At 44.9% G+C, this 144,179-nt stretch overlaps 1 protein-coding gene across 1 annotated transcript; it reads right to left on the bottom strand.

Annotated features, from left to right (window-relative positions):
- Positions 1-47,449: 47,449 nt before the first annotated feature.
- LOC147718591 (putative defense protein 3) lies at positions 47,450-129,677 on the bottom strand. The gene is made up of 5 exons (XM_086918541.1): positions 129,404-129,677; positions 121,217-121,329; positions 93,049-93,164; positions 91,292-91,353; positions 47,450-48,392 (listed from the first exon to the last, which is right to left on the bottom strand). The coding sequence occupies exons 1-5, from the start codon at positions 129,606-129,608 to the stop codon at positions 48,112-48,114; spliced, it is 777 nt and encodes a 258-aa protein (XP_086774667.1). The 5' UTR covers positions 129,609-129,677; the 3' UTR covers positions 47,450-48,111.
- Positions 129,678-144,179: the final 14,502 nt, after the last annotated feature.

Below are 144,179 nucleotides of genomic sequence, written 5' to 3'. Positions count from 1 at the left end.
AATCTCCGTCTTATTGGCATTGCACTTTAGATGGTTATTGTCCATCCATTTAAAGACTTCTGTCAGACAACTCTTTAAGTTTTGTTCTGCGTTGGTAGAGTTCTTATCAATGGAGACAATCAATTGAGTGTCATTGGCATACGATGTCACAAGTATGCCGTATGACTCTATCAATGCAATAAGGGGGACCATATAAATGTTGAACAACAATGGACTCAAAATAGAGCCCTGTGGGAGTCCAGATGACACCCTGTTCTCCCTAGAACGAAAAGGACCCAGTGAAACTGTTTGGGATCTGTCGGACAAGAATGACATTATCCAGGCCAAGGCAGTTCCTGTTATGCCTATGTGTCTCAACCTTTCAATCAAGATTTCGTGCGAGATGGTATCGAACGCTGCTGTGAGGTCCAATAAAATCAAAACAGCGTTCCTCCCCTCGTCCTGCAAGAATTTGATGGAGTCAGTAAGTTCCATAAGGGCCGTTTCGGTTGAGTGTCTGGGCCGGAAGCCTGACTGCTGGGGGTGAAGGATGTTATAAGTTTCAACAAAGTTTTTTAATTCTAAATATATAATCTGTTCCGTTATCTTCCCCAAAAACGGGAAGGAGAAAAATTGGCCGGAGTTTGGAAAGATCGGTGGGGGATTTATTCGTTTTTTTCATTAAGGGTTTACGGTTGTTTTTTTCCACTCAAGAGGCACTACCCCCTGACTAAGTGAAGCATTGACAATCGCATTGATGAAAGGGTTAACTACATCGACTATCAGATGTAGTATTTGGGGAGGGCAAGAATCCGTGGGTGCTCCTGATTTACAGGCCAAAGTGACCTCCCGAGTTTGAAAGAGGGAGACAGGTTGGAAGGCACTTAAGGTATGACCCTTAGTCTCTAGCCATTCCTGATGACTAAATAGGGGAGAGGAAGAGGGAGTTGGGAACTCCCTCTGTAAAAGCTCGATTTTCTCTTCAAAGAAATCGGCAATTTGATTGCAGAAACCTGAGGATGGTGGAATTTCTTGCTGGAGCATTTTAGGGTGGAGAAGTTCTCTGCTTTTGCTGGGCCTCATTAATAGCGTTTACATAGTAATCCTTCTTGGCCATTTTAATACTGGCAAGGTAGGATTTCCTATGCTGTATGTACAGAGTTTTAGCTGTTTGATCATAAGATTTCCTCCATTTACGTTCACTCTTTTTGCATAATAAATGCTTATCAGCCAGCGTCTGTGAGTACCAGGGGGCATTGATTTTTGCCCTTTTACCCTTACTCGGGGGACGTTTGGGAGGGGTGCAATCCGTAATGACTTGTTGCATCCAGGAATGGAAATCTATAGAGTCCTGGGACACATCACCGGACAAACTGGGCGCCTGTGAGTGCCGCGGTGGATTAAACCTAATATTATCCGCAACTCCTCTCCAATTTGGGTTGGTTACGGGCTGCTGGCTGGCCCTGGTTCTTTTCCCCGGGCAAGAGACATAGACATTGAAAGGGATCAAACAGTGATCTGTCCAAATTTGCGGTACAGGGAAATAAGTTTTCAATGGAGCAAAGTTGGAACATATCCCACCCAGGGTATGACCGGCAGAGTGAGTAGGTTGCGTCACGTGTTGATGCAGAACGAAAATATCCAGAGTCGGGTGGAAATTGATCGCAGATGTGTCATTTAGATTCCAACTGGAGGTTGAAATCACCCAGGAGTGTAAACTGTGGATATTGCAACAGAAGCTGTCCTAAGCTTTCGCTGCGGGAATCTAGGAATGTGGAAGCACTACCGGAGGGCTGTAGACCAGACCCCCCGAAAAAGAAGAGGATGAGTTTAACATAATGGAAAACCCCATTCTTTCCGCTCCTTTCAGGGGCCCTAGGTCAAATGTGTGGCACTTCAAAGAGCTTTTAAGGATTAGAGCCACCCCTCCACCTCTTCCACTCTGTCTATCCTGCCTCAGAATGGTAAAGCCCGAAGGAAGGGCAGATACTAAGTCTGGATTGCAAGTGTCATTTAGCCACGTTTCCATTATGAAAAGAGCATCCAGGTCTCGATCCAGGATTAAGTCCCTGATATCCTGACTGTGGCAGCCCATCGAACGCGCATTGATCAGCCCTCCCTTAAATTGAGTGGAGCCTATCCCAATAGTATCTTTCCCAGAAGCGAACTCAAGGGTGGGCAAAGGTGTGGTCCATCTGCAGAATCTACAGGTAAAAGGACCCCATATCTGCACCATAGGAAAACAACAAGGACATTTACCGATAGTGTTAAGCTTATGCAAGTCGTTTCCCGTATAAGTTAGGGTGGTAGGCCCACTATGTGCGGCGTGTCCTGCGCTTATTGCGGACTTAGCGTGGACGGGCGCAGACGGGCTTGCCTTTGGCGCGCCGCCGGCGCGCCCACTGCGCTGCCTAGGTCGAGTGCACATTTTATAGTGATTGAGGAGGGTGAGAGGCAGCGAACAACTAGAGGGCTACCCGGTAATCCGCCCAAGATGGCAGTTACCCTCTGTGAAAGCGCAGCAGCGCCTGTTTCTCAAAGTGGGGAGCAGGGTTCGCGGTGCAATGCCGGTGAAATTGAATTAAAATACAACTAAAGCAGACATTTTCAGAATGCACCCAAATTTAAAAAGATAAAGGTAACAACTTTAAAAATGCAATGGCAACCTAGAACCCCCGGCTTTCCGCCTCAGGGGAGAGTCAATACACTAATTCTGTGCGCACGCGCTTTTCGCGCAATTTAAATACAAGGGAGGGCGGGAGGCAGCGACCAACTAGAGCGCTACCCGGTAATCCGCCCAAGATGGCGGTTACCCTCTGTGAAATTTGTCATGATTGAGGCTCATCAGGTCTTTCCTCTGTGCCTCAAGATGGAAGAACTCACACTCTGACCCATTCAGGTCTCCTGTTGCACTCCCTTGAGTTGTCTCCTCCGTTGCTGCTGAAGTCTTTGCAGATGGGTGCCTGTTCTGTTTTTTCTGCCGAGTTTCCCTGAATTTCTGTCTCGACGCCATCCTTCGAGCCATTCCTGGGCCTCCTCCGGAGTTGTGAAGAACCACACCTTTCCTATCGCTTCCACTTTCAGCTGAGCGAGAAACAGCATGGAATACTTAAGCTCATGGTTCCTGAGTTTTGTCTTCACCTCGAAGAAACTGCGCCTTTGCTTTGTTACCGAGGAGGTGTAGTCCAGGAAAAAGGTTATAGTGCTATGTTCAAAGCGCAGTGGTAGGGCTACTCCACACCTAAAACAATGCACTTGTCTGTCGTTACTTTTTTGATTCTGTGCACTACGTGAGTTGCTCACCCCTACACTACAGATGTGCCCCATGTTCCCAACTTCCTTCTTAAGGGATTTCATTCACCTTTCCGATTGTTCAATGGCTTTAGCCGGGCTTATAACGGCCTGCAAGTTAGGATTCCACCGTAATCCACAATTGTTCATGTATTTTCTTGTTTTTCACATGAAAAATGATCTGATCTCTGATCATTTCGTCTGTGATGGGTCCAAAATTTGTAGTTAAAGCTCTTAGACCAGTGAGAAAATCATAAATGAGTCTTTATCTTCTTGTGCTCTGGTATAAAACTTGAATCTGTTGACAGCAGTACTAATCGTAGGTTTAAAGCGAGTTTCTAATCTGAGTAAAGCTCCTCATATACATTACGATCACTACCACCATCTAAAAATCACTTGTCCATCAGAACTAAGGCAATGTAACAGTATATATTTTTTCTCTCTGCTGCTGTTCTCTCCCCATAAATTGCTCTTAAATAGGTAATAAATTCCTCTTTCCATCTCAACCATGGCATGGGAGGCTCTCCTTTGGAAGGTGGGTCAAATTGTATGTTGGCAGATAGTGTTAAAGGTCTTTTTCTATACTTGCCTTGTCACAAATAATGGTGGTGAACAATGTGTTTAAAGAAAGAAGAAAAAGAAAAAAAATGTCTAAAGAGAGATTGCTCAAGAAGAAATGATCTTCTTAAATTCCAGCATGTCAAATACATACATATTTATATAAATAACTGCTGCAGCACAGTACCTTGAAGATTTTCCCAGCCTCAAATGTTTGAACTTGAAAAACAGAAGAAAGAGAAATAACGAGGTAATTTTCAGCTACAACAAATGACCCTTGATAAACTTTTCGCTTGGGGATACGCGCAAGAGCGGTATCCAAGCAACGCCTCAAGCTTCCAGGAACCTGGTTTCTACGTTGTGTGAGTACGCTGAGGTTAATGTGGCACATAGGTAGGTTCATTGGACGTAGGGCATGGAGACGACAGTGCGCATGAACAGTATGCTTGAAAGCCGCGTGTAGTACCAGTCGGCGCCTGCCCTGAATGTCGTTGCTTCCTCAGAAATCATTCAAATAGACAAAAATGTCCACAAAAGCTCCTGGAATTGCCTGGATGATGGGAATTTCAAAGAACTGTAGTAAGAAGTGGGGTCCACACTGTGAGCAGCTCAAGCAGGGTCTGACGTGCAGAAGATCAACAGGAACAACAAAGGCACACCGCGCCTGTGCTGCTTGAATGTGAGTAGCAGGTATGTCTTTGTAACTCGTGGCCAAAATGTAAAGATCCTTCTGAAGAGCGAATATATTTGAAAAGTAATTTATTGGCAGTAGCACAGCACAGTACAACCATCAAGTATCTGTATGAACGAATATCTGATTCTGTGTGACCCCTCACCCTGCTTGCAGGCCAGGTCGGCCCCCACTACTTAATAGCTCCACCTGTTCGTCAGCCCACCGCTGCTCTGAGCGCGAGTTCGATCCTTCTGTGCCCTGATTGCCTCTGCTTGCCGCTGCGCCATTTGGGACAGTACTGTATTTTTTGGGTCTTCTTCTTCCCTGTATTTGTTGCCTGTTTGTTGCCTTTTGTACTGTATTGCTTAGTTACAGCCCTTCTCGTACCCCCACCCCCTTCTTCTTGCTCCTGCACCTATTTCCCACCGCTGCCTCCTGCGGTCCGCCCCCTCGCCGCCCCGCTCCCGCCTCCGAGCTGCCCCTCCATCCCTCCCCACCTTACATGGCAGCCGCTGCGAGACCGCGCAGCGGACGCGTGCTGGTGCACCGAAGGCGCGCCAAAGGCAAACCCGTCTGCGCCCATCCGCGCATGGACCGTGCCCACCACCAGAACCCCTGGACCCGGCAACCGCCACGCCACCAGACTCCACAATGACACCATCACCCTCCACGCACTCAAAGCTGGCTGAAACCAGACCTGCTTCCAGGCAGCCCCGAAACGGACCCACGAACCCTTCTCCTGCCTCACCTGCAAGTTCACCTGAGACAGAACTACCAAACCTCCAAGGACTGGACCCAACCACCTCTGCTGCATACTCCTCAACACCCGCTCCGCACGCAAACATGCCGTCTAGGTCTGGGATCTGCTCGACACCTCCGCCCCAGACGTGGCCTTCCTGACCGAGACCTGGTGGAATGACTCCTCGGCACCCGACATCGCCGTAGCCATCCCGGACGGCTACAAGATCACCCACAGGCATCACGCCAACGGAGTCAGAGGAGGAATAGCCATCATCCACAAGTCCACCCTCAAGGTCGCCACCCACGCAGACGACACCTTCAGCATCGCCGAACACCTGCACTTCCGGATCCACACCGACCCCAACACCACCCTTGGAGGAACACTCATCTACAGGCCCCCCGGACCACGGGCTCAGTTCAGCGACTCCATCGCCGACCTCGCCAGCACCCACACACTTGCCTCCAAGGACTAAATCCTCCTCGGGGACCTGAACTTCCACCTCGAGAACAACAACAACGCCAACTCCACCACCCTGATCGCCAACCTCGCCAACCTCGCCAACCTCGGCCTCAGACAACTCATCACCGCACCCACCCACACCACCGGCCACACGCGGGACCTCATCTTCTCCACAGGCTCCCACGTCACCTTCAACCACACCACCGAACTCCACTGGACCGACCACTGCTGCATCCATTTCACCTTCAAGAAACCAACCACACACCAACACACCCAACAGCTACCCCGCCGCTGCTGGAGCAAAGTCACCGACGACCAGCTGATCACCACCCTCGCCCAGAACCCATCCACCCACCCCACCAACCCAGACGCCGCAGCCCGCAGCCTCAAACAGTGGATCGATGACTGTGCCAACACCCTCGTCCCGCTCAAGAAACCCTCCAACAACAAAGCCAGCAAGAGAGCCACCTGGTTCACTGACAAGCTCCAGACCTCCAAACGTGCATGCGGGAAACTGGAGAAAACATGGCTCCAAGAACGCTCACCGGACAATCACGCAGCCCACAAGGATGCCACACACAGACATCACCACCTCATCAGACTAGTCAAGAGATCCTCTTTCAAAAAACGCCTGTACAACAACGCACACGACAGCAAAGAGCTCTTCAGCATCGTAAAGGAACTCTCCAACCCCAGCGCCAACACCAACGACATCCCACCCTCACAAGAACTGTGCGACTCACTAGCCATCTTATTTCACCGCAAGATCACTTACATCCATGACAGCTTCAACACCACGACCGCCCCGACTATGCCAGACGCCACCTCTCCTATGAACACCACCAGCGCCAATCGCCTGACCTCCTGGTCCAAAGTCAACGACGACGAGACACGCAAGGTCATGAACTCCATCCACTCAGGATCTCCGTCAGACCCGTGCCCACACCAAGTAATCAACAAAGCGGAAGCAGCCATTGCACCTCAACTACGGAAGGTCATCAACATCTCCTTCGAAACAATGACATTCCCAGAATGCTGGAAGCACGCTGAAATCAACGCCCTCCTCAAGAAGCCCAAAGCGGACCTCAAGGACCTTAAGAACTTCCGGTCCATCTCCCTGCTCCCGTTCCTGGCAAAGGTCATCGAGAAAATCGTCAACATGCAATTGACCCGTCACCTGGAAGACAACAGCATCTTGGACCCGTCCCAGTCCGGATTGAGACGCACCCACAGCACCGAAACACCCCTCATCGTCGCCACAGACGACATCAGGCGCCAACTAGACAACGGCGAAACATCAGCCCTCATCCTCCTGGACCATCAGCCGCCTTCGACACGATATGCCATTGCACTTTAAAGACACGCCTCCTGGAAGCCGGAATCCAAGGGAAGGCCCTTGACTGGACCACGTCCTTCCTCTCAGGCAGATCCCAGAGAGTCCGCCTCCCACCCTTCCGATCTGAAGCCACCGACATCATCTGCGGCGTCCCCCAGGGTTCATCCCTCAGCCCGACGCTGTTCAACGTCTACATGGCCCCTCTCGCACAAGTGGCCCACCATCACGACCTCAACATCATCTCCTACGCAGACGACACCCAGCTCATCCTCTCCCTCACCAAGGACCCACACACCGCCAAAACCAACCTCCACAAAGGAATGAAGGCTGTCGCCGACTGGATGAGGAGCAGAAGTCTAAAGCTGAACTCGGACAAGACGGAGGTCCTCATCCTCGGACCCACCCCCTCAGCCTAGGACGACTCCTGGTGGCCGACCACAATGGGAAAAGCACCAACACCCCCCAACCATGCACGCAACCAAGGATTCATCCTCGACTCCTCCCTCTCCATGTCTAAACAGGTCAACCCTGTCTCCTCCTCCTGCTACAACACTCTCCGCATGCTCTGCAGGATCTACAAGTGGCTCCCTACCAAAACAAGAAGAATGGTGACTCATGCCCTCGTCAGCAGCAGACTGGACTACGGCAATGCACTCTACGCAGGAATCCCAGCCAAACACCTACGACGACTACAACGCATCCAAAACGCCTCCGCCAGACTGATCATCAACGTCCCCCATGGCAGCCACATCACCCCCCACCTGAGAAACCTACACTGGCTCTCCGTCGACAAGAGGATCACCTTAAAGCTCCTCTCCACGCACACAAAGCATTCCACAACGCCGGACCAGCCTACCTGAACAGCAGACTCAACTTCCACACTCCCACCCATCAGCTCTGCTCCGCCAGACTCGCCCTCGCCGCTGTCCCCCGCATCCAACGTACAACCTCTGGTGGCAGATCCTTCTGCTACCTCACCGCCAAGACCTGGAACACCCTCCCTACCCACATACGGCAGACCCCAGACCTACTCGACTTCAGAAGACTCCTCAAGACCTGGCTCTTCGAACAGTAGCAGCACCCCCCTCCACTCAGCGCCTTGAGACCCTCACGGGTAAGTAGAGCGCTTTACAAGTACTCTGATTGATTGATTGATTCTTACAACATTCTCTGGTGTATACAGTAACAACAGAACTTAAAATCTCTAAGAAACCATGCAGAATGGGATGTAACAGGATGCATGCCCAGTAGGCATGGTTGGGTGGTAGGTAATTGTTTCTTGCACATAGCTCTTGATATATTGGGGAATATGGTGTCTCCGAAGGGTCGTTAGGGTCTGTAGGTCTAAAACACATAAAACTCATACGTCAGGTCTGCTTTGCACCTACGTCCCTCGTCTGCAACCGTTGAATAAAGGTGATGGAGCCATTATGTAGTCAAGTAAGACAACTGTAGGAGGCAGAATTATATGTATTTGGATTGAGGGTTCCAGGGGAGGCTGCAGGGATAGTCCAGCACTTTAAGCTATTCCAAGTCATGGAATCGTTGTTCCAGAAAGCCTTCCCATTCGCACCATAGAACCGTTAGTGCTACCAGGGGGCACGTGCGGAAGCTCAATATATCCATGCTACTAAGCTCCTACCATGTCCCATTAAGTACAGTGTGTGTATTTTGAACTCTGCTTATTCTGCAGGGTCATCCCCAAACATTTTGCCTTCACCCTTCTGGTCTCTGAACCATTTTCTGTTGGCTTTTAGGACTCAGCACACTTTACCACTGCTTACCAGTGCTAACGTGCTTGTTCTCTCTCCTTAAAACATGTTATAATTGGCTTGTACTCAATTGGCCTACTTAATTTACATGTAAGTCTCTAGTAAGGTGGCATTATCTGTGCCCAGGGCCTGTAAATTAAATATTACTAGTGGGCCTGCAGCACTGATTGTGCCACCCACTTGTCTCAGGCCTGCCATTGCAGCCTGTGTGTGCAGGTTTAAACTGCCATTTCACCTCAGCAAATTGAACCTTTTGCCAAGACCAACCCTTCTTTTGTTAAGAAATTTAAAGTCGCTCCTAAGGTCAGGCCTGGATAGGACAGAGTGCAGGGGGCAGTATATTGAAAAGGTTGGACATGTACATTTAGGTTTTACATGTCCTGGTAGTGAAAAACTCTTACATTCGTTTTTCACTACTGCAAAGGCTACCTCTCCCATAGGATACCATTGGGAATACCTTATTAAATTGAATAAGCTGCAATTTCCAAATGCTACCAGGTAAGCAGTTCATGTTTGATGTCTTTGGAAGTGCAATGAAACATCCTAACGTATGGTAAAGTCAGACTTTAACACACTCCTTAGTCAGTAGTGGGTGTTGTGGTGGCTCTAGGCAATGAACCCCCAAGTGTCATTGCAGTGTCGCCCGGAGAGACTCATTTGTCAGGAATTCCCCCTCTTGTAAGCAATAGAATTTGTGGAGCTCCTAGAAGGATAGCAATGCGAGCTCCCTTAATAAGTTGCTAGCTGTTGTAGCATCTGCCTCCTCCAAAATCTCCTGCCACCAGTGGGTCACTCTGTCCTCCCCCTGGGATAGTCCCCGAAGAGAGATCAACAAGGTGTAGTCTTGCATGGCATGGGCTCCTGGAAGCATCTTCACCAATAGTCACAGTCCGTGTGGAGCAGCAGTGGGCAGGGGGCTTTCATTTGGTTACCTGGGAGAAGGAATGGTAAGAAATGCCCCCTGGACTCCAGCCCATTTCGTTCATGTGATGTCCTGCCAGCCAGTGGGGCATGCATTTAAATTGGGAAGGCAGATAGTAGTGCCTGAAGTTCGGGGCACCTATGCCTCCTCTGAAGGGGCAGTTGTAGCATGCACAATGCTGACCTCTTCTGTCTGTGTCCCCAGATCAGGTCTATGAGCATGGAGCCTAGACATCGAAGGGTGTTCTACTGGATTGTCACTGGTAGGTTGGTAAAATATTATAACAGTCGGGGTTAGCATCACCATTTTGGAAAGGGCTACACAACCTGCTGCAGAAAGGGGGAGGGTAGTCCAAATCGAGATCTCGGAGTGCAGGGATTTCAGTGCTCTGTTGAGGTATTCCTCCACGAGGTCCACCACTGTGTGATATATCTAGATCCACAAATATTTAAATCTGTATGGGGTCCATGTAAGGTGTCTAGCACTGATCCGGAAAAGCTGCACGGGGAAGCATTTCAACAGGGGGAAAACAAGAAATTTGTCATAGTTGATCTTGAGTCACAACATCCCACTGAAAGCAGAGAGGATTAGGGATAGGCCATTCATGTCTCTATAGATATCCTGGAGGTAGAGAGTCATAAATTCTGTGTAAAGTGAGACAATGTGTGTTTTGGCATTCAAGGGATGCCCCAGTTGTTGTCTTTGGCCCGCAATTGTGCTGCAAGCAGTTCAACCACCAACATGAACAGTAGAGGGGACAGGGGTCAGCCCCAGCAGGTGCCTCTGTGTAAAGAGTAAGAGTCTGAGATGTGATGAATAGTTTCGGTTCCGGCGGTGGGGTCGGACTATAGGAGACGGATCCAGACCCACATCTGTGGGCCAAATCCATAGCACCGGAGGGCCAAGAACATATACTCCCAGATCAAATTATCAAAAGTCTGGTCGAGGGATGGGCACGCCACCTGAGGCCACGCTAGATGGGCCAGTTCCATAATTTCATAGGGATGCTGTATATTCAGCGAGGTGTTGGAACGGGGATGAAGCAAAAATGTTCGGCATGGACCAGGTCGGGAGGAGGTGGAGAATATGGTCTGTCAGAATCTTACTTAGGATCTTGTAGTCTGACAAGAGGAGGCAGTTCTGCCTATAATAGGAAGGGGATGTGGGGTCTCGACCCAGTTTCGAATTCAGGATCAGCGTCACCTGGGCCTCTCACAAGGCAAGGAAGAAGGGAGCCCACTTGCCTTCCCAAACAGAACACTTGTAGAAGGCGTGGGGTCAAGGACGACTCATATGTAGCATGAAATTCAAGGGCTAGTCCATCGCCTCTCTAATTTCCTGCTCTGTGATGGAGCCTTCGAGAGCAGTTTGAAGGTATCTAGGTTAGGGGATATCTGCAAGGGAGCGGTAATGCACTGCTGTTGCTATAGTTTCCTGAGCTGTAAAAGGAGTAGTAGAGTAAAAGGCCGTGTTGATACCACGCTGGGTATTATGGAGCAGGGGCGGCTCCTCCGTTAGGGTGGAGGAGCGCCGCCCCATTGCTATCTCGCAGTGCGTGAAGCAGAAACATTAAATGGTATTTTAATACCATTTTATGTTTCTGCTTCTAACACTGCGAGAAAGCAGAAGACAGGGGTATGCCTTGTTGGGGGCGTGCGGGAGGGTATGCCTGGTTGGGGGTGGGCGGGACAGGGAGGAGTGACTTGCACAACTCTGAGTACCCTGACTGTTTGGTCGGCCCTGGGGCCGATCAAAGCAGTCATGCGCACTCTACATTTGCTCTATGTTGGCAGCCTACAGAGAGAAAATGGCCTCCCTTCAGGTGCCCGGTTAGGCCCGGCCCACGACCTTGCACCAATCAAAAAAACTGCCATTGCAGCGTTGTGATTGGCTTACAGGAGGTGATGGAGCATGCCTGTTCCTGTTTCTGTTCAGGAAAACGTGAGATCCGACCCAGAGGCAGCGCGGGACCCGGTCAGGTAAGTTTTCTTCTTTTATTTTAATTTTAACTACCCCACCCCCCGCGGTAACCCTAGCGTGACCATCCCAACTTATCCCCCACCCACGAGTATTGCGAGCTGCAACTGTTATGAGAATACCCATTTGGTCACGGATCCTATGACTGACAGCTCCCATGGACCAGGGTACAACCAATTCAGCCAGAAGCCTGCTGGGTCGGTCCAGTCTAAGCAAATTAGCATGCGTCTCTGTCACTCAGGTCGTATCCTCAAGTGGGGTCTGCCAGGACCTCACGTTCGCAAGGGCCTAAACCTAAAATCCATCTCAGTCAGTTGGATTTTGATTGCCTGTCGTGATCCTACCACACCCATCTAATGAGTTATTGTTAGTACTTTGTCAGCCCAGATCTCCAGGACCTGTATGACTCAATTGTAGTTAGGCAGTCCTTGTGACAAGTATTGGCATTGTCCTTGCAAATACAGGAACAAGGTACTACTGCAAACCTGCTGAATTGGCAAGCACCTTCTCTTTATGCTGTGACTTTGGTGGAATAGTAAAATTGATTAGTCAAAGGTTTCTTTTGGAGAGAGGTGTGGGTAAAACAGCTAGTTCTTGCGGCACAATTGATACTCATAATAAATATTTCTAAGCATTGCTATTTAAAAAAGCAATAAAAAGATATAGCTTTAATTTCCCAATGCAATGCACATTTATTTCAGTGTAAAAATAACATTCAACATCAGTTACTAAACATTCCAGTACTCATATTCATCCTTTTGTAAACTGAAATGTTTCAATTCCTTCAATAAAGGTATAACATTTTTTTCATGTATCCAAATCAAGTTAAAGTTCTTCTTTGGTACAGAATTTCTAAGTTTAACAGTTGCGATTAAAAACCATTGCACAGTGCAACAAATACATTTAGAAGATAGAATCTGTAACTAAACAAGCATTGGCGAAGCCAATACTTCTCACATACAAGAGCTAATGTATTTGTCAGTGTCTTATAGCCATGTTGAACAGTAGTGTGGCAGCTGTGCAGCATGACTTAACATTAGAAAAAATGAGCAATGATGTGGTGAGAGTTGGACTTGTCATATCAATTTATCAATATCAATGGAGGACGGGTGGAAGAGTGGGCGTGTCAAGCGACAACATGGAGCAGAACGGACAGCGGGTGTGGGCAAGCAACAACATGGAGCAGAACGGACAGCGGGTGTGGGCAAGCAACAACATGGAGCAGAACAGACAGCGGGTGTGGGCAAGCAACAACATGGAGCAGAACAGACAGCGGGTGTGGGCAAGAAACAACATGGAGCAGAACGGACAGCGGGTGTGGGCAAGCAACATCATGGAGCAGAACAGACAGCGGGTGTGGGCAAGCAACAACATGGAGCAGAATGGACAGCGGGTGTGGGCAAGCAACAACATGGAGCAGAACGGACAGCGGGTGTGGGCAAGCAACAACATGGAGCAGAACGGACAGCGGGTGTGGGCAAGCAACAACATGGAGCAGAACGGACAGCGGGTGTGGGCAAGCAACAACATGGAGCAGAAGGGACAGCGGGTGTGGGCAAGCAACAACATGGAGCAGAACGGACAGCAGGTGTGGGCAAGCAACAACATGGCGCAGAACAGACAGCGGGTGTGGGCAAGCAAGAACATGGAGCAGAACGGACAGCAGGTGTGGGCAAGCAACAACAAGGCGCAGAAGGGACAGCGGGTGTGGGCAAGCAACAACATGGAGCAGAATGGACAGCGGGTGTGGGCAAGCAACAACATGGAGCAGAACGGACAGCGGGTGTGGGCAAGCAACAACATGGAGCAGAACGGACAGCAGGTGTGGGCAAGCAACAACATGGAGCAGAACGGACAGCAGGTGTGGGCAAGCAACAACATGGCGCAGAACGGACAGCGGGTGTGGGCAAGCAAGAACATGGAGCAGAACGGACAGCAGGTGTGGGCAAGCAACAACATGGAGCAGAACGGACAGCGGGTGTGGGCAAGCAACAACATGGAGCAGAATGGACAGTGGGTGTGGGCAAGCAACAACATGGAGCAGAACGGACAGCGGTGTGGGCGAGCAAGAACATGGAGCAGAACGGACAGCAGGTGTGGGCAAGCAACAACATGGAGCAGAACGGACAGCAGGTGTGGGCAAGCAACAACATGGAGCAGAATGGACAGTGGGTGTGGGCAAGCAACAACATGGAGCAGAACGGACAGCGGGTGTGGGCAAGCAACAACATGGAGCAGAACGGACAGGGGATGTGGGCAAGCAACAACATGGAGCAGAACGGACAGAGGGTGTGGGCATGCAACAACACGGAAGGGGACAAAAACACAGCGGGTCATAGAGAATGACATGGAGCGGGAGTAGCACATGAGGTAGACGGCCTACAAAGTTGCACACTTCTTCAGTGCTTCAACATAATGAAAATAGTAGCTCCACAAGCACTGGAATGACACAAGTAATTGGAACATGTTCCAGGGGAGAGACAAACAGAGAGTAGGTGTATACTGATCAAAGAGAAGTAAGCAAATGAGAGCAAAGCCAACCAACGGTAAGCAAAGGGAGGGCTCCAAGCCACCGTCAGCTAACAAAATGTCTTGAAAGTGAAAAGGCTCTTGTGTGCTGGCATTTTCAAACTATTGGTACAGCTATCACTTCAGGGAAACCAACTGATTTTGATGAGGGTATGGATTGGATGCGAGGTGAGAGCTGTCTGTGAAAGCATATGTGCAGTGCCTGGGGGCTCTTGTGACACCTGTGCTCTCTCCAGGGATTTAAGTGGGCAGGGTCCTGACGGTGCTCAGCACCAGCTGTTCTAAAAAGCAGGTGCAGAGACTAGTTCCTTTCGGGCTCACCATTTTTACCCTCATCCTCAGAGTGAAAAATAAATCTCAACTCTATTGCAGTACCACTGCTTAAAGCCTTTGATGTAACTTCAAAGAGACTCGTGTTAATTCTTTCACAGTCTCGTCATTTCAGAACTAAAGCATTTTCAATATTATATTCAACAAATCTATAGTTGCTGCTTATTTAATTTAACAACCATTGACAAAGCCAATAGTCTTGGATTGTTGTAGGTGTAATTTTACTTGTTGTATCATATATATGGATGCAATGACAGAAATAGCAAAACATGAGTGGGCAGCACACTATGCTAAGAGAAGATTTTTAGCTTATGTATTTTTAAGTCACGCCCTTAATTACATCGATCACGCCCCTTTGTAAGACCGGCAAGTGTCTTCATCCCACTTAAAGCCCTGGGTCTCTTCCAAAAGATGTCCTCAGGAGGGTGCACCGAATGTATACCTTTTCTTGTGTGGTACATGGTCGTTGATCCTCCCATAGGTCAACCGCCCCTCAACCGACATTCAGTGGCAGTTCCTCCGCAATTGCGGAGGAGCGTCGCCCCACTGCCTGGCTCAGAGCCAACAAATGAAAAATAAAAGGACGTTCTAGCATCGTTTTATCTTCCATTTGCCAGATCTGAGCCTGCACTGTAGGGAGGGGAGAGGCTGAGGCATGGGAAGGGGAAGTGGAAGGAGAAGGAGAAGGAGGAGGGGTACATGCACTCCACTCCCTAAGTGCTCATGTGTTTTTGGCCGGCTATCTCAGGCCGACCAAAACACACATGTGCACTTAGGTTTTTCCAACCCAGCTGCATTGAGCAGCCGGGCTGGAGACAATCCACAGACTCCCTGGCCTGAGCAGAGCGTCTTTCCTGCCCACTCAAGCCAATCCCCGTACTGGTCTGCAACATGGGGATTTGATGCAAGACTATCGCAGGGGCTGCTAGGACCAAGCAGGAAGAGGAGAGGCGATGCGGAGGCATCCGGCGGCTAAAATAACGTTTTTTTTGTTATGCATATTAGCCCCTCCTTATGCACAAGCGCCAGGACACTCTCCGGAGTAGCTGAGCGCGATACAAATGTATGTAACATAACATAACATAACACACTGTGCAAGGACTCCGCCGTGACCCCACCCGCCCAACCACCCTTTGTTTATGCCGACATTAGTTGGCGTGAGCATACAGGCAAATGCATTACCTCATTTGCCTGTGGCTGCATAAACATGCTTGAGGCGGCCAAAATGATCCATATAACAAAACAGGCTGCAGATACGTATGTTGCTGGGGCGAAAAAAGCGAGTGCAAACACTTCTTGTGCTCTAGGGCACTTCTATAATACGGTCCCAGCAACATTTTTCAAGCGGTACAAAATAACATATGTACAGCTGTTTGTTATAATTTTCATTTCCATTCATTTTACTTTTTGTTTCTCTAAAATTAGTTTATTGTTAAAAAAAGGATTTTCTTTTGAGCGTCTTGTTTTCAATCATGACAGTTAGTTTAATAACAGTGCATATTGACTACACCGAAAGTTTAAAAACAAAGGAGCTCAACTTTCAATGGAGTTCAAATTGCTGCATTGTGCAGATATCCAGATGTCATTGCAATACACTGCTCATCATTCATGTTGTAACGTAAGCGTATTCTTTTGTGGTACAAGACTGCCCAGCTGTACCGACAATAAAGTGTGTACAGTCATAAATTACATAAATGTGAGAACAAGCAAACTAATTTACTACTTATGTTTTTCTCTGAAAAAAACTACCAATGAAATGAGAAAATGTGTGTTAACTGGAAATATAAAAATAATAAACAATAAAAAAAATACCATAAAACCGGATGCCCTGAAGCTCCAAATCCTGTACGGTTAATCTTCCGTAGTTCTGTTTGTACCACGAGATGTCACTGTTACAGAACTCATTAGAGATTATGGGCAACTCCTTTCGTAGCAAAAGTTTGTATATTTTCATTTGAGTGCAAAAGCTTGTATTTACTGGAGCTCTGGAATCTCACATTTGTTTTACACAGTTTTAGCCAGACAATTAATGACTGATTCCCAGTAGCTTTCTTTAACACCCTCTACTGATGCTAAACTTTCTTTGCTAAAAGGTTCTACTGTTTGTTAAATAACATTGAGAAGCTGTTAAAGTTTAGGCCCATTTACACAATTCTCTCTAGAGGGGATAGGACTTTCTAGTAGAGTGAGAGGTGAAAGAAATCAAATCACTGGTAATCATTTCAATGCAGTGCAATCTGGGTTTTTGGTTGAATGAGGATGTCCCCTGTTCAAGCAACAGCCACAATCTCTGTCAGGGTAAACCACAAAAGTCACTGAATTAGCCTGGCTTAACTTACAGACAATGTGTAAAGTATTAAGGCAACACACAAAAAGTAATAAAGTGAAAACACAACACAAGTTAAATCCCACACTACTTTAGAAGAATAGAGTAAACTTAACTAATATACTTGACACCAAAACAACAAAAATGTAATCAGTAGGACCAGAGTTATGAGTTTCTAACTTAAAAGATCAAAGCACCAACTCCAGACATCTAATTGTGTGAGGTCGGGTCAAAGTAAAACAATATGGCCTACCACAATGGGGCCCAGGTCGAATACAAAGAGTGGATTGGGCCTGGTCAGGTTTTACCTTCAGACATAGAAGACATTTTGAAAAAATGTTCTTAGAAGGTTAAGTTTAGCAGAGTAAAGCTGCAGGCGGTGTCCAAGGAGTGAGTGTCGCCATCAGGGAGCTGCTGGCCAAGTTGCAATGAAAATCTGGAGATTGAAGCCTACGAGAGTTCCCGGAGGCCATATACCCCCAGACCAAAGGACCACTGAACAGGATTTTTTGCTGCTGAGAAGAACATAGCGGGATCTTCTGTGAAGTCAGAACAAACAGCGATGCACCTCGGGCGAAATGATGAGCAGGTTGGTCCTGAGACTTCTCTTGGTTCTCAGAGTAGTTTGTAGCCCAAACAATTTTAAGTCCTAGGATTTGATTTTGGCTATCTGGGCACCGTAAGCACCACCACCAAGGGTCCAGGACTGGAGGGGCATTCAGGGTATGGACTCACTCAGGGTGGGTCTAAGTGCAAGTTCAAGGTGGTTGGTGTCTATTCTGTTGGTCCCCGAGGCTCTGATCAGGAGGCCAGTCAACTAGCCCTTGGAGACACTCTAGTAATCCTGGGTTTAGAAGCAGAAACACTGCTCAAACAGCATGGCAGGGTCTGCCTCCTTCCAGATATAGCAAAGTAGATTTGCGGAGTACAGAGCAGGCACAGCAGCAGGCAGTCATCTGAGAGTCCTTCTGCAGGTCCAGAAAGTGAACTGCAGAGTGGGTCTGAAAGTCCTATTTTCATTCCTGCCGGTTGACAGCCCATCTCGGCATAGCTAAACACTCTGTCGTGTGGCTGTTTAAGAGGAATAATCAAAGTCAAACTGCTAAATACACCTAGTCATGTGACCCAAGTATAGGCTACAGGCACCAAATGGCATGACCTTGAGGTTCCGTGACAATTGTAAGTGGTGTTTTCGACTTGCACGAATATGGTCGAGTCTGGTATCTATGAACCGCAAATGACGAGTTTAGCGGGTGTACGCGTTTACGCTGTGCTAACCTGAACCGTTCGTTTGTTTCGTGGGTTTCTCCATCTGAGCCCACAGGTTCCATCTTAGATACGGCATCCATTTTGTTTCTTGCCCTCAAGTAGCCAGCGAACGGATGCTGTCCGCTTCGCGACCCTGGGATTCCCAAACTTTTGCGGAAGACACGTTTCCTTTGAAGGTGTCTTTATGATGAGGGGGATGGCACTGTAAGGCAGATGGCCCCGCTCGAGGCTCATCTTGCCGTGCCGCTCTATTGTCTCAGTTGTGCATCCATTAGGCACGTCCCTTTGATGCCTGTAACTCGTGTTCCTTGACACCACCCCTTTTACACCCCTTTCGATCTCTTCACTGTTTCCGTCTTCCTCTGCACCTGTTTCTGTCTCTTCCTTGATTCGTTTACCGCTGATTGGAATGTACTAATGGTGGGAAGATGTACTTTTACAGTTGGGAACCACCAAATGTTACTGTAATTATGTTCCGGGCCCTGAATACATGAAAGCGACCCCTTATGACTTTTACGATGGGAACCAAGTTGTAAACCTTTGTGTACCATGTTATCCTATGCTTGAAAACTGTATAAGAAGAGCGATCCACAGATACAATTTGAAGCAGTCTCCTCGAACCTACACATGTTGTACTTCTTGTGACTTCTGTGTTCCCTGCAGTAATAAACCTCAAATCTTTGACGCCGAAGGAAGTGTCCCGTGTCTCTGTCATTTGTACGCCGGAACAGGTTACCCACGAAGGTTTTAGGTGTTATCCCTGGCACCGCTGGGTCTTAGCAAAACCCAGTCCTTCAACCTGAGCTCCACTTCCATACAGGCAGTGTGCTTGAGTACTTTCCTAGCAAACAGCCCACAGACATGGCTCACAGCTACCCTGAGAGAAGCTGAGACTCCCCCCCCCCTTATTCAAAGGGTATCCGAACCACAGGGTAGTGGCTTTCCCGGTTATCTACTACTACAACCTGGTGGAATGTATTGGGTATCCATTTCTCTGAGGACACCAAATGACAACTGACAGTAGTAATACTGGTTCCAGTGCCCTTCAGAACTCGACTTTCTGCCCACTGATGGTGTCTCACTACTTGTACAATGTATCTATGTCATAGGTACACAAATGTGAAAGCCAAGGAGTGAGAGTGAACAGAGAGCAAAACTGCCCCAACAACTTGCGACACTCACTCTACTGCCCTTGGGTCAGAGTAGGGGAATGGTTAACACCCTCTTCTGACCCATTGTGCTCCTGGGCAGACAGGTCAGGAAGAGGTCCACTCTCCTCTTTCACCCCTTCATCTGTCACCAGGAACATGCTGACTGCAAAGCTCTCAAAACGGGATTTGAGGTGATTGATGTGGAGTTACCATAACAGGCCTCGAAGGGTCTTGAGATCAACCAGGTAGGTGGATTTTCCCTTCCACTACTTCACCTTGTATGCGCCAGTCCAGAGATCCTGGAGAGCTCTGAGTGCCACAGGCTCTATTACCCACACATTTTGGCCAAGGTAAAACTCTACCAGAGAGGTCTTCTGGCCATACCAGAGATTCATCACTTGTTGACTGGCCTCAACATTGTCCTTCAACTTTTTCCAGAAGCGCTGCATCTGGATGCAAAGAGCCAACATATAACTGACTAAATCCTGTAGGGGTTTCCTGGGAGCTTAATCCCACCCCTCTATCACAAGCCTGAAAGGTCCCCTAGCAGAGTGTCCATAGAGGAGCTCGAATGGGCTGAACCCAACCCCCTTCCTTTGTACTTTCTTGTAGGCAAACAGTAGGCATGGCAGGAGGACGTCCCACTTGTGCTTCATGGGCTCCGGTAGGTCCATTATCATGCCTTTAAGGGTCTTGTTGAATCTGTCCACAAGCCTGTTGATTTGGGGGTGATAGGGTGAGGAGAACCCCACTCATCCCACATGGACTTCATGTAGTCTTACATGAAGATAGTGCCTCTGTCAGGCACTACCTCTTTAGGTAACCCCACATGGGAACAAATGCCTGTCCGAGCCCTGGCCACCACAGACTTAGTCACCAACCTCAGAGGAATGGCCTCTGGGTACCGGGTTGCGTGGTCCACCAAGACCAGGATGAACATGTAGCCTAAAGCTGTCATGAGATCTAAGGGCCTAACAGTGTTGATGCCCACCCTCTCAAAGGGAGTGACAGGTATGGGGTCAGTGGAGCCTTAAGCTTTTCCCCTGATTTCCTACTGGACTGGCAGGGGGGACAGGACCTACATAGTGCATCTGAGGCAGTCTTCTAGGGCCAATAGAAGTGGGAGACAAGCCTGGCAAAGGTCTTGTCCTTCCCCAGATGTCCTGCCAATCTGAGGAGAACTATAGGATCTTTGTTTCAAATGTAATTTCCACTGTGTTTGCAACATCCTCTAAATGTGTACTCCCTTTCTAACTTTCAAGTTTTGTGTCCTTTAAGGAGGCAGTTGTTGGTGCATTTTCCCTCATTACCCTGTAGAAGAGAGCCTACTCTTAATGTCAGTTTTTATATAATCTCTGCTTCATCCTCGTTCTTCCCCTTTTGAGAAGTGTGGCTCAAATGGTTAGAGCGGCAGACCCTGATGCAGAGGTCTGGTCCGAGACCAGGGTTCAATACCCGCCTCGGCGGGTCTTGGGCTTAATTTCCTCGGGCCTGATAATTCTCGCCTCGGTGCCTATTCTAATCATGGGTCCCACTCTGCAACTCTGGGCAATAACTTGCTTAATCTCCACAACGGCCCCAACAGCGCTGGGATGCCTGGCTTCACCTTGGGGTGCCCAGGAGTGGACATTCCACAGGGAAAAACCAGGAAGGGTTCCTAAGCGGTATACAGACAGCGTCGGTACACCTCCGTTGGAGGTAGCTCTGCGCTCTACAAATGGCATTTACTTTACATTACATTACATTATTTTATAGAATGGATTTTTTTTCAAATCCTCTTTAGATGTCCGCATAGCAACCAAATTCTTTCAATATTTTTATTTTCGATATTTTGCATTGATTTTTGTTTTACTTGATTTCTCATCTGCTTTTTATTCTTGCCCATGTAGTTATTCTTGTCAATCTCTTTTGAATTATACTGCAGCCGGGTCTCTTTTAAATGTTTTTTTGTAACATTTCCCTCTTTTATAACCACCTTTATGTACACTGGAGTGTTTTGCTGTTTATTTTGTTTTTGCAATTTCATATAGCATGGACATGTCCCGAAGGCATCAGAGAACTTTACAACAATTGAATGATGCAAGGGTTACTGTTGTATTCCACGATCTCTTAGTTCCTTGCTGCTCAGTCTGTGTGAGTGTGAGGCAATAGAATGTTTATAAGTGCATATTTTGGATGAGTGGTCAGCGGGAATGAGTGGGGCTGAGCAGCAGGATGCTGTTCCTGATGGGACTGTTATCACCTTACCTGTGACTGAATAAACCTAGATAATTATTTTGGCACAACACATTGGTTATTGAGGCTGCGTAATATGTTAAGTGACGTGGTGACTCTACCACCACATTCAAGTGATGCTCTGTCTACCAAACCAATGCAATGGTGTGATCTCAGCAGGAGGAAGTCTTAATCAGCATTGCCATATTCTAGCGACGTTCTATATACCTAACCAATATGGGGATGTGATCTCATTACGTGGAAGAGTTAATTAGCGAAAGGAGATGGCGCGGATGTTTGATGGGACTGTCGGCTAGAGAAGTATTTGAGCACGTGCTGATCTGAGGTCAGAGGCAGATTCATACTTATTCTATTTCGACAGTGGTCTCGGGTAACAAGTCGCCCACAGATCACATGGCTGTTTTTGGTAGCTACTGTCATGTGGCACTATGTTTATTTTTTATGTGATCTTATTTTACATTTCAAGAAGCGTACTGCTTATTGTAATGTGATTGATGTGATTTTATTTTTATGATATGATCTTTCTCACAATCTAACGAGTGGAATAATTTATTTAATGTGATCTTTCTTGTAATTTATGATTGGTTACATTTTTACAGTACATGCATATTCTTCCGTCCTGAGTACTGTTGTTTTTTTTGTTTTCTGAAAGAAGGAGATATGTTGTATCCTTTGCTTTCTTAGGTCCTTGCTACTGTGTGAGTGTGATGCAATAGAATGTTTATGAGTGCATGGCTTAGATGAGTAGTCAGTTGGAATGAGTGGGGCTGAGCAGCAAGATGCTGCTACCGGTAGCGCTGTACCATCTTACCTGTGACTAAATAAACCTACATAATCTAAACTACTGGCTACTGGACTGATTACCTTTTGTGATCGTACCTCATTTATGAAAGTTACAGCAAGTTACAATAACACAAAGTAAACTCAGCCACTTGCTTCAGCAGATGTGACTACTCAATTGTAGCAGTTGGTTAATGGTCGTACACAGTTCAAGCATTGATTAAGATGGTGGGGTCACATAACGAATGTAGTTCACATCCTGATGGAGAGAGTATTTAAGTATGGTTGAGGGTGACTAAACAAGGTGTCTGTCAAACAGGAGGAGCATGAGGTCCTTTTTGTAGGTGATTAGGCAGGTAGTTAGGCGGAGGGAGGAAGATAGTTCCATATTCTTTTGGCACCGCCAAAGAGTTACTGTATCATGTACCATGCTTGACTGAAGGTGAGGGGTTCCACAAGCAGGGATTGGGCATTTCTGGAACCCCTGTTCCCCCTTTTGCTCCATAGATTTTCAGTTTCTCGTTTAGCTAGGAGGGTGAAGAGGAGTGCAGCACTCTGTGGGAAATGCAGGCGGTTTTGAATTGATGCTTAAATGGGAAGCTATTGGACGGTTAGCAGGGCTGGGGAAAATGTTGTCAAATTTCTTGAGACCTAAAACAAAGCTCCCTGCTGCATGTAGTACGCTCTCAGTGGGCCTAAGTGGACTTTGGGAATGCCTGAGAGAAAGGAAATTCCATAATCCAGTCTGGAGAGAACAAGAGATTGCACCAATATTTTGAGGAACAAATGTCTGATGCCCCAAAGCTGCCTAAGTTGGTGTTGTGCTCTTTTGACCATGGCTGTGATGTGGCTTTAAAGACCGAGTTGTTTGTCTAGGGTGATACCATGTTATCTGGCACTCTGGACTATGGCACTGCAACCATCCAGCGCAGGAATGTTAGCCATCCATTCCTGCACTGGGGTTTTTGCTCTCAGAGGTGAAATCAAAAGAAATTCTGTTTTAGTTGCTTTGAGGTTTAGATGGTGGTTAGACATCCAGTTCTGAATCTTTAGGAGGATGATTGAAAGGAGGGCAATTTCTTCAGAGGATGTGATTTTCATTTATATTTGAGTGTCGCTGGCGTAGAGGTAGAAGAGAATCCCAGAGTTTCTGAAAGTCACACATAGTGGTTCTAGGTAGAGGTTAAAGAGGGTTGGGGAGAGTATCGAGCCTTGAGGGAACCCCTTGATGTAGGCTGACTGGCCTCTGGAACGAGTTGCCTATTTTCACAATTTGGGAACGGTCGGTTAAGTATCAGGAGAGCTAGCTGAGGACTGTGCCTCCATATCCCATTCGTTGTTAAAGAGTGTGAAGAAGTAGTTAGACAGTAGCGGGAGGCAGGAAACAACGACGTCACCCCATCGCAAGACCTCTGCAACTCCCTCGCTTCATACTTCCACAACAAGATCACGGACATACACAGCAGCTTCAACAACCAACCAACGCACACCACGACCGAACAACCACCCCCCACCACCACCCTCCACGCCTGGACCCCGATCAGCACCGAAGACACCATCCGCACGATGAACTCCATCCACTCCGGATCACCGACCGACCCCTGCCCTCACCACGTCTTCAACAAGGCCGACGCTGTCATCGCACCCCACCTGCGAGACATCATCAACACATCCTTCGACACCACCATCTTCCCTGAGAGCTGGAAACACGCCGAACTCAGCGCTCTACTCAAGAAACCAACAGCGGACCCCACCGACCTCAAGAATTACCGCCCCATCTCGCTTCTCCCGTTTCCAGCCAAAGTCATCGAGAAGACCGTCAACAAGCAGATGGCCGCCTTCCTCGAGACGAACGGATCCCTCGACCCCTCACAGTCCGGCTTCCGAGCCAAACACAGCACCGAGACCGCCCTCATCGCCGCCACCGATGACATCCGAGCCCTGATGGACAATGGAGAAACAGCGGCCCTCATCCTCCTAGACCTCTCCGCGGCATTCGACACGGTCTGCCACCGCACCCTAGTACGGCGCCTCAGCAACATCGGAATCCAGGACAAGGCGCTGGAATGGATCATCTCCTTCCTCGACGGAAGAACACAGAGAGTCCGCCTACCACCGTACAAGTCAGAGGCCTCCGAAGTCATCTGCGGCGTCCCCCAAGGATCATCTCTGAGCCCCACCCTCTTCAACGTCTACATGAGCCCCCTCGCGGCCATCGTACGCAAACACAACCTCAGCATAATCTCCTACGCCGACGACACCCAGCTGATCCTCTCCCTGACCAACGACCCCGCCGCCGCCAGAGCCAACCTGCACGAAGGGATGAAAGAGGTAGCCGAGTGGATGACAACCAGCCGCCTGAAACTGAACTCGGACAAGACGGAGGTCCTCATCCTGGGCTCCTCACCCTCCGCCTGGGACGACTCCTGGTGGCCTCCCGCCCTGGGCACCGCACCCAAACCGACAGACCATGCACGAAACCTGGGCTTCATCCTGGACTCCTCCCTCTCCATGACCAGGCAAGTCAACAACGTCTCCTCGGCGTGCTTCAACATCCTACGCATGCTACGGAAGATCTTCCGGTGGATCCCCACAGAGACCAGGAAGACCGTCACCCAGGCCCTCGTCACCAGCCGACTGGACTACGGCAACGCCCTCTACGCCGGTACCACCGCCAAGCTCCAGAAGAGACTCCAGCGGATCCAAAACGCCTCAGCCAGACTCATCCTTGACATCCCACGAACCAGCCACATCTCCGGACATCTGAGAGACCTCCACTGGCTCCCCGTCAACAAGAGAATCACCTTCCGCCTCCTCACCCACGCACACAAAGCCCTACACGACCAAGGCCCGAGCTACCTCAACAGCCGAGTCAACTTCTACGCTCCCAAACGCCACCTCCGATCAGCCAACCACGCCCTCGCCGCCGTCCCCCGCATCCGAAGAGCGACTACAGGAGGAAGGTCCTTCTCCTACCTGGCCGCCAAGACCTGGAACTCCCTCCCGACCGACCTGCGCCTGACCCAAGACCACCTCTCCTTCAGGAAGAAGCTGAAGACCTGGCTGTTCGAGCAGTAGCGGCACCCCCCCCCCCCCCCCCAGCGCCTTGAGACCCTACGGGTATGTAGCGCGCTCTATAAGTGTCACTGATTGATTGATTGATTGAGTATTGACTGCAGCAGACAAGTTCAGGAGGACCTGGAGGCAGGAGTACCTGGACTCGAAGATTCTAAGAGAGACAATAAGGGTAGTTGGTGTGTGGCCAGAGATTTGCTCAAAGAACTTGGCATTCCAAGTTAAAGGTGGTATGAGGGTTTTACTTTGGAGATTGTTTGCTGTAGGTCCCGTTTGGTAAGTGGGGAGAAAGATGAAAATGAATGCAGAGCCTTGCATGGTAGAATCTCTGTTTCTGGGGAGATGCTGGTGGGTAGCGAGATATGGATGTTTCTCCATTTTTAATCAAAGAAATCCACAAAGTTGTTGCAGCGGGCCAATGATGACTTAGGGGCTGCGGTGGTGGAGGGGTTTATAGTCTGTGTGAGAACCTCAAACCAGCGCTTTGGTCTGTTCTTTCCAGAATTCACAAGTGCTGATACGGCTTGGTCTTTATATTGTTTTGCGATCTTTGAGCACCTTATTCATACTCAGGTGAGAGCATGCTAGTCGCCATTTTTTCTCACATTTTCTGATAAGCCTTCTTTGTAAATTTCTTCTGAGAACCAAGGACTAGAGGTTTTTAGTCTGGATAATTTGCTCTTCACTGGTGCACATTTGTAGATGAGGGATTCAATGCATAAGTTGTACTTGTCTGTGGCCTCATTAATATCAAGGTGAGGTGTAATCAAAATTAGGGTAGGAAGGACCATAATGGCCATGGCTTCTGTGGCAAGGCTGGATGTGTCCCTGAACCATATTCTGTCTTTTTTGGGTTGCCTGGATGTTTTGGTTTATGACACAGATAGGGAGAATGGGATCTGCTTGTGGTTGAACCAGTTAGCTGGAATCAGATCGTATGACTGTAGGTTGGGGGAATTGAAGATTATCAGGTCCAGAATGGCACATTTGTGGTGTGAGGGTATATGGCAGTGTTGTTGGAGATTATTTTCTTAGAGAAAGGAGATACAAATTTACATATAGCTGTTACTCTCATTTCCCCACTAGATGTTGAAGTCACCAAGGAAGACGGTGTTGTCCAGCTGATAAGTTGAGAAGTGATTTGATCTATACATTCCTTGATGAAGGAGTTGTTTTAACCAGGGGTAAATCACATTCAGTCTGATGTTGGAGGCAGGGGATGTGGACATTTCCAATGATATGCATTCGAAAAACTCAAAAGGAGTCACTAGGAGGGTCCTGCATCTTAAGGAGTTACTGGGATTAGGTGCAAGACTTCCATCTTGTTTATCTTCCCCGTCTTGATGCAAAATGGAGTAATTGGTCGGAAGTAGGTCTAGAGTGTGGTTAGATGAGTCATTGTTAGATGAGTCGTTGACCCACATTTCAGTAAAAATCTGGTTATCAAGGTTATGGCCAGGATCGAGTCAGATATCTCTAGACAGTGGTTGACTGAAGACCAACAAATGTGTGGCATGCAATTCAGGGAGAAAAGGTTGTATTTCTGTCTTGGCTCTTCAGGGAGGAGAGTTGGGATTTGTTTCAAGTTAAGGGGGGATGATCATACACCGGGACAGTGTCTTTGAGTTTGACTGCAGTTGAGATGATGGTGGAAATTGAGCGGCCCCCTGTAGGAAGAGAGCAGGAGGGGGTAGAGCAAATTGAAGCTGAGTAACTTTCTAGGAGATAGGATAGTTCTGAGTTGTCTAGGGGAGATTGTGTTCATTTGGGTAGACAGCCGTCTCTCAGTATACTGGAAGATTTGGGGGAGGAGGGTCAGCGGAGGTGATGTCGGGTGTAGCAACGGTAAGACAGAAACATGCTTAGATGGGAAAGAGCCAATGAGAGGATGTTGATTCTTTGAGAGAGTTGTTTGAGTGAGGAAAGGAGCTTGTTGTTTGGAGGCCAATTATGTTTCTCAATTATGGTTGGGAGAGACGTGGGTTGTTGGTATCTGGTGTTGGGAGAAGTTAAGGCAGTGGCAATAAAGGAGGGCAGGGAAGGGGAGGCTTATCGGCCAACTGTTTGGCAGAGAAGAGGGTGGAAGAGGCAACTGGAGGAGGTAGAAATGGTGAGTGGGAGGTTGGAGATGAACGGTGCAGATGGGTTGTTGAAGGTCTGGTGTTGGCGGTGAGCAAAAGGTTGAGGGGCCATATCCGATTGCAGGAGAATCCAGGAAGAGAGGGGTTGTCTGGGTCGACCATAAGGGGAGAAAATGGAGTGAGGGGTTTTAGTGGTGAGTAGAGAAAGGGGACGTGGAGGATCACTGGAGGGCTTGAAGGTGATTTAAAGTTAATCGTGGCTAGGATTGTGTTGTTGGCTTGGAACATGATTTTCCCATTGTTGCCCATGAGGCCAAAGGGGAAAAACATTTGAGTGTGCATCCAAAGGGTATGTTAGAGTGAGAGTTAGATGGGAGATACTTGCATAAGGACTGGATCCATAGGTCAGTGTTTTGTGCGAAGGGGGGGTTGGTTTTGAGGGCCACTTTGCGTAGGCAATGGTATCCGTCTGCAACGAGGGTTTCTGGGTAGTCTCTCAAGGTCCTATGTTTTGAGGTTTTTCATTGCATTTTTGGAAAGATTCAGGGGGTATTTAATCTTGAAAATATTGGTGGCAAACATAGAGAGATGTGATAGGTGGAGGCTAGGGCCAACAGGCATTGCTGTCATGTTGGAGCCTGATACCGTACGCAAAGTAATACATCTGTTCAGAATTACTGTTCCTTAACAGTGGCATTGACACATCCACCAGACCTTGTAAAGAGAACATTTCATTTTTGAAGTACTAAATATACTGGGAATTGTTTTACCATTTCAAGGAGGTGGCAGTTGAAATGAAAATCCATCTTTTTTTTAGCTGTAACTCTCTTTTTGATACTGCTTATTGAGCATGGACAAAATGAGCCCCACTCTTACTTTAGCTTTTCATCAAGTATAATTTTGCAAGTGATGGCCAGTTGAATAGAGTTGTGGAGTGTGCTGTCACCCTTTCTTTGCTTGAAACTCTGATGTTGATATTTTCTTAGACCAAGCCTATCGAACGGTAGATATTCAATGTTTATGCTCATAATTTCTTGGTTGTTAATTTTATATGCACTATTTTCTTGCTAATTTTGGGTGATTTATGTCTTAAATGTAATTTGTTTCTTTCTTTTTTTAACATTGATTGCAAAGGGCCTCAATATAGTATATCCATCCTCTAATGACACTTTCCAACCAGCATTTCAAGTTCTCTGTGTACCTTGCCTCTAAGCCGCATTCCAACTAAAGTCCCTGCTTCCCGCTCCATGAATATGGACGTAAGCTTAGAATCTTTCTTTAGTGTTTAGTACAAGAGATTCTAAACACTGTAAAGGTCAGCAAGATGAAGTTGTTGTTCTTCAGGTTTTAGCACAGTGCATGCTATGCACAGAAGAAACAGTGTGTGGAAAACCGAGACACCCCTCTGCAGCCGATGAACTGGCTAAGGCTTGTTATGAAAAGATGGACCAATCAAAATCTTCTATCACTAAGCATACAACTGAACTCTTTTATTATCTAGCCTTACAAGTGTGGGATTCTGATGGGACAGGTAGAAGATGTTGCATCAAAAATCATTTGTAATGAAAATAAGTCATATCACTGAGAATCAGGGGGCATATTACCAACAACTAGCGATAATTATCGCTATGTTGGTTTAGCAGCAATATTTTTATCGCCGAGCTGCGGCGATTTTTATCGCTTAGGAACCTTGCTATTATCAAGGTATATCTCCTAAGCGATAAAAATCGGCCGAAATGCATGAATATCGCTGAAAAGTCAGCGATATTCATGCATTACCGAGCTAATGCTCTTAGCCATGTTATCCACCTCCCATTGGATAACATGGCTAAGAACTGCTCAGTGTGCGTACAGAAAGGTTTTGGGTCCAAAAAACTGACCAGCCTGGACCTCAACAGTTGCGAAACAGAAAAAAAATGTTGGCTAGCTAGACTGCTTTGATTTACAATTAGAACCCACACAGCCAATAAGTGCTGCGTGGCCAGGCCATTTGTTTAGCAAAACATTTATTTTAGGTTCAAAATCAAGTTTTCAAAGTTCATAAAAACATGACATCAAAGGAGAACACACCGTCAAAAACAGTCAAGTCAAAAGCAAAAACGAACAATTGTGTGCACCATGAATACGAAATATACAGACATGAATACTGAATATTCAAACATTAACAAGACACCAAAATGCAACTTAGAATCCAATACATATGATCCAAATCAATTGTAAATAAAAACATATCACATGAAAAGGCAAAGCAAGACCAGTCCATTAACTAAAATACCAGTGAACAGGCGGAATTCAAGGTGGAAAACAACTGCCTGCCTGTCCACAAGACCTGTGACTAAGTATTCTGTCTGGTTGCACACAAGGGCCCACGTCAGTGGGGTAAATTGATCCCAAGTTGCACACTTCCTTCTTGTCACAGGCTGGGGGTCAATGCGTTTCGAACCAACATAATTCAAGGTTCTCCTCAGGAAAGGGACTGGGTACAGTATTCACTGCACCACGAGCACAATGGGTTGCAGGGGTGGAGGAAAAACTGTGAAGCAGGACAGTGACTCTGAACGGAGTTAATAGGTGTCAGAAGTTCAGGGCGCCCGCCCAGCGGTGCGCTGTTGAAGGATGTGCCAAAATTCACATTCTTTTTATGTACTGAACGCCGTATGACAGAGTAAACGGCTTCGGGAGTTCGTTATCGGGTGGGGCGGGAATTAATCTGCCGCACGGGGCTGATGCGCAGTCCTTGAACGCCTTCAGTAGCAGATTCGATCTTCACTGCGCATCGGCCCCGTGCGCCAGATTAATTCCCGCCCCACCCGATAACGAACTCCCGAAGCCGTTTACTCTGTCATTAGTGATAAATATCACTGACATGCAAAGCGGGGCCCAAGATTTTCGCTATCTCCTACTAGCTGTCGTTAACTGGTGTTAGCGACAGCTAGGTAATAGGGAGATAATTTTATCTCCGCTTTCTTGGCTTTTAAAGCCAAAAAAGCGGAGGTAAACCCCCTTGATAATATGCCCCTCTGTTCTCTAGATTTGTATGTCTTTCACTGTACATCTTTTCAAAATTCTTTATAAACCCTCTTATTCAACAGTTCTTAATACACTCATGGATTGGAAATAAAAAGAATATGTTCATATGATTCAGAATTTTTACCTGAATCCCACATAAGGAATTATATTTACAAGTATAGTTTTATTGTTACCTGAATTGATGCAGTAGTAAATACTTGTGATTGTGAATATAATTTTTTAATGTGTTCTAACCTGTGAAGTACTGAGATACCGATCTTTAATTTTGACAGTTTGCATATGCCTAATATATCGGAATGTATGTGGTTTGGGCTAATTTGTATTTGGAATGTTTTCCCTATCTATGCCAAGATTTAATGACGGATGTAACATTTTTTTCTTATCATTTACTTCATGTTACTGATTTCTTCTATGTCTATGGTAAATGTAGGTATAGTTGAACAAAATATTGACATGACAATAACATGACTTTGCTGTGGAAAGTTAGCACACGTTCACAAAGGTCACCATTTGAACTACTTCATATAAACATTGTTTAAAAACGAGCTCTGCTAGAGTACCATCACTTTCTTTCATGTAATATTTACTTATAATCTATTTGATATTAATTAACTGCTAAGGCTTTTCATTTCCAGTGTCTTCTTTGTAATGTTAATGCAGGTAGAATTTAAATGTATGGCTTTGGAATTGATTTGCCCTTGGCAGGACCTCGATTCACTGTGCCAGGAGTGGCTGAAATATACAAATTCAAACATCACACCATGATACCCGGCTCTCTTTACTGACTCCCTGGCTGGAAGATATCTACTCTGCTGAAGAAAGACCAGGACATACGCATGAAGTATATAAATTCTGCATACATTTTAAAAATGTATGAATGCCTACTTTGATTATTGAATAGATAACCTCATCTGTTGCTGACCATAAGAAGCGGTTGGGAATGGAAGGAGTCCTCTTTCTCTTAGTCCTCTGGAGCACTATAGGAAGTGGAGCTTGTACCTTACCTACCCTCCTCCATTTCTGTTTGCCATCTACCTATACCTGTGCACTGTTTTAACATTTTGAAAATCATTAAAATTAATATTTATATTTTTTCATAAACTATGGGCCTCATTACGACGGCTGAGGGACCGCCAAGACAGGCTGTCGGAGGCAGTCCCTCTGCGATCGTATCAGGGATCTCCGTCTGCCATATTGCAATGGCTTCTGGATGGTGAAAGGTGGTCTTTATCGGATTACAATATCTCTTCCTGCCGGTTGATCTGAGGTGGCGAAACCGAAGCAAAACAGCAAGCAGAAACAGATTGGGGGTCCGTAGCCAGCATCCCTAACCCTTTGGGCCAGTGACATAGGCCCTGGTTGGCAGCGTGCCCCCTCCATACTCCTACACCATGTGGTAGGCACCGCATTGTACCTGCCACGTAGTGCAGGGTTATGTGTGGGGTGTCTGTTTTGTCTTGCGGCGGGTGCTGCAGAGCGCAGCACCCGCTGCAATACAAAACATGGGCAATGTGACAGCCACGGTGGCGGTCGCTGTTATGGGTAAGTAAGTGTTCTTCGTTTGACATTATGTCAGTAATGATGTGTATATGTTTTACATTCCATTACTGAATGTTTGCTGATGGAATGTGACCTGACAGTTAGCGCTGGGTTTAGGTCGGTGAGGGTTGTAGTTTATTTCTCTTGAATTAAACCCAGATTTAAACTAATCAGACTCTGTAAATCTACTTTTTATCATTGATGATGATGGAACAGGAATACAACCCTACAAGACATATTCAAATATATTAATTTGACAAACTCACACAATTGATGATATTCCAATCCCAATTATCTCGGAGATGTGCTGCCTCACGTGTTCATAGAGATGATGACGGGAAATTTGGAACCTTATGGCAAGTATCAGTAAGTGACTGAATGGTTCTGAAAGGTACAAAAGTATATTCATGGTCTCGACCTCGACCTCGGATCCAAAAGCGAAGTGTCTGACGAATTCCGGTGTGGGGAAGTAATTAATTCTGCGAGTGAAAGATTAACCTTGCTAGAAAAACCAGAGTGTATGCTACATTCAAGAAACACATAGTGAGTACGTTTTTGAGAAGAATTTTAATAATTTTTGTATTTGGATGCGGAGCCGTTAAGTTTGAACTGGAGCGCGAGCGGGTGGTGTGATACGTGAGAACGATCGCGAGCTGATGAAACAAACGTCATACATGCTCGATCATCTCTGAAAACATTGCCGAAACCAAGCTCAGCATGCAACAGGAACAAGGTCAACTTCCAGTAGAAAAGACGTCCGAACGACGTAGTGGCCATTTTTGATATCGAACAAATCTCCGGATACTCACGACTTGGAAAGAAGTAGCGTATTAAACTTTTAAATGACAGGGGGCGTGGCTTGAGCGCCGCACAAGATGACGGCTTAGCGTCGGAGCTCCGCTGACCGAGCACCGGCGCCGGCAGATTTCTCCGCTCTCACCGGACTTTCACGGAAGAAAAACACTGAATCTGGTGTGGGAGCATGAGGTGAGCAAAGGGCTCTGCTCCTTGTTTCTTAACTCCAGCAAAATGTGCTCCTTTTCGCTGTGACGCGGTCTGCTTTTTCAGCGGCCGCCATTTTCTTTTTGACGCAACACCTTCACGAGCGATAATTGCCTCATGTTTGCCTCGTTTCTCCTTCTACAAGGCTCTCATTCTCTTCTACCTCCCTCACCAGCATACTAATCACTGCGGAATGCCTCCTCAGTCGCAGTTCTCTGCTCTTCATATTTTGACGTGCAGGCGTCATTCTCAATAACTCTGTCTCATCTCTTCACTTTACAACTTCCTGGTTGGCGCCTTTTTCGACCGCATTTTACTATGCGCTACGCTTCCTGGTTTACCACAGTATTTCTCTTTGCGCAGTGATACTACAGCACTCTTCTTAACGGACATTGGTTCCATGGTAATATTAACATATTGGATAACCTGCGTGTCCCCGATGTTGCTGTCCTTGCGCTTGTGTACACATACAATGCTTGCTGATTTGCTCCAGTGTTCTCTTTGCGCAAAACATCTATGAAGGTTTTCCTGATGAGGACCAGTATGTTTCACAGCTACCATAGTGAATAATCTGACGTATTTTCAGCTTGATTATTTCTGTTTGGTGCATTTCCTGTACGCATTAAACAGTGCCGTGCCACAGTGTTTATTCCTTGAATGCTATTTCTACGGACTTTGTCTCGTGGTCTGTGGTGGCACTAATATTTTTTCCTCCTATTTTTTCATGGGGAAATTGCGTACTCTCAAGCTTACTGCTTCTACGCCCAAACCGCGTCATTCCTCAGACTCTGACTCCACGACTCCAACCATGGATGATCCTGCTTCTCATAAGCCGGACTTAACTCCTGGGGCAATTCCCAAAAATATTTCTTCAAGTAAACTTTTGCAACCTGCTTCAACAAAGCGCCTCAAAAAGGACCCACCTTCCCCAGGCTCTTCATCACATTCTGCATCTATGGATCTTATTCTTGAGGAAATTCGTGCGCTCAAACCCTTCATGGCTGAGACTACTAAGACTTTGCAGTTTCTCCACGACAAATGGTCCACTCTTGAATCGCGTGTTCTTCTGGTAGAACAGGCCACGGAGTCCCTTCAGACCTCTTGTTCTAGGATTTCGCTTTTGGAACAAGATGTTTCTCTCCTGAGGAGGCAGACAGAGGAGTTGGAAAATCGTAATGGCAGAAATAACCTACGCCTTTATGGACTTCCTGAACTTACAGAGGGATCCAATCCAACTACATTTTTTCAAACCTTTCTGCCGAAAATTCTGGATCTTCCTCCTTCCTCTTCACTTAATATACAACGTGCACATAGACTTGGTCCTAAGGTTTCCAACAAACCACGCGGAGTCATCATACTGTTCTTACAATATACTGATCTCCTGCAGGTTTCTTTCAGCAGCAAAAGCTAAAAAACAAGTTATGTGGGAAGGTCATCGACTATATCTATCTCAGGATGTGGCTAAAGTGACAGCTGATCGTTGAAAACAATTCCTTGATTTGAGACCACAACTACGAGCTCTAAATGCAAGATTTGGACTGCTTCATCCTTGTCTCTTCAAGGTGACCTATAAGGACAAGACGACAACCTTCGATGATCCACTGGTCCTTCAACAGTTTCTTCGTCAGCAGGAGACCGACGTCATGGACACTGCAAGAGCTGTTTAACCACGCATGAATGATCTGTTTACCTTTCCGTTATCCTATCGTGTCATATTTTTGTTCTTTCTTCCCTGCTGATTGATATCATATCCTAGTATTTTGTATTTGGTATTTTGTATTTTGTATTTCGTATGTTTCTCTAATAATCCTCTTATTTTTTGTCTTTTTATAGATGCTCTTCCCTTTTCTTCATCCCGGTGTATTCGTGCATCCCTTCAATTCAGTTCTCTGCTGGTTCCTCAGGTGTTCGGTGGCGTGTGTTCCGTTGTCGATGTCGTCATCTTCTGGCGTCGTCACCCCCCATTCTTCGTTCTGTATCCGTTGGTATGTTTCTATGTTCTTCTTATATTGTTCTGTCCATTCTACTGTTCTCTTTTACTATCTCCTCTCTTTGCTCTTTTCTCTCCCTCTTTCTCACTGTACTCTCAATATTTTCTCTTGATTTATTTCTCTTACATACTCTATCTCTACATTCCTACTACCATTCTCTTGTCTTCTCAACGCACCTTTTCTATTCTATCTTCTTTTCCATATCATTCTACTTTTGATTTCTATTCCGAGTAGTTACTTGGAACATTAAGGGGTTAAATAACCCCATTAAACGTCAACGAGTTCTGACGCATTTGGCTAGGCTTAAAGCTGATGTAGCCCTCCTCCAAGAATCCCATCTTTCGGAAAAGGAGGCTGTAAAACTCAAACGTTGCTGGGTGGGACATGTTTTTCATTCTCCTGCCTTGGGTAAGAAAAATGGTTCAGTTATATTGTGTCATAAAAAGTTAACAGTTTCTGTTGTATCTCAAGAATGTGACGTTAATGGTCGTTGGGTTCTTGTAAATCTTCTCACAGACAAGATACCAATAGCTATTTTCAATGTTTATGCTCCCAAAGGGGTTGACAAATTGTTTTGGCCTGCTATTTCTGAAAAACTTGTTATGCTTGATGAACAATATGTTATTTTCGGTGGTGATTGCAATCAAGTTCTAGACCCCATTTTAGACAGGAATTCTAAAGTTAAATTTGTTTCCTCCAAAATGCACTCCCAATTCACTGCATCTATTCAGAATAACGCATTAGTTGACATTTGGAGACTATGTAATCCCGAACTTAGAGAGTACACTTTTTATTCCCCTACCCACCATTCCCAATCCCGTATTGATTACCTTTTTCTTAGCAAACCCCTAGCTCAACTTGCCCTTCACTCAGACATTGGTTCTATCTTAATTTCAGACCATGCTCCCGTTTTTGTCGATATTGACCTTATCCCCTTCTCTCCTCACTCAGGACGCTGGAGATTTAATAATTCTTTACTCCTTGACTCTGATTTTTGCACTCAATTTACGGTTTTTGCCACTGAATGTTTTACACTTAATCATCTCCCTGAATCTTCCATTGTCATGGTGTGGGACTCATTTAAAGCAGCTGTTAGGGGATTTGTCATTAATTTTGTATCTCAAAAGAAAAAGAAGTCGATTTCTAGGTCAACTCAACTTTTAGATAAAATTAAGAAGTTAGAATATGCTTATTATAATTCTAGCTCTGAATCCTCCCTTCGCGAGCTTATTTCAGCCAAATTCGATTTTAACAAATTTACCACAAATGCAGCCTCTAATTCTCTCCTTAAATGCAACTCTCGTTATTATGGAGGTCAAAACAAAATGGGCAAATTACTAGCTAACTATCTTAAAATACGAAGGGAGAAAACAAAGATTGAATCTCTACAAGGACCGGCGGGGATTTCTCTGTTTAAGGATAAAGACATATTAAATCATTTTGTTTCGTTCTATCAAACTTTATATACTCCTGAATCCAGTCCTGATCCCACTGATCTTCTTACTTATTTTCAAGACATTCCTTCCCCTCCCTCCTCTCATGTTGATTTTCATTCACTTGATTCGGATGTCTCCCTCTCTGAAATTTCTCATGCTGTTTCTGTCCGCCGTCGTGGCAAGGCGCCTGGGCCTGACGGTTTCACTATTGAATTCTACAATCATTTTTCCTCCCTTCTCCTTCCTGAACTACTCCTATTATTTCAATCTTTTGTTGATTCTGGTTCTTCCCGGGGAACCTTTCAGGAAGCACTAATTTGTTTAATTCCCAAACCAGACAAGGACCATACCTTATGTAAAAATTATCGCCCCATCTCCCTTGTAAACACAGATTATAAAATTTTCGCCAAAATCTTAGTTCTTAGAATGGATCCCCTATTACCAAATATTATTGGCCCAGAACAATCAGGTTTTGTTAAAGGTCGTTTATAATCAGATAACTCCTGTGTTTTCTTCAATATTTTGAGTAAAGCTCCCTCCCTTTCTTATCCTTTGGCTGCCATCTCTCTCGACGCCGAAAAAGCTTTCGATAGAATAGGATGGGACTTTATGTTTCAAGCTCTTCGTTGGATCGGTTTCTCTCCTAAATTCATTTCTCTTATTTCTTTACTTTATTCTAGCCCTCATGCTTCAATTTTTGCAAACGGTATGACATCCGATTATTTTCCCCTTCAACGGGGTGTACGTCAAGGTTGCCCCTTATCCCCTCTTTTGTTTGTTTTAGCTTTAGAACCTTTTTTGACTAAGATCAGAATTGATGAAAATATTTCTGGTTTTCATTATGGCTCCCAACAGCAGGTTAAACTATCAGTCTACGCTGATGATATTTTATTATACTGTTCGGACTCACCATCCACTTTACCTTTCTTTTTTAATCAAGTTTCCTCTTTTTCTAAAGTCTCTGGTTACCGTCTTAATATTGATAAATGTGAAATCTTGCCCTTAAACCCTCTCTGTCAAAAACATCTCTTTGACAATTCTGGCTTTTCTTGGCAGCCTTTTAAAATTAAATACTTAGGTGTTTGGTTTGCTCCTTGTCTCTTAGATACTCTTAAGTTCAATTTCAATTCACTTTCTGTTAAACTTAATGCGGCTATTACTCGCTGGAACCCTCTCTTCCTTTCTTGGTGGGGCCGTCTTGACTCCATCAAAATGATGTTGGCACCTGTAGTACTCTACACCATCTCCATGATTCCCATTCATATTCCAGACCATTACTTCAAGTCGATAGATTCTATTTTGCTTAAATTTTTGTGGAAGGGTAAGAAATCTCGAATAGCCCTTTCTGCTTTGAAAACAGATAAATCACTAAGAGGGGTTACATTTCCTAGTTTCAAATCTTATCATAACGCTTTTTCATTAAAGCAAGCTTTGCGTTGGCTCTCTTCGGACCTCCCTTTTTATCCCCCTCTTTGGCTAAAGCTAGAATCTTCTTTCCTTCATCCTTTCGATTTTAGTGAGGTTCTTTCCTTCACTTCTAATGTAACGTCTCTTCGCTCCCCCATCATCTCCCGTTCTCGTTCTCTTCTTCAACCTTACTTACCATCCTCTTATCCATCTGCTTCCTCCACCCATATCCAACCTATTTGACATAATAAACTTCTCAAAATTCGTAATCGCTCATTATATTGGAAAACCTGGCATTCTCTTGGTTTAAAATGGATCTCTCAACTTCTTGTGGATAATCAACCTCTTCCTTTTCAGGACCTCCAAAAACAATTCTCGTTGCCCTCCTCTTCTCGTGCACGATAAAGGTCACTGATTCCCTCTCTTACCCAATACCTTTCTTCACTTCCTACTACAAATTCTATCCCTACAGCATATCTTCCTGTTTCCAATGCACTTGATCAGTCCCCTTCTGCTTCTTTTCTCTATAAATCTATTCAATCTTCTACTGATCGTATCAAATCTAAGGTTGAGGTGGCTTGGGAAAAAGATTTATCTCAAGTTTGGTCCTTCACTTTATGGGATAAAATTTGGTCAAAAATTCATAGTACCTCCAGAGCTGCTAACACTACCCAAACCTTATTTTTTGTTTATAATCGCACATTATTTACTCCATTACTTCTGTCATCGTTTTCCTCAGACACTCCCTCCACTTGTTGGTCCTGTTCCTGCTCTTCAGCTGATTTGAAGCATATGTTGTTCGATTGTCCTCCCATTTTTCGTTTTTGGCAACTGGTATGGTCCCAGTTTAAAAAGATTTTCAATTTTTGTTTCTCCTTTTCCATTGTTAACATTTTTCTAGGTTCTCTTTCTCCTATTTTTGCCAATTCGTCCCATAACCATAAATTAATTGACCTTTTGATAGCCATTGCCTTACACCATATTACATCTCATTGGAAACAAGCTAATGATGTTTCCTTCAATGCTTGGTGAAATGCAGTCTGTTTTAATCATCGTCTGGACACTAATTTTGTTTCCCCCATTTCCCTCGCAATCAAACGTGATCTTTTATGGCTTCCCCTCACCGAGTATTTATCCAGAGTTGCCCAGATTCCACCTACCTCTCAAGTTCGCACTGTTGAAGTCCAAAAACCACAGTGATTGCATTTCTTAATTGCATTTAATTTTTCATATCACTTATGTGTTTTATTCTACAGGTTATACCTCAATCCCCTTGTGTTCATGAGCATTATCGTTTGCCATATTTTTATGTATAGATTTATTAATCAATTCTACTTTTTTTGTAAGAGAGATTTCTTGTTTTTTGTAACTTATGATTGTTTCTTCATTTTCTGTCTTTGCTTCTTTATACTTTAATAAACTTCAAACTAAAAAAAAACCAAAAAACTTTTAAATGACAGTTTTAAACAATTCTTATTAGCATTTAAATATTTTTTTTTTCCTCCATTAAAAACCATGGACGATCTCTACATTGCGGTAAGCCCTAAATAATTTTTGAAAGTTTGAAGTGACTTTGTGTCAAGATTCTTTGATGAGATGATGACTTTATACAAGTTTATTCCAAAGGATTGGAACCTTATTATAATTTACTACTAAGACTAAGACTTAAAGACATACATCTTAAATGTCACCTTGTGAACTTCTATTTAAAAATTTTTTCAGAGTGATACATTTCAAACTACTACATAGCTTGAGCTTGAGACCCAGATGTAGCCGTAAAACTGCCCTCCAGATTGTGGTGTTCGCTAGCGCGGTTTCCTCAATCCTCCACCAGAAGCACTACGAGCTCCTCTGGAAACCCCTGTTGTGGCATGGTCTCCCCTGAACGGAAGCCTTCCACTCCGGGACGATAACTTAAATGTTCTTGTTTTATTTATTTAGATTTTTAACTTTTGCATGAACTCCTGTGTTCCAGGTAAAGGGAAAGTGATGTTGATAAATATATTGCTAATAAACTTGTACAGTTTGCACATTCCATGACAAATGATGGTCACACTACAGGTAGAAAAGCTAATGCAGTCCCATGAGTTTACCTTCCCTAGGCCTTTCCAGATTGCTTTAGTTTATTTCATCATTTTTTTTATCTCTTGGGATATGAGGGGAGATATTTGATTTACTTACATAACATATATTGTTATGTGCAACTTCAGGAGCATCCAGTACAAGGCTCGGGGACCAGCCCTGCTCGAATGTAAAGAAATGGAGCCTGCTTTTTCCAACTCCAATCTCCTGTATTACCTACAGCTTTAACTGGCGCAGCAGAGGGGCCATTAGGGGTTTTGTTTAATTCTTAATTCCGGTTCTTTGTAGTGGGGTACTCCGTTCATTCTTTGGGTAAGGTCATTCAGCATTTCGAAGCCGTTTACTTTCCACGGTTGTGGGCTTACTTAACATCCACTCCATTATAGTCTCATTCCGGTTTCTACATTCTTGCAGATCAAAGGGAAACAAACCTCTCTAAACACACATACACACACCTCCCCCGCACACACACCCACCCACACACACACCAATGTATTTTCGTCTTCCATTCAGTACATGCACCTTGAGGAATTTATGCATTTGTCAATTTGAAGCCAATAGAGATCACTGTGTTTTTGTGTGAAATAAACGTCACTGAAATCAACTACTACATATATAGAGGTTTACAGTGCTGACTCTCTGGATTGTTGTATGTTACCCACAATACTTTTATTTCTTAATTACTAGACTGTGAATTTTCATTTTCATTTTTGTTATATTTCGGATGTTAAAATGTCTACTTCATCCGAACCTCCTCATTTCTTAACAGAAAAAGGTGAACCTGTGTTACCTTGGAAAAGATGGAAATTTATTTTTGATTCCTACCTCATAGCTATAGGTGGAGAAAAGTTTACCGCTTGTCGCAAACAAGCCATACTTTTACACAACTTAGGCATTGAAGGTCGAGGTATATATGAACGTCTTGATGTGATTGAAATAGGTAGTGAGTCTGGTGAACATAGTAATGTTTATGACATGTCTATATTAATGTTAGAGAGACATTTTGGTTCACATATAAATATTCTTAGAAAGGTATACATTTTTTTCCAGGGTGCAAGGGAAAAATTTCAAACTATGTTGCTACTCTTAAAACATTAGCTCGCACCTGTGATTTTGAACATCTAACTGATTCATTGATTAGATATCAAATTGTCTCTTGTACAAATAATGTTAAAGTTCAAGAAAAGCTTTTAAGCAAAAATCCTTGTTTGAAAGATGCAGTTGCAATAATTGAAGGAATGGATAACACCAGTATGTGGGTACGTGACTGAGGGATGATAAAAGTAAAGATAAAATTCCTTGCACTAAAGAAGACAGTGGTGAGTCACCTGTTAATGAGGTTTACAGAGTCAATAATCATGATGAGAAAGATGGTGATAACACCATTAATGATAAATCTGTGACATCAGCTAACAAAGAATATGAAAAGAAATTTGAGAAAAAAAAGTTTCCTTCTTCTGATACTAAACCCAATGGTCCGAAATGGTATAGATGTGGGAGTGATGGGCATTGGTCAAATAGTCCAGGATGTTTTGCGAGATTTTCATTTTGTAAAATTTGTGGAAAGAGGGGTCATTATGCTTGTGTGTGCAAATCAGCAAAACAACAGAACATAAATTACATTAGTCATTATATAAATGTTGTATCTAACATACGTGAAGATGGAAGTGTAGATGAGGATTCTATTGAAATGCCGGAATGTGAAATAACTGTTGGTGGTCAGAAAATATTAGTTTTGGCAGACTCAGGATCACCATACACCAGAGGTCTTCAAACCTTTGGATGCCGAGACCCCCCTGTCAACATTTTCAGGCATAAGGACACCCTCCTGACAAACATTTCTAAACCCTGTGTGGGTGACAAGAGTACCCAAGTGACTGCACGGTGAGCAATGCAACAGTGTGAGAGTAGGGCAAAAGGAGTGACTGCAGGGTGAGTGAGGTGACCATATGAATTTGGGTTTGGCTGTAAGTGCAGAGTGGGGCGAATGAATGCATGATTAGTGATGGCCTTGTTGTGATCACTGTGAGTGCAGGGTGAGCAGGTGAATGTTGTGAGTGCATAGTGATCACTGTGAGTGCAGGGTGAGGAGTGAATGGTGTGAGTGCATGGTGATCAGTGTGAGTGCATTGTGATCACTGTGAGTGCAGGGTGAGCGGGTGAATGGTGCGAGTGCAGGGTGAGTGAATGAATGATGTGAGTGCATTGTGATAAGTGTGATTGCATTGTGATCACTGTGAGTGCAGGGTGAGCGAGTGAATGTTGTGAATGTTGTGAGTGCATGGTGATCAGTGTGAGTGCAGGGTGAGTGGGTGATCAGTGTGAGTGCATTTTGATCACATTCATGCAGGGTGAGCGGGTGATCGGTGTGAGTGCGTGGTGATCAGTGGGAGTGCATGGTGATCAGTGTGAGTGCAGGGTGAGCGGGTGAATGGTGTGAGTGTATGGTGATCAGTGGGAGTGCATGGTGATTGGTGTGAGTGCATGGTGATCAGTGGGAGTGCATTGTGATTGGTGTGAGTGCATGGTGATCAGTGTGAGTGCATTGTGATCAGTGTGAGTGCATTGTGATCAGTGTGAGTGCATTGTGATCAGTGTGAGAGCATTGTGATCTTTGTGAGTGCATTGTGATCACTATTAGTGCATGGTGATCAGTGTGAGTGCAGGGCGAGCGTGAAAGTGAAGGCGAGAATGAGGAGTGAGTTGTCTGAATGCAGGGTGCATTCCCAGAAACTTGAAGCGTAGGGTTTCAGATATAAGTTAAACTATTGCTATAATGGCATTAATCAGGGATTGAGGGGGAAGGAAATACATAATGTGCTGATACAGCTCATTATTTTGATGGCCCAGAAATAAGCAGTCACCTAAAGCTGTATTTTTAGCACTTACCTGTGAATACTTAGAACAGCAAATATAAATAGAAAGCACTTTTAATTGTGTTCTATGGCTGACTCAATGATCCATGACTGATAATTAAAGAGAACAAAGACAGAAAAGTCACATAGCTAATTAATACATACTTTTTTATTTAGAACTCTATTTAGTGTCAAGAGCAGGTCTCTGCGGGCTCTTCAAACAACACACGGCAGGCATTTTTCTTTTGGGTACCCAACTTTATATTTCTTTTCATTAAATGCATTCTCACACTACAGCAGTAAGAGTAATAATACAAATGTAAGGAATAGGCGGAGTGGGGGCCCAGGGCGTACTGGAACCATTAAAAAAACTAAGCCTAGGTAACCAGTTAACAAAGGCATGTAAATATGCAAATGGTCTTTAAAGACCTGTGAAAAGCTCAGGCGGCCGGAGATAAGACTCCAGACACCAGCAGCGCGAGCTGCAATGCAGCAGCCTAGGCTGAGAGACACTACGGGGAAGGAGGGGGGCTGAAGCTATGGGCCTGGGCAGAAGTGTTAAGGGAATGCGCGACCCCTTCCTAACACTCCACGGCCCCCCTGGGGGTCGCGCCCCACAGTTTGAAGACCCCTGCCATACACGATGATTGGAGACAAAAATTGGGAAAACACGTTTGGGCACGAGAATGTAGAATTGTTGCCTTCAGACATTAATCCTGTAGGCTATGGAGGAGTAAAAATTGATGTTATTAGATATTGTTTTAAGAAAATTCAATTTTCTGATCGTGAGACTGTAGGTAAGGTTTATGTAGCAAAAAGAGGTTACAATCTCCTTGGATGGAGACATCAAAGGGATATGGGAATTACACTCAATCCTAATAGCAAACAAAAAGTGCTGTTGCTGGCCAAACCTGATTTACCTGCTGATATTTCTATGAAATTTTTTGAAGTTTTTAGTGACAACTTTGGTCTTTAAAAAAAATTTTGAACACAAGATCATTTTGAAGAGTGGTGATGTACCATTTGTGTCAAAAGTCAGGAGAGTTCCTCATATGATGATGGAACCATTAGAGCGGGAAATTAGTAAACTCAAGGAGAGAGGAGTAATTGAGGAGATAGAGAGTTCTGAGTGGCTGGCTCTGGTGGTTTTGGCACCAAAGGATGAAGGAAAGGAAATTTGTCTATGTGCGGATTTGAGAGGTTTGAACAAATATATCTGGGTCGATAGACAACCTTTGCCAAACATAACTGAAATTTTGACTCTTAGTAAGGATGCTAAGATTTTTAGTGTGATGGATTTGTCCTCTGCTTACCACCAGGTTAAGTTACACCCGGAGGCTAAACACTTAACGTCGTTTGTTGCACCGGTGGGGGCTTTCCAATTTGTGAGGATGCCATTTGGACTTGCTTCTGCTGCAGCATGTTTTCAAAGAATAATGAAGCAATTGTTACAAGGATTGAGTAAGGTGCTGGTTTTTCAAGCTGTATGGTAAAGATGTTTGTGAACATGACGAAATTTTATGGAATGTGTTAAAGAGACTACATTCTGCTGGTTTGGTGATTAAGAAAGAGAAATGTAAGTTTAGAGTGACGTCTGAAGCTTATCTTGGTCATACAATTTCGAGTGAGGGGATTAGTCCCAAATTAGAGTTAGCCAAAAGTATAATTGAAGCTCCCAAGCCAACCAACAAAGACCAGATACGTTCACTTCTTGGTTTAGCAGAATTTTGTTCTAAATTCATACAAAATTTTGTTTGTATTTCGCAACCATTGAGAGCTCTTTTAAGAAAAGGTTCCCAGTTTGATTGGTCCAATGAATGCGACATAGCATTTAAAGAAGTGAGAAATTGTATTGCAAAAATGCCTACTTTAGGTAACTTTGATGTGAACAAAAGAACTGTTCTTTCCACTGATGCAAGTCTTTGCTGTTTGGGTGCTGTACTTTCTCAGGTCATCAATGGTGATTTGAAGGTTGTAGTATTTGCTTCATGGGCTTTGAAGGGAGCTGAAGAGAGATATTCAGTCATAGAAAGGGAGGCGCTGGCGGTATTTTGAACAATTCTCCATTTTAAATTCTTGTTGTGGGGAATTCCTTTTATAGTAAGATCAGATCATAAACCACTTGCTACTAAAATTTTCACCTCTTGAGATATTGACAACCTTTCCCCGAGAATTTCTCGTTGGGTTGATGGTTTGTCCAATTATAATTTTTCTGTTGAATTTGTTCCTGGTTTTAAGAATTGTATGGCAGACTGTATGTCTAGGTCACCTATTCAGTCTGATATAGCCAAGTCAGAGAACGTTGGAATAAATTGAGTTTGTGAACCTGCTGTGGAAGACAAGGAGTGTACTGATGCATGTGGAAGTGATCCTGATTTTGCTATGTTGAAAGAATTTATTGTCGTTGGTTGGCGGGAAAAGAATTAATTGTCTACAAACATGTCTAACTAATTTTGTATGAAAGATGAGTTAAGCATCCTTGATGACAACATTTTAAGAGGTAAACGTTTAGTTGCTCCCTGTGATCTAAAGTCAAAGTTGGTTAATTTAGCTCATGAAGGGCATTTGGGTCGAAACAAAACCAAAGCAAGACTTTGTGAATGGTATTTGTGGCTAAGAATGGACCATGATGTGGAATGTTTAGTCAAAGATTGTTGGGATTGTGACAATAATGATAAATCCCCAAAAACATTTTCTTCACCTATTTTACCTGTGAATATACCTGATGAACCCTGGACTAAATTAGGCATTGAAATTGCAGGGCCTTTTGACTTACTTAATCATGAAGAATGTTTTGTTATACTACTGGTGGACTACACTTCTAAGTGGGTAGTGACAAAATGTTTTCCTTCAGTCAACTCTTGTGTTTTGAATTTTTGAAAGATGCGTTTTCTAGGGAAGGTGTTCCAAAAACCTTAATTTCTGATAATGGAGCACAATTGGTCTCTGACGAAATGAAACAATTTCTCTCCAGTCTGGCTATTGTTCATCTCAAAACTGCTCTATATTCTCCACAAGCGAACGGATTATCCGAGAGCATGAATAAAATTGTGAAAAGCTACGCTCAGAGAGCAATTTTATATAAAGTGTCTTTGAAAATTGCTTTGACAGAAACTTGGTGGGCGCATAGGGTCACACCTAACAATGAGACATGTGTGTCACCATTTGCAGATCTCAGAGGTAGAAAACCTAATTGCAAACTGAATCCAGTTTGGATGGGATCTGATATCTCCTTACATGACCATCTTTCTTCCTCCGTAATGAGTGTAAGGAGAAGGAATTATCAGTATAGACATAAAAAGAATTTTGATATTGAACATTCTACTAGGCAGTTTGTGTGGAATGTGGGAGATACTGTTCTTGTATGCAGACCAGGCATTGTCAGGAAAGGGCATTCAAGATTCATGGGTCCTTTTGTCATTTCGGTTGTCAAGAAGAATGTAGTCATTTTGGATTCAGGTGATGTGTGGAATACATCTCACTTGGTCAAAATTACTAATCAACACTCTCGACTTTCACAGCGAGGTCCTATCAATCATCAAGATAATGTTTCTTCTAACCGAAATTCTAGCAGGATTATGAGAAAACCAAGATAGAACAATGATTATTTAATGAATACTCATTGATCAATCCATGTAAGTTTATTTTATTTTTCTCTTAAAGTGTTTTTAAGTTTTTTATTCATTATGTTCATTAGTTTTTTTTTATATTGTATATATATACTCTTACATTGATTATTTTCAATTGTAGTCATATAGGAAAGGAAATGTGTTATGGCTAAGTAAGTGTTCTTTATTTGACATTATGTCATTAATGATGTGAGTATGTTTTACATTCCATTACTGAATGTTTGCTGATGGAATGTGATCGAGCAGTTAGCGCTGGGTCGAGGTCCGTGAGGGTTGTAGTTTATTTCTCTTGAATTAAACCCAGATTTAAACTAATCAGACTCTGGAAGTCTACTTTTTATCAGTCGCATCCTAATGTGCCCAGTGAGACAGTCGCCTCATAGGGGGGCGATCCCAAATGACTGGATGGCGGATGAAAGAAAGTCCGTCAGCCAACATAACCCCCCTATTTCGTGAATGTATTTTTAGGAAAAATGCCTTCTTGGGTTTGAACTGTGGAATATTGCAGACTTGCATGAATAAACTGCTTTCTTTAACTTTATATTTCTTCCATAGTATATTCCATCAAGATTTCCTTTTTAAATCAATTTTTTCAACTATAAATTGCGGAGACTGACATCATTTACATGCCTCAGCAGGGCAAAGACAAGAGATATCATACATTTCATAATATGTTTTTAAAAATGTCCTTGAACTCAGAGCAACTTATCCCCGGAGAGGCTTCCCTTTGTCCCACAAATGGCTTCTAAATTGATGTCATACACCAGCAAATGGCACTATTCTCAATGTGTAAGAGGAATATGAAGTATTATGAGTGAAAGCGGAAGAAAAAATAGTTAAGCATTTGCATTTCAAAACATTATTTGAAAAATGCCTCCAGCATACTTTTCTTGTTACTTAAGTATATTTCGCTCCCCCCCGCCCCCACCCATTGTTGGTATTTGCCTCATGCAGAAATTAAAACTTTTTTTCTGGAAGAAATCATAAAAAGTATTCGTTTTCAGATTTGTTTTACTGGGTGCTCAATTCAGCTATTGGAACATAGGCCCTGAATCTTAGAACAACATGTTAAAAAGAATGTGAAGATGTTAGGGCTAGTCACCCACCAAAGAGTAAAACCAGTCATATTAATATGCTTTAGGAAATGTGTAAATAATGATTTTAAAAATTTAATTTGGATAGAGGATATTTCATTGCTGATCATTCTGAAAACCCAGTTGGACTTTACGATGTTGTGGTTCGAAAAGTCCAGCCCTAATTTGTCTGAGAAATGTTTGACTTTCAACCCATACTATTAGTTGTTTATTTGTTCAAGATGGGTTGTAGAGCGCAGCATGCTGTCGAAGATGCCCCTGAACTCCTTCATGAGGATATTTGTTATTTAACTCAAAGTGCTACTTGTCTGCACCAGGACAAGAAATGTAAATGCAGAAAAATACAGATATGCAATGGGACGAATTTAAAATCTCTGCGGCTCTCACGGTGTGGCTCATCAAACATGGCCATTGGACTTCCAGACCTCTGTGTTCCTACATTTCTTCATTTATGGATGCTGCTTCTGCACAATGGAATTCCATCCTTAGTTGTCATGACTGCTAGGTTCCTTTAAAATGGGGCTTCCTTTTAGGACCAGACAAGGCAATGCCACAGTGATGCTAGGGTAGTTGACGGAGGCGTCCAAGCTGAAGGCACATATGCACCACCAGAAGAAGGAGAATGGTTGGGTTCCAGGTGAGCTTACAAGCACCGGATGTGACAGAGGCATCAGAGCCACCGGAGCTGGGCCTGACCCAAGGGCCACCAGGGCTGCTGGAGCTGCCATTGACACCAGGGCCACTGGAGCTGCCATTGAGACTAGAGCCAACAGAGCTGCCGGAAACATCGAAAGCACTGCCAGGGCTGCTAGATCCTCCAGAACCACACGTAGCTGACGCATCTGTAAAAAATTGTCATATGTAGTCACCAAAGATTTTACGGATAACATATGAAAGAAGACATTTGAAATTATCATCACCAAAAAGCAACCATACTTATATTGATCATAAACAAGGACCTAATGTGCAATCAGACCTCCCGTGAACAGAATATATTTTTGAACTGGGACAAATTCCAGGCAGAACAGGCAAAGTTTGCTACAATTCTAGACTACATTGATTTACATACAAAAAGAAAACAAGTTACAAATAAACTATGCATTTGGATAAAATCAATATTTATTTGTGATTGCAATCATTTGAACTTTGAGCCATGCTAGTGGAGAGGCTTCATACAGAGGGCTGCAATAGGAGGCATTTCATACTATGTTATACACTCTATATGGAGCATATAAACATCTACTGGATTCTTGGTGCATCTCAGCGGCAGATTCCTGATTCCCTAATTTAGTAGATGCTATGTCTGGAGAGCTTCGTGGATTTCAAGGTGATGTTCTGCATATCAAGGTAGACATAGGAAGGAATCCCACGCAGCAGGGTGGGGATCAGTTCCTGTACGGCCTCCTTTTCCTTCAACTCTTTTAGCCACTAGAGCTGCTACATGAAGCTGCAGTTTCTGTTAATAGAAGGGAAATATATGGAAGTGATTGTAGTTTTTCTTTTTAACATAAAGAATAATAAAAACAGACATCACCAAGGTGTTGAAGTACTGAAATGTTGTACAGAAATCTAGTCCTTTTACTGCAGAGGAAGCTTGAGGTGTCCTGAGAACATGCCAAGCTTTGGCCTCCTTCTCTTTCAGTGAATGCTACAACTTTCCAAAGCAAAGGGGAGTGGGTGGCAGACTCACCTGCTCTTTCTGATTCCCACTGGAAAATCTGGAATGAGTGAAAGTTGTCCTCAGCCACAAGGAGTTTGTGGTGCAAACTTGTCTAGGCATTACCAGATTTACCTGGAGGAAGTTGCACAGGAAAATAGTGTGGAAATGGTGAGACACTGGTCAATAAACCATATGTTATTGTCTGTTTTAAAGGGGAAAACCTGGATGTGAAAAGTGCCTGGGGGAATACTGTGACTCTGCGGTATTTCTTTCGGGCGTTTTAACAGCCCGTTGTCTCGCGAGACTGAATGAATCCGCATATAGAGAAGCGTACTTAGATAGTCTGCCACGGAGAACACCTGAGCCCTGATAATAAAGTCCTTGCAAGCAATAGGACGAGCTTAAACTTGATGTGCAAACTAATAGAGAAGCACTGCTTTTCTTGCAGTTCAGAGGGAATGTGATCAACTCAACTTGTTCCAGTGAGGAAACCAGTGACCACATTTTGAAACCTCTTAATTTACCCTCATGTGCCCTTACTCCAGAACATCCAAAGTATGCAACATGTGGGTTGACTGATTTGACTCTCAAACAGCTGCACAATGTATAGAAAACATTGATACCATGAAAGTCAGACAACCAGACTGTAACACAAAGCAGTTCCAAACCCAGGCAGTGTGTAGCCACGATTCAAGTGCACACAGGGGCAGATCGTCCATTTATTATCTTTATTCTTTCTAAGATTTCACATCAACCTAGCAAACACAACAGGACAGAAGGTAAGCCCATTCACAAAAATCACTACAACAATACAACTCATGAAGATATCAACTACAGATAGCATATGCCATAGAGGCAGAATAGACCTACAAAACACTTTAGATACAGAGATCTTTGTGGCTAACCTGTACCAAAGATATATGTCTTGAAGGAGAATTACCCCCACCTAGCAATACTTACCTGTTAACTTACTCACTGTAAATAACCAGTATCATTCTCTTGAGCTCCTGCACATTGTGTAAAACTATGTTGCTTCCAATCAAAGTTTAGACTATACACACATATCAAGGCATTACTAATTTCCTTGATAATCTGCCTGTCTCAAATTAAGAAAGCCAAACAAGTGGTTCAGTGACGAACTGGCCAAAGATAAGCATTCAACAGTCTTGAAAGCTGTGTGAAAGTCATCCTTTTGCCCTGTTCATCCCCATTTATTTTCTAAAGGATACTGGCGCTCACTGACTCTGACTGTACCCTGGGTTCTGCTAACCAGGCCCTGGGCCAGTGCTATGTGTGAAAAGGTATGCATAATAGGGTACAATTACAATTGGCAATGACAGACCCTATACATCCCTAGTAAATATAACATTGTAAGCCCCTATTATATAATAGGGCATCGAAGTTTAGAGGCCCAGCAGATTTTCTGCACTTGCATGTGTGCGCTGCTGTGTGCATGCTGTACTTTTAAAGGCTGTCCTGCCTTGCAGCCTGTCTTTAAAAGTAAATTCTCGCAATTAGTATTGACACAACCTATAAGTTCCTAATATGCAATGGGGAAAGGATGTTTAAATGCCCAGCAGATTTCCTGCACTTTCATGTGTGCAATGCTGACTGCCTGCTGTCATTTTAAAGGCAGTCAGGCTTTGCAGACTGTCTTTAAATGTAAAGAGTATTCAAACTCGTCTCTGGTGGTATAGAAACTCAAAAAGTGATAATCTACCTTATTTTGTATCTATTAGTTACTCCCAGTGTCTCCCCTAGATGTCCTAGTGGTGTGGCGTCCTGTAACTATAAGCAGGGGCATATAGAAGATGTTTTATAAACCCGTAGTGAGGGGAAAATTGTAAATGTTCTTTTTTCTCATTGAAGATACTTAGCATTATTTTATTTAGCTATAAATATTGCTAGCAAAGGTGTAAACTATAATTCAAGGACTTACAAGATTGATGCTGCATTTATCTTAACTAGCACATAGGAGAAGGTATGGAACTTTCTCCTCTGAAAGTCGAAATCCAGCTTTCTAGTGGTCTCTACTGATTGGTCAGCCTGAACAGGTTAAGCGAGGCTGGTTTGATTAGGTGATAGGTGGCCTGGCAGGAGCAGAGTTTATCTGATGGAAAGAGCTCTGATGCTGAGAATGGGTCCGGCAGAAGCATCTGGAAAACTCACACTGAGCTCAAAAAGAGAACAGATTAGTAAGGAATGTAATGTGTACTTACCTCCACATCCTGTGCCGTAGCCTGATGACAGGTTTAGGACAGGAATTGACATAGGTTAGCGGGAGCAGAGCTAATGGAAATGAGGCATACTGTGGTTTAGCCAACTCTTACTGCTCAGGAGAGGAATCATCCATGTCGGCTTTTGTAAGTGCCATGCTTTGTGGGATAAGGTGATGCCGCACGTTGGAGGAAGTTGTCATTCTTTTGGTGGGCACCCAACATCTCAATGGACAGAGGTGCCCCATCCTTGACATCATAGAACGCTGAATAAATATCTAGGAGCTGCACAGTCTCTCAGATCTGCTGCCTGAACCTACAAGGAAAAGAAGGACTGCCCTACTGGAATCTGGATCTGTGCCCAAAGGCCTTCATTCTGAATGACTGTGCCTGCAGCACAATCTGGTACTACAGCCCTGGGGACTGTGCCTTCCTTCAAGAAGGATTAGGGAGTGTACTCCCCACAACCTACAAGGTAACAGAGCCCACCTGCATCATCTGATCAGAGTCCCTATCCTGGAGAGCCTCCAGTGGACTTTTAAGGATTTGGCCAGGGGCATTGTGGGAATTGTCGTACAGACCTTCTGGAGTCCATCTAGGATATTTCATACCTTTGGATAGATGCTTTGGACACTTTGACCCTAGAAGGAGACCTTCAGAAACCATCTCCTGAAGTTTGGAGAACTTTTGATAAAAAGCTCCATAAGGTGACCGACCCGACCGTGAGATTCAAGCCGATACCTTCAACTGTGACCTGGCAAGGACTTCAGATTTGTCCCGCTGAAACCTCGGGACTTCCAGGATTTGACTGGGGCCTCCCGGAAAGTTAAACCAGCGAACCCTCTCCAAATCCGGCTTGCTGTGGAGGCTCTAGTGCCGTCTGAGAAAAAAAGCTCCAGAAAAGTTTCTAAGTGTGAAGGTAACATTTTGACCGGAGCTTCCCACCTAGTGTATCCGACCAGGCTTCCATCACGGTCAGCCTGAGACCTTTACTGGACCCTATACCTTGTTAGTTGACTTATTATTGGTGGTAGATGCATATTTACCCCTACGAATAACTCACTTTACAACAAATGCCATAGAAGTAAACCACAAATCACAACCTGATGAGGGCAAGCCACCCTGCAAGGGACATAGGAGGAGCCACCACTAAGCCATCTAACAATACTAAAAAGAGCTTTCAGTCCAAGCCAATTGACAAGAAAGAAAATTAATCTAAAGAAACAAAGGGAATTCGATTGGCTGGTCATGGAGTACTGGGATCACAGCCTCGATCTGAGCTGTGATTGAGCTCTGACAAAGAGTGAGGTCAACAATGACAGATCAATCTTACTAGGTTTTAGGTTTCCTGGGCAGGCCTTTAATAGCTAGGTATGAGCAGCAATGCACACTTTCAGAGAAATGCGCAGGAGGCATATGAGGTAATGACATAATAAAAATATGTGGTTAAAATAATTTAAGGTTACAGCTAGAAAGAGTATCATTGATCACTGAGGTATTGCGAAACAGACTAGGGTCTGATCTATTAATACCCATTCGCAAACCAAGAAGTACAATTTGCACACTGGTTTGCGAACAGATATATAATTTGTGATGCAACCTCCATACTTGTTGTGAATTGTCTCTTTCCAGGGGGTCCCAAAATGACCTGCCTCAGGAATATTGCTTAGACTATTTGCTAACCCCGTGATTGACTGCGAATGCAGGGACTGAGGCCTTCAAGCACCAACAGACCTCAAACCGGTTTTTGCATTCCCAAATGTGAAGCCTTTTTTTTTATATAAGCAACCTGTGTGCATTAAGGAGACAATTTCAACTTTTCATCCTGTTTGGGAAGACATTAGGGGTAAGGGCATCGGTACTTAGAACATTTCCTGCACTGACAACACTCTCCTGCCCCCTCACATAATTCCTAACATCCCCAGGAAGAATTTTTCTTTTGCAAAGCAGTTATCAACCCAACTCTACAGTGACCGATCAATGGTTTGTATGACAGGCATAAGGCAGTTTACCTGGATCTAGACATTGAATATAGCAACAACAAGATCAACACCTGTGTACACCAGAAGCCTACGGATAGGAATTCTCTCCTCTCCTACAATTCTTTCCATCCTAGGGCGTTGAGAGACAACCTGCCCGTGGGGCAATTTCTGAGATACAGACGCAATTGCTCCTCGACTAACATCTTCCTTGAACAATCTGAAGAATTGGCATCTAAACTTACCAACAGAAATTACCCCACAAAGACTGTAAAGCAAGCGAAAAAGAGAGCGCTCAATACACTAAGGAGCGCCCTTTTGGAAAAAGTGGTCAAACCCAGTGAAGAATGTGTACCAGTCGTCATGACATATGACCCAATGGCAACCAAAATTAGACAGTCCATCCGGAAACACTGGTCCTTGTTATCCAACAATGACTTCCAAATGCCACCTCCTAGATTTGCCTTCAAGAGGGCGTGCAATTTGAAGGACAAACTAGTACATTCAAGGGCCCCGATTGAAAGAACTAATTCGATCTCTACTGTTCCTAACGGCCATTACCCTTGCGGGATGTGCTCCGTGTGTCCACTAACTATGAAGAGCACGAGTGTGAGACTTACATCCGGAAAGGAATGGTTCCTTAACCATTTCAGCAATTGTAATTCAACACAAGTAGTGTACAGGTTAACTTGCCAATGTGGTTTACACTACATAGGACTCACATCCCGAAAAATCAAAGTGAGAGTACAAGAACATCTGAGCACGATAAGAGCTGGCAAGTTAACAACTACGCTTGTTCAACACTGTTTCACAGAGAAACACACCTTTAATTGGACAGTGTTAGAAAAGATTAAGGGAACACCCCAAAACATTGAAGGCATTTTACTGTCTAAGGAAGCACGTTGGATTTACAAAGAAAAAACTGACCAAATTGGGCTGAATGAAATTATAGAATGGAACAAGGTCAAACTTTGAGTGTTACATCTGTTCAGTCCTTGTCCCGTGCGAATGGAGTAGTGACCTCATGGTTGATTCAGGCCTATACTTGGTGGGAGGGCCAGGCCTATACTTGTTTTTTTGGTATCTAGCAAGATGAGACTTGTTGTCTCGCCAAGCATGAGATCCGTATTGGTATGGGGCACACACAATTCCTTTAAGGTCCATTGGTATTATCAAGTGTCCACCAGTCAGGAAGGGTGGCTGATTCGTCCACACATGAACATTGGTCGTTGCAGCCTCAGTCATGCCCTAGCCATTAAGATTGTTGTAGACAATCACAGTTTTTTTTTAAATTTAAATATATAACATCAGTTCCTCCCCTGTGTACCAGGTTTCTTTTGAAGATGGCCGCTATTTGGAGGACTGGGGTAGCACGATTTAGGAACCTATATCCAGTATAAACATGCCTTCGACACTTAAGAGACTCACCACACAAAGTATGGAAATTTCCTTTAAAGAGCGTTGCACCACCCAGAATGGTTTTGATATACATTATTTTGGTAATGGAGTGGTATTATTATCATCAGGTACATAACTTTGTGTTTTGATATTTTTGTGTACAGGCTCCAGCGCTTGATATGACTAGTCCAATATGGCCGCCGTGGCCGGCACCGTAGTCACATGACATGAGTGCAGGGGGGGGTGACCTTTTGATAGCTATTATTTCAGCGCGTCCGTGCGATGCAGAGTTACGGTGGAGGAACAGCGTCTTCCTGACGGTATCACGGTGAGGTTTGCTAACGAGGTCCGGTGCCAGGCAGACACCGAGACTGTGGCTGGTCCGACTGTTTGTAACTTTTGTAACTTTTGTAACTCTCGAATAGTTGGGCTATAGGACTGTTCCGATGAGGCGGGCAGGGCAGCATACGGGGACCTGTCTGTTCACGAAGGATGTCAGGCTCGGGTAGCTACATACGGCTTCCTTAAGCAATTCTGGCAGCAGGTGCTGACTTTTCCTGCCAAGCGCTTTTACAATTAGTGTGTAGTTCCCATTTGATGACTGTTTAGCATTAGCCGAATGGGGTTGGATGCAGCATGTACTATACTACATAAGGTGACTAATTAACTAAGAGTCATGTTTTACACACTGATAAGATGGCCTTTTTGGGTCTGACTACGATTTGTCTTACACATTTGTTTATACTCTTTTTCAACAGAAAACTTAAGGTTAAGTGAAGGTGATAGCTCACTATTGGAGTACCCTGGTACCTTTCTGACACCGGAGCGGCTGGTATGACTAACTTGGCTGACTCTGGGTAACATTGCTTATACACCATCTTTTTCACATACGGAGTGTTAACTGTGGGTTTACATGCTTTTAATTACGTTCGTTTACCTGTTCTTCTTTGACAGTGCACACAGAACTAGTGTCCAAAAGTGGAGTGGCAGCGTATGAGTGCAGCCCTGATGAAACTGCTTAAGTTGTTATAGCAGTGAAACATGTCGGCACTGGCATTAGGTAATGGTATGCATGAATAGCTACCAGCCTTTTTAACACAAACAGCATATAATCACCTCCCTATAAATAAAGTTGGTTAAGGGAACTTTATGCTGTGTTTTATGCACTTGTTTATGTTATGTGTTTGTCACTAGCAGATATTTCTGCTTTCAACTGTTTGTCACAATTTTTGTTGTTTGTTTTGGACACTTCTTTCCTTTCTTCTTATTTTCTTTGAGAAGCAAGTGACTACCGATGATGAGACAGGGGCTTGATTGGAAATCACATACCAGTTACCCCGTTGGTGGTGTTTCCGTGAGGCGTCACTTGTTTCTCACACATATTTTCTCATAAGAATTTAGTCCAACACTATTGTGTGGACATTTGCAACCAACTCATTTAGGTCACAATATTTGTTGTTCTGTGGCACTGTCGGGGAGAACAGGTTTGTCTTTTAACTTGGGCGGAGTACAGTGCAATATCTCCTTGTAAAGTGTATAAGAGAGCGATAGGGAGCAGTATATATTGACTGCCCCTTCTTTTGAGTCACTGACATGCTTTGACGCCTTTGGACTGGGTCTTTTGTTGTATTACAGGTTCTGAGTGGAGGGCGACCCTTTCCTTTCTCCCTCTGAGCTCCTATTAAGAGTTTGATCCTACAAATCTGCACCAACCAACGTTTCCTTGCTTTATAGTAGCCAGGGCAACTAAAGAAAACATGGAGCACTGATTCTTCAGGGCGATCACATGCCGGGCAATGTACCACTTGCTGATCTCTCCACTTGATGTAAAACAGTGGAGCGGAAGAACCCCAAACCTGAATTGTAAATAAAGCTTTCTTGTCGCTACCGGTTTAATGAGATCTAACACCATCTCAAAGCGAAAGCTATCTTTTATTTCTAAGAAAGCTAAAGTTAATTTGCCTGTTTTGGAACAAGAATGAGGTTGAGCCATTCTATACTCTTCGTAATGTACCTTCATTTGTTTCCTTGATATTAGAGAACAGGCTAACTCAGGTTCAGCCCAGCAATTCCCAAGCCCATATCTGTTGGCAAATGTTTAATATGGGCAAACCAGGAAAGTTTGGCAGCACCCCGTGCCATCATTACTTCAGACAATTCCTCCCTATAGGGTAGAAGTTCGGGAGTAGTCCACAGACGACACCAGTACAAGGGTTTAAGGCTCGACACTTCTGCAATCGCCATTAATCCAAATCTAATCGAAGCAGAATTAACGGGGTGCCATGTGGTAACCTAAACAACTGTCTAAGATATTGATTCTCCACCTGTGATAGGGTCTTAAGCTTAAAATGACCCCATAACTCTGCACCATATAATGCGCCACCTCGAGCCTGGGCCTTATAAATTTCTAATGCCGGGCTAACAGCTCTCTTGCTAGATCTACTAATAACGTTCATGATGCCACCTGTCGATTGTGCAAATTTTAGTGTCGACTTTGTAATGTGGGCCCCCCAGTCCATGGTTTCAGTAATGGTAATGCCTAAATAAATGTATTTATTTATTTATTTAAAGTTTTATATAGCGCTGGCTAGACCCAGAGGTATCAGAGCGCTTTACATGAGCATCAGATCATAGTTACAGGTTACATCGTTACAAAGGTTACACAGTTCTTAGAGCCTGGCAACATAGTTACTAGTAATGTAGAGATAAACAATAAGCACAAATACGTAAGGGGAAACAGCAGGCAAGGTGAGAGATTCAGGGGAGGGGGGGTTGGAGCAGGGGAAGTAGACAGGTAATGAAGGCGGGAAAGAGGAGCGGAGGGTGAGAGACACAGCATGGGAAGAGGAGGGGAAGGGTGACGGGGACACAAACCGGTAGACGAGTCAAGGCAACGTCCAAAGTCTAGTAAGCTGTGATCCCTGGGGAAGTGGTATCACTTCCCTATCTCTGTTGCGAGAGGCTCCCTTTACGCAGTGGACTCTCTCAGAGGGGTCTCTGAGATTCCAAGGCCTACACACTAGATCCTTCCCAAAAAAGGGGAGAAAGAGTGCTTTGGCAAGGGGTGCCATACCATACCTCAAGTGTTAGTGGCTCCCTTGGCGCAGTGGACTCACTCAGCGGGTTCGCTGAGACTCCAGAGTATAAATATTGGATCTTTTCCCAACAAGGGGAGGAGGAGTGCTTAGTCAAAGGGCACAAAGGACAGGGGGGTAGGCTGAGTAGCAGGCAGGGGGAGAGTTTCAGGGGAGAGAGGATAGTAGCTAGGGAAGAGACAATAAGGAGAGACGAAAAGAAGTCTGCCTAAAGACTGACTGGGTAGGAGACGACCAAGGAGGGAATCCACGGCCCATCTCCCCTATAGCTAAACCAAGTAGCTCCATCGGGCATCAGACAAAATAGTTCAGTCTCAATACATTGAGAGAGGAGAGAAGGAGAGACATAAATAGAGAGAGGATGCGGTAGGAGACAACAGGAGAGACGAAAGGAAGTGCAACAATGTGGTTCAACAATATACCAGATAAAGATCAACAAGTAAACAATATATCAAACAATCAGCAATACATTAGGGGAGGAGAGAAAGGAGAGAGAGAGTATTTGGGGGTTAGGGGAGGAGGGAAAGTGAGGATAAGGGAAGAGAAAAACAAGAGACAAAAGGAAGTCTGTCTAAAGACCGACTGGGTAGGTGATGACCAAGGAGGGAATCCACGGTCCATTTCCCCTATAGCTAAACCAGGTAGCTCCATCGGGCATCAGGCTTAATAGTTCAGTCTCAAGCGGCGAGGGAAGAGGTTCACAGGAAAACAGGGTGGGGACAAAGGGCATGTGAGGGCAGAGGACAGAAGCTGGAAAGAGTAGGAGCGGAGAGAGGGGAGGGTTGGGGGAAGGGAGAGGGGGAAGGTAAGGTCAGTAGAGACGCGGGAGCATTAGCTCGAAGTCCGGCTGGGTAGGTGATAGTCAAAGGAGGGAGCCCAGAGTCAATCTCCCCAATAGCTAGCGAGGTAGCTCCACCGGGCATCATACAAAAGTATGCAGGTGGCTCCTTAAGTCGCATGCCCCAAGTTCAGCAGTAGAGCTCCAGTCTGCACTCATACACCACTCGTGGTCAGCACAAGACCAGGGCATCAATATTTCATAGGGGGAAGGGCGCAAGTCACGCAGTACAGCGCGCCTTGCAGCCTGCACATCACCCCACCTCCGTGCTCTAACAATGATGCCAGTGTCCCATCAAGAACTCCTCTACCAGTCGGCAGCTTCCAGGTGCAATCCCCACAGTCTCGCAGCACCTCAGCGTCCCTGTTTTTTTGCACCCAACTGCGTGTCTCTTTGAGCCTTCCAATGCACACGCCATCCGCTAGTTGCTCGTGGGTCCGAGCAGTCGGCCTCTCAGTTTGTGCGCCCTAGTACCAGCGTTTAATGAAGGGTTTGGGCTTGTACTTTTTGGGCTATTAAACACCATGAATTTAGTTTTCTGTAGATTTATTTCTAAACCTCTTTCCCTACAGAATAACTCAAATTTATCAAGGACCCTTTGTATTCCCATGGGTGATTTGGCTACTAAAAGGGTGTCATCAGTAAACATCATTGCTGAAATTGTACGGGAGGCTAACTTTGGGGCATCTAGGTCTGTTTCTGTTAACAAGGCATCAATCAAGCCATTGATGTAGAGGCTGAATAAGGTTGGCGCAAGCACACAACGCTGGCATACGCCACGTATAATGGGTATGGGTGCAGTGAGTTTTCCATTTTATATGCGTTCACTAGCTCTACCAATTAAAGAATTTAACCTTTCCTAGGCCATTCTTATAGGCAAGATAGCTTGCAGGCTTTGTTATTTCCAAAAAGAATCAAGGTTACACCTGTCATGTTGTGCCCTTCTTTAGATCATCAGAGAAGACAACTAATCAAACCAGCATGCCTGGCCCACGGTCCGCAATCAAGACGGGAGGTTTCTAGCATTTGTTTTTTACATTCAGCCCCATGGGGCCTGGCAAGGTGCGCAAAATTTGTTAAAAAACTTAGGGCCTGACTAAGAGTTTGGCAGCGTGATAGCGGCCCGCCATGTCATGTCAGTGCCCTGCTGCCACACCGCCAAACCTGTAGTTAGATTAAGAGTTGATTCATGGCAGGCGGTCCTGCGATGGCAGTCCCATGGCGGTGCCTTTCTAAGGCTCAAAGGAGAGCCTCTTGAAAGGCACTGCAATGGGAGTGCCACAGCATGGACTGTGCAGTCCATGCCATGCAGGAAAATTGGTGCATACATGCTGGGGGGGCACACTGCATGCACCAGCAGGCCCTGAGGCAACAGGAGGCCCTGTAGGGACCCCCTAGTTTTCTCATGGCCACACTTTTCATGTTGGGCTCACCGCCATGTAAACTTTGGCTTTGAGGAAACTCATAATGTGCTGGGTGGCGCCGCAGCTGCACTGACACCTCACACCGCCCTGCTAGAGCCGAGGGATCATAGATCTCCAGCGGTTGCGGCAGTTCAATGACGGTTCAACTGAAAAAAGTCATAAAGGGGCAGTGGACCGTCCGTGCGGCCGGAGCTGCACCGCCACCACCGTTGTGGCGGTCAATCGGGCCGCCAAACTAGCAATTACTCCCTTAGGCAGTATTTGTCCTCGACCATCTTCACAGTCATATGGAGGGTCAAAACCAAATAAAATAGTCTGACGCGTAGTATAGACTGAGTGCAGGTTGGAGATATGTGGGATGTACTGTCTGTGTTGGTAAATTTTATAAGCACATATCTTTTCAGCCGATCCAAGGAGATTCAGCAAATATAATCCATAATATATTAACTGATTGTTTATAAAGATGTGATTAGCACATGTTTTATACTCAGAAGTTTTAATGATTGTATTATATAACTGTATTATTCGCTGTAGATCTTATGAATTGTAATGGTTTTAATTAAATAAACAATAACGTTTACATGCTACTATTTATGTCCCAGATGTTGGCTTTCAGCATTGTGATCCTCTGGATTTCTTCACATGATTTTCTAGCTTGACCTTTTTCTCTTCCCGGATGTCAGAAGGAATTTGGCTCTTTGCTGAGTTTTTCAGTTGTACTTTTCATCTTCTATCAAGAGCTATAAGATTGGCAAGAGTTTTCCCCCTATTTATGGGGTTTTCCTCTTTACTGGGACCCGTTTAGGGGAACTCTCAACACCGTTCAAGTATACTATTTGTGCCATACTCTACTTGGCTACTAGGTGGAGTCGTCCTCCCCTTCGGCATCCAGTCCTTGGCAGGTCCTAGAGAACACCACGATCTATATTCTAGATAAAGCAATACAAACTGATTCAAAAGATGGGTAAATATTGAATCCATAAAGTGTTGAAAAATGTCAGGATCATGGCACAAAACAAATGGCATTACATCATATATTTAGAATGCCCAAAGGGGGCGTAGGAAGGCATTTTCCACTTGTTCTCCTCTTTTATATTCGAAAGGACGTATAAGCACCTCACAAATGAAGGAAAAAATATCAATCTTTGATCGTAATTTGATTTAAATCTCTGTATTCAATACAAGGTTAACCATCTTGATGTAAATAACAAAGCACCCTAGCTGGTGTAAAAGAATGTACAATTAACCCATTTTTCAAATTCTTTGGTAAATAAACCTCCATTGTCTCCTAGGTCTTGCATACAGCGCGCATGTGCTGTCTCTGAAAGCTACTGTTAACATAAAGATACAAAAAACAAGCTCAAAGCCTGTCCATTACTTACTAATACGTATCTTTAGTTGGCGTCCACTTCACTCTTGTTTCCTTGCTTCTTACTGGTCATGCCCCCTGCTTTCTGCCAGCTGCTCGCTCACCTACTCCTGCAGTCTCTTCGGGCTTCCGTCCATGCCGTTGAACATGGACCGAGCACAGCTTCCTGTTTGCTGTCAGTGTTCTTAGGCTGGCCGGACTCTCCTGAAGGAACTTTTTTGTTTGTTTTGGTCAAGCATTATCTAAGAGTGCGTGGCACTGTATCGTCTGCCTACCCCCGCCATCCATTTACCTCCACTGCCACTCCACTATTTCCCTCCAATGTTCATTTATCCCCACATCTCTGCCATCCATTTTCACCCCTTGCCCTCCATTTACACTCCCACCTCTTGCCTGTTTTCACCCCACCATCGGTTTCACCCCTACTCTCCCACTCCATTGTCACCCTCCATCCATGTCAGTTTTGTTCCCTCTCACTCCCGCCTTCATGCTCCTTAACCACGCCCCTCCCGCGTGCTGTTTTTAGGTCTCGCCTGTCGATGCGCATGCGCATCGAGCAAGGCGAGAGTATTGGCACTTATCCGCTCTTTATCCACACTGCAAGGAATCGTGGCGATTCCTTGCAGTGCACGAGAAATTTAAGCTCAATGCGCATGCGCATTGAGCTTAAATGCGCGTGCCACATGCCCCCAGCCGCCTGCCTTGCCTACTCTCTCTCACAGCCTCCCCCAGCTCCGCCCCCTCACTACTTGATTGCACGGCCGCTAGGCCGTGCCTCCCCTACTCTCCTCCCCCCTCCTCCTCTCCTCCCCTGCCTGCCTGCCGCTAGGCCGTGCCTCCCCTACTCTCCTCCCCCCTCCTCCTCTCCTCCCCTGCCTGCCTGCCGTGTCGCACCTCTCCCCTCTCCGCCCCCTCCCCTGCCCGCCGTGTTACGGTGAAAGGCTTGTTTGTTTATTTTACCCGCCGTGTCTCTGCTGCTTCCCCCTGTCCTGTCTCTCCTCCTCTCCCTCTCTATACCCTCCCCCTCCCCCCCACCACTCCCATCAAGTCCCTCTGGCCCTTCCCTCCTCCCCGGACCCCTCCTCCCCTGCCCCCTCCACCCTTTCTTGTTACCACTTGTTGCCAGCTGCCCTCCTTTCGAGCGAGAGGGCGCAGTACAAGTACCTTTGGGTGTTGCTTCTCAAACCTGGTAGTCCGTTGCAGCCATGAGGACCTTACACAAAATGCTCCTGCTTTTGCTCCTGGCCTTCCCTGTCTCCGTGGTGAAAGGTAAGTGTAGACTGCTCTGCGCACTGTAGGGAGAAGGTGTATGCCTTTGGAGATTTGTGGAGTTTTGTAATCTCGTCTTGTAGCGAAGGTTCTGACTAACGACTTCCATTAGAACTTTCATTTAAAGATTAGTCTCCTTTCCTGGCAACATAGGTTTTCTCTTTCAGTAAGCGTCACACCAAGAACTTGATTGCTCTCTTTGGGAAGCATCCCAAGGGAATTTATCGGTTATGGCGCTGCTTGTTTGGGGTTGATTTCTTATATTTTGACTTGTTTTCTTGCTTTACCGGTAGTGGAATGGGATATTTTGAAGGGCCATTTTATTTAAATCCACGGTGAACCATGTTTTTGCAGGACTTAAAAGGGTTACAATGAGGGCTATTTTGTTGGAACCAGTTGTTGCCTTGTGCCTACTTGTCATGATGAATGCCTACGGAAATTCAAAGAGAGAGACAACAAATACTCTAAATTACGGTTGTTTAATGTTTTCGTTTATTGCCTGATGTCTGCACTATATTGACGTTTGAGGAGTGCCTATGGTTTGAAGTCCCTCCCCCCCACACAGTCTTGGGGCTGACGTGTCCATCCATTCATTCTCTGCACGCGCCGCAGACGTGTTGAGTTTTCACCGTACACAGACCCATTGGAGTTGAGGGGATTATAAGGAAATGGGCAGTTGTATCCTGCATTTTAAATTAAAAATCGGGGGTGCGTAAAGGATCAGAATTAATGTTTCGTTTGGAAGATTTTGGCTCACCTGGTTATTTGTCCAGACTATTTTCAGATCTCTACATTACATCATAAAGTGTGTGTGTGTAGAGAAGGCTTTCACATATGGTGCTGTTTCTCACATCTCTGGTAGAAGCCTTCATGTGCCTGCCTCTATGGCACTGGCGCCCACCAACACCCTATGGCAGTTGTTTTAATTATGAAAAGCAGATTTAAAAAAAGACACGTTGTAATTAGGCAAGTTAAGTCTGATTTCAAATATTATCACATTTTCCTACATAGAGGCTTTCTAAGTCACTGCAAAGTGCTATCCTTCAAACCGGTCTAAGTTTGCTCACGATTTTCCCCAAAACTCAAGCCCTATACAGCTAAAAAGTCTAACTTAATTGAGTGGGACATATGTGCTACATAATAACGCAGGGCATAGTCTTTCTCAAGAGCCACGAAACCTATCTTTCATTGAGCTTGTGATGGCTGGTTTCAGTTCTACACTTATTGTATTTTGTCAGGCAAGCTCCCTCATGGAGAGGGGCAGAATTATTCTGCAGGATAGGGTCAAATTTTGCTTTGACTGGCTGTGTGACAGGGAAATTGCAGGAATGTGCCATTTTTAAAAGAATACAGTGCATTCCTGCCTTTTCCTCTGCATTGGCGCTGTTTTGGCTCCCTGGCGCCAACGCAGACAACTTTCCACCATGGTAGAAGAGTGCCTGCGTTTGTATGTTTTTTTTGTTGTTGTTTTTTTTGTGTGTGCACAAAGGACATATTCCTCAACCCCTCACTCACCCTCAACCCCTCCCCCTCGACCCCTCCCCCTCGACCCCTCCCCCTCAACCCCTCACTCACCCTCAACCCCTCACTCACCCTCAACCCCTCACCCTCAACCCCTCAACCCCTCACCCTCACTCACCCTCAACCCCTCACCCTCACTCACTCACCCTCAACCCCTCACCCTCAACCCCTCACTAACCCTCACTCTCACTCATCCTCACTCAACCACCCTCACCCTCACTCACCCACCCTCACCCTCACTCACCCACCCTCAACCCCTCACCCTCACTCACTCACCCTCAACCCCTCACTCTCACTCACTCACCCTCAACCCCTCCCCCTCGACCCCTCCCCCTCAACCCCTCACTCACCCTCAACCCCTCACTCACCCTCACTCACCCTCACTCACCCTCAACCCCTCACTCACCCTCAACCCCTCACTCACCCTCACTCACTCACCCTCACTCACCCTCACTCACCCTCACTCTCCCTCACTCTCCCTCACTCTCCCTCACTCTCCCTCACTCTCCCTCACTCTCCCTCACTCCCTCACCCTCACTCCCTCACCCTCACTCCCTCACCCTCACTCCCTCACCCTCACTCCCTCACCCTCACTCCCTCACCCTCAACCCCTCACCCTCACACAGTGCAATAGGTCTCGGAGCATTTGAGTTAGAGCTTTTAGAATTGTTTATGGCTTTTTTTATTTGTAATTCTTTAGCATTGGCTACAGGAAACAAAAATGCTAAAGATTTACAAAAAAAACCCATAAACAATTCTAAAAGCACTAACTCTAATGCTGCGAGACCTATTGCATTTCCAATGCTTGTTACACATATTGCCCAGCAGCAGGCGCGAAACACCTATTGGAATCAAAGGACTTCAGCCCCCCCCCCACGTCGTGTCTGGCAGCCCGGGCTCAGACAGCTCCCGGGCACACACACAGCCGCACCCGAGCACTTCACAGGTCTTTTAAAGACCATGTGCATGTTAATGAGGTTTTGATGTTGTTTCACCCCTTTCAAGAGCCCCTGCAGCTCCACTTTGCCTATTGCTTAAAGTTTTAGCCCCCCCCCCGAAATTTTTTCTTAGCCCCCCCAAAATGTGGCTCTATTTGCGCCTCTGAAGCATGTTTTTAAAGAAAGGAAAGCGCTATAAGATGGCCAACGCTGACAAAACTAGTGGTGAAATCTATTGTCTTTGCCAATGCTTGCTCCAATATGAAATACATGTGCTCAAACTGAATAATGGTGCCACGTTCAGGTAGTATGGCACAATCACATTCCCTTTCAAGAGGAAATGAGCAGACACTGTGCTTGGCAAAACCTGGAAGAACTGAAGTGGCACTGAGGAAAGGTTAGCCAATTAAATTTAATCTGAAATTCTTCATCTCATCCTTTAGTGACCACTAATTTCCTGAACCATTACAAGGATCCTGATAAATCCACAGTGACAAATATATTTGAGTAGACCTGTTGACATTCGAGTTCTGCCTCGAAATTGCAAAAATTATAGCACAATTAGGAGAGGCTGAATGTGTAAGGACAGGCCTTTAGTTACTCCTCTGAGGCTGCAGCCCATTTAGAGACGATTCACATTTTTCAAAACACTTAAGGCCTGAATTTCAAAGGTAAACTTACTCTGTCTAGTAAGTTTACAAATGTTTGGTATTCACAAACAAGGTGCAGAGTTTTACAGCTCTGCAATCCCTATTTATGTGTGCAGAGATCTCTGCACTCGGAGCCTCTGCCGTCGGTCACCCGCCACACATAAGTATAGGAACAACGGAGTCATAAACCTCTTCATAGTTTGTGAATTGCATTTTGTAGTACTACAAAATGTACTGCAAAGTGAAGTTTGAGAAACAGAGGCATAAAGCACATCTTAACACATTCAACTGTCTCTCCCAAGCCAAGTGAATTCCTGCTTGAGGATCAACCTGAGAAAGCAATCCGCAAGCAAGGTCCCACTTCACTAGACACCAAGGCTGTCTTTGGGGTGGTGGAGCTGCCACTAGGGCATGGGCTTTTGCCTCCTCTTCCTACACGGAGACCAACAGTCTTTCTGCCCCTCCCCAGAGGGTGGATGAAGGTACATACCGCCATCCACCCTCCAGGAGTACGGTGGGCACAAAGCCTGCTAGACACCAGAGAAAATTCATATGCATTACTTTGAAAGGGGGTGGCCCATACTAACACATGGCATTTCCCCCAACCCAAAGGGGGCATTACAGTCTTTCTGAGCCTCTGGGATGTAGGTGGGTGTATCAGAAGCTCACTAAAAACCAAGGATTATTTTTCAAACAAAAAGAAAGGGTTTAGGACAGCATCAGAAATGTTTAAACCAAATCTTTTGGAAGGAATGGATCGTAATGGGATCCTAGCGAGTCTCACCACCCCGTACTCTCTTGAATGTCTCTTATTCAGAAATGTTTGCCTTTGATAGGTTTTCTAGGTTGGTGGAGGATCCCAGGCCCAATATCCACAATTACACATATTGCAAAAAAAGGTCGACTTTGAATGAAAAATTTGTCCATGCCGTATTTTTGGGCCTTTTCTGTTGCAGATGCCGGGACCACCCACACAAGAGGGATACCGTTTATATTGGGACAAATTTGTAAATGTTGGGTGGTAGGAAATTTGTGGCTCCACATAGATTCTGGAACTTTCTCCTACAGAAATGTGAGAAATATGTTTGTTTGTGCCAAATTTTTGCAGTTCGGAGGACATTGTGGATATGAAAAGGTAGGGGTAGGTACATGAGTCACACCAACCTGGGCTCTCCTGAGTGTATGGTTTTCAGAAATGTTCAGATTTGGTAGGTTTGCTTGGTTGGCGGTGAAACCTGGGCCTAAAATCCACAGCTACACTAGGGGGCTTATTACAAGTAGGGCGGTCCCAAGACCACAGTACCATCGGTGGCGGTCCAACCGATGCCTCCTCGGCGGTCCAACCGCCCAATTACGAGCATGACGGTCAGACTACCATGAGATTGCCACCATCACCAGGATCTTGGATCCGCGGTGGTGTGGAAAGCAGTGGGCCATGGAGGCGGTGTCGATGCCAGCACTACCATGCTGGTTACGACATGCCTTTTTGCCAAACTTTTTGTGGCGGGACTCTGCCATGTGAAGGTCAGTGGAAAGGCAGGGAAGGGGCTCCAAAAAGGGCCCCAGGTCTTTTTAGCCCATTGAGCATTGTGGTTAGGGCATGTGTTGTGCCCCCTTATGCTTGCCATGCACAACATGGTGATGGTAACAGTGCGCGCATGACAGCTCAGGAGCTGCAGTGCGGCGACAATGCATTCAGGCTCTCTCTGTGAGCCGAAGCATGCCACCAGGCCAAGACCGCTGCCGGCATACTGCCAGCCGGGCGGTAAACTCAAAATCCAGTGGTGATGGATGCTGCTGGCTTGGCGGTGTTCTCCCGGCGCTACTGTCTGGCAGTCAGACCATCAAGGTTGTAATCTGGCTTTAATGTGAAGAAAAAAAACTTGATTTTGCTGGGTGAAATTTGACAGCCACTCAATTGGGGTACTGTTTTTATTGGGAAACATGTGGGATCACAGAACAGTATAAAAAAAAATATTACTGAATGGCTTTTCTTTATTTTGGGTTTCCAAATTGAAGCCAGTGTACTAGACAGGACACATTGCAAAATGACCTTTGAATCACATGATAACCCCAAATTCAGATTTGCACAAATAACCTCTGTTTCAAAACACAATGGGCCCGATGTAGGTAAATCTACATTTACCACTTCATAAATACTGAATCATACCGAATCGGTATTTATGAAGTGGTAAATTAGAGGGGGGGAGATGTAGGTATTTCAGATTCGGTAAATACCGAATCTGTAAGATTCGGTATTTACCGATTCTGTAAATACCGATTTGGTATCCCCCATTGCTTCCTATGGGCCTTGAAGCCCATAGGAATCAATGGGCATTACCGAATCGGTAATTACCGATTCGGTAATTACCGATTTGTGCAAGGGTGCAGGGGGTGTCACTTTGACACCCTCCAGCACCCCAAAAAAAGGCATGTGAGCCATGTGGCACACAGACATGCCCTAAGGGCATGTCTGTCTGTCACATAGCATAGGTGTGCATGCACACATGTGCATGCACACCTGGATTCGGTATTTTAACACCCAATTGGATTGGGTGTTAAAATACCGAATCTGAAGGGCCTGTGGGACTAAAAGTAGTCCCACCTACATCCCAAATTTAAAAAATCGGTAAAATTACCGATTCGGTATTTTTGCGATTCGGTAATTTAACCGAATCGGTAAAATACCGAATCGGACAAAAAAAGGTCCCTACATCTCAGTAGGCCAAATACCGGTCGGAAACGGACGAAATCGGCCGTTTCCGACCGGTATTTGGTACCTACATCGGGCCCTCTATGTTGTGCACAGTTCAGAAAAACATAGATTTCCTTCATACCCGATGAAAAATCATTATAAGTTGCAACCTAGCTGTTGGTTCAGGGCACATTTTGGGAAAACCTACAAACTCTATATATCCTTGCAACCAGATAGGTCTGACAGATGTAACAGCATATTGCCTTTGTAAATCAGACATTGTGACAAAAAAGTACAGATGAAAACTTTGTCACCAATTCCGAATTGTTGTACTTATTTTCATACTTTTTCTATTTTAATGATGTCAATCTTCAGGGATATATAAAAATGACCTTCTGAATTCAGAATGTTATCTAATTTACAGAAATGTACAACTTTCTGGGATTACCCATGAGTTTCATACCTTTTTCCAGCACAAGCTGCAAGTAGGTTGAAAGTGCAAAAATTAGGAAAACTGACTACGTCTTAGAACAAGTCAAAAACTGTCATGAAAAATGTTTTTTGATAGAACTCTACTCGTTACTGAAATCTAGGAAGTTGGTAATCCTAGGACAGCAAACATTTTGTTGATCCTATTTTTAGAAAAAAATGTACAGTTTCTTGTACAGCACTTTTTCCAAATTCCCCCCACCCCAAAAAATAACATGCTGCTATATTTTGGCTATTTTGTCGGTGCCCTGTAGATAAATGCTCAAAACATGGGTACCTTTAGAATCCCTAGGAAGTTGAAAAAGAGTGTCTTTAGGGCCAGAGTTGTAAAAAAAAAAAGAGTATGATTGACTGCACTCCTCGTGACACTCCTCCACTCAGTAGCGCAACGTAAAATCGTAACAAAAAACAAAGTGATGGATGGAATGCTTGAATAATCTCAGCCACTAGCGATCCATCGTATTTCGCTCACCATGCCACCTCAGTTTGAATCCAGCCATATGAAAATCAACCTTTCAACCTGTTCCTCATAGAAACAGTCTAGCCTGAACTGCCAAACTAGGTCCTTCCTGAACCACGATACAAGCAACCCAGGACTTGATTCCGGTGGCACACTTAGGCTGACACAATAAGTATGCAAAACAGTGATGGATGGGATGCTTGAATTCATCTCTGTCCAATCACATTCAGGCATTTATTAGGAGCAGGAATTAACAGCAACACCAGTGAGCGCTAACCGGAATGTAGTAAAACAGGAGGCAGGTAGTAGAATAGGGGAATATAAGGCGGTAAATAACTGAGAGCCTGATTCACAAAGTAAACTTACACTTCAGAGTAAGCTTAAGATTGTTTGCTATTCACAAAGGGATATAATTATGAGTGGGGATTCTCTACACATAAAAAGATATGCCTTTTGATGTGCGGAGACTCCGCACTCGTAAAGATACTGATCATAAATCTTGTTGTGAATAGCAAACAATCGTAAACTTACACGAAAGTGTAAGTTTATCTTTTTGACTCATGCCAATGGTAAGCTGATTAAGTAAGAAGGAGTGGCATTGGGCAATTCTTCTTTACCTCTTCCTCTTCCATTACAGGCTTCATCAAACCACTTTCATTTCATTGGGTGGAACAATGTGGAATGTTATAAACACTTACATCACAATAGAGGCACAGCAGTCTCAGATAACAGCAAACCACAATGGGACAGATCACCATTTGTCACAATAACATTTGCTGCCAATATTACCAGCTAATGATGATGTTGCTGATGTGGCGCAGCTAGCATAGCAGAGGTGCTGTGAGTCCTGCTGCAAGCAGAATAAATGGATAACCGTTCACTGGTTTAGTACTATACGCAGTGGTTGATTTGAGCTGGTGTTTATGGTCCCGGGCACTGGCACTTAATTGCCGGCACCTGCACCAAATTGTCTGAACCTTCACTTATGACAGCTGCCACATCAGTGTGATGGTCAGTAGTTGTGTAAGTTCAGTGACAATGTGCGGTACAAACTGCGGTGGCCTCCTGACGAGGGCACCAGCACTTATTTGTTTACAAATTAAGCACTGAATAAAAGAAATGCTACAATGGGGGTGCAGTGGGCATGCCACTGCATCTGGTGCCCTATTGATAGTTACGCTGCTGGGTGGAGCTTTTAAATTACGGGTGGAAATGCAACACCGTACCTCACACCTTCACCTCTCCATTGTGGCTCCCCAACAATCACCTAAGTTCATATGTCCTGGGAGCTCTGGTGCAGCAGGAAGCATGAGAGATGCAAATGACAAGAATGCTGACAAAAGAACCAGCGGGAAGCATCGTGTTTGGATGTGTCTACTTCCACGCACACTCACATCCGTAACATACAAGTTCTACCTGCGGCCACTCCACCATTGACTCACTACCCAATTTGCCCTAAACAATTTAGTTATATTCCAGCTACATTACTCATCAGACCTTAATATTTTACTATGCAAATCAAGACAACAATCATTCACTGAGCTCTATGCAACACTATACATAATATTTATTAGCTCACGTTTAGGTACTGATTTGCACTTACTGTACAGTACTGAGTATATGTATGGCAGATACAAATAAGTAATAAATAATCAAATGTATGCATGCTTTGGCTGTTACAACTGAGGGCGAGACTGCTTTGGAATCATCACAAGTATTTTGGGACCTATTCACACAGGTAAATTTACACACAAGTAAATCACCCATGTAAATTTACTCCTACACTTTGTAGTAAATGTACTTCTCTTGGTTAGTCACCATTTTCGAGTGTATTTACTACAATGAGTAATGTCTCTACTTTCTGAAACAGGGGGTGGAACCAAATTTATGTGTGTAAAGTTGCTACTAGTAATGTTTCACATGTTGGTGAAGGTCTCGGCCACCGGGGCAGATATCTCCATATAGTAAATAACAGGGAATTGTTTTCAATTTATTAAACTTTTTTTTAAATTAGTCAAAATATTATCATGTTACATGTTAATGCAAATACATTGTATATGTCTATTTTAAATGTAGAGCTAAAAGTAATGCTATAGTAATAATAACTTAATTTTGAACTAAATATTAATTTTATTTAAGTGCATTAAGTTTAATTAAAATATTGTTTAAGATGTATTATTACAATTCCCACCTAAAGTAAAATGTTTACATGTATTTATAGTGAACTAAGAATTACAACTTGTATTTATAGAATTAGTTTGAATTAATAGTATTAGTTTAAAAAAAGTTATATTTGTTTTGTTTTTTTATTAAATATTTTTATTTTAGAAAAACAGAAAACAGTGGTGATTGTCACAGTGAAGCATTGCCATTCATATCATTATATCTTCAGGTATCAGGGCGTTTCAGCAATTTACCTTTCACAAGATTAATCGCAGTTCAGTATTAAAACATTCTATAATGCGAGCGGTTCGTCAATTGGGACACTTTGGGGGGCTCACATAAATGGCCCCTGTACTCATTCCATGCAGACCATATTGCAGACCATTTTCCGGGACATCCCCTGGCTACGTAGACTGTCTTCTCCTGGAGCATGCACCAGTCCATGTCCTTTTTCCACGCTCCCAGTTTCGGCGGTTCCCTTGCCCCCCATAACCTAGCTATATTTCTCTTTGCGATTGCGAAACCCAGTGTGGCCTAGGTCCTTCCACGGGGCGGTAGATCTGTGGGCTTCCAGATGTTCACGATGCACCTCTTTGCCTCAACTAGTAGCTCCACCTCCACACTTCCTGCATGCACCTATGTACTCTGTGCCAGTAAGGCTGGAGCACCGGGCAATCCCATAGTATATGGAAGAACGTCCCCCTCCCTCCACATCTCCTCCAAAAAAGGCCGTCCTCACTGCGACCCATCAATTGCAGTCTAGTCCCCGAGATGTATACTCGGTGGAGAATTTTAAGCGGAATGAGCCTAAGTCTGGCCGAAATGGCCGCCTCTCTGGGGGATGAAAGAGCAGTCTTCCACTCCTCCTCATCTATTTCCAACCCTTCCGCCTCCCACTTCCCTTTAAGGGGTTGCAGTGTGTCCGGGGAGTTATTGACAACCTTTTTATATGTGAGTGAAATAGCGTGCTCGGGCAGGTGGCCATCCAGCAGTCTGTCCTCCATGGGGGGCGAGTCCGGGGGCATAGTCCCTGGTGGGATGTTGGATTGTAGGGAATGCCTGACCTGCAGGTATCTAAGATATTCTGTTTGTGCAAGCTTGTATGTGTGTTGGAGGGAGGCAAAGGACACGACTCCCTCGGGTCCCCACAGATCTCTGATATGGGAGATCCCGATTAAGTCCCATTTATGGAAACCCTTAGTACGGTTCAGGGTGCCCAGTCATTGTGAAAACCAGAGCGGGGTAGCCAAAGTTAAGGTGTCGGCCCATCCCAGGTTGCGTTGCACTGCGTGCCAGATTTGGACTGAGTGTTTGGTTGGTCCCGTTAACTGGTACCTACCCGGTTTAGAGTACAGGGCTGCTTCAAAGTTCCAGCCCGGCAAGAGCCACCTGTCCATTCCATACCCTGGGTCGTTGCCATCACAGTATGTGGCCTGATTAATGCCCGAAAGGTGTGCAGCCCAGTAGTATTTACGAATGTCCTGGAGCGCTATGCCTCCGTCAAACCAGCCCAGTGTGAGTTTGTGCAGGGAGATCTGGGGCGCGCCGGACCTAAGGAGTTCCCTCAGCGCAGTGTCAATAGCCTTGAAGTAAGACTGCGGGACCAAATCCGGATGGGTTTGCAGGGCGTATAAAAATCTTGGCAATGCCATCATTTTAAAAAGTGACGCCCTTCCTAACAGAGACAGTGGTAGCTTCCTCCAGGAGACAGAGTCCTTCTTGAACCGCTGTAGTGGGGGTAGGAGGTTCCTGTCATACCTAATAGCCCCGTCTTTGGAAACATAGATACCCAGGAACGTAAAACCGTCCGTGGCCACCGTAAGTGGGCATTTCCAGGGCACCGCCGGGGGGTCGCCATGAAGGACAAACATCACTGACTTGCCCCAATTAATACTATATCCAGAGTTCCTGCCGAAACTGTTGAAGATATCCATGGCCACAATTAGGGACTTACGAGGTCTGGTGAGATAGAGGAGGACGTCATCCGCATAGAGCGATATCCTGTCCTCCCAGCCGTCAGCCCACCTGATCCCTTTCAAAGAGAGGTCCTGCCTGATCCAGGCCACGAGCGGTTCCAGAGACAGTGCAAACAGTAGGGGCAAGAGGGGGCACCCCTGTCGTGTCCCTCTCTCTTGGGTGAGGACCTCAGAAACCTTATTGTTGATCGTCACCTGTGCCAGGGGCTTGGAGTAGAGGAGACACACCCAGCTGGTGAATTCAGGGCCAAAGCCTAGTTTACGGAGTACAGCCATCATATATGGCCACTCAAGCGCGTCGAACGCCATAGTGGCATCAAGCGACACCACCACTGCATCTTCCCCGAGAGTGTGACTACGCCCCAGCACCCCATGAAGACGGCGGAGATTGAGTGCCGTATTGCGATGTGGCATAAAGCCCGACTGGTCCGGGTGGACCAGCGTCGGCAGGACCGACTTGAGCCTGTTGGCCAATACCTTTGCCAGGATTTTGGGTTCCGCGTTCAGTAGGGATATAGGACGGTAAGAGGCACATGAGTCTCTCGGCTTACCGTCCTTGGGGATGGCCACTATGGTGGCTATGCGCTGATTGCGTGGCAATATGCCCCCCTCCCTGCTCTCCTCGAACATCCGTTTCAAAAAGGGTCTGAGGCCGTCCGGTTGGAGCTTGTAAAGCTCGATAGGTAACCCGTTGGGTCCCATGGCTTTCCCCAAATGAAGGTCACGAATAGCTTGAGCCAGTTCATCAACCGTGAGTGGCGCCTCGAGGGCATCATGTTCTGCCTCCGAAAGGGTAGGAAGACGGATGTCAGTGAGCAGATCAACAGAGTCTTCCTCAGGTAGGTCAGTCCCTCTACTATAGACTTTCCGATAGTGCCGCTCAAATTCCTTGACTACCTCACGAGGCTCTGTGATAACAGCGCCTGATTCTGTCTTAAGCTCCGCCACCGCTTTCTGCAACTGCTGCTTTTTGTCCAGCCACGCTATGAGCTTTCCTGCCTTGTCTCCCTGGTCGCAGATTCTTCCCTCCCTGTCTCTGATTACATGTTTAGCAGCTTCTGTGGCCAGTGCCCTATATTCAGCCCTCTTAAGTTGCAGCTGATGTGGTGCTTCTGGAGCGCACTCAGTAAGCGTTGCAGCTTCCAGCTCCTGGAGATCCTTCTCTAGAGTAATCATTTGTTCCTCCCTTTCCCTGCGGTGGCCTGCAATCACCAAGAGGGCCTCCCCTCTAAGTACTGTCTTAAAAGCCTAAAAGCCTCCCACAGCACCACCGAGGAGTCGACCGTGCTGTCGTTGTCCTCAAAGTAGCGCGTGATCGCCAGAGTTAGTTTCCGTCTCGTATCCTCATTACGGAGGTACCAGGCGTTGATTCGCAATATGATCCCCTCCCTCCTGTCTCCTAGTGTTAGATGCACCATTAATGGGGAGTGGTCCGAGATGCCTCATGCCAGATGAGTGGCTGTCTGCATGGTGGTGCCCTGATGTAATGGTGCCAATATATAATCTATGCAAGAGAAGGTACCATGAGGGCCTGAAAGGAAAGTGTACTGGTTCTCCGTTGGGTGCTTGAATCTCCATATGTCAGTGAGGCCAAACGTCTCAGTGAAATCAATTAGCCACGTGTGGCCCTGTGGTATGTCTCTGGGGGGATGTCTGTCTAGATGTCCTGAGATTACTGCATTAAAATCTCCTCCCACTATAAGCTGCCCCTCCGGAAGGGATAAGAGCAGTTTCCTCAAGTCCAGGTTTGATCGAGTTTGGAGCCCAGGTGGGATGTAGCTAGTGACCAGATTGACTCTGAGGCCTTCCCATCTACCCGCTATAGCAGCATAGCGTCCAAGAGGGTCAGAATCTGTTCGGTCTATGACCAGTGGGAGGTTGCGACGTGTCATTATGCCCACCCCCGGGACCCTGAGGTAAATCCGGCATAGAGCACCAGTGAGTACCCCCATCTATTTAGTGCGTGGCACGAGTTACCCAGAAGGTGGGTCTCCTGAAGGAGAACCACATCTGGCAGGTGACGTTTGATAAATTGCAGCACTATGGTTCTCTTGAGTTTGTCCCCCAGCCCGTTGACATTCCAGCTCATAACCTTGAGGCTTTTATCCCACCTCAAAGTAGCACACACTACTAACTGCAATGGATGCCCCGAGGATAATGGTACAACTCACCCTGATGACAGCAAAATTCAGTCAGGACAACACCAAACATTCCCCAATCCCACCTCCCGACCCCCCTCCCTTCATTCCCTCCCCCCAACTCCCTTGCTTCCCCCCACCTCTGGCCCTCCGATTGTGCCCCCAATGATCCCAAACCAGGCAAGAATCCCCCCCCATGAAACAGAACCCCCCCCACCCTGCTCCCTGCTCTGTAGGTTTCACACTACCCACTGCCCCAATTAGCAGAGCGCCTATCACCCAACCCCAACCCTGGAGTGAGGGAACCAACCCCCACCCCCTCGAGGAAACTCTGTTAGGTAGAACGTGAGCCGGCCCCAACTCCAGCCTCCGTACCGGCATTGCCCCCAAACTAGGAAGCCCCTGCTGCCATGGAGCGCCCAAAGTCCAGCAGCAGAGTCACAGAGTCAGTGGACGAATGTAAATACCATCCCACACTGGAATCAGGAAACGCACAAGTATCACAAACACATTATACATTACTGTTCAGCAGGGCATGGTCACACAGTCAAGGTCCTCCACGTGCAGCCGTATCCCGAATAGAGTCCCAACGGGGACTTGGCGATCTGGAGCGCCACGATCTTTGACTCTGTACGTCCCCCTCAGTTATATTTGTTTTTAAACTAAAAAAGCTACTAAAATATTTTATATTAAAACAATATTTTTTATTCATATATGTATTTTTAAACCATTCAATTAAATGTAAATATTCTTCCAAAGAGTCAAAATAAATATTTTATTTTAAGGTTATTTTCTATGGGGTCCCTATCGCCATTATTTACCATGGGTGGGTGTTGCAGTACCAGTTGGGTGGGCATGTGTGGTGCTCGACTAACTCCATGTCTGAGCTGGACGACATTTACCTTTTGGGAATTTTTTGACAATAGTAGTTTTGGAAGTGCTGTTTGTGAATAACAATGGGATTACCCTTTTGTGGGTGGGTGGTCTTTGTCCGTCTGTAAAATCCTCAGCCTGCCCTAAGCTCCTCTTTACTCCCCCCTAATGACTCCCTTTTAGTAGTAAGTATTCCCCATTTTCCTCCCACTCTAGCGTTTTGCCCAGATTTTTAACTAAAATATAGGCGTTCAAGTGTGGAGGTCTCAGCAATCAGGGCAGAGACCCCAGCATAACACAGACAGGAAGGAGGAGGCTCAGGTCTCTGCATGCAGATTTATGAATAGAATGTTGTAGTATGTGATTAGTACTATTGTAATTCTGATAAAAGTAGTGCAGTTAATGAATAGGCCACATTGTTTTTAATTTAACTATGACCATTTTCCTGACTTTTATAATGGTCAGAGAAGCAAAGTGGAGCCCAGTTTAGCAAAACAAACATTTTGTTTATCAAGTCAAGTCAAATGATCTTTATTCGCATTGTAAAACATCCATAAAAGTACACATAAAATCCAGCAGAAGTAAAAACACAAATAACATCCCACTTGATTACAGATTCATAGCGATATACAGCTTTATCATGTGCAAAAATGCAATCATTAGTGCAAAATATACAATGTGCAATAAGCAATGTGCAAAGTGTGCATAGTGCAAGTATTTCAGTCAATTAACAGAGAAGCACGAGACCGTACAGCTGCTTTAAGAAAGCAGCTCACTCTGAAGATGGCCTCATCCGTCTTTAACAATAACAAATCTTTAAAAGCTAATTTAAAATCAATCAGAGTGTTTACGGCATTAGAAAGTGCAAAGTGTGCATTCTATAAAAACCACAAAATAAAATAAAATGAAGCAGACTTTGTTTACCGCCTAGGTTACAGGGACAGCTTAGATTTTCCACATGTTTGTTAAAGCCTAACGGGAAGCTGAGTACATTTATAATGCTTCCGTCCCTGAACCGAAACAGCAAACTCCTATTCCACCTGCCTAGCTTTAAGCGGAGATAGCCCTGAAGCAGGGCAAATGGTTTATCACTTGGCTCCATGAGGGAGATATATCTAATTGTAGTAGGCTTTACCGAGTCACGTCATAGCCTCTCCTTACGGTAGGAATCGTAGAGGGCCTTTTTTATTAGGTTCTTGTGCGTGTGGTCAATCAGTTGCGGGGATGTAAAAAGATGACCCAGCCCCACACTCGATAAACTATTTTCCACAGCCTTAAACCAAGGTATACAGCTAGCCCTCCCCCAGTTTAAACAGTCCATAATAATATCACGTGACAGGGAGGCAGCAATTACGCCAATTTTTTATCCAGAACAGTGGGGGTCTGGATCTTATGAAGTCCTCTATATAAAGGAGGTTTAGTTCCCTATCACAGATGTAAGTTGGTGCACTAATGATCCCCCCCCCCAAAAATCTTCCGGGAAAATCTATTTTCTTCAGTCTGTAGTTGGGTGCAGTTAGAATAACCCCACACCTCGGCACCATAGGTTCCTACAGGTAAACATTGTGTTCTGTAGATTTGTAAAAATGACACAATCACGTCTGCCTGGTTGGGTTGGCGAAGGGAGGTTAGAGAATTTATAGCCTTACTCATTTTGTTCCTTCCCTGGGCAACATGTGGTTGCCAAGAGCCAGTGTTGGAAAATAACAAACCAAGATAAGGGAAAGTGCAAGTGCTTTTTAAAATATTGTCCCCTGATTGAATATGGCTTATTTTATAGCTTTTAGGGCCGCAAGACATTATGAATGATTTTTTAAAATTGGTGCAGAGGCCCAAGTCTGCCATGTATTTAACAAAACCCAAGATTAAAATTCGCAAGGCATTGGGTGTGCGGCCCATAAAGACTGCATCATCCGCATAAAGAAGTGCAGGGACAGGTTTGCCATTGACTTGCGGAACATCATTAGTTAATTTGCCCAAAGAAACACTCAGATCATTTATGTACAAAATAAAAAGCAAGGGGGCCAAGACACAACCCTGTCTGACCCCCCTGCCGATTAAAATATCATTAGAAACTTCACCATCATTATTAATACGGACACGTGCTTTCAGGTCGCTATGAAGATGTGCCAAGAAATAAACTAAAGATTCATCTAAACCATAATTCAGCAGGACTGTCCATAAGCGGGAACGGTTAACAAAATCAAAGGCAGAACTTAAATCCATAAAACCAAAATATAAAGGTGATTTTTTGGCGATCGTATATTTGGCCACAAGCAGGTTTAGGTTCAAGCACTGCTCCACCGTGCCCACTTTACTTCTGAAGCCTTGCTGGCAGGGATGTAAGATGGTATTTTCTTCCGCCCAAGTGCTAATTCTGTTAAAAAGGACCCTGCCTAGGACTTTTAGTGTATTGTCAATTAATGATATGGGGCGGTAGCAGCCAGGATCGAGTCTGTCGCCTTTTTTAAATATTGGTACAATAGTACTGCAAGACCATGTTTCCGGGCAGTGGTGAGGATACATTATTGAAAACGTTACATAACAAGGGTGCCCAAAAGTCTGGTTCAGATTTGATTTGGTCGATGGATAGGCCATCTGCATCAGGGGCTTTGTTCCCAGCGCTTTCGGTGATAGCATCCTCCACCTCCGACAACAAAATGTTTAAAGGCTTTATTGCTGGGACGATTTCGATTGGGTTGCCAGACGCAGGAGCATCGTAGATGTTAGAAAAATGGTCAACCCACACATCCCCTGTAATATTACAATTGATAGGGGAGATATTGGAACCCAGTGATCTAAGATTGTTAACAGCCCTCCAAAACCCTGCAGCGTCTCGTAAAGCAGCTGTGCGGACAAGGGAGTCCCAGTGGTCTTTTAATAGCTCTTCAGATCTAATTTTTAAACAGTGTTTATATCTGGATCTCAGAGTCCTTACCAGGGACGGGTCACGAGGTGCAGCAGTGAGGGCAGCCCTAAGTTCCCGGTTAGCTTTAGAGCATGAGGTGTCAAACCACCTGGGATTGCTATTAATATGGGCTGGGACAGGTTTGGAAATTTCGGTTTTTATTGCCTTACAGAGCTCACAAAATGAGTTAACGATATCGAGCCCCGGGCTGGAGGTTGATAGACATACCAAGACTAGAGTAGGATGTTTTTTGATGACTCTAGCCAGGACATCCTGGTTGTCTATCCCCTTCCAAGCCACCCTTAACCTGTCTGTCAATGCCATTAGGTTTTTAGCCACGATTTCTATTCTCTTCCTCAGGGTTTTGAATGATTTAAGGCGAATTAAAATTGGATGATGGTCACTATGCGGGGACGAAATAACCTCAGATTTCAATAAAAGATCCTCGAGGAGGGATGAAATAAATATATAATCTATGGTGGTAGAACTCCCACGCCCGATATAGGTAGGGGCGGGTACATTATTCACACCAGTATCTGATTTCTCCATTACATCAGATAAGTCACGTGTTGCTAACAGGTCTAATAGTTCTTCTCCTCTCCTGCAGGGTGGGGTTCTAGGGTGGATGTGTGCGTTAAAATCGCCTCCCAAGCAAATGCCATCATATCTGCCGTGTTTTTGGCCGTCCACGACTTCATCAATGAAGTTAAACAGTTTCAGAAAATTGGTATTAGGGTGGGTTATGAAATCATTATTATAGAAGTTAATAAGACATAGCTTTAACCGGCCTATATATTTCAACGCCATGAAGTTATTGTTATTAGTTGGCAGTAATTCAGTTTTAACTCCAGTTGTAATTTTAACCCAAATTGATAAACCCCTGCTGTGGCGACCAATGGGAGGGGAAGGGACAATCAGATTATGACCGCTATAATCCTCAAGGAGTAAAGATCTTGTGCACCAGGTTACCTGCAGCATTAAAACATCAAAGCTGGTTACCCAATCAGTCCAGGACTTTATATTCATTTTAGCATTGAGGCCAGCAATATTCCAACTCAAGATGGATAATTCATCGGAAGCTGTGGTAGTAGTATGGTCCTGGGCACCTTTTGTGGGGTCAGATGACAACCTGCACCTACCAGGAGAATTCGGCAGTGTTACAGTGGGACAGATAGGTGAATTACCTGCAAGGACTTCCTTATTAGTATGATCGCTAACTGAGGTGTGAGGTGAAGTGTCTAATGGTTAGTCCAAACTACATGTATCCGCTAGTGCGGTGTATCTATTAAAAAGTGGAAAAGATGGCGGTGCTGGAAAAAGTGGAAAGGACGGTGAAGCTGAAAAAAGTGGAAAGGACGGTGGAGCTGAGAAGAGTTGCCTGGGTGGTGGCCTATAAAAGTAGCCCAAGGGCAAGGGAGTGACAACAGTAGATGGTCCCGGGTGACTACTGTTGTGATTAAGTATGTATTTAACAGTACAAGGGTGCCTGAAATTTAGAACGATGCAGTCCCCATTAAAGTCTTTACGTAAGGGGCCGACTCACACGACGGGCAGACAGAATTTCGTTTGAGATGTCATGACCTACCCCCCTGTGCTTGGTCAGCCAATCAATACACTTATTCTTCAGCTGAACCCAGGATTCACCTTGTCCTTCCTTGAGGGGTGGGACGCCTGCCAATACTAAAACGTAAGGGCAGGCGTCCGGTGGTAAGTGGAGGGCAGGTTCTTGAGATTTTCTGGGTCTGCTGGCTGCTGGTTGTTCATTCCTAGCATTATTACTGCTTTGGGCCGCAGGTTTTACAGTGGTTGTGTTATGGCCCTCCTGTCGTGTGCCGTTGGATGTGATGGTAGTGTTGGAAGAACCGGCAACTACGAGAGGGGTGGGCTTGGCTTTAGTGGCAGGTTTAGTTTGCCCTTTGTTGGTATGCCCAGGTATATTATTGGCTGTTGGGGTACTGCTGGCAGGTTTGGGAACGTCCTTCATGCTGCTGCTAGTACTGGGCGCACCACACAAGATAGCCCTACTAGCAGACTCCAGGTCTTTCAGAAGGCGATCACCCCTGAGCTGATCGAGGCTGATCGCCCCTTTCCTTTTTACCTCTTCCTTTTTAGGTTTCGCACTGCGAAACTCTATTGTGATCGTTTCTGGTTTCAAGGAGTCAAGGGAGACAGGAGACAAGTGATGTGCACGCGCGCGTAAACGGATCAGGTCACGCGCGCTTCCTGACTCCCTTGGCTCCTTGGAAGCAGACTCACACGCACGCACGCACACACACACATACAGACCCACCCCCCCACCGCCGTGCATACACACACTCACACACACACATAGAGAACCCCCCAAGCCACCCCGCATACAAACATGCACGCACACACACACACACACATAGAGAACCCCCCCTTACACACACATCCCCTACCTCGGCTCGGCGTGTCTTCTCATCACAGCTTGCGCAGGGGCAGCCAGCGTGCACACGCACGGCGACGGCGTCTCCTGCTCTACAACTGTGGTTTCGGTTTCGCGTACTGCCGCCAACCGGCATTTGTTTTCCGAGTGCTTGTTTTAACCTCCGAGCTTAGATTAGTCACCTGCTTCTTAGATCACGTTTGCGATTGTGATCTTTCCTAACAGAATACCGGCGACCATTTGCTGCCCCATTGGGCTCCTGAACTGCGCCTCAGCCCCCCCCCCTTTACTTCACAGATAAGTGCAACTGCACGCTGTGCACGGTTTGTGTTTAAAGTCATGCACGCGCATTGCATGTAAGCATGCAAATCGCATAAGCAATGCCTGCAATTAAGTTATGGTGTGGGTTCTAGCTAGCGCTGTGACCATCGAGGCCCTGTCTGTAGGCTCTCTGGCTCTTCTTCGTCTTCAAGGGGACCATAACGCTGACCCAGAGGCTCAGCAAGGATGCGTTCGGTGAGATGGCGAGTGCTGCGGCACGTGGCAGCAGACTGTGGTGTTATATGTTGTGTTGGATTCTAGCGTGTGCTCGAGCCATCCTGAATGTTGTCGATTCTAGAGTGATGTTTACGCTGAGTATGTAGAATACCTGCTGCATTCGAGTTACGGAGCTCCAGCTGACGGTTGTGTCTGCATTGCGGTGCGGTCTTGGAGGTTTAAGTATGAGACTAAATCTGAGAAGAATCCTCCTTGTGTACGATTATTCTTCACAACATTATAGTGCCTTTTGTCTCTTCCTTGGTAACTCGATGCTGCCAGGGTGCCTTGGCACGGCCTGGGAAAGGGCAAATGAGCGGGGCGAATGTCTTCCGGTCGTGTGCATTTCAGAGAGCCTTTCCAGTGGCTCAGGTGCTGCTGACACTCGTGGTTATTTTTTAAAGACACATCAAAACCGAAGTGAACATTTAGACTTAGACTTCGCTCACTAGAAACTTGATGAACGCATATATGCAAGTTAGCAAAAAGCCGTTAATTTATCCGGTTATTCACCGGCCGGTGCAGCAATACCGGTTCTAACTCACCGACATCCAAAAGCAACACCTTTGTAAGATGGTGGGTGGTGGTGCCAAGGGGTGGTTGGGCGGTGCAGTGGTCATATGGCGACCCCCAGTAAGTGGCTGTCCACTGACCTCTCTATCCTCCTAACGGATGTCCCAGCATGACGCCTCTTAGTGGAAGTTTTCCTGCCAGCCGGCGGCCCCTTTAAAGGGCTGTAGAAGCTTCAGGGTCTGGCTTCTGGCTATAGACACGGAATGCAGTAGCATGCCACTTGGAAATGCTTTTCTAACCCATAGGTCATATGTGCCAGCGTTTGGAAATATCAGTGAGTTAACTGAAAGAGAAATATTGTGACAATTCCATTTTAAAATTCGTTTTTAAGCAATGTATATTTTTAATAGGGTTTTGGGAAAACATTGAGAAATACCACCACTTTGGGTAAAATAAAAAAAAATGAAGCTCGCTGATAGACAGAGGTGGCATTAATGCTGGTTGGAACTGGTAGGCAAAGGCACGAAGCACTAAAATCATGGTAAACAATAGAGCTGGTTTTGTGCACTTCTCTTCAGGCTTACCCTCGCCAACATCTGCTTATAGTGCATGTATGTGTGCCCCTCCCCAGCCTATAACGCCTTTGCATACATTTTAAAGCCAGTGCTTAACATATTCCATTAATAATAAATCGAGGGGAGGAAGGCGTAAAGGGACAGATTTATACAGAAAGGGGAAATAACATTGGAATGGGAATTACACTCTGAGCACATTAGCCGAAATGGGTCCTCAACCGGTCACTCTGGGTTCTTTTTAAATAGCAGACAGAGGTATGTGCTGAGGAGGCCTCCTGGAGATAGGGCCGTCTCCACCCCCTCACTCCCCCACCAAAGGGGCTGCAGGGGCCTCTGTTGCCGTTACGACAGATGTTTTTAGTGCGCTTTACCCCCATAACCATCTCTGTGAATCCGTGAACTTTCCTCGGATTGTTGGGTAATTGTTATAAATGTGTTTTCAATAAACCCCATGTGTAGGTTGTGAACAATGAACATTGCTTCACTGTATTGTTTATTTAGAAACAAAACGTCACCCTTTAAAGTAGTCTGCATTTTAGCCTGCTAGGGATCTAAGCGGTGTTAGGTGCTGTGTTGGTTGAGAGAATGAAGTTGATGATACACTGCCACACAGTCCATTGCAGTAATGTGCGATAATATAATGCATGGCTAAACACCTATAAGACCCAAAGGTGAGACCGATTTGCATTGCAAATGCAATAAGTCTCACCTTTTGATTAAGTTAAACCATTTGCTTTGCTAATGGTATTGTATAGCAAAGCAAATGGCTTCAACTTAATAAAAGGTGAGACCTATTGAATTTTAAAATGCTTGTTTATAATTGTGTACATACTTTATCACAAAGTATTCATGGGGGTACTCTGTGTGTGCCTGGGAAACTGTCTCAGCCCGGGCTGATACACACGGGTGGGAGGTGGGATGACTGAAGCCCATTGAGATCAATGGGGGTTTCACGCCTGGGGGGTATAGAGTGTGCATCGAATTGACCTCTCTCGCTCATGAAGACAGAGGTGATAAAAAAAATAATGTGTGATACCTTTGTGGTTTCTTAAACTTCTCCAAAGCTGCGGGACAATTGCAGGCTTTAAAGCTTGTTGATTAAGTAGTGATTGTAAAATGGCGTTTTCAGAATCTTTCCTAAGGATGGTTGGGTTGTGGTTCCATCACTTTTGTTCGCATCACTATCCTGATCCTCATCAGAGAGGAAAGAGACGTGGCTAAGTCCTGCTACCGCTACGAGTCCTCATATCCGGGCAGTGCACACAGTGATTCCAGGGGGTTGGGTCGTTTCGTTACGGAGGCGCGGTGCTGGGAGGTGACTTGTCTGACAGCATAAGCAAGGAAAGCACGTGATTTACTTTAGTTTCAAGCTGAGAAAAAGAATCCAAGCACAAGCGGCCTGTTTTTCTGTCATTTGCCGCTCTCACGGTGCTCTCTATACACACCTGTAGACTGCAGAGAGAGGATGTGGCGTGTCGGCCAGAGATGTCGACTTTGGATCTGGAGATCCAGGTTCGAGTCTCGGCGTTGGTTAAAAATACTGTGATTCTTGACAAATCAATCTCCCAGTGCCTAAAAAACAAGCACATGACATGTATTTTAACTGGTGCTCATTTACAGCGCGCTGATATCTTCTGGCCGCGCTCCCACTATGTAAATTTGAAAAATAATCACACGTCCGCGTTATAAGGATAGTGGGTTTGAATGGGGCCACCGGTGTCCCTTGCGGGGCAACCCACCCTGCACTTGTTCTTTTAAGTTCTTCCTTCATATGAGCAGCACAGGAGAGAAGAGGAGGCAGGGGCGGATTACGCACACTTAAGGACAAAAGAACAAAAAAACTCAGCGGTGACAGAGCGGAATACAGCGTTTCATTCAGATCCCAATGAGATGCCACTGTTTTGCCACAATTGGCCAACCCTGTCGTAACATTTTGACCCCCAGCTTTAACATAATTGCAGTGGCCCTTATTTTGTGGTACAAAATCTATGCGTTCAAAGCTTCCACTGTATTCACTTAGGCCGTTTATCTGACTCAAAGTAGACTATTTGGAATTCGGAAAAAGCCAGAAATTCTTAATTTCCAAAAGGATTATCCGTGTTGGACTGCAGCTGTGCATTATATCTAACATTTTGCTTTAGGCTTTGTTATCCTATAAAAAGCTCATCCCTCCCTACACAGAGCTCTTAGATTAAACAGGCAGGCAACACGTGCTAGAAAAATAGGAAATGCTTTTTTTAGTCCAGGTTTATTTTTTTTTATTTATTTAAATCTGAAAGTACCTGGTACATGCAGTTATTTGTATGGTGGAAGCTGTTCAGGGCGTCAGGTGAGGTCTCCCACTTTAAAAGTGACACCTATTTTCTGGATGCGTTTGTCCTCAGAGATGTATGTGTGAAGAATCTGGCCGCTGTCCCTGCCCGTCTGCGTTCAGCAGTTTTTGGTCTGTTACTTAGATGTATGCAGAGTTCGAAATTGGCAGGTGAATGACATTCCCAAGTTTGTGTTTGATCAAAACCGTTTTCATACTTTATATTTAAACAACTGTCCCTGATCAGCTGAGTTGCTGCGGGTTAAAAGGAGAGAAGGATGGTCTCCTCCACCTTAAAATGAGAGAAAGGAGAAGCAGCTCAAGAACAAGCTTTTGCAATGCAATAAATCTCTTTTGAGAGAATTTGAGCTATTGGAATTGTAAATGACAATGCCTTTGATTTGTGTTTTGAAAACATGCAAGGGGCTTGTACACACACACTTTGTACTTATAGATGTTGCTTGCAAGAAGAAAGGCTAGCAGTAACTGCGTCTCTCTTACTACCAGCCTTGCTTCCCGAAAACAGCAACTAAGTACAAAGTGTGTGTTTACTCATTGCTTGCAGGTTTGCAAAACACATAAATAAAAGGCATTGTCATTTACAGTGCCAATAGCTCAAACTCTTGCAAAAGCGAAACCTATTGCATTGCAAATGCTTGTTGACTAAGTTTTCTAATTTATCTAACCTTTTAAAAACAATATTAAATTGCTTGATCATTTGACATTCCAGTTGTTTAAAAATAGTGTCTACAATTGTCTCAATGAAATTCCCATTGGGCTTGGGTTGAATGATACTTTCACTCAAAAACTCAGTCTGTGTGCCCAAGGAATTGTGATCATCAATGGAGAGGGTTATGGGAGAGGCCAATTCAGCAGTTTGCGGCATTTCAGTATTAACAGTTTTACCCTGAAAATGTCTCTGTTTCCCTCTGGTCCACATGCTCTGCGGAGTTGGTTGGTTCTTATTGCGGACAAGTTGCTTCCTTTTGTTAACAGTAGATTTCAGAGGACCACTTTTCCTTTTGCCCTCGCCAGTTTTATTGCTTTTAGACGGGGATGGGGTAACAGACTGTACAGCGCAGACAGGCTGAGAGGCAATGGTTATGACCGGACTGCTGTCCCCAGGCAGCGTTCCCAACGATGTTACCATGGTAGAGGGTTTCAGGATGGTGATGCTGGAGATAGCGGGAGATCATTAGGAGGACTTGCTTGGGGTGACTGCAGGTCAATGGTACTGCAACCCAGTGACATCCTCCTTTCTGTGTTAGCTATTTCCTCCTGAACCATTATTAGGGCATTTTCCAGTAAGCATTCGAAAGAGGGGGGTGGGGTAGGGGAACTGACAGGAGCAAGCGTTGTAGACATGTTGTTACGCTTCCCCATGATGATTTATCCCCAGCTCACCTCTTGTAGCAGATGTTAGGGCTATGGCCCAGCCCAGTCTCTTCTGGCCTCTGAGTGGACTTTGCCCGGGCTTAGCCCGGCGCCTGCCCGCGAGCGTCCCGCGACGCGGAGGGAGCGTCCTGGTGAAGTAGCGCCTCTGGGCGCGCTGTGGCCGGAAGCAGGAAGTGGCTGCAAGGCTCCCTGGGAGCTGTAGTCTCTAGCCGTGAGGTGGAAGGCAGTAGCGGCGAGACCACAGCGTTTGGGCCCCAGGAGCGAGCGAGCGAGCGTCTGGCCAGCAGGTAGGGTGTAGAAGAAAAACAAGGTGGTCCCTCTTACTAATTCATAGAAAAAGGGGGGATAGCACTTGCCTGTACGATGCCACTATAGCTCACGAGATCTTTACAATTTCAAACCACTCATAACAGTTTATACCAAATTGTAATACTCAACACAATCAAATAAAATATCTTAGTCATTTATTAAAAAAAAATTTTTGACAATGTTAAACATCAAATAACTGTGCCACAGAAAAATGTTAAAAAAGAGTGTCAGTATCATGCAACAATGATATACATCTCTTAAGTATATATAATGAACAAATTAAAAACAACAATGATTTAAAAAACCAAGTAGTCGACGCAGCGTTTCGGTTCTTTAAGTTGACACCTTCATCAGGACGCGGTTCTATACAACAGAGAAACATTGGATTACCACCACATATTGCTTTCACAATTCATAAGTGTCCTATCTATTACTGCTTTTTACAACTTATATCGTCTTTAGTGACCATCTTCTATTTTTATACCAAAAGAACAATTTTATCACAGGCATAGTTCATTACTATTGTGCGGTGGTTTCTCTTAGAACATCTTTTAGAACAACAATTTAAGTGGCACAAAACACCCGTGGCTACCAGATCTCATGAGCTACAAGAAGAGATTTACTAAAAAGAGCTCCATTGGGGCATTAAGTTTATACTTATGATGCAGTGCTGCAACCAAGGTGATTATGCTGCAAGGAAGAATGTGGGAACTTACTTTTAAAAACAGAACGAACTCGTGTTGTCTTCCTCTATTATTAATTGAGGAAGACAACACGAGTTCGTTCTGTTTTTAAAAGTAAGTTCCCACATTCTTCCTTGCAGCATAATCACCTTGGTTGCAGCACTGCATCATAAGTATAAACTTAATGCCCCAATGGAGCTCTTTTTAGTAAATCTCTTCTTGTAGCTCATGAGATCTGGTAGCCACGGGTGTTTTGTGCCACTTAAATTGTTGTTCTAAAAGATGTTCTAAGAGAAACCACCACACAATAGTAATGAACTATGCCTGTGATAAAATTGTTCTTTTGGTATAAAAATAGAAGATGGTCACTAAAGACGATATAAGTTGTAAAAAGCAGTAATAGATAGGACACTTATGAATTGTGAAAGCAATATGTGGTGGTAATCCAATGTTTCTCTGTTGTATAGAACCGCGTCCTGATGAAGGTGTCAACTTAAAGAACCGAAACGCTGCGTCGACTACTTGGTTTTTTAAATCATTGTTGTTTTTAATTTGTTCATTATATATACTTAAGAGATGTATATCATTGTTGCATGATACTGACACTCTTTTTTAACATTTTTCTGTGGCACAGTTATTTGATGTTTAACATTGTCAAAAAATTTTTTTTAATAAATGACTAAGATATTTTATTTGATTGTGTTGAGTATTACAATTTGGTATAAACTGTTATGAGTGGTTTGAAATTGTAAAGATCTCGTGAGCTATAGTGGCATCGTACAGGCAAGTGCTATCCCCCCTTTTTCTATGAATTAGTAAGAGGGACCACCTTGTTTTTCTTCTACTGTTTCCACTCCTCGTCCCTTGATTGGATTTGTGAGGAGACCTCCCTTTCTGTTTTGTACAGCAGGTAGGGTGTCCTTTGACTGGTCTCTCCGGTTTGCCCCCGCTCCACCGAGGGAGCGTCCTGGTGAAGTAGCGCCTCCGGGCGTGCTGTGGCCGGAAGCAGGAAGTGGCGGCAAGGCTCCCTGGGAGCTGTAGTCTCTAGCCGCGAGGTGGAAGGCAGTAGCGGCGAGACCACAGCGTTTGGGCCCCAGGAGCGATCGAGCGAGCGTCTGGCCAGCAGGTAGGGTGTCCTTTGACTGGTCTCTCCGGTTCAGCAGGGCATGGTCACACAGTCAAGGTCCTCCACGTGCAGCCGTATCCCGGATAGAGTCCCAACGGGGACTTGGCGATCTGGAGCGCCACGATCTTTGGCTCTGTGCGTCCCCCTCAGTTATATTTGTTTTTAAACTAAAAAGGCTACTAAAATATTTTATAATAAAACAATATTTTTTATTCATATATGTATTTTTAAACCATTCAATTAAATGTAAATATTCTTCCAAAGAGTCAAAATAAATATTTTATTTTAAGGTTATTTTCTATGGGGTCCCTATCGCCATTATTTTCTATGGGTGGGTGTCGCAGTACCAGTTGGGTGGGCATGTGTGGTGCTCGACTAACTCCATGTCTGAGCTGGACGACATTTACCTTTTGGGAATTTTTTGTCAATAGTAGTTTTGGAAGTGCTGTTTGTGAATAACAATGGGATTACCCTTTTGTGGGTGGGTGGTCTTTGTCCGTCTGTAAAATCCTCAGCTTGCCCTAAGCTCCTCTTTACTCCCCCCTAATGACTCCCTTTTAGTAGTAAGTATTCCCCATTTTCCACCCACTCCAGCGTTTTGCTCAGATTTTTAACTAAAATATAGGCGTTCCAGTGTGGAGGTCTCAGCAATCAGGGCAGAGACCCCAGCATAAAACAGACAGGAAGGAGGAGGCTCAGGTCTCTGCATGCAGATTTATGAATAGAATGTTGTAGTATGTGAGTAGTACTATTGTAATTCTGATAAAAGTAGTGCAGTTAATGAATAGGCCACATTGTTTTTAATTTAACTATGACCATTTTCCTGACTTTTATAATGGTCAGAGAATCAAAGTGGAGCCCAGTTTAGCAAAACAAACATTTTGTTTATATATGAAACAATAATGCAGATATTATAAGACAGGTATGTTACCATCACAATGCATAACACAAACGTGAAACTAGAGGTTCTCTAGTTTCATCCCTTCACGGGCACACAAATGTTTGTCTTCCCACCAAAAGAAGACTTTCAATCCAGTAATTCAAATGTTCATGTGGTTTATTTAGTATTTTTAGGTAGGATTATCACCACAATTTCATGTTATTCATTCAATATGGTTCATATATTTGTTGATCAGACATTGTCATCATAAAACATCCAATGCATTTCGGGCATTATGTAGCATGCCCTTCATCAGGGAAATAGACACTGTAAAAAAAGGAATAATAAACTAATATCACCAAAAAGATATTTGTATATATACACATACATCATGAAATTAACTGTACAGTCTTCTTTTGGTGGGAAGACAAACATTTGTGTGCCCGTGAAGGGATGAAACTAGAGAACCTCTAGTTTCACGTTTGTGTTATGTATCTTGACGTCGCAGGACCCTCGACGCCACCTTACGGTGCACCATAAAAACGACTAACAGTTGAATTGATACATAATAATTTGCTGTGCATTTATCCAATCCAATTATACCATCACAATGCAACCATCACATCGAAATACAGTTACAACGAATAAGAACACATTGTCATGTACCACTATGTACGAATATTTCTGGATACCTATACAACATCCTAAAAATGGTAATGCATTGTAGACTTTGTAACACTTTTCACAGATTGAAAATACTTTGAAAATATAGGACTATCTAATAGGCAAATCAAATCGAGTGTCAGAGCCTCCTTTAGTTCTAGAATGAATTGCAGAGCAGATAAGACTATTTTATTGTCTACCTGCTACATAAGGTAGTGACGAATTGTAAGCCTTTCACGACAAGTTAGGTGTCACAAAACAATATATTAATACATTAACTCACCTGTAGGGATAGTCTTTGTTATTCCAATCCAATATGTGTCAAACCCTTGTGCAATAGTTGCCCTGTAAAAAGAGAAAAGACAACATTGTTTCCAGATATTCAAAAAACATGCTCAGGATTAGACTATTAGCTGAGATTCGTTTAATTGCTATTCTTCCATGGTGATAGTAGTGCAGGTTCATTTAATAGCTAGTCTTCCATGTGATAGTAGGGCAGGTTAATTTAATAGCTAGTCTTCCATGGTGATAGTAGGGGAGGTTCATTTACTAGCTAGTCTTCCATGTGATAGTAGGGCAGGTTCATTTAATAGCTAGTCTTCCATGGTGATAATAGGGCAGGTTACTTTAATTGCTATTCTTCCATGGTGATAGTAGGGCAGATTCATTTAACTGCTGTTCTTCCGAGGTGATAGTAGGGCAGGTTAATGTAATATCTAGTCTTCCATGTGATAGTAAGGCAGGTTAATTTAATTGCTAGTCTTCCATGTGATAGTAGGGCAGGTTCATTTAATAGATAGTCTTCCATGTGATAGTAGGGCAGGTTCATTTAATAGCTAATCTTCCATGGTGATTGTAGGGCAGGTTCATTTAATAGTTAGTCTTCCATGTGATAGTAGGGCAGGTTCATTTAATAGCTAGTCTTCCATGTGATAGTAGGGCAGGTTCATTTAATAGATAGTCTTCCATGTGATAGTAGGGCAGGTTCATTTAATAGCTAGTCTTCCATGTGGTAGTAGGGCAGGTTCATTTAATAGATAGTCTTCCATGTGATAGTAGGGCAGGTTCATTTAATAGATAGTCTTCCATGTGATAGTAGGGCAGGTTCATTTAATAGCTAATCTTCCATGGTGATTGTAGGGCAGGTTCATTTAATAGTTAGTCTTCCATGTGATAGTAGGGCAGGTTCATTTAATTGCTATTCTTCCATGGTGATAGTAGGGCAGGTTCATTTAACCCCTTCCGTGCTCCCGTATAATAGTTAGTCTGTGATAGTAGAGCCAAGAGGTCAGGATGGGCAGCTCTTGGCCCTATTGCCTAACTGCCCTCCCGGTAGGCAGATTTGCAGGGTGTAGCCTGCATGATGCATTGGACCTGATTCAAAAATGTTTTTGTAGATCAATCTGGTAAGTGGGGCCCAGAAACACTAATGCTTGGCAAGTTTGTGTTACTTTTGGAACACAAACCTGACGCAGAGTGTTCTGCTGGGGTTTACAATGTGTGTTGGATAGTTTCCCAAAGTAATGCAAAGTTGTGCTGTGCGCACATTAGTTTTTGGTAAATACGGGCCTATGTGCGCAAAAAAACAATTTTGTGAATAGTAAATTCTTATCAAACAATACAGATTAGGAGGGCTTTACAATCGTAAATTGCTTTTTATTTGAGTTAAACCTGCCTCTGTGGTGGATTCTCAATTTCTGGCGTTGTGGAGATGGCCCGGCAAGGTGCAGCGAACACCGTAAACTCGCAGATTGGTGGGACCCACAAACATTTTAAAGAGAAATGCCCGCTCACTATTTATGAGACAGGCAGGTCTAAGTCTCTTTCTAAGGTGTTTCAGACTCTAAACGTTTCATTTTATTTTGTACTACTAATAAACTAATTTTGGACGAGTTTTGTAGTAGCCTTGGCCAGTGCAGAAATCTACAGTCTTTTGAATGAAACTGCATCAGCTCCTCGTAGGAACTTCTGCAGGTCACATGCTTGGGGAAAGGTCGTGCAAATTCAGGCAAATTCAAACATGTTGCGGATAACACTTACTTGATAATAAATGTTTTTTGACAGTAGTTTTCCGGAGCCACCCAGTGGTACGTCGTTGAGCTGGTCTTCGGTTTCGTGTTGGCATGAGTAATCGCGGATCCGCCGATTCCAGAGCACTAGGACAAAACATTTGCGCATAAAAAAGTTGCAAACAGAGCAAGATAGTTTTCTGCAAACTATTTTAATGGAGGAGGCAGTAAGAATGCGTTCGAGATAAGCACCCCGCTTTACAGGGCTGTCTATCAGAGAACTCTCGAGGTGCCCCGCCAGGCGCTGGCACCTTGGCACAAAGCCGTGGGCTGGTTCTAAAGCATTGCTTTGCATGAGTGGCGTGGCATGAAGTATCTGTGAGAATTACAGGATCTCAAATCACTGGTGACAACTAGAATGTGGCCACATACAGCTGTCAACTTTAATGTGACTGTGATGTCTGAGAGATGCTATGTGAGACATTTTCATATTTGTGCATGACACTTCGAGTGACACTTTTTATTGAATACATCTGTTTTTTTACATAGAGTATGAATCCTACGAAAGTGCACCGTTATTTGCACTACAAAACATCGAGTACCATGGAGGGGATTTCTAAGTCATGTAATATGTCGCAGAGAATAATCAGGATGCAACCCACTAAACAGAAAATAAAGATGTAACCACCATATAGTAAAACACCTTAGAACAACGCATGGTCCCAAGAAGTGCACGAGTCCAAAGGCACCGCGTGGAGTAGGAGACCTTCCCGAAAAAATATACATCTTTCATCCTGAGGACAAAGGAAATCCTTTTTTAGAGGTCTCCCACATTAATATATGTACAGAAGCACAAAGCAAACGAGATTCAGCGATTAACTCACAGACCATCTGGCAACATGTTGGGCTCTCACCCCACTGGGCAAGAGATACCACTCTCCTTCTATCCCCCTCACTACTTCAGGTGTCGATTCCCTCTGCTGCTCTCCGCCTCTAAGGACATTCACGGCGGTCTCGTGTCCTCTTTGACCTTCAGCTCAACTATCGCAGCATCCCACAGCCTCATTCTGCAATGTCATCCTCCAGAGGGCTCTATAGCATGTGGACCTCTCCCAGTTACTCTACCATAAATGTTCTTGGATAAATCCCACAAGCGCCTCCGACCGCTATCCCTTTAAAGGTCACTCATAATAACTCTTCCGTAAAGGCTGTGCTCCAAGGCCCTACAGTGGGTCCCAATGTCAGTCACGGCCGTTGCAGGTAGGAGCTGTGGGGCGGAGGGGACAGGTGAGGGGGGATTTGGAGAGACGACCACAAGGAAAAATTACTGATTTACTTAAATTTCCCTGGTGGTCGTTTCTCGAAATCCCCCTTCACCTGGCCCCACCGCTTTTACCTGCAGCGGCCGTGGCTGGGTCCCATGCAGACATCTGCAGGGCACCCTTTGAGTCGAAAAGCAAAGACCGAACCGCAGAGCGCCCTAGCAGCAGGGCTCGGGCTCCTTCAACTCAGAAGAGGCTGGCTTCCCACCCCCTGCACAGCTGCACGCAGCCACCGGGTGTGTGCTCAGGTAATTAGATGTATTCCCCCCATGCACCGCACTGCCCTGTGTAGGGAAGGTGGTTCTGTCTGGTGCCTGGAACACTGGCCAAGATTTTCCAACCTGCCCTGGGAATGGGAGCTGGCTCTGGCTTGTGGCTGAGCCCTGGCCAGGGAGATGGCCTGGTACAGGACACTGGGGTCTCAGGCCTCCATGTAGGATTCACCTATTTTTAAACTGAGCTTCTTGTAGTTGAGTGACCCAGAAGCGCACGACTCCTCCCTGCTCAGGCACCACTCTGACCTGGTAGGGAAGATGGCCTAAAGCTCTTGTTGGGTATAGCAGGCACCTGGCACCCACATAGACTACAGGCTTCACCAAACTGTGACTGGGACTTGGTTGACCTGGTGGGTCCCTATACTCGCTTGGAACTGCCAGCATATTTGTTAAGTCCTGTATGCCCAAGTGTACAACTGCCTTCTGGGAACCCAGGCCTGCTTAGCCGAGGAGGTTTAAGTCTTCAGCACACTTCAGCGCTATCCAGGAAACCATTTTCCCTCTACTAGACAACTACCACAAAGGTGGGGAACCCATAGGAATGCTAGAGATAGCCGTTCCTGTCGACTCGCCAGTTGTCTGTGGACAGCTGGTGGAAATATGGCCTTGGCTAGCCTTTGTGCAGATAGCCCAGGCTCACCGGAGTCACTGACTAGATTTCCAAGGCCCTCTTGAGCCACTGGACAGCTTCCCTCCATCAGTACCTATGCAGGACATCTGGACATCATGCAAATCTTCAAAGGGAGTGTGCACATACCCTGCCCCAGGCAACCCAAGCACCCTGCGTCATGATGCTATGGGGTAGTGGTCTCCCCCGAGACAGCACTCCTCAACCTGACATTATAGGGATTCTGGCACAAGCACCCACAGACACTAAAGCTTATCTCAGAGGATGACTTTCAATAGATGAAGGTAAAATAGATGCTTTGCTACTGCAGAAGCCCTTAACCAGAATTACATTGTCTCTAAACGATTTCAGCAACAGTTGCCCCATGTACATGTGGTGCATACGGGGCAATGGCGGCAGGCCTCTCCGTAGTCCCCACGGTGGTAGTGAGATTGTAGGAAAGTCATCCTTTTTGCCTTGATCTCCCTCATTTTTTGACTGATGCCAGTGGTTACTGACTCTGAACGTGCCCTGGGCTCAGCTAACAAGGCACAGGGACAGCCCATTTTCCTTAAAAGGTACACAGTAATTGGTATAATTCTAATTTTCCAAGACAACCTACCTGTAAGTCCTTAGTACATGGTAGGGCATGTAGATTTCGATCCCCCTAGTGGACCTAATGCACTTATGAGTGCACTGCAGTTGTGTCATTTGAAAGCCAGGCCTACAATGCAAGCTAGTTTTAAAATAAAACTATGTTCAAATTCAACTTTGGAATTAAAAGTACATCCTAAGTCCAAAACGACCTTTTTTTATTACATATACATCACCCCTAAGGTCTGCCCTAGGTGTCTTAAGGGTAAGGGTACATTTTTATACAAAGAAGGGGCAACATAAAATATGTTTAATATGCCCTAGTTGGGAAAAACTATCAAATTGTTTTTCCCTATTGTATGTTATGTTATGTTTTTAGGCTCGTAAAGCGCACTGTTACCCAAGGGTGTCCTGGCGCTGAGCACTATCTAACTGGTACCCTCTACCCCAAGTTCAGACTGAGATTAAACTGAGAACAGGCAGGTTTTCAGACCTTTCCTAAATGAAGGGAGAGCTGTGGCAGTCCTTAGATGTATAGGAAGGTCGTTCTAGGCATTGGTGGCTCCTTGGACAAAGCTCCTACCACCCCAATTAGCCTTCTTTACTCGCTTTGCTTTCATTGAGCGCAGCACTCTTCTCGGGATATACAATAGAATGCACTTTTTTAGGTCTTCTGGGCCGATATCCATCAGGGACTTACAAACTGCACAAAGAGATTTGTATTGAGCTCTTTTTTTTATCGGAAGCCAATTAAGGTATTGTAGGCCATTTCTGACCAAAACAAACCTTGGTGTGGCCGTTAGCAGCCTGGTAGCCGCATTCTGCACCATCTGTAATCTGTTAAGCTGTTTCTCATGAACGGTCAAATAAAGGCTGTTACAGTAGTCCAGACTGGACAGATTGAGGGCTGAGGCAACTGTTCTGAAACTTTCTTCTGCAAGGTAGAATTTTATTTTCCTCAGGGTTCTCAGGATGAAAAAACTTGTTGAAACCACCCCGCTGACGTGGTCCCCAAACGTCAGTGTTGTCCATGATCACCCCCAAGTTCTTGACTTTCTGAGAAGGGAGTGGGAGGTTGCCCATTTCATTGGGCCACCATGCTGGAGACCAGAGGTTGGGGTTATTCCCACAAATAATCACCTCTATTTTGCCTGCATTCAACTTCAGGCAGTTTGCAGATATCCAGCCAGTAACTGCTAACATACAGTCGTGACAACTAGGGGCCATTCCAGCTTCTTTGCCTCGCTGAAGGGACAGCACGATTTGGGTATCGTCTGCATAGGAGGTTAAAAGCAGCCCAAAGGATCTTATAAGGTCAGCCAGCGGGCTCCCATATATATTAAAAAGCTTCGGACTAAGGGACGACCCCTGAGGCACTCCACAGGGGAGGGAGAACGGTTTTGATATGTCCCTTCCTAGATCCACCGTTTGAACTCTGTCAGCCAGAAATTATTCCAGTAGGTTCCAGGCCTTGACCTGGCCCCCTATATTCGATAATCGGCCCATCAACACTTCGGGGTGGACCGTATCGAAGGCTGACGACAGATCCAGCATGATCAAGATGCCTGAGCCACCCTGGTCCACCGCCTCTCGAACCTCCTCCGTGGCTTTGATCAATGCTAGCTCAGTGCTGTGTCCCACACTGACCCATTCTGAGAGGCATCCAACGTATTGTTGTTCTCAAAGAACAAACTGAGTTGCATTTTAATAGCCTTCTCCATTATTTTTGTGTGTAATGGAAGTCAGGAGATGGGTCTATAGCTGTTAGGATCACTAGGCTCCAGATTAGATTTTTTAATCAGTGGCAAAGATTGAGGCAGTTTTCCATGCTGTTGGATAAGGATCTGCCTCCAAAATGAGATTTAATATTGGGGTCAAGGTGTTGGCAATAACCTCAGGGGAGTTTTTAATTACTGCTGACGGAGAGGGGTCCACGGGGGAACCGGAACAGCACCCCATCAGCAGGTTGGTAACCTCCTTAATCTCCAATGGGGTGAACCGGTCAACCGTGGGCGAATTGTTGATAGCCTTCATCCCGACTCCCAGATCCCTGGCCTCACCCTGTTAATTGCTGAAGAAGAAGATAACCTCTACTTTATTCAGAAAAAAGAGGCTAGAGCATCACAGAAGGCTGGACTTCTGTGAGTGATCAGTTTGGGGGGTTCATAATATTAGTCGCTGTTCTGAAGAGCTCCTTCGCAGAGGATTTTTGCTTCAGTGATATGATCGAAGAAATAGGCCTTTTTTGCTTCCTGAAGTCATTTTTGTAAATTGTGAGGCTTGCTTTGTATGCTTCCTTGTTGGCAATGCTGTACCCTTTCCTCCAGACCCACTCCAACCTCTTACAGTCTGTTTTATGCTCCTGTAGGGGCTGAGGGACATACTCATCTAGGGGAACACCATTTGACTATGGCCAATTTGTTAATCCAATTGATGTAGGCCGCCGTGGCCTCCTCAACATTACTGGGGAGATTGGGGACCGTATTGTTCAGGGCTTTATCTAGGTTGACTCTGTCGATATTTTTCCAGGCTCGAATGGCTATCTTTTCCCTGGGCTTTGGTTTGGATAGTGTAGGAGGGGTCTGAGAGTTAGCGAAAATGATGGCGGCATGATCTGTCCAGGGAAGAGCCAATACCTCCAACACGGAGAGACTGGCGGAATTCGTAAAAATTCCGTCCAGTGTATGCCCAGCCACATGAGTCAGGCCTTCTACCCACTGCTCGAGGTCCCCTCCCATCATAATTTGCGCCAGTCTTGAGGTATCTGGGTCAGTGGAATCCTCGAGGTAAAAATTCAAGTCCCCATAATTGTGAAGGCTTTGGCACATAAAACCTCGTCCAACAGAGTCCCAATGGAATCAAGAAAACCACCTTTGGGACCAGGGGGGGCGGTAAATAAGCATGACTATCAGAGTATCTTGCGGCGCGAATTGCGCACTCACTGACATTGCTTCACAGGCTGTATTAGAGGCAGTCTCGAATGAGGGCTCTAGGCTATTATGATAAATGACAGCCAACCCTCCCCCTTCCTTAGAGGTCTATCCAGTGTATGGCAGAGAAAGTCTGGGGGAGAAGCTTTAACAATATCAGGCCCAGAGGCGCTTAACGTCCAGGACTCTGTAATGAAAGCCATCTTAATGTTGTGTTCCTCTATAAACAATGAGCATTCCACACTGTGTCTATCCAGTGATCTGGAATTCGAAAGTAGGCATTTAAACTCAGGAACAGTTCTCGGCTTCCCTACTTCCTCTTTATCACTGGAGGGAGGCTTACACGAGAGCGCCAGGATGTAGGGGAGTTGACAATGGCAGTTTAAACAGAATTCCGCCATGGCATCAGGCTTGACAAAAGGTGAGAATCTGGGACATTGTGCCTTGCCCCCTACTGGGTCCAGTCTCCTCAAGGTTTTACTAGTGTATATCCGGTGTTCTGACCTCAAAGGTCCAGGGGTCCTGGCCCTGAGCCCGGGCAGAGCGCGGACGGGCGCAGACGGGCTTGCCTTAGGTGCAAGCCTGGGGGGTATTAAAATCTTCAGGCATCTATATAACGAGGGACAGGGAAGAATTCTTATGGAGGAATCTGTACAAAGTCTTAGACACAACATGGAATGATATCAAACATTGGTGAAGCTTGCACTGTTTCACCTAAGAAGGGCTGCCATGTTTGAGATAATGGCTCTCCTCAAAGTACTCCAAACATTCCATATTGGATACCTGCAAAGTTCTTTAGACGGATGGAAATTAAAGTGAAGACACTGCTGTGGGATTGTATTGATCTCCACAATGTACAGGTGCACTACTGAGCCTCTTAATTGGCAAAAATTAACAAATGGGCTTTTTCTTTGTGGAAGAGCCTGCACTGAGGATCAACAGACATGCAATGAGCAACAGGGGTTATCAGACTGCGCTATATAAGCAAGGGAGCCAAACTTCGCTTCCACAGCACACAGTGACAGTGGTTCGAACCTGGGAAAGAACACTACACCTTCTGAAGTGGAACAAGACCCTAACAAAAGAAACTTTCTGTAGGACAGTGATATGCTACAGGATGTGGAGACTTTGCAAGGATTTGATAAATGGCACATGATCTGGATTAGTAAATTGGGAAATGTAGGGGGAGAGAGTGGACCAAAAACCCTAGAAGACCTCGAAGGAAAGTTTACATTGACATACACTGAGAAATGTACTTGCCATGCCATGGCGGGTCACGTCTCCTAGAGGCGATTCCCTCAAGGATGCATCTCCCAGATCTCTCATATATCGTACCATTATAAACAACACCCCTGACCCACTAGTGGATCTTAAGGTGAAATGGGAAGACGGCATGTGTCTCTTCAAGAAGGGGGACTGGGCAAAAGAGATTGCTGCACCGAGGGAGGTGGCCATATGGTCTGGCTTTAGATTGATGCTGTTAAAGATCCTGCACAGGATATATCTCACTAGATCACATTTGGCCAGGATTGGCTTTGCTCCTACTGATCACTGCCTATGCAGAGGGGAACTCTCTTACATACCCCATGGGACTATCTGGATGCATTTTGGTCAGGGATAGTACACTGACTTACATATATAACTGGTATAGGGGACCCCTTCCAACAAAGTTGGTCATACTTGATATCTGGGGAGATGTAGCCCTACAAAGATGTGCAAAAGTCTTTTGTATGGTGGGTCTGAAGGTTGGTAGAAGAAATATAGTCCAACGATGGGCTCCTTGACCCCATCAGACCTAGAAAAAAATGGACATGGACTGGTGCTCCCTGCATGAGAAGCAGAGTAGATGATGTCCCAAAAATGTGAATGGATTTGGTATTCATGCGCCAACCTGCAGACTGTTCCTTGAGTATCTTGCATCCTAGAGCATGATGTTTTCAGGAGGATGGAAGGAATGGCTCCTGCATGCATGGGATAGTCACTTACTGATGGGTAAATGGTGGGGAACACGTGCAACTTGCTTATTGCTTAACATAGTTTAGGCAATGTGTGTCTTTGTTTTTGTGCTGAAAATCTTCAATACGAAATGTAAAAATATATATATTTTTCCAAAATATTGTGGTACAACAATATTGTGTCAAAAATACTGTCAAGTCAAGAACATCATAGGACAGAAAATCAAAGATAAGGATATTGTTTGTTAGGTAAAATATGTTTATAATTTAGTTTTTTCAAATATTGTTGTATATAATAATGTTTATTTTAATATTGTTGTATTAAATATTGTTAATTAATTTAATATACATTATTTATTATAGTAATTTTAGGTGGTAGCATTATTATAAGACCTGATATTTTTTTACTTTTAGTACACTTTATAAATATTAATAGATCAAAAGGAATCCAAATCTCTACCAATGTAATGCTTGGAAATGGAAACTGCACACCAAATAGTTACACCAGTTTATTTGTGTCACCAAGAAAGATGTGTTTTGGCTTGCAAGGATTCATTTTGGTACAGTAGACATAGACCGCAAGCCATCAAGGGCAACGGCATCGTTTGGCAAGTTCAAGTTAAACTGTGGCACGTGGAGTGAAAATTAATAATATATATAGGTTTTTTTTACTTTTGTTCTAAAATTTAGTATTGGGTTGCTTGATTTGTTTGGGATTATAGTGGGAAATTATTTATTGTCACTGTTAATTAATTAATTAATGGGTAATTAATTGTGTAAACCATCTAATCAATATTTTCAGTTTTTTTAAATATAGTTTCTGATTTTAAAATGTTAACTTTACTTTCCAATCATGTATTTTGTAATTGGTAATTTAGTAACAGTTGTTTGAGTTTGTAAATTAATTTGTTAGGTTAATTAAAAGATTAGTTGATAATTATGGAAATTATTTGATTGATTGATTACTTTGTTAAATATTTTCTGGTTTGTAATCAATTAAGTTGTTGACCAATGTATTTAATAAAACATAAAATTAAATAGTTTTATATTTATTATCAGATTTATCTTTTCATTTAATAACTTAGCTAATATTTAACTTATTTTATTGAAACAATTTGATTAATGTGTCTTATGTTCTGGTGGTTGTTTTAGGTAGTAGGTAAAGAAGTGCATTTATTTTAAATATTTAAAAATTATTTTAATTTTTTTAAATTATTTTTGTATTTTGAAATGTGTTACATACATAATATTTAATTGAATTTATTTATTATGCATACTTTTTTTTACAAACAAATGTGGTTTAATATTTGTATTTTGTTATGCATTTAAATGTGTTCTAAAACAATTATTAATTGAAATGGTATTTCTAACGCTTCCAAAGCCCAGTGCTTTTCTTAGTGTTGCTTGGATTAGAGTGGGAATAGTAAATTGAAGCCCTCCAAAGTCCAACACATTCCCAACTGTTGTACAGATTGGAGTGGGAATAATACATCTAACCCTTCCAAAAAGCAACGCTTTCCCTGCTGTTTTTTGCCGACTGGAGTTGCAAAAAGAAATCTAACCTTTCTAAAGTCCAACACGTTCCCTATTGTTGGTTATACTGGAGTGTACATATTGAATCTACTCCCTACAAAGTACAACACTTTATCTGTTTTTGCTTATGTTGAAGGAATAGTAAATCTAATTCTTCCAAAGTCCTACCATTAAACTACTTTTGCTTAAATTAGTGTTAGAACAAATGCCTTCATTATCCTTTACTTTTATTAGTGTTGCTTATTTTGGATTGCTGTTATTTATTAATATTTTTATTTAGTTAATGTTTACCATATTTTTTAAATTGTATTGTTATATTTTTAATTACATTTGTTTATATTAATTCTACTCCTTGCTAACTTTAATTTTGCAGCCCACATAGTGCCTGGATGGGAAGTAGAACATCTCATGTAGTAAGTAGTGTTACAAGAAAGGTGCTGAGGAGGTAAAAGGTATGACCTGCGAATGTCTGCAGTCAGCTAAGAGAGAGGTGATTACAGAGTTTCTGTGTGAGTCACTGAGTTCCATATTTGCTCAGTGTGCACCATATGTGGAAGACCTAACATTTGGTGACATGTGAGCTATCATACTTGTTCGAAGATTCCAAGTGAGAATGATGTATGATGCCACTGATAGAGGAGGCACCCAGGCACGTTTGCTAATTTCCTCTACTTCCTCTACTTCAGCTCTGGCTGGTTTTATGGTGAGAGAAGCACATCTCTCTGTAGGCCTGTGCTGGAGTATATTGAATGCATCATTTTAAAATTAATGCCAAGGTACAAAATGCTGCTGCGAGAAGTCCCTTATTCTAAGCTGCAGAAGAAAGATATTTTTATTTTGATAATCAATGTTATTGATTTTATAAAAGACAGCAAAGAAAAACAATACCAGCATTTAGTACATTTGTCAGTGAAAAACAGTGACGAGAGAATAATACCCCAGCATGCAAAGTCCAGCACATGAGCATAATTTAACAGTGTCATCGCCCAAGTCCAGAAGTGGTCCTCTGGGATGTTCAATCTTCTACCACCCCAACCCACTTGCCCCACACTCTGTGAAACTTCTTCGGGCAGCCACGGGCCGCATACATGGGTCGCTCCTGTGCAGCACACCAATCCACCACCCTGCGCCAACGTGTCATTGTGGGAGCAGTCGGGCTCAACCAGTTGGCCGCAATATTTCTCTTGGCCACCATCAGAGCTGTGCTTATGAAGAAAGATATTTTATCAATTTTCAAGATCGCAATGCGGATTACCTACTGATCATCAAGTTCAGGATCCAGGACAATCTGGATTTTGAGTGCTTAAAACTCAGATGTACCCAAGAGAATCAGTCAATAGGCATGTTTCATCCATGCCTCTATCATCCAGCTAGCACCTGTAATCTGGCTAAAGTGAACAGTGGGCAGAGATTATGGTTCAATTAAACAGAGGAAAGACAATCATGGGTGGTGCATCTATTGTGTAGTGTTCTCTGAAGAAGTGGGTCTTTTGACTATTCTATGTATACAAAAGTGTTATCCTGTGTTGTGGAAGCACAGATGGTGGAGATTCGTTTCCTGTTACTTCTTTTATGTAGTTTGTTTGGTTCCAGTTATATGATGCCATGGCTTCTAGTTATTAGTAATTACAGGAAAAGCTTAAGAAATGCATCAATAGCAGGAGCGCGAACAGACGGAGAAGGCAAAAAAGAAGCATCACGTCCGACCGCTAAACAGACTGAAGTCAAGTCACAGAAGCAGCTTGACTAGGCGCACAGCCAATAGCACCTGCCTAGGAAGACAGCCTTACATCGAAAGAATAGGACCACACCCTAAATATCGAAACCCCACGTGTCCACAAGAATGTTTGCCCTGAAGAAGACCTTCCACAACCCAGATCCACCCCAGAAAGTTGAAACCCGTTGGCGTATCCCACATTGAGGCCAAGAGCTAGAAGTTCCGGCACAGGGGGCACTAAAAAGGAAAACCGCAATTCAAGATGTTATACTAGCTTATTAATAAAAGCTCTGACGTACCAAGGGCCACAGTACAGTGACATCATGTAAATAAGAGGGAGGACCCAAGAGAACCAGGTCCCCACTACAATAACTAGAAGGGCACCAACAGAATTATTAGATGCTTAATCACATTTAGGACTTATCCTCAATAATTGTAAAGTGTGAAGAATTTGTATATATTTGTTGTATGTATGCATTGTTGAATTATGTGCTGATTTGTGTATCTATGTAAATAAAAATGTAACTGTTCGTTTGTTCAAAATCTCAAATCTCCAAAAGTTCTTCACCGATTGCTTTGAAATTTGGACACAACATTGCATTCAAATACGCACGTGTTTTTATATACACAATGTTGGATTCAAATACGCGTGTGTCGAATACGCACGTGTTTTTAAGCGAAAGCACAAACAGACACATAAAAATGTCAATGTGCGTTTGATAAAAATCTTAAATCTACGAAGGTTCTTCACCCATTGATTTGAAATTTTGACACAACGTTGAATTCGAATATGCGCGTGTTTATATATACACATCGTTGAATTCGAATACGCGCATGTCAAATACGCACGTGTTTTTAATCTAAAGGACGAACAAACCCTATTGATTGGGTTGCTGCGCAGCAACTACAATAGACGCATAGATACAATAGTCTACATATATTATGATGGACAGTTGGTGTCAGGATGGCAGACCGGGAAGTGGGTGGAGGGAGGAGGAGTTGGTTCACTTGGCAACATTAAGAAAGGACGCATAGAGACAATAATCTACATATATTAGGATGGACAGTTGGTGTCAGGATAGCAGACCGGGAAGTGGGTGGAGGGAGAAGGGAGGAGTTGGTTCACTTTGCAACATTAGCGGGTGTTTATATATACACAACCTTGGTTTCGATTACGTGCGTGTCCAATACGCGCGTGTTTTTCATCGAAAGGCTGAACAGACCCTATTGATTTGGTTGCTGTGCAACAAATATAAGGGACGCAAATATACAATAGTCTACATATGTTAGGATGGACAGTTGGTGTCAGGATGGCAGACCGGGAAGTGGGTGGAGGGAGGGGGGAGGAGTTAGCTCACTTTGCAACCCAAACAGACCCTATTGATTTGGTTGCTGCGCAACAAATACAAGGGACGCATATAGACAATAGTCTACATATATTAGGATGGACAGTTGGTGTCAGGATGGCAGACCGGGAAGTGGGTGGAGGGAGGGGGGAGGAGTTAGCTCACTTTGCAACCCGAACAGACCCTATTGATTTGGTTGCTGCGCAACAAATACAAGGTACGCATATAGACAATAGTCTACATATATTAGGATGGACAGTTAGTGTCAGGATGGCAGACTGGGAAGTGGGTGGAGGGAGGGAGGGAGGGAGGAGTTGGTTCACTTTGCAAGATTAAGAAAGGACGCATAGAGACAATAGTCTAAATAGATTAGAATGGACAGTTGGTGTCAGGATGGAAGACCGGGAAGGGGGTGGAGGTGGTTGGTTCACTTTGCAACATTAGCGCGTCAGACCGTGAAGTGGGTGGAGGGGGGGGGAGGAGTTGGTTCACTTGGCAACATTAAGAAAGGACACATAGAGACAATAGTCTACATATATTAGGATGGACAGTTGGTGTCAGGATGGCAGACCGGGAAGTGGGTGGAGAGAGGGGGGAGGAGTTGGTTCACTTTGCAACATTAGCACGTGTTTATATTTACACAGCATTGGATTCGAATACGCGAGTGTCCAATATGCGCGTGTTTTCAATCGAAAGGCCGAACAGGCCCTATCGATTTAGTGGCTGCGCAACAAATACAAGGAACGCATATACACAATAGTCTACATATATTAGGTTGGATAAAAACATATTGTATACCCACAAGCATTGTGAAATTAAACATATTAGAAACGTGCGCTTACTCTTTTCTTTCTCTTCCATTTAACCAGACTGAGCCACAGCAATGCGTGGCCGGGTACATCTAGTACGTAATATATTTGTAAGTTACAGAAACACACATTGGCTCAAGCGTAGTCACAGATCACATGTTTTGTTTTGCCACGGTGTAGCTTGTAAGTAACTTTTGCATATGTGAATATATCTGTATATACATAGAAAAAGAAATGATGATAAAGATTCATTTAACAAACTCCAGACAAAGCAGTTTTGTGCTGAAAACAATTGTCTTGAGAAACAAACATGAGGCACTACTTTCTACACAAAAATTACCATAAACGACACAGTTCATTACATGAACCTGAATAGGAAAACTCGTGCAGTTTCTTATTCACAAATAAAAATTTAATCTATGGTCTGGGAGGCATACTGTTCCTGATAATGGCTTCTAGTTTTGGCAATGTCTGCCTTGGGTGGTTATTTTTTCTGCTGAGTTTGTATGCAATGCAGATGGCCTTGAAAATGATGCAAGCTTGGAGGTGGAGAAAATTATAGTTTGTTCAATGTTGGGGTGGTATGATCTAACTTCTTCAGGTCTTTACTGAAATATGCTGTAGCATGTTGAATGAAATTGAAGCGGGCCACTGTTGTGTTGGAGTCAGCAAAGCAGAGCGATGTCTCTGTCAACAGGGAGTGAACCATTGAATGGACTGAAAATGGATGCTGCCATGCACTAAGGAATTTGTAAGAAACCAAGTCAGCTGCACATGGTGATAGAGTACATGGGGAACTGCCACGGAGTGCCTCAGACAGATGTTCAGGAATTCAAGACAAAGGGGCCAGGTGTGAAACTAACAGAGGGGTCTAACTCACATGAAGCTCACTGCTCCTTGAGGGACCTGCATAACATCCAGTGCCAAGGATATTTTGGAAGAATATCTCAAGCAGCAGAACATCTAATTGTGACATTCCCCCACCAAAGAGTAAGCAGATCACTACTTCATGAGGGTGCTTGAAATGCATTTTCAGAAGTAACAGATTATGAAGAAGAGACAGATGATGATGAATAAGGGAGCATTTATGATTTTGAAAGTGGTGTTTAGCAGAAGATATAAGAGACGCAGCCAAAGTGCATGGTGATGGACGACCACATGAAGGTGAAGGCTCTCACTAGCATGGGAGTATCTGTCAGTTGGAAGGTTAAGGAACAATTCTTGAACTTCATGCCAAGACCCAAGCTATTACCCTAAAGATTGAAACCCCACGTGCCCACAAGAACGTTTGCCCTGAAGAAGATCTTCCACAACCCAGGTCCACCACAGAAAGTTGAAACCCGTTGGCATTTCCCACATTGAGGCCAAGAGCTAGCAGTTCCTGCATAAGTCAGTGCACAGGGGGCTCTAAAAAGGAAAAACATAATTCAGGACGTTATACTAGCTCATTAACAAAAGCTCTGACTTCCCAAGGGCCATAGTACAGTGACATCATGTAAATTAGAGGGAGGACTCAAGAGAAACAGGTCCCCACCACAATAAGTAGAAGGACACCAGCAGAATCATTAGATGCTTAATCACATTTAGGACTTATCCTTCATAATTGTAAAGTGTGAAGAATTTGTATAAATTTGTTGTATATATGCATTGTTGAATTATGTGTCGATTTGTGTATATGTAATATATTTGTAAGTTACAGTAACACAGATCGGCTCAAGCGTTGTCACAGATCACAACCAGAAAAAGGAGTTTTCTGCTGGAAAAAATTGTCTTGAGAAACTAGCACGGGACACTACTTTCTACACAAAAATTACCATAAACGACACAGTTCATTACATGAACCTGAATAGGAAAACTGGTGCAGTTTCTTATTCACAAATACAATTCTATGATCTGGGAGGCATACTGTTTCTGATAATGGCTTCTAGTTTGGCATTGTCTGCCTGGGGTGGTTATTTTCTCAGCTGACATTGTGTGCAAGCTTCTACCCACCAGGACGAAAAAAGATGTTTTTCGTGCTACCTAAATGAGATGCTTCCTAATGAAGGTGTTTTTGAAGACACCACTTGGAGGCCCTTGTGAATGGTGACAAGGCTGAAAACAAGGTTTTAAACTTCCACCACATGGCCAACCTAGACAACGTTCTTGAGGCACTCATTCAACGCCATTGGATACCTAAAAGCAAGGAGGATGAGATACACAATTATGACACTGTACATCCTATTGATTTGTTACACAAAACAAAACCATTTCACTGCACTGTGGACCTCGGATAAAGCTTGATAGAACTGCATCCAAAGTTAAAATAATTAAAGTTTCTCCTCTCATATGGGATTTTTCAGGTACAAGCGCTTGAGTATCACCATTGCCGGAGACATGCAGTTTCCACAATGAGATCACAGAAGTTTTGCCTAGCATGCGAGCTGTCATCAACCGCAGCCAAGACTTTCGGTTAGTGTCTTCTATTCAGCACAGAAGCATATAGAATACAAGATGTCAAATTGGTAGTGAAACCCACACATTTTGTAGTTTCTTTTGAGGGGTGGCTTTTTGTTGCAGCTTCATTTCTGGACTGGCATCATTGACTCATACTCTCAAAGTAAGCTACATGAGAGCAGAACATTATAAGATCATCAAGGATAATAATACCCCACTTATAGCTGATACAACATCACAGCATTTTGATCAGACCAAATTCACCATATTTTTAGATGAGAGACATCATTGTTTTAGGTAATACTATGCAGATGTGCAGTTCTGAGCTCTCAAGGCAATGTGTTAGTTCCGAGAGCGATGAGCTGATTGTACTCCAGCAACCGGGTCAATGCATCGGTTCTGCTACATGCAGACTGGAGATGCGTCGATTTCCAAGATGCAAGTCTCTGGCTCCACTTCCAGTGAACCAGGAGCAGGGGTAGAGACTTTGATATCCCTGAGTCTCAAGCAAGAGGAAGCAAGTCAACAAGCTCTTGGTGATCACTTTGCACCAAAAGCAGAGTCCAGCTCTCCTCATCAGAGTCAGAAAGCAGCAGGCAGCAGGGCAGCACAAGAAAAAAATCAGGCCTTCCAGGTCAGCGGTCCAGCATAGTGTCAGTACTTGATGCAGCACAGCAATTCTTCTAACAGAGTCAAGTTGTAGTTCCCGAATTATATACTTGAGGGGGGTCAGAGACCCAGTACTTATACCCAGTTGTGTCTTTGAAGTGGAGGTGACTTCAAAGAAGGGTCTTTGAAGTGTACAAAGGTCCTTGCTTCCTAATTCTGTCCCCAGACTATCAGTAAGGGGTAATCAGCTCTTAGTGTGGGGACAGGACACTTCCTATACAGTTGCAAGTGCCAGCTTCTCCCTCCCTTCCTGTCCAGGAAGGGCCATCAGAATGCAGATGAGTGCTCAGACAAACCTACGCTTCCTGTGTTTTTGGCTGTCTAGAGGGAATGCACAAAGTGAAGCTTTCGCCCACCTTAGACATTTATTGCACATAGGTGGCAGGTTTACAGAGCAGTAAGGTGAGAGAAATGCCCACCGGGTTGTCCCATTATTGATAATATATTACACTTTCTAAGAGTGGTATTTCTAATATAGTAATGTTCAATCCAACTTTACCAGTAAAGAGGATCCATCACCACCTTTCCAAAGATATAAAACATCACACTGCCACTACTTTCTGATCAGGAATGACAGCTTAAAAGTGTATTAAGGAATTCACAATGTCAACCTATGAAAGAAGTAGGCCTCATTGTAGTGAAAAGCGAATCTCGGTGCTTCTCACTACCAGGACAAATAAAACTTAAAAGGACATGTTTTATCTTTTACTTACACCGCACCCTGCTCTATGAGCTACATCGGGCCTTCATTAGAGTTGATTTATGTGTAATAAACGAGGTGTTAAAGGCTTGGCAGAGGGTTTTAAATGCCAGGTCAAAGTGGAAGTAAACTGCACACACAGGTCCCCCAGTGGCAGGTGTGAGAACGGTTTGATAGGCTACTTATGAGGGTGGCACAATCAGTAATGCAGGCCCACTAGTCGCATTTAACTTACTGGCCCTGAGTATATGGTATACCACTTCACAAGGGAATTACAAGTAAATTCAATATGCTAATGTTACCATGTTTTAGGGGAGAAGCACATGCACTTTGGCAAAGGTTAGAAGTGGTAACGTGTTTAGAGTCCTAAGGCCAACAAAAAGATACAGCAAAAAGAAGAGGTAAGCTGGCAAAATATTTTGAGGGAGACCACCCTAAGGATGACAGGTCTAATAATTACCAATCCAATATTTCAAATTCAGTTTTCTTAATATTATATGGATATGTGACTATTCAAATACATGTTTTTCTTAAGGTACAATGTTAGATAGGGAACAAAGAACTGTTTTGCTGACGGATTACTCCATCACAACCAAAACTAAATTCACATCCACTGAATTGTAAGGGCATTATTTTACATGAACATGGTAAGAAATGGCACATCAGATCTGTCACTTTTGTGGCAGAGGTCCCCTCAATAAAACTCAAAAACACATACATTGTCTACAGCAGACATATAATGATGAGCATGCTATGCAAAATAGTTTTTGTTACTTGATGTTTTTGACAATGGAGAAAGTAATATATTTGAATTTAAAAAGACAGAATTTGTCATAGTCATATTATTGTGTCTATTTATTTCTTCCTAAATTATCTCATTCTGTCACCTACTGGGTCAGTAGCAAGTCATCGGTGGGTAAAGTTTTGTCTTGCACATATACTGGTGATGGAGATATCTGCAGTGAAAACTGCCTGAACATTGATTGAATGGTTCTGAAAAGAAGATGGATACACTTGTTCTCAGTCATGGATTCATATTAATATAGCTGAGGGTCATGCAGGGTAAATGAAGTGAGTATCACAAAGCATTGAAAATGTCCTTGATAAGGTAATGTGTAACACAATTGTAGATTCTTCAGAGCATAATATCGGTATAAAACTTGAGGACTGAGTAAAATTATTGGTAATCCAGATGCCCATGCACTGGCCCAGCTAGAAATCACCAAGCGGGAATACCTGTTGTTGGCGACCAACGCAGTCCGCTCGCAACAGCTGGCTGTTGTACACCGCTCTATGAAACGGGAGATAGGGTGGGGAAACTCCTTGCATGGTTGGACAGAAAGTAGCTTGAGGCAAGGTGGGTACTCGCTATTAAGTATAGCCAACAGGTGTATACTACACCCGCGGCCATAGCAGGGGCATTTGCTAAGTATTATAAAGACCTTTACACAGCCAAACCGCAGGTGAGCATATATCATATCACTCAATATTTGGACGCAATCCAATGCCATTGCTGTCCCAAACAGATAGGGACAGGCTCAAGGGAGTCCTCGCTCTTGAGGAAATTACTGAAGCAATTGGCCGGCTAAAGTCCGGTAAGACCCCTGGTCTGAATGGTCTTTCGGGGGAATTTGTTAAACAAAACAGTGGTATATTAGCCCCACACTTGTTACAGATGTACCTGGACTCAAAGGAACAAGGGCACTTGCCTCCAGATCTTCGGACGGCCACTGTGGTGGTTATCCACAAACCTGGGAAACCGGTGGAGGAGTGTGGATCCTACCGTCCTATATCCTTGCTCAATGTCGAAACTAAAATCTTGGCCACAGTCCTTGCGATGCACCTTCTGACGGTCATTGGCACCCTGGTCCACAGTGACCAATCTGGAATCATGCCTGGTAGAGCTACCCGCTTTAATTTGCAATGCGTGGCTAATTGGATGCACACGATTCAAGAACGCGAGGCTCCACATATACTCTTTTCTTTAGACGCCGAGAAGGCATTTGATACCATTCAATGGCCCTTTATGTGGTGTGTTTTGAAGAAGTTCGGTTTCTGCCCCATGTTTAGGGAATGGCTGGCTCTCTTGTATAATGCACCTGAAGCTAGAGTGCGAGTTAATGGGGTATTGTCTTCCAGCTGGTCTATCCAGTGCGGTACCAGGCAGGTTTGTCCCCTATCACCCTTATTATTTGCACTTATTCTGGAGCCCCTGACCTGTATAGTTCGATCTACCCCGGGCTTAGAGGGCTTTCTCAACAACTCCGGCCACCTTCCAGAGGAACGCATATCATTGTATGTGGATGATATTCTGCTGTATGTGACAGACCCGGCTGAAACTCTTCCTAAATTTCTTCGGCTCTTCGAAGATTATGGTCGTCATGCGGGATATAAGATCAACTGGAATAAATCCACCTTCTATCCAGTGGCAGGGGTGGCGACACCTCAGTCCTATCCGAACTGTCTGAAGGTGTCTCCCAATGGATTTCAATATCTGGGACTGTATATCACTACTCATACTCCGTCTCGCTTACAGCACAATATTCTCTGTATTCTTTCCAACTTTCAAGAAGAAGTTAAGAGGTGGAGGAGACTCCCTCTGATGATCATGGGGCGGGCGGCAATGTACAAAATGATCACTCTTCCGCAGTTGTTATACATTTTACAGAATATGTACTGCAAAATACCAGATGCCATATTTGCATCCCTTGATGGGGAACTCCGTACCCTCCTTTGGGATGGGGCCCACCCACGTATAGTGTTGCAAACGCTGCAACGCAATCCGTATAACAGGGGCCTGGCCCTACCGGATATTGGGGCCGGCAGCACATCTTATTATAGTCAGTGAATGGGGCCACGCTCCGGGTGATAATCCCGCTTACCGGTTGGAGGGACTACAATTTCAAGATCATACATATCTACATTACCTGTACGGTGGGCCGGGTACCGCCCGCCTCCTCCCGGCCATGAAAAGGACGACAGAGGCATGGAAACGTGCAGAGAAGCAGATGCAATGGGCTAAGAAACCCTCTAGGCAGACTCCACTATGGGAAGGGGCCCGATTGAAGGAAATTAGGAAACTGAGAGGTTTCCACAGTTGGGACTGAATAGGAATCTCCAAAGTCGTAGATGTCCTGGACAAAGGCAAAATGGCATCCTTCACCTCCCTGCAGGCCACTTACCAACCAACACTATGCTTATGTCTGATTTCGCCATGCCTGGCGAGTCGACGGGCTAGCGGAGGTGGCACTCCCGGAATACGCTCATTTAGAGGGAAGACTTCTCCAGGAAGAGATTCCTTGCAAGGCTATCTCACTGACCTATAGAACACAAATTAATAATATTCCTGATAATCTGGGCCCGCTCAGGGTTAGATGGGAACATACTACCAGCCCGCTGGAAGACCTTAAATGGGAGGGCGCTCTTATGCACCCCGTGAAGTGGCGATCAGGCTGCGACTGCGCCTTGTACAATATAAAATCCTCCATTGGCAGAGCAGAGAACCCGGAGTGTTTTCGATGTCACGCAGAACGGGGGACATTCATACACACACTCTGGGAGTGTACTAAGATACAAATGTACTGGTCCACAGTGGTGAGGGAATTGAACACTATACTGGGGGCTCACCTAGAGGTAGAACCTCGCTCTATACTATTGGGGATCAACACGGAAGTGGATCTTCCAGGGTATAAGCTTCTATTGTTCAATTTGGGATTGATAGTTGCCAAAAGAGATATTTCTCGCTACTGGGGTGTTTCCCAAATCCATACCATAGAAGAATGGAGGAACTGTTTGAATTTATATATGGTGGCGGAGAAAACTACATATATAGCGAGGGGATGTCCTAGAAAATTTCGTGAAGTATGGACTCCATGGTTACGGCACTATGGCTTGGAGATTGAGTTGGGAGAGGAGGGATCGAGCCTGTCAGGAGGGGAACTGGGAATTGCGCTTTGATTGTTTTACTACCTGCATTGTTGATAGATATACTGCTAGTTATTGAGGAGTCTTCCAGTATATGTACCTATGTAATCATACTTTGGGGAGCCCTGTTCTTGTTCGGGAGGGGAGTCGTGACCTGTTCTACCTATCGGCGATTAATAATGTGTATTGATTCCTGGTTATCTCACAATCATGATTTATGTGTTTATTGTTTAAATGCGAATAAAAAAAATATTTAAAAAAAAAAAAAAACTTGAGGACTGGCCAAAGTGTGGCTGTAGACTCTCATTGGTGTTGCTTATGTACTGGTTGGATCAGTAGTTATGCAAATGTAACACTGACATTTTTTCATCATAACTGGTGGATATTTCCACATCATTTCATTTGTAATGTTTAATTAATGTTCCATATTATTTTTCATTATTTTTTACTGTATTTTCTAATCTTGGGTCTTCTCTGCAAGGTTTCAATTTTGATACGTGTTTATACACATTGTTGAAGTGTCCTTCTCCCTTGATGGGCTTTTGTATTATTTGTTTTCCAGGACAATAAGAGGATCACTTTCCGACTGCTTACCCACGCACACAAATCACTCTACGACATCGGACCAGAATGCCTCAACTCACGTCTGTCCTTTTACACCCCCTCCCGTCAACTACGCTCTTCCAGCCAAGCCCTCGCCACTGTCCCTCGCATCAACAAGACCACCATGGGAGGCAGATCCTTTTCTTACCTGGCTGCTAAAACATGGAACTCTCTCCCCGCATACCTTCGCCTCACCCAGAACCACCTAGCATTCAGAAAGCAACTTAAAACCTGGATATTTGAAAAGTAATCCTCCTCCCCTTCCTAAGCGCCTTGAAACCCTATGGGTATGTAGTGCGCTATATAAGTTCTGTGACTTGACTTGACTTGACTATAAAACAGTGTATTTGTCTGGTGCTTTATTGAATACTATGTATAGACACCACAATGGTTATTTATGTACACATTATGATGTTAATAAAGGACATCCAATTCAATATGATTAGACATTGAATTTGTTGTATACTTATTATGTGAATGTTGACAATGAATCACTTTGAATATTAGGAATAATAACATTATAATTATATTTTGACTACAGAAATATGCTATATTTTAGACAATATGCAGGTGTGAGTTAAATATATTGTAGGGAAGTGGGTTATTAGGAGGTGGTGGTATTCACCCTCAGCCAATACTAATACCACAATCACTAATAGCTTCAGTCAAGTCTCAGTAGATTAAACCTTGCTCAACCCTTGGTAGCTTAGCAAACAAGCGGTTAGGTTTAATTTAGGAGACAGGTATGTGTAAAGCAACTAATACCACTAAAACAGTAAATAAGTAAAAGACACAGTACAATAGAAATCCAACACCAATTTATAACACTAAAGAATATTGTTGTCTTCAAAACAACACCAAAATGACAAATCTCCAATGTAGGGAACCAGAGATATGAATTTTTAAGATTAAATAAAAAACTATGCTTCGTAGCACCAAAAAGAAGGGCCCTCGTGGCTTTCTGGTCACGCTGGACATGGACATAATCAAAGTTTTAGGCCAACTGCGATGGAGCGCTAATGAGATAGGCTGAGGGCTAGGTCCTGGTCAAAGGTTTACCTTTGAATTTAGTCTTTTTCTTGGAGCTTTTAGCTCGACAACGAGTACTCAGGTTCCTTGGGTGCAGAGTTCAATTCGGAGATGGGGGCCCGCTGCAGTGCCATGCCTCAGTGAGCCTCCGGAAGTTTTTGTCCTCAACAGCAAGGAGCTCCGAAGCTTTCAGTAGGACAAACCAGCATGGTCAGGCCATTTTGCGAGTCAACAACAGCAGCATGACTCTGGACGTCGAGCTGGTTTCCTCCCGGAGCTTTTCTGCAAAATGTCCCAGAAACTGGACAAACATTAAGAGTTCTTGCAATTTCTTATTTCCTGTCAGGAAAATAAGGGTCTAATACCACCAGCCAAGGTTTCAGAGACTCTGAAATGCCTCTTGGGGGTGAAGACTCAATTTCCCACAATGAACCAGTGCAGTCCAGGAACATCCAGTTGCAAGTAGTCAGCTGGGGTAATCCTCTCTTTTACTTTGCCGGTGACTTCTTCCAGCTCTGTTGTACCTGTTGCTGATCAGGGAGTGCACTTCATTTCCTATGAGTTAGGCACAGACCTTTCTTTGTGGAGCCTTGTCAGTGCAGCAGGTGCAGTCTTCCTCAGTGCAAGCCTTCTGTGGTGCAGTCCAAGGGTCCAGCAGGCCAGTCCTTCTTTTCTTCCAGGCAGTGATCTGAGGATCTTCTGCAGTGCTCTCATATTCATCCTCATTCTAGGCTGGTAGGGGGGAACCCTAACCAATAGGGGTATAGCTACCTTCCTCTGCTATGACCACTTCCTGCAAATTGTGGCATATGTTTGACCCAGAAGGCACTATTCTCCCAAAAATCAAAATGGAGAAAATCTCTCCTTGGTGTGTGTGTCTGGGTAACCCAAACCACAGGGGTGGCTAACAACTGACTACATTCCCTTTTCAGACCATTTCCTAATCTAATTAGGGGGGCTCCCATCTGACTGGGGATCAAGGAAGTGGGGGCTGGCCTGCGTCCTATGATATCAGAGCTCCTGCCTTTGAAGTCCAGCTTACCTTCCTGCGTGCAACAGGTTGCACGCAGAAGCTGGAACAAGATCACAGCCGACCAGCTCGCAACTTCCCTGAGCAAGAACCCATCCACCAGCGCAACGAACCCCAGACAAGCGGCCACCAACCTCACGAAGTGGATCAGCGACTGCGCAGACGACCTCGCCCCTCTGAGGACCCCGCCTAGCAGACCCGGCAGCAAGAAAGCCCCATGGTTCACCGACGAACTCAAGAACTCGAAGAAGAACTGCAGAGCCCTTGAGAAAGCCTGGCGCAGAGACCCAACACCGGACAACATGACTGTCCTCAAGCTCGCCACCCGAATACACCACCAACTGATCCACACCACCAAGAAAACTGCATTCAAGGAACCACTGGACAACAACGCACACAACAGCAAGGAACTCTTCAACATCGTTAAAGAGCTCTACAACCCCAACGCCAGAAACAACGACATCACCCCTTCGCAAGACCTCTGCAACTCCCTCGCCTCCTACTTCCACAACAAGATCGCAGACATACACAACAGCTTCAGCACTCAACCGACGCACGCCTCTACCGAACCACCGCCCCCCACCACCACCCTCCGCGCCTGGACCCCGATCAGCACCGAAGACACCATCCGCACGATGAACTCCATCCACTCCGGATCTCCGACCGACCCTTGCCCTCACCACGTCTTCAACAAGGCCGACGCTGTCATCGCACCCCACCTGCGGGACATCATCAACACCTCCTTCAACACCGCCACCTTCCCGGAGAACTGGAAGCACGCCAAACTCAGCACCCTACTAAAGAAGCCATCAGCCGACCCCTCCAACCTCAAGAACTACCGACCCATCTCGCTGCTCCCGTTCCCTGCAAAAGTCATCGAGAAGACCGTCAACAAGCAGCTGGCCGCCTTCCTCGAGACGAACGGATCCCTCGACCTCTCGCAGTCTGGCTTCAGGGCCAACCACAGCACCGAGACCGCCCTGATCACAGCCACCGATGACATCCGAGCTCTGCTCGACAACGGAGAAACAGCGGCCCTCATCCTCCTAGACCTCTCCGCGGCCTACGACACCGCCTGCCACCGTACCCTAGTACAGCGCCTCAGCAACATCGGAATCCAGGAGAAGGCACTGGAGTGGACCATCTCCTTCCTCGCCGGAAGGACACAGAGAGTCCGCCTCCCCCCGTTCAGATCAGAAGCCACCGAAGTCATCTGCGGCGTTCCTCAAGGCTCCTCGCTCAGCCCAACCCTCTTCAACGTCTACATGAGTCCCCTCGCAGCCATCGCACGACAGTACAACCTCAACATCATCTCCTACCCCGACGACAATCAGCTGATCCTCTCCCTCACCAACGACCCCGCCACCGCCAGAGCCAACCTACACGAAGGGATGAAGAAAGTAGCCGAATGGATGAAGAACAGCCGCCTGAAACTGAACTTGGACAAGACGGAAGTCCTCATCCTGGGATCCTCACCCTCTGCCTGGGACGACTCCTGGTGGCCCCCCGCCCTAGGCAGCGCACTCAAACCAACAGACCGCGCACGCAACCTGGGCTTCATCCTGGACTCCTCCCTCTCCATGACCAGACAAGTCAAAGCCGTCTCCTCGTCGTGCTTCAACATCCTACGCATGATACGCAAGATCTTTCGGTGGCTCCCCACCTAGACCAGGAAGACGGTCACCCAGGCCCTCGTCACCAGCCGACTGGACTACGGCAACTCCCTCTATGCCGGAATCACCGCCAAACTCCAGAAGAGACTCCAGCGGATCCAGAACGCCTCAGCAAGACTCATCCTGGACATCCCCCGTCACAACCACATCTCCGGACACCTGCGAGACCTGCACTGGCTCCCGGTCAACAAGAGAATCACCTTCCGTCTCCTCACCCACGCACACAAAGCCCTGAACAACCAAGGACCAGGATACCTCAACAGCCGCCTCAACTTCTATGCTCCCAAACGCCAGCTCCGATCGACCGGCCACGCCCTCGCCGCCGTCCCCCGCATCTGAAGAGCTACCACAGGGGGAAGGTCCTTCTCCTACCTCGCCGCCAAGACCTGGAACTCCCTCCCGACCCACCTCCGCCTGACCCAGGACCACCTCACCTTAAGGAAGCAGCTCAAGACCTGGCTGTTCGAGCAGTAGCGGACCCCCCTCCCCAAGCGCCTTGAGACCCTCCGGGTGAGTAGCGCGCTATACAAATGCTCTGATTGATTGATTGATTGATAGATAGCATATAGTAAACTTGTGTAAATAGGATGGAATTAGCTGACAGAAGTTAGTACGGTAATATGGGTTCCAGAGTGGGAAAAGGGTGAAATTGTTAATTATAATAAACAAATAGTATTTGTTCTTACCAGTCTCCATTCCACCTGGAATTCCAACAATGCTTTCAATATGGAGTATAGACAACACCTTCTCCTACCAGGCAATGAGGTTGAGGGCAAGGAGGAGGCAGCCCGGATACGCCACATCAGGTAAGTGCTTTTAAAAAAAATAATTAAATTAGGGAGAGTCGGGGGCCAGCTAACTCCGCTATACCACGGAGTCGGAGTTTTGCCTGAACTCTGCATTCTCAACAGAGCGTGGAGTAGGCAAAACTTTGTAAACTCCACTGGCTGAGTTCTCCGCCAGGGGTTAGTTGAGGGGCCTATGGGAACCAGCACCAGTTGCCAGGGTGTCTTGGTATGCCCTGGAAGCATCAGTCTACATCCCCTGCAGTTCATTCCAGTGCTTACAGATGTTCTGCTGTGAGCAGCTGGTGTTAGAGACAGCATTCACTTTATCCACAATTGTGACATATGTTTCCCTTCTCTGGCTCAAAGTTGTTGCGTGGACCGGGGTTCCAAATAACTGAGGTTCAACCCTAGTTTTCTGATCCACCGTAACAGTTTCGTCATTTTCTAAGAGCTGGGGTCTCTTCTTCCAACCATCTTTTGCTTTTTGTATCAAAGAGCTGTGTTGCTTGTGCTGTGCATTGTGAGTGTTAAATGTTTTTCTGGCTTGAAAAGTATGATTTATAATGGGATCTGCTGGTGTGGTTGATAAGTTGATTTTCAACAGGTGTTGGCGGACGTGTCCGTCAGTATTGACGGATGCATCCGCCATTTGTTTAGCCTATTTGTTGGTGTTCTCATCGTTGCCACATACGTGCCTGCAGTCGATCTTATGCCAAGTGTGATGCTGCAAATCAGTATTTCTTTTAATCCAACAGCTCCTTGCATTCCAGGAGAGAGAGCTGCTACACATACGCACCAGCATCAAATTTGAGGAGGAGGCTTGGCCAAGGTTTTCAACTGCAGTCATTTTATACAATTCCTACTACCATATCGGGAGGGGAAGTAGATTTGGAGTTAAGAACAGTAAATCTATACTTACCAATATATAGTTATCTTCACCGTATAGTGATAGTTGATATTCCTTCCTTATGTGATATTTTCGCAGGTCAACTTTTCAACCACAAAATTGTGACATACAACAACCTCTGCCAGATATGGCCACCTTGAGTACTGAGAATGTTCAAGGAACTAATTAGCATATTCATGCGAACAACAGGAACTCATTTGAATATGTCCTCTTTTCCTTCTGGGCATGCACAGAAGTGGGAGGAACAGCATTTCACCAAGAACCTACCGTATGAGAGAGAGATGGTTAATGAGGCTCGGCCACTGAATGAACCCCTACTGTGTTTTTTTAAGGGCAGGACAGTGCTGTCAGCATGGTTGAAGGGTGGGGACACATGCCACACATCAACATGTGTATAAACATTGCACTGTTGTCTTGTTCAACTACACATCAAAGATAAAATAGTGGCATCTCTGTTGCAAAGACAAATGCAAGTATCAAGGTGATGAACTGTATGATGGTATATTGTGGTCATTTCTTTTAATCTTACTGAACATAGTTTGAAGCATTTTTGCAAATTATTGATAGTTACAATTCTAATTGGACATGAAATGGATTTTGACTCAACACATGGATCGGTTGAGTGCACATTTACACAAGAGTCATGTGCACAGATTACTACATGTGCCTTACTTTGCACTTCTTGTATTTGAATAATGTAAGTGCGTGAGTGAAGTGTTATCTTCGGCTCCTCCATGTATATATATGAACATAGGTCAGGAGTTTGCCCACAGTTCATGGCTCAGAAGTGGTACAAGAGGCTTGAATGAGACAATAGGCATCCATTCATCATCACAACAAGGAGTCTGACATTAAATAACTCTTCCTCTCATACTATGATCATGAATATATATATACAAAATGATGAACAAGGGCAGCTTTGACAACTCAAGAACTAATGTAGGCCACTGAAGTGTATCAGCGTGTGGCGGAACAGACACCACCATATGAAATCAGTGACCACTTCCATTTGAATAGGAATATTGAATAGATCTGTCAAAGTTATTCTTACATATAAATATTCATGGCTGCATGCACTCTTCAATGCATAATTCCACAAAAAATGGTTCTTCTATCGTTTTTAGGGGGAAAACTGTTTTAATAAGTGCATGCATGTTGCAGATCTGTCATGTTCATTTTGGACAAATCTTTGAGTAATATGGGCTCTTTAGACAAACATCTCAACAAACACATGCCTATCAAATTGCATATACTCGTGAAGTATTTCTGATATGGTATTTTTAGTATTAAGTGTGGAACTCCAGCCAACAAAGTCAGCATCCAAGTCTTCGCGCTCACTCGCTCAAACCTACCTGCAGGACCTTGGTGTTCTCTGGTGGGTCTTTCCAGGTGCCCAAAGGTTTTGTGCTGTTAACTTCTAGAAATACCAATAAAATCCCTGCATAATCTGGACCAGTAAAGTGAACTGTAAATAAATGAAAAGGCAATCATTATGTATAATCATTACCATTTCTAAATATCTCACAATGTCTAATTTTTGCTCGAATAACACCGCTGAATGGAATGACTAGTGTTGGCAGTCCCTTTTTTCAATAGAAATGTTAAAGCTTGGTAAAGCCACAATATCACACCTACTTGCCTTTATTTGTACTCCTGTGTCTATCACACAAGTTCAACAATCTGTTAGCTAGACTGAAAAACCTTTTTCTCCCACCGCCTGATTTTCCTAAATTCTTCCCGTCTATATTTTACCCCTGCTTTTAATAAGACTGAATTATCTATAACTCTGGGCCTGTAAATGGTAATAATGCTGTATTGCAGGAACTAGATTGTAGACTCATGCAAGAGGCTGAACAAAGGAAGGGGGGGGGCGGAACCAATTGTTTTAGTAATGGGAGATTTAAACTGTCACCTTTGCCCAAACATGCTTCCTGTAACTGCGGACTGGTCGGCTTGCCCGGCAGAGAATGGTCCACATTTTGAACATAGCAAGGAGGGGCTAACATTATCTAAATTACTAGATACCCATGCGCTAGTACACACGATTGATCTGACCGTCCCGGGCCTAGATGGTACCCTCACTCCAACATTCAAGGAAGAGGATGCTCTTCCATAATAGACTATATGATGATATACACTTTTGCGAAACACTGGATTACAGAGGCTAGAACTGAATGGAGCATTTTCAGTGACCACAATCCCCTAGTTTTGGAACTGATATATAGTGGCCGCCTAAAAAGGAGTAAACAAGCTAATACTACTTTAAGGCCAACCGATCAGGGGAGGCGACTAAGAAGGTCGAAAATGAATGTCCAGGAATTCTATAAATCCCTAATAGAAAAGGGCAAAAAGCAGGTTGAAGACTGCTTAGACCCTTTGATAGAGGATTCTGAGCTAGTCACGGCGTTTGGGTTGCTAACCAACTTGGCTGATAAATTACTGGAAGCAAAAGGCCCCAGAAAGAATAGCACACAACCAGGATGGTTTGATACCAAATGCTCTCGAGCACTAAGAGACCTAAAATCAAGCCTCAAAGTAAATCCCAGGGACAAAGCAAAAGTGGCCCTCTGAAGAAAGACTTATAATATTATGGTAAAACAGAGGAAGACTACGCTACAAGCGGAAGTATGGGCTGACCTAAGGGAGGCAGGAGAGAACAGGGATTTCACGGAATTCTGGAGGATTATTAATAGGCCTTGCTTTCAGGACAGCAGTGCCCCAGTGATTAGCACCAACATCCTCCCTGAACAATTGGTGACTCATTTTGGGGGTCTCTACAATCACTCTCATGAGACAATCCAAGAAGGGGGTTGGGATGGAACACGGAGCCTGGAAACAGATTTCTCATTAACGGAGATAACTAAGGCGATTCAAGGCCTGACACAAAATAAAGCTCCAGGGCCCGATGGTACCCACCAGATTTATATTGAAGTGACGTGGATCTGTGGGCGCCAATCATAACAAGTGTTTTAAATGCGGCTATTAAATCTGGACTCCCACGATCCTGGTCTACTGCATTAATTGTCCCTATCTTCAAGAAGGGGAGTAGGGACAATCCTCAATGCTATAGACCAATATCACTAATTGACATCTCAGCCAAAATACTTGGGCAGGTGGTATTGAATCGTCTTATTGCTTGGACAGAAGAGCACCATATCATAGCAGACACCCAATATGGTTTTAGATCGGGTAAATCAACCAGTGATCAGTGTCTCAATCTGTACTTATTAGTTGCCAAGTATACTAAAGCAAGTAATGGAACTGTTTATATGGGATTCATGGATCTGGCTGCGGCCTTTGATAATGTAAATAGGAACAAACTGTGGGCCATGATGAACAATCTGGGAATTGATCCTGGTCTCATAAATATTCTCAGAGAATTACACTGGAATACCACTGCCAGGGTCCGCTTCAGTACGGAGGGGGGGTGCACCGATCTCTTCCCATGCACCAGCGGAGTGAGGCAAGGGTGCATACTCGCCCCCTTTCTGTTCTCTTTGTACATAAATGACTTGGAGAGAACCCTGATCGCCCAGAATGTAGACTTCCCCAAAGCAGGAACACGTCAAATCCCGGTACTCTTGTACGCGGATGACGCGGTCCTGTTTGCACGAACACCACGGAGCTTGCAATATCTTGTTGATGGATTTGTAAAGTTAATGGACAATTTAGATCTGTCCGTGAATCTGAGAAAGTCCTTTGTGATGGTGGCAGGCAAAAGGCCCTCCAGGAAATTTGTGTTTAAAATAGGGACCCATACATTGGATACTGTAAGTACTTTTCCCTATCTGGGCCTCTTATTTGATGGTGAGATTCCGTTTAATTCCTTGATTGAGGAACGCTGTACTAAGTTGGTTTCATCAAACGGTGCGATATTAAATTTCGCTCGTAGGTTGAGCCGCTGGTCTCCAGAACAAGTAACGAGTTTATATGGTTCGATAAGTACTGCAAAGGCCTTGTGAGGAGCAGAGGTCTGGGGTTTTAGGGATGCTAAACATTTACAGCTGGAGGAAGATAAATTCCTCTGTAGGATCCTAAAGATCCCACAGAGCACCCCAGCAGAAATTGCACACACTGAACTCGGGACCCCATACATTACAGACAAGATAAAGGTGAGGCCTGTTATGGCATGGCTCAGAATCTGGGTAAACCCTGAGGCAGAATTGAGCAGGGTAATTGTTGGAGATTGCTTGCAAAGGGATAAGGGATTGCAAATCCCTTGGCTGAAATATGCCAAGAGTACGCTAGAGAATATAGACCAACATAACCTCTTCAGCAATCCGAGCACAATTCCTACCACCTGTAAACCCCAAATTTGTTGGAAAAATATGTAACTGACAGAGCAGGCTCTGATTTATTAAAGAGATCAGTAGCGGCTCATTGTTTAGTTAGTAATGGGGAGGGTATGGAACCCTATTTATTCTTGATGCATAATCAGCAGGACAGGTTTTTAATGTGTCGTTTTAGGCTCAATTTGTTACCTAATATTTTATCTTATCCATCTTGTTTTACTGTAACTATTGAGCAGAAGGGTGCCTGCGGCTGCGACAATAGGTCTCCGCAGGACACCCTTCACTTTGTACTTTTGTGTTCATTTTATCGGACTCCACGGCGTAGATTCCTGGTAGATATTTTAAGAGAGAAAAATGTTCGTCATGCTAAAACTACACTACTCTTTTTACAAAGGGCAAATGATATACGCACTTTATGCTCTGTTATAAACTTTTTAAAAATAGTAGTCAGATTAAGGAATACAAGAGGCTAAGCAATGATGTATATAACACTATGTTTCTCTTTTGAATTGTATAAACTGTGTTTTTAATATAGTTCAGAAATGTAAATTTAATGATTTTTTTAAAAAAAATGTATTTTTATGATGGTTTTTAATCATCAAAATAAAGATGACTGAACTGAACTGAATAAGACTGAATTGACTAACTCTGTGTAGGACACCTACTCAAATGCCCTCTGCTCCTACCTGTTAGTCGCACAGGATCATGTCAGTTCAGACAGCAGTAGATCTACCGTAGCAAACCCATCATTCCATGCATTCTTACTTTATAGTTATGATTTTTTTTTCAACCTACAATATTCCAGTGTTTTAGCTGCAGACATAATAGGACAAGGAAAACTGTTCAAGAACAGAAACAAAAAATATTTGCAACCCCAACCCACTTCTTTTACTTTATTCTAGATAGCAACACCTTCAAAATGCAGCTGGAACATAAACCTTATGTATGCATGTATGTAGTTGTAATGTATGTAGTATATGTACAGCATGAACCTAGCCGCGGGAGTCGAAGACAGAGATATCATTAGAGTGATTGAAGGTGGGGGCTCTGGGATGAGGTGGATTATTTACTGTGTCTCGATATAGTGTTTTTTAAAGAGGTGTATCTTCAGTTGTTTAATAAATTGGGGCAGAGATGAGACAGTGCTTATGGATACGGCGATGTAACTCAGATCCTGTATGCGTAGATGATTGCCTGTTTCCTAGAGATTCTTTCTTGCTCTTCATCTCCAGTCTGAAGGTGTACCGGCTGAAGATGTGCTGAGAACCACTAGAAATGACAAGCCTATCTACCAGACTTGCGGGGGTGTCGGTGGAGATGGCTTTGCAGATGATGCGACTGACACTGAAGGAAGTGTGGGCCTGTAAAGGAAACTAAAGGAGTCCCATAGGTGTGTTGGGTTGTGGTCATTGTTTCTCAGGCCCTTGATGAGCGATGCTGCAGGGTGTAGGATGCCCTTACGAGAGGGCAGAGTTTTGTAAGGAAAGCCACAGAGAAGGGCATTACCACAATCCAGGTGCCAGGCTTTATAGTGCGTGAACAGCAGTTCTAAAGGTACTGTTTAGAAGAATAGTTATAATTTCTCTAGTAGAGAGAGTTGGCATCAAGCTGTTTGGCTTTCTTAGTAATGTGTTCCTTTAAGTTGAGCATGGTGGTACAATGGTGTGTTAGAGTGATTTTACATCGGCCAAAAGCTGAAATTTGAATCCATCAGTGTCTATAATGTTTAACCAGGTTTGGATTATTTGATTGCAGTTGTTGCCAAAAAGGAGCAATTAGGTTTTGGAGCAGTACCTTTTAGGTTGGTAATGGACATCCATTTTTGGTTGAGAAACAGCCATGCTTGAGGCATTGGAAATCCAGCATGGAGAAACCTTTCATGTAGAGTTGTGTGTCGTTCAAAAAGTGATGGATTTTAATGCTGCTATCATTGAATACAGTTCAAATGGGCTCCATACATAGGATTAATATAACTTGGGACAAGATGGATCCTTGGAGAACTCTGCAGGCGATGTGGAAATTGCAGGAAATTGAGAAACCAATGCCAATGATCCGGTGTTGGTGGAGAGGTAGGAGGAAATCCAGTGGAGGAAGTTACCACTGAGTCCCACTCAAGACTTCAGGATGTGTCTTGTTTATGGTGGCAAATGCTGCCCAAAGGTTCAGTAGTATCAGGAGGCAGGTAGGTCATCTTAATCTGTGGCGAGGACGGCCTCATTCACAATTTGTAAGGTAGCCATTTCCCCGAAACAGCTTGATCTAAAGTCGAAGTGGTAGCTGTCCAGAAGATGGTTGGCTCTGATTTGAACTTGGAGTTGTGTGAAGAATATTTTTTCAATGATGTTGCAGATGTGGGTTAGGTGAATGATAAGCCAGTAGCTTGTAAGGTCAAAAGGGTCTACTGGGATCTATTCCTTATGAAGAGATCCTGTGTCATGTGAAAAGGGGCAAACATGTAAAGCTTGGGTACTCTGTACTTTCTTCACACAACGTGCCACATTAGCCTTCCAGCCTCCTGTACTTCCTGCCACCACCACTAATGTGGGTGATACAGTGGTGTCAGTGGGACAAGCGGTACATCGACCCTCAAGAAGCATGAATACTTTGTAACAGGTGGCTCTTAATTGACCCATGAAATGTCACTCATGCTGTCACTCCTGTCGCCACTATCTCACTCTCAATTACTCAACATTTGTCACGTATGACACGCCATTCTACAGGTCTGGGTTGCACATTCACGTTCCACACATCCGAGGTCCAGGAGCAATGCATTCAATCTCTTAGTCATCTTGCAACTCCTGCCCTGGAACATCAGCCCACTGCTGCCCCTGAGACCAGATCACATGTCATGTCTCGTGTAAATTGATACTTGTATAGCACACTACTCTTTTCAGGCTTTCCCTGTGAGGCGTCCACTCCTGGGCACCCCCAAGGTGGAGGCCAGGCATCCTAAGCGTTGTGGAGATTTAGCAAGCTATTGCCCAGAGTTGCAGAGTGGGACTCCATGATTGGAATAGGCACCGAGGCGAGAATTATCACGTCAGTGGAATTTTTGAGCCCAAGACCCGCCGAGGCGGGTAATTGAACCCTGGTCCCGGGCTAGACCTCTTCATCAGGGTCTGCCGCTCTAACCATTGAGCCACACTTCTCGTGCTGAATCATCTCGTGAAGAGGTAGTCTTGCCAACAGTTATGTACCAGCTGTGCACATGCTTGACAAAAGAGGGCCCGTCATTAAAGATGTGGATGGCACATTCACATTTACAATTCTTACCTGCACACCCTTCACACTATCATCTATTCCCATTGCAGCACATCATGCTGTACACATAGATGTCCACCCCCACTTATCATTCAATGAACTTTGACCAGTGCTGTGGGATATACTGTACCTTAAGGGACTTCTTGTACAGATGTAAATACATGCCAATAAAGCATGGATAACACGTTAAATAGTTAGTATAGACAATTAGAAAACTCTATTAGAAATAAGTCAAATACATGGCTAGAGTGTGAAAATTGGGCATTATTATTAGCACAAATAAGATTATTAAAGATTAACAATGCAAACCAAGGTCATTATTCTAGCAGTGAAGTTCAACAGAGATCGGGGTAAATGTAGAAAAACACCTTCAGAAATTAACTATGAAAAAAACAGCAACTCAAAAAAATCAAATGCTCAACGAAAGTCAATCGTCAACAAAATATTTTCAAAAAACATAACTCCTTCCCAGTCATTGTTTAAAACTCGATATCAAAAGTTATTGTAGGTCCTCACCTACAGTGAGCATTACCATATTCATGTGTTCTCGTTTGGCCAGAGTGACTTGAAAACTTGGCACCTTCACATGGGCATGAAGGGGAAGAGGTTTGCATGGATTAACGTGGTTCACAATCTGCACTTTTGGTTATGGCGGGACTTTTGTAAGAGGGTAAGGAGAGCCTCCCTTGACCCTACAATTGTGCTATTAAGGGATACAGGTGAAGACCACATCTACCCAAGCAGAATCCCAATCGAAACACTGTTAATCGACCTCATATTTGCAGCGCTAAGGGGAAGCGCTCAGCAATCATTGCTGATTTTTTAAAAATTATTATTGTTATTTTTTTGAAGTTTTATATATGGAGAACTCGACCTGAAGATATTGGAGCGTTTTACATGAGCATCAGTTACATTACACAAGGCCACAATCTTAATTATTATTATTATTTTTTTTGAGGCAAAGGAAGATTAAGTGATTTGCTCAAAATAACAGGATGTTGGGCCCACGCGGAGGGTCAAACTTGGTTCACTATTTCCAAAGTCAGCAGCTCTGGCCCTAATGCGGCATCCTCTCCAGATTTTGTCTGAAATAATATGTTTGCCTTTTAAAACCTTGGGGGGAAAAAAATGAGGCTAAGAGGAGGAGGAAGTCTTCAGGCTCATGACCACAAACAATCCCGAGAGTATCAGGTATGGGAGGGTCTCACCCACTACAGAAAGTGATGAAGGGGTGGAAGGCTACAGAAGGTCAAGTGCTCATGGGGCCAGATGAAGAGGAGGACAGTAACAAACAAGGACCTGGGTGGTGTATCCCCCACCTCAAATCCACTATAAAGGGACCATATGTGGTAGCAAACGTATTGTGAGTCCAATAGTGGCCCTAATCAAGATGTACTATTTCGATGGCTCCAGCATGTGTTATGAATAATGTGACATATTGTATAAACTACAAATTGTGTTAATAAAGTTATCAAAGGAAGAAGAGAGGGATATAGTTAAGGAGAACAGCAACATGATCGGGTTGCATTGCCGGGCAGTCTGCAGTTCCTCTTGGAAATCTATCCTTCCACTGCCAATGCTTTGGGTGGTTTTCTTCCCATGAACACGATTCCTAAGACGCTCGTGCCGGTCTTTGAGTAACCTGCACTCCCACCGTACCAGAGCCCTGGTTCCCACTTCTCTATCTGTGTGGAAAGCAGTGCTGCTGACTGGAGTGTCTGATACAGAGTCGATTGTAACATCAATACTCGGGTGGCATTTCTGATTGAGATCTCAGCTGGGTGCTTGAGCGTGGATGCCAGAGAGAGGAAAAACTGCAGATCCGCCCCTTATCTCTTCTTTTAATTGTTGCTGAGGTTGATAAGTGGTGTGGACAGGACAGGATAGGATGCTCCAGCAATGTCGAATCCCGAGATACTAAAGCACCAGTTCAACAATCACAATTTCCAATATTTCTAAAAATAAAACACCAACGCATAGTTTTACCGTCAAATGCTTCGCCGTACTTGGCGGTGCCGTTCTTGACTTGTATGGTGTATGGCGATGGGCCGTTCTGAGGCGGGATGCCACGGTGCCCGGGCGTCATATGCTCGCAGGCTGTCGCGGGAGCGCCGTTTGGGTGGGCCACAGAAAAGGGCGCCGGACAGACGGCCAAGAGAGCCGCGAGCACGAAGAGACAGACTCTCGCCATGGCTGGGGAGCGCGGCGTCCTGTCAGAGCTCTGCGCAGTCACTGAAGACTGGAGCACCGCGGCTGGCAACGCTCAGGAGGCGGTGAGAGAGGGAGGGGCGCGCTCTTGCAAAAGGTGCCGGGGAGTGCCCGTCCCGTCTTTTTCCACTCCATAATTACATCCCTCTTCCTTCTTGAATTAATTAATTGCTCGGTAAAAAAAAAAGTAACATTTTAAAACAGAATATTCCTCTTTTGATATCACGTTTCAGGTAAGGTGACTTTAGAAACTTAGTCATGATTAGCAAATGATGGAACACAGTGATTTGTATAAGGGATGTCCTGAAACGCATCGTCCTTTGGAGTCTTAATGATGTGGTTGGCAACAGCAACAAATGCTAAAAGAAAATGTTTTAATTCTAGGGTGTGCCTGGAGTCTCCCTAAAGCATACACCACCTAAGATTAACACATCTCTTTTTAACTGTGGCAGGGTGCTGGGGTTCCTCCCTCACACTCCCTGCACTCGCTGCTGAAGAGCAGCGAGTCCCTTCCTGCCACCCATCTCTGGGCTCTGCTCTGCAAGGACTTTGAAAATCTGTGAGGTCGTCAGGATTATTGACGTGCTAGCGGCTTCTCGCCATGAGACTGATTCTAAAAACATGTCTGAAATACGCGCATGTAGCATAAAACTAAGGGGGATATTCTCAAGAACGTGTGATAATCATCGCAAAATTAGCTCAACGCAACTCTTCACATCGCAGTCTATCGTGGGAAAATTACGCTGTGTTAACGTTGTGTTCTCAACACAGTGGTACCATGCGATAGTCTCACGATAACACGTCAAATGTCCGCGATAAAGTCACCGGGACTGCAAAAAAAAGTAAACCCCATGCAAAAAAAATTGCGATGGGCCCAACCGCAATTTAAAAATCTGCGACAATCTTCCACAGTCCTGCAATTCACACACGTCAGACGGGAAAAATCAATATAAAAATGTTTAAAAAACACAACCAAGCAAAGCCAAACAACAGCGAAGCACAATGGAGGTAGCTGTACAGAGGACAACCAGTACCCCACAAGCCCCCCGGATCACCAGCCTGGGACCTCAAGGTCAGGGAAGGGCAACAACAGGAAGAGTAGAAAGATGCGGTTCAGTCCACAGGAAAACAGGATCCTGATAACGGAGGTGGTAGAACACCATCAACAACTGTTCATCACCTCCACTGTGTCATTGGCAACAAAAAATGGAATATGGCAGTCCATCGTGGACAAGGTGAATGCAGTCGGAGTGCTGAAGAGGCCAATGGAAGAAGTCCAGAGGCGCTGGAATGATGTGAAGCGCAAAACCAAGCAGAAGCTCACCGACAACCAGAAGGCAGCAATGCAGACTGGAGGTGGGAGTCCAGTGCCACGGGAGGACCTGGACGAAATGGAGGAAATGGTGTCCACAGTCATCAGTGGGGAGACGGTGGCAGGAGTTGGGGGACCGTACACTGCTCAACATGACCGGACACAAGAGCAATAGGGTGAGTAATGACCAGGGACTGGGGACGGGGACAATGCACAATTAAGTAGAGCATATCTGCCGACAAACCATCCCCTAGACCCCCAACTCTCACCAAGAGACCAATGTACCCAAGTATGCAACATCCCAGCACTATATAAGCACAGAAGTCAAAGGCACACCGCATGTAAGGGAGAAGGGGCAGCAAAATCAGAGCTGCAGGGGCGACTACCCCAAAATGCAGCACACAGACAGAACATGCAGAGCACACCAACATTAACAACGAAGTGGTACAAACCGCAACACGTCCACAACAGAACAGAGGAAACAACTAGTGCCGCATGTGAGTAGAAACTGGCCAATCACATTTGGCATGGCAGTAACACGTGATATGATAATATACAAGTACAAAAACAACAATTGATGGGCAGAATGTTGCACAATGGCAAAACATTCACCCCCAGTCACAGATCTGGGTTTAATCCATCGTTATTTTGCTCACCACACCACCCCAGGTCAGACATGGCCATATGCAAATCAGTCTTGACCCTGTGCCTCATGGGAACAGTCAAGCCTGAACTGCCAAGTCATGTCTTCCCTGGACCGGAATCAAGCATCCTAGGACCGGTTTCTGGCTATCAGCCTTCATCAGCCAGGATAGCTTGATTCCAGTGGCATGGAGAGCACAGGACTCACGTCTGAGCATACCGTCCCACTCGGGGTGAGAAATGCAAAAACAACAATTAATGGATGGAATGTTGCACAATGGTAAAACATTCACCCCCAGTCACAGATCTGGGTTTAATCCATCGTTGTTTTGCTCACCACACCACCCCAGTTCAGACATGGCCATATACAAATCAGTCTTGACCCTGTGCCTCATGGGAACAGTCCAGCCCGAACTGCCAAGCCATGTCTTCCCTGGACCGGAATCAAGCATTCTAGGACCGGTTTCTGGCTATCAGCCTTCATCAGCCAGGATAGCTTGATTCCAGTGGCATGGAGAGCACCGGACTCACTGAACTGAGGTGGCGTGGTGAGCAAAATAACGATGGATTAAACCCAGTTCTGTGACTGGGGTTGAAAGTTCTGCCAATGTGCAACATTCCGTCCATCACCTTGTGTGTTTTGAATGTACAAGTACAAACACACATCCGTGATGTTGAAATGTCCACTGCCCGTATAAAATAGGCAGCTCCTCCTAAACAGCAACAATGTAAACTGTCATTCAGTCTGTATGTAAACATATACAATGCGACAACATACATGTGAACACAATGTTAAACTGCATCTCCCTTTCACATTGCAGAGCGAACACCAAGACCTCCTGCAGAGCAGCCCGAGCCTCTCTTCTCTGATGACGAAGAGGACCACCACACCGATGCCCTCCAAGTGTTCATTGACAGCCTCCGCAGCCCACCTCCAGGAGCAGGGCAGCCCAGCTGCATCGATGAGACCCTACCGCCTGCACAGGCCACCAAACAGGCAGCACCCACCACCATGGCAGCCTCTCAGGAACCCCACGAAGACCACATGGCCTTCCAATGCAGTGTGGTGGGGTGCAAGGAGCAGCTGGCTGAACAGATACGGGTGGGGTTCGACCGCATGGTAGCCAAACTAGATGCCATACGTGGGTGTCTAAGTCCCATCAGGGACCCCTCACAGTCCCTAACGGACACCCACAGTCCGCTCCATGCCCTGCAAAGAACCAAGGCTGACATTGCTGCAGTCCTGACTCTGAGACAAGAATAACTGTCTAGTCGGAGTGGCATTCAGCAATCTCACCTGGGAGTTGGGACACATGCGTAGGTTAATGGAGACTATAGAGCGGACGCAGGCGGAAAGAGTGGCTGCCACGGCTGCACACCAGCCAGTGATAGCAGGGTTCCTCAATGACCTAAAAGCCCTCCTCCTGGCATTGCTGCCACATGGCCTGGCGCTGATGAATGCTGCTGCTACCACTACATCCACATCTCCGCCCCCTGAAGTGTCAGTGCCACACAGTGCAGCAGACATTCCTCCTCCGGCCCCTGAGGTATCACTGCCACAGAGTGCTGGAGACAGAACACCACCGCCCACATGTGAGGCACATGAAACAGCAGAGGACAAAGATGCAGGTGAATCTGACTTCCTGGTAAGAAGAAAACTGTAGAATTCATCTCCGTCATATGGACGTTTTCTGCTTGTTTCTGCCCTCTGCATCATCACCTTAAACTGTCCTCCGATACACTCTGCGAGACTCACCTTGGACCTCGACATGGACTGCCATATTCTGTTTGTTCACCAATAACACAGCATTCAGACTGCGGACTGAGCTCTTCTTCTTCCAATGAACTTGTCATTCCCTGAAGTACTCTGGCTGGCCCTTGACGGGGAAACAATGTAAAGTGGGGTTTGCATGGCCCTGTACTGCTCCAGTTACAACACTCCACTGGATGTGCATTAAACATTCATATTCACACAGATGTAAATGTAAATGTAGTATACTTGTAAAGCGCACAGCTGTCCCAGCAACGGGGCGTCCCGGCGCTGTATAACGCTGTGGAACCCTTCCTGTCTCTCCATGTGAGATGCCCCTCCTGGGCACCCCCAAGGTGAAGCCAGGCATCCCAGTGTTGTTGGGGCCGTTGTGGAGATTAAGCAAGCTATTGCCCAGAGTTGCAGCTTGGGACCCATGATTAGAGTAGGCGCCGAGGCGAGAATTATCGAGTCCGCGGACATTGAGCCCAAGACCCTGCCGCGTCAGGAATTGTATCCTGGTCCCGGGCCTGATCTCTGCTTCAGAGTCTGCCGTTTCTAACCAGTGAGCCACACTTCTCCATGTTTCATGTCTACGATCTGTTCAGTGTGGAAGTATGGATGAATGTGGGGTCAGGTACTCCCCCTTACATCCATGTTGCTCATGTTGTGGGACTTGGGTCACAGGGTGACACTTTGCCGATTGCAGTCCCGGTGGCTCTGGCACCAGAACAGGGACACACGCACCAGTTACTTCCTTGTCCAGCACAGGACGGAACCACGCCCAGAGCCCCGGGGTCATTGTTCACACCCTTACGCTGGACTGGCATACGCCAGGCCAGTCCACTCCGCTTACGCTTATGGGGGGATGACAACGCTACATGTCCCAGGTCTTCCTTGTAGTGATCTGCTGGTTACAGGCCTAGTTGTTAGCTTGCCACAGCCACTCCCCCATGGCTCGTTTACACCCACGCCACTTCCATCCAGCACACTCGTCACAGGACATGTGACCCTGCCAATAAAAAGGCATGGGCGAACGTGCTGGACGCCATTCCCACTCTCTATCTGGGTGTGTTTGTGTGCTTCATATTTATGCATGAGGGCCTAGGGCCTTACCACAGGACATTCCCCAGGGCTGGAGGTTACATGACGGTGTCCGCACCACGATACCCAATAATAGAGGGTTCATGACTTGCGGGTCACAGACTTGGTGGCGCCGGACACACTGCGGCAGGCACAAGAAACCCACTACGGGACGGTCACTTTCGGTGCCCTGAGTTAGGGGTACCTTAAGTGCTGAGCGGGTGTGCAGCCTGCGATGATGCCCCATCCTGGCGGTCTGGACTACTAAAGATTCGTGTGCCCTGCTGGACCGCAGTGTAGGCCTGAGCCAGTGGGCAGCCCGGGCCTACTGCCACGTTTTGTGGCCTCGCAGTTCACAGAGTTAGTGGTACCTAAAGGGCTGAGCGGGTGTGCAGCCTGCGATGATGCCCTGTGCACTGATATGTTCTTGGCCATTGCGATATCTAAACCCAAAATAAAGCGTGTGACCTGGAGGCCAGCGGTGCGGGGCTGCATGATGTGAAGGCTGCCAAGGTCGCGGGCCCGAGCCTGGAGCTTGCACCAGCACATGGTGGGCCCTTTTGGAGACACGCCGGTGGCGGAAGGTGAGCAGTGAAGCCTGGGTGCGCAGGGGCGGGCAGTCACCACTGGGCGGCGGGAGGGGCTGGGGTGCAGCAGCGTGTGTGGGCAGGGGCGGGCATGCAATGATGGCTTGTGCAATTGTATGCACTCTGCCATTCCTAAATCTGGACTCTGCTTCAGATAAGGGACCTGGTGGACTACAGTGTGTACCGACACGTGGTTGGAGACACACCGGTGGCAGCAGGTGAGCAGTGAGGCCTGGGTCCGCAGTGTCAGCACTCTCTCTCCCTCTCTTCCTTTCTCTATTTCTCTCTTTCTCTCTCTCACTTTCTCTCTTCCTCTCTCTCGCTCTCTTTCTCTCGCTCACTTTCTCTCTCACTCTCTCTCCCTCTCTTTCTCTCTCACTCTTTCTCTCTCTCTCATTCTCTCTCTTTCTCTCTCTCTCTCTCTGTATCGCTCTTTCTCTCTCTCTCTCCCTCTCTTTCTCTCTCTCTCTCTCCCTCTTTTTTCTTTATCTCACTTTCTTTCTCACTCTCTTTCTCTCTCACTCTTTCTCTCTCTCTCTTTCTCTCGCTCTCTTTCTCTCTTTCTCCCTTTCTCTCTCTTCCTCTCTTTCTCTCTCTCTTTTTCTCTCACTCTCTCCCTCTCTTTCTCTCTTTCTCTCCCTCACTTTCTCGCTCACTTTCTCTCCCTCTCCCTCTAACTCTGTCTCTCGATTTTCTCTCTGTCTCTCTCCCTCTCTTTCTCTTTCTTTCTCTCTCTCCCTCTCTTTCTCCCCCTCTCTTTCTCTCTCTCACTTTCACTCTCTCTCACACACTCTCTTTCCCTCTCTCTCTCTTTCTCTCTCTCTATCCTTCTCTCTCTCTCTCTTTCTCTCTCTCTCTCCTTCTCTTTCTATCTTTCTCTCTTTCTTTGTCTCTCTCTCTCTTTCTCTTTCTCTCTCTCTGTCCTTTGATGAGCGCATGACGCACCTTCTTATCTCGACTTTTGTCTTGCAGATTGTGACTTACAGATTGTCCTGAGATGACCCGCCATGGCTCTTCAAAATAGTTGTTTTGATTTTAATTTGAATAAAATGTTTTGTTTGGTAATTCAAAGATAACTGAGTGATTCTCCTTTTTCCGACCTCACATGCATTTTGAGTGTTGTACTTGCACGACATCAGGCGAATAGTTTTGTTCATGATTTCGTAAAGTTCATGTCACATATCTTTGTCAGGGGATTCTGAGGGGGTTGCCGGCCTTGGGGTGGTGGGGGTGGGTGTTGTGGCCCTCTTGGGTGTCTGAGCTGTATGATCGTTGGCTTCATTGCATCTGTTGTTCTTCTGGTGTGCTGGGCTCCCTTTCATGGTGCAGGTCATCGTCTGACTTTACACCAGGCCAGAGAAGGTGTTAAATTCCTGCTGCTAACACACCTTATCGCCTGTTTTGGTATCTTATCACACAAGACATCTTGAAGTAGATCAGGAGGAGCCTCTGTCATTCACCTATTATGGGGCTACAGCAGCCTAATGGCAAGTAGAAAATAGTTCAGGACCTGGGACGAGTTAATGAGATCATAATTCCATTGTATCCTGTGGTACCAAATCCAGCAGTGATATTGTTCCAAATACCTTGTGAAGCGGAATGGTTCACAGTCATTGACCTGTGTCAAGCATTCTTTTTGGTGCCTCTCCATGAGGAAAGCCAATTTTTATTTCCTTCCAGGCTATAAAATTGTGTGTTAACTTGGTGCCGTGTTCCACAGGGGTATACTAAAAGTCCATCTATTTTCAATCATATCCTGAAATAGAACCTTGAGAGTCTGGTACTACTCCAGAATTCAGTCCTCATCCAGTACATAGACGATCTGTTAGTGGCCTCAGAGATGGAAGATGCTTGCAGGATAGATACTATGACTCCCTTGAATCATTTGGGAGAGAATGGACACAAGGTGTCCCCAAAAAAACTTCAGTACTGTCACTACTGTCTACCTGAGGTTCAGTATCTGGGTCATAAGGGAAAGAGAAAGGTGTCACCAGATCCCATTGAGGCGATATTGCAAATGGGTACTCCTATGATGCAAAAGGAAGTCCAAATGTTTTTGGGAATGGTCAGCTACTGTCCGCAATGAATTCCCAAGTTTTCCCTCAAGGCTAAACCTCTGTGAGGTTGAAACGCAAGGATGTACGTGATTCGGTACCAAGGGATGATGATTGCTAAGTAGCCTTCCGGGAGCTGAGGGAAAGCCTGTGTCGGGGCCCAGCCCTCGGAATGCCTAGTTACAACGAAGTGTTTTCACTCTTCTGCCATGAGATGGAAAGGTGTGCACTAGCAGTATTAGCACTGTCTTTGTTCCGCACTCAGTGGAACTCCTGATGACGAGAACCTAAACGCAAAATTTGACAAATAATAGGCTTACTTAGTATGAGCAGGTTATATTGACTTCTGAAAATGTCAAATTAAAAAGGTGTTCAAGAGAAGGCGGAGCTACGTCAGCAAGCAAGATGGCTGCTTAGGCTCCCGGCTCCGTCGACCCTCGTAACCCGCTGCAATATCCTGCATGTTATCCTGACTTAACACCTAGTCTCTGTGTGCATGAACTGTCCCGCACTCCGATGGTGAAATCCGGAAACTTTTATTGGCTTGTTTGACGGAGTTGCATCGAGTTTAAGTTTGCCGCCTGCACCAGCGGTGAAGCCGGGGCCTGGAATACTTTCACAGCAGGGCTGTAGTGCAACAACATCGGCCAGGAGACTCAGGCTGGGCCCTGGTCGACCGGAGTGGAGGCTTTGTTTCAGCCCGGATTTGGTGGCGATCGTTTTCATTGCTCAGTATCGACGGAGGAGTGAGTCTGCGTGCTGCTGGCTGTGGGTGGGGGCCCCCGTCCTGCGGACCCGGTTTGCTCCCGCCGGGGTTCGGGGTCACTGGCCTGCGGCCTTAACTGGGTTGACCGTGGTTGCGAACAAAGACTGGTCACCCTTCGCATTTGCACGTTCGAGATCCTGTCTATCCCCCCCGAGGGTGCTGGAATCAACCGGGGGGTGATAGCGATTGATATCGAGCACGAGAATTTGGATCGAACGGTGCATGAGCCATCGCTGAGGTTAATACTGGCAGAACTTTGGGCATTCCGCTCACATGTGGATACTTTGTTGAGCAAATTGGACACGCGCCTATCTGAAATGCTCCTGGTGGAACGGGCCCGGCCTTATTGTTGAAACGGGATTCTGCAGCAATCCAAAACGCAGCCATTTTGACTCCGTGCGAGAACCCCGTGAAGAAACGAGTACTGGAACCATCGCCTGGTGGACGGTGTTCCCGAGGATGGCATGGTATTGCTGAACTTTCCACCACTACCGGCTTTGGAGATGTCGTCAGGCGTTCCCCTCCCGGAGACTTTTGTCTGTGACTTTCCATCTATTTTGTGGTCATCTTCTCCTTTCCTGGCGACGCTACGACTCCTGTTCAAGACACATTGGGATTGTTCATCTCGGAGGGAGAGTTCGTCTGCATCTACAGTTCCTGAGGACTCACTGCCTGCTGGTAGCCATGGGCTGATTTCTGCGGACTCTTTTCTTCCTTATTGCTTCTTTATGTGCCTCTGGGTCTCACTGGAAGGGGTTCGTGTTTTCGTTTGGAAGGGACAAAGTTAAGATCGGCTGGATCGGGATGGGTTGGCATGGCTTTTACAAGTGTTGGACCTGCAACTGTTTGAGTTTTTTTTTTTTGTTGCCTTTTTTATTTTCTATGGCCTTCCTTCTTTCTCTTTCTTCTTGTAGGGTCAGTATAGCTATGAATCATTCGGATTCTGATCGTATGCTTGTACTTTGTGCTTTTGCTTTTATGATATCCTGATTTATGGGCGGGCAGGACTCGAGTATTGGTGCAACATGGAAATGTATATTGTGTGTTCTTTTGTACCGACCTATATGCTCTGGCGCCAAATCTCCATTATAGTGGTCATTACATGTATATCCTATTTCTTACCCTGCCCCCCACATTCTCCTGTTTGATTGTATGGCACCTGATCCTCTCTTATATAATATAAAATGAAACCTCTGTCTTATCCTGAAATCCAGCTATGCATTCCAATACAAGCTTTACTCTGAATCGCTGCCGGACCTTTGGGTTGTCGGCTGATGAGCTGTGTCGTATTGTAATATCAACAAATTTTAATTTGTCTAGCCGCCGGCCCCCGCGGTTGCAGGCCCATGCTTGTAATTCTACTGAATGCTAAAATAAAGGTTTTAAAAAAAAAATTAAAAAAAAGGTGTTATATGTTGAATCCTGCTACACTGATGCCGTACCAAGCTATTGAAGGAGAAGATTGTGAGGAGCATGACTGCTTGGATGAGACTGAACTTTCTACCAAACCCCGACCCGGCATTGTTGATGAACCTCTGCCCGAATCTGATTTAGTTATCTTTGTTGATGGCTCATGCTTAAGAGCGAATGAGGGTCGTTTGAGAGCAGCTCTTGCTGTTTGTACTATTTCTGGAGGTGTGGAAGCTTCTTGTTTATAAGGTGTGTTCTCTGCACAGGTGGCTGAATTAATTTCCCTGATACATACATATCAGTCCAAGTGACTACCTTCACTGATAGCCAGTATGGGTTTGGAGTTGTTCATGACTTCGGGCAGTTGTGGTCACAGAGGGGGTTCTTAACATCATCAGGATCTCCCATAGGAAAGGGGAATACGTGTGACAACTATTAGAATCTTTGCAGAAACCCAAGGAGATAGCGGGGTGAAATGTGCAGCGCATAGGAGAGGGGAGGATTTATAAAGAAAGGCAACCGCTATGCGGTTGTAGTGGCTCGCTTTTGTGCCACACATGCACACATTTTTAATGGGGATTTTGCAGTAGAGTACACATAAAAGACCAAGCTCAGGATGATGTTGACTGTGGCTGATACCTAGGATGAAGTTAAGCGCCTCCAAGAAGAGGTCCCTGAAGAGGAAGAAGCAGCATGGATTAGAGCACGTTGTGAGAAAAGAGGAGATGGCATTTGGGTGCCATCAGATGAAAGGGCAGTGTTACCTAATTGTTTGTTGAGTCCTATGGCAAGGCATATACATGAAGCAGTTCATCTTAGAAGGAACACCATGGTGAGGGTGTTTTGTGTGTATGCGGAAACAGTGTGTCATAGGTGTGTTACGTTTCAGCAAATGAATCCAGGAAAGAAAACTGTGGTTGCTGTGAGTCACATTGGGAAATCAGGAGGTCTTTTTAACAGGATACACTTGGACTTCATTGAAATGCACAGGTGCACTGGATTGAGGTACATTTTGGTGGTGGTCTGTGTCTTTTCACGTTGGGTTGAGGTATATCCAACCAGGCGGTGTGACAGCCTCAATGTACCAAAGTTGTTGCTTAGAGTGGTCAGCCCACGGTTTGGATTTCTGACCTCATTGGAATTGGACAGGGGGACTCATTTTCATAGTGAGATCATAAAACTGTTGTGTACTGCCTTACAAGTGGGTCAGAGACTACATTGTAGCTACAGGCCGAAGGCATCTCGCCTAGTATAGCAGATAAATGGGACTATCTAGATGAGAGTGTCAAATGTTTGTTCGTCAACATCTTTGAAATGGCCATATGTGTTGCATTTGGTGCTGATGAGTTTGCATAGTACTCCAGATAGGAGAACAGGACTTTCACTGCAGGAGATTTTGATGGAGAGGGCGATGCGTTTGCCTACAGTAGCAGCTACAGCATTGATAAACATCATTGACAATTTGGTTCTTGATTTTTGCAAGGGACTGGCTGATGTGGTTAATTCTGTCTCACCAGATTAAGGCTGAGACTGCACCCACTTCGAAGGATCTCTTGCATGACCTAAGGCCAGGTGACTGGGTTTTGGTCAGAAAATACCTGAGGAATAACTACCTTGATGCACGGTGACGAGGTCCGTACCAAGTGATCATGGGTACAAGCACAGCCGTGAAGTGCGACGGCCTCCTGAACTGGATCCATGCCTCCCACACCGCAGAGTTCCAGAACACTTGAAAGAAATAGCTCCTCTCGCTCAAAGAAATCCGATGAGATCCCAAGGTCAGAAGAGGGGATACATCAAGCTGTAAATGTTCCAGCTGAAATCGGTTGTTCACTGGGTCAAGTCAACAGGGATTATGCTGCACAAGGTCCCTATACAGATACGGAGGAAGACAAGTCGTTGGAGGCGAAGGAGAGTTGGACCTAGCTGAGCAAACTGGTGTGGGACAGACAAGGGTGAATAGGAGAACAGAGGCTGGAAATGAAGCGTGGTCAGTGAGAAAAGAAAGGCTAAATTTGAGACTCACATTAGAAAAGGATCTTACTCCCATCTCTAAAACATCTGAATCTGAGAAAAGTGATGCCGAGACAAGAGGGCTTAAGAAGGTCAAAAAGAGAAAGAGTGCTGAGCCAAAAGTCCGCTGCTCCTGAGTGGACATATCTAGTCACAGATACAGGGACCGGGGAGGTCCGGGAGGCGAAGGTCTGGAAGAGTGAGGCGCGGAGAGACCACACTGATTATTGACATTGAATTGTTAGTTCCTGGAGTTGAGACACTCAGGCTCTTGACACTGATGGTACCTGATCCTACAAGGCTGAGGGGATTGCAAATTTTGATCTTGAATCAACTCTGTTTTCCGACATTTGGCCGCCAGCCCTCAGCTCAAGAATTGGCAGCTTTCTATATGGAGATTTTGCAGCTTGTCTTTGATTCCCTTAGCACTGTTTTGATCTATGATGATAATTGAACTGAATAAAAGAAAGAAAATAATCATTGCTCTAAAGAAGATAACCTAGGCCCAAGTGGAAGGAAAATACATTTAGGGACTTTTCAGTAGAAGGAGAAAGAGGGCTAGGGATGGCTGTTGATGAACTGTAGATCATTATCCCTGAACTGAATACTGAAGCTCCAAGATTCCCAAAGGGATTCAATAAGGACTGTTTGCAGAAACATTAAAGGAGAGGAAAAGATTTGTTTATTTCACTTCTGCACCTTATTGAAGAACTGATTTAGAAATGCATGATAGATACACACATAGTAGGGGTGATTGTAGTTATTACAGTAGTGATTATTACATCCATAGTTGAGTCCAAAGAAGCAGAAGAAGCAGAGGAGCGAGTGACACCTACGCCTTCTACCACAGATATAAGAGAGGGTGCCTCAGAATCAGATAGGAACATGATAGAAAAAAACAGTTGTGTTACATGTAGACCTTTCTAAAGGTTATTTCATGTTGAATGCATATGCACGATTGTTGTATAAATACTTGGACACCATGGAGGCAAAGGATTGCTATGTGTGCATGCAGTTGCCAGCTTCAGTAGAAGAGGGCATTAGGTACCATCACCTACCCTTGTCATATGGCATCACTTGTAGTGTGTTGCTGAGTATGTTTTATGGTAAAGCACATTTCGAATATTATTCCTCCAATTATGATGTAATGCACCCTGAGATTCCTGGACTTAAATAGATGAACAAATATGATGATTATAAACAGGAAGAGAAGAAGTTCAAAATATTTTGCGCCCACAGTAACTTTGGGATAAAGCATATGCCCATAGACACATTCTGACATGTATTTTATCTGACATAGAAAAGAAATTTGTGGATCAGATCGAGGATAGGCCTAGGCAGTCAATATTTAGACCTGATCGAAAGTATGAAGTGGTCCACGGACTCAAAAGAAGCTAGATCACAAGGCGAAGGGAAGTTCTGGCCTCATAGCCCTAGATTTGCAGAAAGAAGGGAAGCTTTGCATTAGGCAACCATAGACATATTATGATAATGTACTTGTGGGAGAGAATGAATGTGAACACATTTTCTTGATTGAAGAATCCATAAAGAAGGCGCTATTGGATAAATTTACCATAGTGCCCAATGTGTATTTTGTGTGTGGGAGGAACGCGTGTGTCAGAAGGCCACCAAATTAGTACGGAACGTTTTATTTGGCTGTAGTATTTCCTGAGATATTCCATGTGGAAGACTTGTGGCCATTGGAAGTGAAATGACCGTGCAGAGAGAAATGTGTCACGAGTGCAGGAAAAAAATGTTGGTGACATATTTGGTGCAATGATACCGCGTTTGGGAGTGGTTCTGAATGACATGAAGATTCGAAGGTTGTCAGCACTGGTGGATAAGCTGTCATTAAACACAGCTCAAGCTCTACTGCTTGTTGATGGAGAGATGGTCTCTATAAGGGCCATGGTGCTTCAGAACCGTCTTGCATTAGAAGTATTATTGGCAAAAGAGGGAAGAGTCTGAAATTGTTGAGAGTGCAGCAGTGTTGGACTTATATCCCTGACAATAGTCACGATTTAAAGAAATATATAAACAACATCATTGAGATACACCATGACATACGTGATTTGGCCACTGAAGGGATGTGGGATAAAATTGGCCAAGGATTTGGAAAGGTTGGCAGTTGGTTTTAGCAGCTTGGGACAGGGAATTATTGGGTACATTCTGAAACTTATCATAATAGTCGTGATCTGTATCATTGTATTGTTGTGTGCCTTTAGAAATTATAAGTGGCACAGGGCGAGACAGGGCGAGAATTCTCTTTGGAGACGGGAAAAGCATATGAAAAGACTGCAGGACAGTTATCATCAATCATCAGAACCTTAACAATCTGGAGGAATTGAGGCAGGGAAGACAGGAATCAACCACTGTTTAGGTAAGTCTTTTCTGCGAGGAGAACATGATAAGGAAAGGGTTCTGTGTTTGATGACACTTGTCATCAGATGGGGGAGCTGATAGACTGCTTGACTCTCTTGAATTTGTAAGGGTGCATTATATTCATGTGTGGACAGCACTCGCATATATTCTATTGAGTGGGTGAAATTCATGTTATTAGAATAATATTTATATTGTCATATTATTGTTATTGTTAATTGGCATTTCTATAAAGCGTAATCACCAATGGTCTCTTAGCGCTTATGATAGAATAGCCAAAGCCCACCAGCAGCTACCCGTCGGTGCGCCTCCCAAGTCAGAGCACATCTTGTCCCCAAACCTGTGTGAACAACAGAATCTTTAGCTTTTTCCTAAATGAAAAGAGAGTGGATTTCCTACACAGACTTTCCGGTAGCTTGTTCCACAGTTGGGGGATCAGGATTGAAAAAGCACGTCCGCCCATGGTTGCTTTATCAAACCGTGGACAGGACAGGAGGCCTGCCTTGGATGAGTGGAGTTCACGCCCTGGCACGTAGCTCCTTAAGGTGATCCTTGATG

The sequence above is a fragment of the Lissotriton vulgaris genome, chromosome 4_1, assembly GCF_964263255.1.
Source record: "Lissotriton vulgaris chromosome 4_1, aLisVul1.2, whole genome shotgun sequence".
Lineage (NCBI taxonomy): Eukaryota > Metazoa > Chordata > Amphibia > Caudata > Salamandridae > Lissotriton > Lissotriton vulgaris.
Note: the sequence above shows the minus strand (reverse complement) of the source record. Positions and strands in the feature narration are given on the sequence as shown.

Excerpts from the sequence above, each read along its gene's own strand:
- LOC147718591 (XM_086918541.1), bottom strand. The coding sequence starts at position 129,608 with ATGGCGAGAGTCTGTCTCTTCGTGCTCGCGGCTCTCTTGGCCGTCTGT. Across the intron at positions 121,330-129,403 it reads GTACGGCGAAGCATTTGACG|TTCACTTTACTGGTCCAGAT; the intron begins GTAAAACTATGC and ends ATTTATTTACAG. Across the intron at positions 93,165-121,216 it reads AGAACACCAAGGTCCTGCAG|TGCTCTGGAATCGGCGGATC; the intron begins GTAGGTTTGAGC and ends GTTTTGTCCTAG.